Source organism: Chlorocebus sabaeus, chromosome 9 (genome assembly GCF_047675955.1).
Source record: "Chlorocebus sabaeus isolate Y175 chromosome 9, mChlSab1.0.hap1, whole genome shotgun sequence".
NCBI classification, from domain to species: domain Eukaryota; kingdom Metazoa; phylum Chordata; class Mammalia; order Primates; family Cercopithecidae; genus Chlorocebus; species Chlorocebus sabaeus.
This window is the reverse complement of record NC_132912.1, coordinates 45,643,139-45,767,640: the sequence shown is the minus strand read 5'-3', so window position 1 is coordinate 45,767,640 and position 124,502 is coordinate 45,643,139. Positions and strand designations below refer to the sequence as shown.

Here is a 124,502-nt window from a genome sequence, read left to right as displayed (position 1 = left end):
CAACCTCTGCCTCCTGGGTTCAAGCAATCCTCCTGCCTCAGCCTCCCAAGTAGGTGGAATTACAGGCAGCCGCCATCACGCCCAGCTAATTTTTGTATTTTTAGTAGAGACAGAGTTTTGTCATGTTAGCCAGGCTGGTCTCAAACTCCTGCACTCAAGTGATCAGCCTGCATTGGCCTGCGGAAGGGCTGGGATTACAGGCGCCAGCCACCATGCCTGGCCACCATGCTTTTTTAAATTATACTTTAAGTTCTGGGATACATGTGCAGAAGGTGCAGGTTTGTTATATATGTATATGCATGCCATGGTGGTTTGCTGCACCCATCAACCCATCTTCTAGGTTTTAAGCCCCACGTGCATTAGGTATTTCTCCTAATGCTATTCCTCCCCTTGCCTCTGACCCCGACAGGCCCTGGTGTTTGAAATTCCCCTCCCTGTGTCCACGTGCTCTCATTGTTCAACATCCACTTATGAACGAGAACATGCGGTGTTTGGTTTTCTGTTCCTGTGTTAGTTTGCTGAGAATGATGGTTTCCGGCTTCATCCATGTCCCTGCGAAGGACAGAAACTCATTCTTTCTTACAGCTGCATAGTATTCCATTGTGTATATGTGGCACATTTTCTTTATCCAGTCTATCATTGATGAGCATTTAGGTTGGTTCCAAGTCTTTGCTATTGTAAATAGTGCAACAATAAACATACATGTTCATGTGTCTTCATAGTAGAATGATTTATGATCCTTTGGGTATAAACCCAGTAATGGGATGGATGGGTCAAATGGTATTTCTGGTTCTAGATTCTTGAGGAATCACCACACTGTCTCCACAATGGTTGAGCTAATTTTCACTCCCACCAGCAATGTAAAAGCATTTCTATTTCTCCACTTCCTCTCCAGCATCTGTTGTTTCCTGACTTTTTAATGCTCACCATTCTAACTGACATGAGATGGTATCTCGTTGTGGTTTTGATTTACATTTCTCTAATGACCAGTGATGATGAGCTTTTTTCATAAGTTTGTTGGCTGCATAAATGTCTTCCTTTGAGAAGTGTCTGTTCATATCCTTCACTCACTTTTTGATGGGGTTGTTTTTTTCTTGTAGATTTGTTTAAGTTCCTTGTAGACTCTGGATACTAGGCCTTTGTCAGATGGATAGATTGCAAAAATTTTCTCCTGTTCTGTAGGTTGCCTGTTCACTCTGTTGATAATTTCTTTCGCTGTGCAGAAGCTCTTTAGTTTAATTAGATCCCACTTGTCAATTTTGGCTTTTGTTGCCATTGCTTTTGGTGTTTTAGTCATGAAGTCATTCCCTACACCTATGTCCTGAATGGTATTGCCTAGGTTTTCTTCTAGGGATTTTATGGTTCTAGGTCTTAGGTTTAAGTTTTTAATCCATCTTGAGTTAATTTTCGTATAAGGTGTAAGGAAGGGCTCTAGTTTCAGTTTTCTGCTTATGGCTAGCGAGTTTTCCTAACACCATTTATTAAATAGGGGGTCCTTTCCTCATTGCTTGTTTTTGTCAAGTTTGTCAAAGATCAGATGCTTGTAGATGTGTGTCATTATTTCTGAGGCATCTGTTCTGTTCCATTGGTCTATACATCTGTTTTGGTTCCAGTACCATGCTGTTTGGCTACTGTAGCCTTGTGGTATACTTTGAAGTAAGGTAGCATGATGCCTCCAGCTTTGTTCTTTTTTGATTAGGATTTTCTTGGCTAATACCAGCTCTTTTTTGGTTCCATACGAAATTTAAAGTAGTATTTCTAATTCTGTGAAGAAAGTCAGTGGTAGCTTGATGGAAATAGCATTGAATCTATGTATTACTTTGGCCAGTGTGGCCATTTTCATGATAGTGATTCTTCCTATCCATAAGCATGGAATATTTTTCTATTTGTTTATATCTTCTCTTATTTCCTTGAGCATGTTTTGTAGTTCTCCTTGAAGAGGTCTTTCATGTCACTTTTAAATTGTATTCCTAGGTATTTTATTCTCTTTGTAACAACTGTGAATGGGAGTTCACTCATGAATTGACTCTCTGTTTGTCTATTATTGGTGTATAGGAATGGTTGTGATTTTTGCACATTAATTTTGTATCCTGAGACTTTACTGAAGTTGCTTATCAGCTTAAGGAGTTTTTGAGCTGAGACGTTGGGGTTTTCTAAATATATAATCATATCATCTGCAAATAGAGACAATTTGACTTCCTCTCTTCCTATTCAAATACCATTTATTTCTTTCTCTTGCCTGATTGTCCCGGCCAGAATTTCCAATACTATGTTGAAAAGGAGTGGTGAGAGAGGGCATAATTGCCTTGTGCTGGTTTTCAAAGGGAATGATTCCAGCTTTTGCCCATTCAGTATGACATTGACTGTGGGTCTGCCATAAATAGCTCTTATTATCTTGAGATACGTTCCATTAATACCAAATTTATTGAGAGTTTTTAGCATGAAGGGCTGTTGAATTTTGTCAAAGGCCTTTTCTGCATCTATTGAGATAATCATGTGTTTTTCTCATTGGTTCTGTTTATGTGATGGATTACATATATTGATTTGCATATGTTGAACCAGCCTTGCATCCCAAGGCTGAAGCCATCTTGATCATGGTGGGTAAGCTTTGTGATGTGCTGGTGGATTCAGTTTGCCAGTATTTTAATGAGAATTTTCATGTCGATGTTCATCAGGGATATTGGTCGGATATTTTCTTTTCCTATTGTGTCTCTGCCAGGTTTTGGTATCAGGATGATGCTGGCCTCATAAAATGAGTTATGGAGGAGTCCCTCTTTTACTATTGTTTAGAATAGTTTCAGAATGGTACTAGCTCCTCTTTGTATCTCTGGTAGAAATCAACTGAGAATCTGTCTGGTCCTGGACTTTTTTTAGTTGTTAGGGTATTAATTACTGCTTCAATTTCAGAACTTGTTATTGGTCTATTCATGGATTCGACTTCTTCCTGGTTTAGTCTTGGGAGGGTGTATGTGTCCAGGAATCTATCCATTTCTTCTAGATTTTCCAGTTTATTTGCATAGAGGTGTTTATAGTATTCTCTGATGGTAGTCTGTATTTCTGTGGAATTGGTGGTCATATCCCCTTATCATTTTTTATTGCATCTATTTGATTCTTCTGTCTTTTCTTCTTTATTCGTCTGGTTAGCAGTCTATCTATTTTGTTAATCTTTTTGGAAAACCAGCTCCTGGATTCATCGATTTTTTTGAGAGGATTTTTGGGTCTCTATGTCCTTCAGTTCTGCTCTGATCTTAGTTATTTCTTTTCCTCTGCTAGCTTTTGAATTTGTTTGTTCTTGCTTCTCTAGTTCTTTTAACGGTGATGTTAGGGTGTCAATTTTAGATCTTTCCCACTTTCTGAACTGGACATTTAGTGCTACAAATTTGCCTCTAAACACTGCTTTAGCTGTGTCCCAGAGATTCTGGTAAGTTGTGCCTTTGTTCTCATTGGTTTCAAAGAACTTCTTTATTTCTACTTTAATTTCATTATTTACTCAGTAGTCATTCAGGAGCAGGTTGTTGTTAATAGTCATTCAGGAGCAGGTTGTTCAGATTCCATGTAATTGTGCGGTTTTGAGTGAGTTTCTAAATCTTGAGTTCTAATTTGATTGCACTGTAGTCTGAGAAATTGTTATGATTTCCATTCTTTTGCATTTGCTGAGAAGTGTTTTACTTCCATTTAAGTGGTCCATTTTCGAATAAGTGCTGAGAAGAGTGTATATTCTGTTGATTTGGGGTGGAGAGTTCTGTAGATGTCTATTAGATCTACTTGATCCAGAGTTGAGTTCAAGTCCTGAATATCCTTGTTAATTTTCTGTCTCATTGATCTGATATTGACAGTGGGGTGTTAAAGTCTTTAACTATTATTGTGTGGAAGTCTAAGTCTCTTTGTAGGTCTCTAAGAACCTGTTTTATGAATCTGGGTGCTCCTGTATTGGGTGCATATATATTTAGGGTAGTTAGCTCTTCTTATTGCATTGATCCCTTTGCCATAAGTAATACCCTTCTTTGTCTTTTTTGATCTTTGTTGGTTTAAAGTCTGTTTTATCAGAGAGTAGAATTGCAACCCCTCTTTTTGATTTCCATTTGTTTGGTAAATATTCCTCTATCCCTTTATTTTGAGCCCATGTGTGTCACTGCACATGAGATGGGTCTCTTGAATATAGCACATCAATGGGTCTTGACTCTTTATCCAATTTGTCAGTCTGTGTCTTTTAATTGGGGCACTTAGCCTGTTTACATTTAAGGTTAATATTATTATGTGTGGATTTGATCCTGTCATCATGATGCTACCTGGTTATTTAGCACATTAGTTGATGCAGTTTCTTCATAGTGTGGTTGATCTTTATATTTTGCTATGTTTTTGCAGTGGCTGGTACCAGTTTTTCCTTTCAATATTTAGTGCTTCCTTCAGGAACTCTTGTAAGGCAGGCCTGGTGGTGATAAAATCCCTTAGCATTTGCTTGTCTGTAAAGGATTTTATTTCTCCTTCACTTATGATGCTAAGTTTGGCTGGATATGAAATTCTGGGTTTAAAATTCTTTAAGAATGTTGAATATTGGCCCCCACTCTCTTCTGGCTTGTAGGGTTGCTGCAGAGAGATCTGCTGTTGGTCTGATGGGCTTCCCTTTGTAGGTAACCTGACCTTTCTCTCTGGCTGCCCTTAACATTTTTTCCTTCATTTCAACCTTGCTGAATCTGATGATTATGTGTCTTGGGATTGCTCTTCTCAATGAGTATTTTAGTGATGTTCTCTGTATTTCTTGAATTTAAATGTTGGCCTGTCTTGCTAGGTTGGGGACCTTCTCCTGGATAATATCCTGAAGAGTGTTTTCCAACTTGGTTCCATTCTTCCCATCACTTTCAGGTACACCAATCAATCATAGGTTTGATCTTTTCACATAGTCCCCTATTTCTTGGAGGCTTTGTTCCTTTTCATTCTTTTTTTTCTCTAATCTTGTCTTCACACTTTATTCCACTGAGGTGATTTTCAATCTCTGATATCCTTTCTTCTGCTTCATCAGTTCGGCTCTTGATACTTGTGTATGCTTCACGAGGTTCTCATGCTGTGTTTTTCAGCTCCATCAGGTTGTTTATGTTCTTCTCTAAACTCTTTATTCTAGTTAGCAGTTCCTGTAACCTTTTATCAAGATTCTTAGCATCCTTGCATTGGGTAGGAACATGCTCCTTTAGCTTGGAGGAGCTAGTTATTACCCACCTTCTGAAGCCTACTTCTGTCAATTTGACAAACTCATTCTCCATCTAGTTTTGTTCCCTTGCTAGTGAGGAGTTGTGACCCTTTGGAGATGAGGCATTCCGGTTTTGGGCATTTTTGCTGGTTTTTTTTCTCATCTTCATGGATTTATCTACCTTTGATCTTTGTTGTTGATGACCTTTTGATGTTGATGGGATTTTTGGATTGTTGTCCTTTTTGTTGGTGTTGATGTTACCGCTTTCTGTTTGCTAGTTTTCCTTCTAACACTCAGAGGCCTCTTCTGTAGGTCTGCTGGAGTTTGCTGGAGGTCCACTCCAGACCATCTGCCTGGGTATCACCAGCGAAGGCTCCAGAATAGCAAAGATTGCTGCCTGCTCTTTCCTCTGGAAGCTTCATCCCAGAGGGGCACCCACCAAATGCCAGCTCTCCTGTATAAGGTGTCTGTCAAACCCTGCTGGGAGGTGTCTCCAAGTCAGGAGCCAGCTGCCATTTTTAATTAAAGTAAAAGCTACTGACAGTTGAATTAGCTAAAAATGCTAGAACATTTGAAATAAAATTGTTTATAAGCTAGTTATGTTTATAGAATGAAAAGTAAAGTTAAAGACATTAATATTCTAAATTAGCACTTTCCAAACTGTGTTCTAAAAATCAATACTCATAACCCAAGGAGGTGATAATGATGTACACTAGACAAACCCAATGGAGCTGGCGGTGGTGTTGGTTGTAGTTCCTTTTAAAATAAAGTTCATCTCAGGATACTCTCAAAATGCATCTTTGTGGCCCAGGAGGTGCTCATGCACAATGGGAGAAAATCAAATGTAGATACACTGTGGTGCCAGAAGAGAAAAAGCTGTGCCTTCTTCCAAGACTAATGTCCAAAGTAGTACACATTGATGTAGGCCTGCAATGCACTGAAAAACTAATATTTTACAAAAATCATTCAATAAAAGGAATCTATCCTTCTCACTGCATTCAATATTGTATTAAGGCATGAAGGCATCAAATAAATAGCTACATTTTTTATGGGATTGCTTACTTGCTGATTTTTCCTTCCATCATGACATCTAAGATTAAAAGAGAAATTTATACTTAATATTTAGAATCTGGATATCAATATATAGTTGACTCCAATTTGTTAAACTGATTGCTGAAGAGGACAACCAAATGGCTGAAATAATTTTTGAATAAAGGAGTCTGTCCCTTGGCAATATAGTTGTACTCATGATTTTAGTGTCATTGTAAGATGAGGTTGACTGGCTGTGCTGTCATCAAGGAATATTGTCAAATATGAACTGTATTGTTGAGTAAAATGCTCAGTAGATACCTGACGGGGAAGGGAAGTATAAGTTAAACTTATCAAAGTGTACTTTTTCATTGATTAAAATGTCAAATTTTTCAAAGCACTATGATATTTCTTTTTTTTTTTTTTTTTTAAATTTATTTATTATTATTAAACTTCAAGTTGTAGGGTACATGTGCACAACGTGCAGGTTTGCTACATATGTATACTTGTGCCATGTTGGTGTGCTGCACCCATCAACTCATCATTTACATCAGGTATAACTCCCAATGCAATCCCTCCCCCCTCCCCCCTCCCCATGATAGGCCCCGGTGTGTGATGTTCCCCTTCCCGAGTCCAAGTGATCTCATTGTTCAGTTCCCACCTACGAGTGAGAACATGCGGTGTTTGGTTTTCTGTTCTTGTGATAGTTTGCTAAGAATGATGGTTTCCAGCTGCATCCATGTCCCTACAAAGGACACAAACTCATCCTTTTTTATGGCTGCATAGTATTCCATGGTGTATATGTGCCACATTTTCTTAATCCAATCTGTCACTGATATTTCTTACTCCATGAACTGCCTGAGTGTGGTATCATATGCACTCTATAAAAAACTCATCGGAGGCTCTTAACTTCCACAGATGATGTTTGAGATACGGGTTATAAAATGCTGCCTTTAACATGGTACCTATCATCAAACCTCACAAGGATTTTATGAATTCCCTTTATAAATAATGAGAAAAGTTTAAAATAAGATTTCATTGTTTTGTTCTATAGTGACATAAAACAGCTGAGAATTTCTATTTCTATTCTTTATTTACTACAGTAAAATGTAATGTATTAAATAATATTGGTACAAGACCATTTACTGCAACTAATACAAGACTAATGCATTTACTAAGTTACTAATCCTAAATGTATCATTTCAGGCAATATTGTGACAAAACAAGTGTTTCAGATTCAGAGGTTCTGTGTACCAGGGCTGCTAGGTGACCAACAAGTGAGGAAGACATAGGTTTCTCTAGTCCTGTTTTCTTATGTGGAGGATAAAAAGAGTAACACTTAAATATTCTCTCACACCCTGAAAACAGATGACAACTTAAAAAATTTAACTTTCACTTCATGTTTAAATAAGACTGCCATGACATAACTCAAATGAGACTCTCAGAGAATACTTTCCATTCATTTCAAAACTTGATTAATTTTATTCTATAAATCATTTGACCTGCACCTAGGCATCTTCCTGCTCTACCCCTGTTCTCTGACTGGAATAATGCTTTTCTCCTTCCTTGTTTCAGCGAGCTTGACTGTGTCTACCTTCTTGGATCTCTTTGCCAGTAGCCTCACCAAAACACATTTTTTTTACACTAACTAGTTACAAGATACTAATTCTAGCAGAGTATTCTCCTCATGAGAAAGTACGCCTCTCCATAAGAGTAAGGGAGTGCCCTAACTGTTCCTACCTCCAGTTGCTCAGCATAAATTTTGAATAAATCAAAAAGTTCAACAAGTATTTGGCAAATTAATTCAGTTATAATTTGGAAGGTAAGTAAGTCTTACATTACATTTAATTACAGCAAAAACACTACTAACAGATTACTGTTTACAGGTACTATTTAAGGTAGCTACAAAATAGAAACAAGTCTAACTTCAGTCAGCATAAATCTGAGTATGAAATTTTATAGTCTTTAATGAGAAATGGAAGGGATGACTTAGTTCTTTTAAGATTTAATGACAAAAACTAGAAAAAAATCATACCTCTTATTTTAGTAAGTCAAAACCAAAGCCTTACTATCAAAGGTCCAGTACCCATTGGACACCAATGCCCAACCACTGACTTATTCCACTGTACCTGCTGCCTCTCATTTTAACACATTAAAAACACTAAAGCTGTTTTCCTTGTAGAGATCTTTCACCTCTTTGCTTAGGTATATTTCTAAGGGTTTTGCTGTTGTTGTTGTTTTGCAGCTATTGTAAAGGAGTTATTGGTTTGATTCTCAGCTTGGTCGCTGTTGGGGCATAACAGAACTACTGATTTGTGTACATTAATTTTGTATCCTGAAACTTTTCTGAATTCATTTTGTCAGTTCTAGAAGTTTTTTTTGGAAGAGTCATTAGGGTTTTCTAGGCATACGATCATATCATCAGCAAAGAGTGACAGTTTGACTTTACTGATCTGCATGCCTTTATTTATTTCTCTTGTGTGATTGGTCTGGCTAGGTCTTCCAGTACTATAGTGAATAGGAGTGGTGAGAGTGGGTATCCTTGTCTTGTTCCAGTTCTCAGGGGGAATGCTTTCAACTTTTTGCCACTCAATATTATGTTGGCCGTGGGTTTGTAATGAATAGCTTTTATTACATTGAGGTATGTCCCTTGTATGACAATTTTGCTGAGGGTTTTAATCATAGAAGGATGCTGGATTTTGTCAAATGCTTTTTCTGCACCTATTGAGATGATCAGGTGATTTTTGTTTTGAATTCTGTTTCTGTGGTGTATCACATTTACTGACTTGCATATGTTAAACCATCCCTGCATTCGTGGTATGAAACCCACTTGGTCATGGTGCATTATCTTTTTGATATGCCATTGGGAATTACAAAACATTGCTGAATGAAATCATGGATGACAAACAAATGGAAAGACATCCCATGCTCATGAATGGGTAGAATCACTATTGTGAAAATGACCATACTGCCAAAACAATCTACAAATTCAGTGCAATTCCTATCAAAATACCATCATCATTTTTCACAGAACTAGAAAAAGCAATCCTAAAATACGGTACCAAACAAGATGACACATAGCCGAAACAAAACAAAAACAACAGATCTGGCGCCATCACATTATCTGACTTCACACTATAAAATAAGACCATTGTCACCAAAACAGCATGGTACTGGTAATAAAAAGTCAGAATACGCCGGGCGCGGTGGCTCAGGCCTGTAATCCCAGCACTTTGGGAGGCCGAGGTGGGCGGATCACAGGGTCAGGAGATCGAAACCACGGTGAAACCACGTCTCTATTAAAAATACAAAAAATTAGCCAGGCGCTGTGGCGGGCGTCTGTAGTCCCAGCTACTCGGGAGGCTGAGGCAGGAGAATGGCGTGAACCCGGGAGGCGGAGCTTGCAGTGAGCCAAGATCGCGCCACTGCACTCCAGCCTGGGGGACACAGCGAGACTCCGTCTCAAAAAAAAAGAAAAAAAAAAAAAAATAGTCAGAATAGAACACCAATAGAACTGAATAGAAAACCCAGAAATAAACTCAAATACCTATAGCCAACTTATCTTCAACAATGCCAACTAAAACAAAAAGAGAAGAACGTAAACCCTATTCAACAAATGGTGCTGGGATAATTGGCAAAGCCACATGCAGGAGAATGAAACTGGATCCTCAACTCTCACATTACACAAAAATCAACTCAAGATGGATCAAGAACATAAAACTACAACCTGAAACCTTAAAAATTGTAGAAGATAATATGAGAAAAACCTTCTAGACATTGGCTTAGGCAAAGACTTCATAACCAAGAACCCAAAAGCAAATGCAACAAAAACAAAGATAAACAGGTGAGACTTAACTAAAGAGCTTCTGCACAGGAAAAGGAACAATCATCAGAGTAAACAGACAACCTGCAGAATGGGAGAAAATCTTCACAATCGATATATCTGACAAAGGACTAATATACAGAATCTACAAGGAATTCAAACAGATGGGCAAGAGAAAAAACAATCCCATAAAAAAGTGGACTAAGGACATAAATACACAATTCTTAAAAGAAGATATACCACTGGCCAAAAAACATATGAAAAAATGCTCAACATCACTAATGATCAGGAAAATGAAAATCAAAACCACAATGCCATACCACCTTACTCCTGTAAGAATGGCCATAATCAAAAAATCAAAAAATAATAGATGTTGGTTTGGATGGGGTGAAAACACTTCTCTACAACGCTGGTAAAAATGGAAACTAGTACAACCGCTATGGAAAGCAGTGTGGAGGTTCCTTAAAAAACTAAAAGTAGAACCACTATTCAATCCAGCAATCCCACTACTGGGTATCTACCCAGAGGAAAAGAAGTCATTATACAAAAAAGACACTTGCACATGTATGTTTGCAGCAGCACAATTTGCAATTATAAAAATGTGGAACCAGCCCAAATGCCCATCAATCAACAAGTGAATTAAGAAATACCACTCAGTCATAATAAGGAATAAATTAATGGCATTCCCAGCAACCCAGATGGAATAGGAGACTATTATTCTAAGTGAAGTAACTCAGGAATGGAAAACTAAAGATCATATGCACTCATTCATACGTGGAAGCTAAGCTATGAGGATGCAAAGGCATAAGAATGATACAATGGACTTTGGGGACACAGGGAAAAGGGTGGGAAGGGGGTGAGGGATAAAAGACTACAAATTGGGTTCAGTGGATACTGCTCAAGTGATGGGTACACCAAAATCTCACAAATCACCACTAAATAATTTACTCATGTAACCAATACCACCTGTTTTCCCCAAAACCTATGGAAATAAAAATAAATAAACAAATAAATAAACTATGGCATTCTTCCCAGCAAACATAAAATAAAATGAAAACTCAAGTTTACATTTTCCTCTCTCCTTTTTGGCAGGACAAATTTTAGATATGTTTTTAAATAATAACTTTTTTCTTTTTCTGAGATAGGATCTCCCTTTGTTATCCAAGCTGGAGTGCAGTGGTGCAGTTATAGTTAACTACAGCCTCAAACCCCTGAGCTCAAGTGATCCTCTGTCTCAGCCCCATGAGTAGGTAAAACTAAAGGCACATGCCACCATGCCTGGCTAATTTGTTATTTAACCTTTCTGTAGAGATGAGCTCTTGCTATGTTGACCAGGCTAAAAATAAACAAATTTTAATTAATTTAAATATTTCTAACATTTTGGGCATTCATGAAAACAGCTCCATCTATTGGGAATTCATGAAAACAGCTCCATCTATGTTGTGACGTAATGGGATAATATGGCAGTGTAAGTTTGAATAAAAATATTAAACAAGGCCTTAGGAGAAAAGCGTAATATGCTTATTATAGATACATCACTAAAAAAATTGTCTGGGTTAATACCATTAATTATATTGAAATTAAACTTTGATTCACATGTAAATATAGGTCCTAAATTTGGATTAAATACAATAGATTGACCACAAATGTATTTCCTCTGCCTCTGGAAGTCTCGTTAGTCATATATAAAATACTGGTTACAAATAGGATCACGACAGAAGGTTGACAGAGATGATTTTTAATAAATGCTGGGACATAAAAAGTACATAAAGGAGTAGTATATAACACAGAAGCACAACTTTGGTCCCTACAAAAAGAGACTGGAAGAGAAGCAAGCCAGTTTGTCTTGCAGAACTAAAGGCAGGCTGTGAACTTACAGGCAAATAAAACTTTGGAAAGCAGGGTAAAATGTAAAACAAAAGCCAGCAATGTCAGAAAATTTGTGGTTACAGCCCCAAGTCCAGCTGTCCTCCCATCTGATAAGAAACTTAGATGTGTGTTTTCTGGATATACCAAACCTGAGAATTTCTAGGTTCAGAAATACCAAGACTTAAACCTGAGATATAAAGAAAACTGTACACCAAAAATAGAACTCCAACTTGCTTCCCTAACTCTGCTTTTGGAAAGCAAGTAGACACTCTTTTACTTCCCAGGCAGGAAAATTGGGAGATCCTTTCTCAGAAGAAACTGAACTGACTCGAGTAAAGATACCCAGATAATACACTGAAGTCCCGCAAATGAAAAGCTAGTTTGGCTTCCAAAACCACACACTGAGTGCCACCAGTTAACAGAAGTCCTGCTTCCAAATAAAACCAGGGAATACCACACATTCGAGGAAAGCCTCCAACAAGAGAGATCAAAACAACAGAAAAAAAGGAATTCATGGACCAGTCAAAATTAGGAGCAAAACTTTAGAAGAAAACCTAAAAACATACTGAAAAAGATATACAATTCAATAGAAATATTAGAGTACAAAGTCACAGAAACTGAAAAATCGAAGGCGAAAAATTAAAAACCAATGCAGGTATACTGGCCTAAGCAGCTGAGTGTCTGAATAACAAGACTGTCAGAAAAAAAGGAACAGAGAAAATACAAAAATTCTCAAGAAGAGATAGTCTTCAGACTTAGTAGCCTCAATAAAATGAAAAGATTCCCACCAAGCTGTTATTATGAAATTTCAGAAGCTCAGTAAGCGAGAAGCTTCTAAAAGCTTCCACAGGTACATAAAACCTGGTTATAAATAATATATCTCACAATGGCAATAGAGTCAAGAACAACACTGTAATGAGGGCACAACTGTGAAATATCTTCAGAACCCTAAAGTTTAGATTCAACCTAGAAGTTTACTCTCTATCAAAAAGGAGGGATTTTAAGACTAGCCAGATCCCTAAACATCTCTGGCCAGGAAAATGTGCTCAAGTACAACTAGAGAGGATAACATGACAGCAGGAAACAGAATCTAGGACTCAGGTGATCCCACACAAGATGGCAGCTATGTGAGATCCCAAAAGACTTTAAGGAGCTAGCACAGAAAAGCAGACATCGAGCATATCTGGGGAAAGCCACTCCATATTGAACTGGGATGACAAAATGTCAAAGAAAGTTGCTCCCCCATCCATGGCAAAAAAAAAAGGAACAGATGTGTTTTAGCAGATGGAAAGTATCTTTGAAAGGCATGGGATAAATGCTACAACACCTGGGGGGAAAACAGCTGTCAGAAAACAGGCAAACGAATATAGTCAGAAAATTAGCTTCATGCTAAAAAATAATCGATGTGAAAGCAAACAGACCAGCCAGGGGCTACTTACAGCATTTGGGTGGGTAAAGTAACATAGGCTAGGAAGAAAGAGATGATCCAGAAAAAGTGCAGAAATGCTCAGATTTCAGAACTGTTTCAGAGAAAGAATGAAGGAAATATAATGCAGACGTACAGTGAAAACACCATGTGACTTAGCAGTGAATAGAATTTGCATAGTCATAATCATGTAAATATTACTGATTTAATTTAAAAGTGTGCTACAGTTGGAAGAAACAGAGGGAGAAAAATAAAGTCATGGTGTAGTGAGGAAGGTATGCTTTCACCTGCTATAGCTGTTCTATTTTTGTTATTTATTATTCTGTATTTGTTATTTTGTTCTTTGTTATTTCTTAGCTATTCTATTTTTGTTATTTGATTAAAAATATGATTAAATATTTAAGGCAGATCTTTATACCACAACCAGACTATTGAAATTTAACTTAAATGTCAGAAACTCCTAAAAGGTGGACACACTAAGCTGCAGACTTTTCTCTGAATAAATTTGATATCTAGGAAAATACAAAAAGAGGTCCATGCTATTACCACTGAGTCCCCATTATAATTTAAAGGAATCAAGAGAGACATATTTTTATATCAAACTATCAATTTCTTGACTTTTTGACTGTTTACGTACATGCTTTGTATAGTTGCTTTTTTTCTCTTGTACTAAGAATGAAAAAACATGGTCACTTCTGATACAAATACCATAAAATAAGAGTAGTAATGTCTTACTAAACACTCCTAAATGAGGAAAAATTCTATTTAAAAAATACTTTCAACAATTTATATTTAAATTATCTGGCACGATAAATCTCATAAAGTAAAATCTAAAAACTTAGTTTTTTGACCTAGTTTACTTTTTGTTTCTATTACATACACATGAAAGAATCCTTGTGTACAAAAGAAAACGGCAAAGAAAATGAGGCAGATAAAAAAGGTAGCTAATAAAACAGTTTAACTGTTGCATATATGAGCCATGAATATTTTCTCATTTACCAGAATCTAAGAGTTAACAGCTCTAAGAACTACTTTCTGGCCAGGCACCTATCTCTAGATGCACCAGAATCCCTGTGAGCATCTCGAACCACACTTAGTGGTTATCTACTAATATGTCACTAAAAACAAAACAACTGGAAAGTAACCTATGTTAAATTTAAATTTCAAAATGACTATACAAACCCCGATTGGACACGGTGTCTGCAGCACAAAAAATCATTTTTTTCTAAAAAAACAAAAAACAAAAAACAAAAAACAGGCCAGCATAATAAAAGCTCCAAGAGGACTTGGGCCATGCTTTGTTTCCTACACTGCCTCCACCTTTGATGGTGGAAGGGCCTTGCAGGCAAACATTCCTACCACTGAAGAGTGAGGGACATGGAATAACTTTTGTTTTACCTCTTCCATGCTCTCCATGTGGGAGAAGCCTACAGCTCTGGAAGGAACTGGGAAAAACAACTCTGATACGGTTTGGATATTCCCCCACCTCCAAATCTCATGTTAAAATGTGACCCTTAAATATTGGAGACAAGGCCTAGTGGGAAGTGTTTGGGTAACGGCGGTGGATTCCTTATGAATGGCTTGGTGCCACACCCATGGTAATAAGCAAATTCTCATTCTGGTAGTTTAAAAAAGTACGACACCTTCCCTCTACCAGCCTCTCCCTCCCTCTCTCACCATGTGGAACCATCTCCTTCACTTTTGCCTTCCATCATGATTGTAAGCTTGCTGAGGCCCTCACCAGAAGCAGATGTTGAAGCCATGTTTGTACAGCCTGAAGATCTATGAGCCGATTAAACCTATTTTTGTTACAAATTACCCAGCCTTAGGTACCTCTTTATAGTAATGCAAAAATGAACACAAATTCTAACCAGGAACACCTGACTCAAGACAGGCAAAGTCTACTCAAACTACAAAAAGAAACGTTACAAACTCCCCTATTTTACTGTGCTGCATTACTTCCCATTTTATTATAGATCCTCACTTGTATTCTTGCTGCTTAAATCAAATGGAAAACTTGGCTGTGTATGGCTTTTTAGCAAACAAATGAGGATTTAACATAACATTAAGGAAAATAAGCAGAAGTAGGGCATGTTTAAATTTACATTACATCAGATGAAAAAGTTAATAACTTAAAAGTTTCGGGAAGCATAAACTTGGATGTGATAAACTCATGTGATCAGAAGACTGTGCAAGAGGAGGCCAAAATCACAGATTCAATCTCTGTTGAGGAGCAACTATGTTTTTTTATTTGTTTAAATGGAAACCAAGCTGACGCCTAAGTTCTATCTTTAAAATGTACTCTTTGGAGCAAGGGAGAAGGGGCAAAGAATTATAAATAAAGATAAATCTATGACTCCTCCATCACATGACAAATTGTGTTGATAAAAAGATGGCAAAATGTATAGACAAAAAGTTTACATGATTTCATTGACACAGTAACAATTAAGAAAAAGTATATAACTCCTCTTTTTACAACTTGCATGGGATATCTTTTTTCATTCTTTCACTTTTAACTCATTAATGTCTTTGGACACAGATCAGAGACCTGCGTCTCTTGTAGACAGTACTGTTCAATCACATTTGGTTTTATTTAATCCATTCTGCCAATCTCTCTTTTGATTGAAGCATTTAAGCCATTTACCTTTAAAGTAATTACCAAAAATGAAGGATCTACATCTATCATGTGCTTTTGTTTTCTGTCTTACAGCATTTTTTCCCCTCATTTCCTGAATTACAGTTCTTTTCTTTTTAGTAGATTTTTGGTACTAAATCTTTTAATTCCCTTCTCATTTCTTTTTGTGTGTATTCTCTATAGCTGTTTTCTTTGTTACATTTAACATCCTAAAGTCATAACACTATAAATTAAATTTATACTAGCTTAACCTCAATAACATAAAAAAAAAAAAAAACTTGGCTCCTACATAGCGCTGTCCCCACCACTTTTTAAATTATTGATGTCACAAAATGACCTTGTTATACATTGTGTCCAGAGACACAAAACCTTTTTATGCATTAGTCTCTCAAATCATGTAAAAATCATCAAAAAGTGGAATTACCAACCAAAGTTACAGTAATACATCTTTGTATTACAACTGCCTGTGCATTTCCCTTTATCAGATATCTTCATTTCTTTTATGGCATTAGTTTCTGTCTAGTGTCCTTTCAGTTCAACCTGAAGGACTCTTTTTAGCCTTCTTGCAGGGCAGGTCTACTGCTATCAAACTCCATCAGCTTTTGTTTATCCAGGAATGTCTTAATTTCAGCCTCACTTTTGATAGAAAACTTTACCAAATACAGAATTGTTTGCCGACAGATTTTTTTTTCCCTTCAGCATTTTGAACATTTCAACCCACTGCCTTCTGGTCTCCAAGATCTGATAAGAAATCTGCTAATAACTTTATTGAGGATAGCCTGTATGTATGTATGTTATGTATATGCTGCTTGTTTCTTGCTGCTCTAAAACTTTGTCTTTGGCCTTTGACAGTTTGATTATAATGTGCCTCAGTGTGGGCCTCTTTAATTTTATATTACTTGAAGTTTATTGTGTTTCTTCTAGGTTTATATTCATATATTTCATCAAATTTTATAATGTTTCACCAATTATTTCTCCAAATTATCTCTATGCTTTCTCTATCTGGCACTCCGAACAATGCATATATTCATCCACTTGATGGTGTCCCACACATCTCATAGGCTTTGTTCATTTTTTTTTTTCAGACTTTTTTTTTGAGATCAGAGTCTTGGTCTGTTCCCCAGGCTGGAGTATAGTGGCGTGATCTTGGCTCACTACAACCTCCGCCTCCTGGGTTCAAGTGATTCTCCTGCGTTCAAGTGATTCTCCTGCCTCAGCCTCCCAAATAGCCGGGATTACAGGCACACGCCACTGCGCATGGCTAATTTTGGTATTTTTAGTAGAGACAGAGTTTCACCATGTTGGCCAGGCTAGTCTCAAACTCCTAACCTCAGGTGATCTGCCTGCCTCAGCCTCCCAAAGTGCTGGGATTATAGTCATAAGCCACCATGCCCAGCTTCAGTCTTTTTTATTTCTGTTCCTTAAATTTGATTTCAATGACCCTATCTTCAAATTCACTCATTCTTCTGTTTGCTCAAATATGCTTTTAAATCCCTCTAGCAAATTTGTTGTACTTTTCAGCTCCAGAATTTTTCTCTATATTTATTGATGTTTCCATTTTGTTTATAGTTTTCTTGACTGTCCACATCATCTTTTAACTCTTTAAACATCTTTAAGACAGTGTTTTTAATTTGTCTGGTAAGCCCACAGTCTGGTCTTTTTCAGGGGCAGTTTCTTTTCTTTTTTGCTTTCAATTAGTCATACTTTGTTTCTTTATTCACCTTGTGATTATTTTGTTGTTGTTGAAAACTGGACATTTGAAATTTATGGTGTGGTATCTCTGGAGATCAGATTCTGCTAGGCTTTTTGTTCTCATTCATTTAGTTTACAAAAATAGTTGCAGGGTGCCTGCATACTAAAGATTAGCCTGAGATGTAAACTGAAGCTCTTCTGAGTTCATTTCTAAGCCTGGACCTTTTCCTGGGCATGCATGGCAACTGTCTAAATTTTTCCGTATATGTGGTTGCCAAAGGTCCCAGTCCTTACATTTCTGGTTCCCAAAATGGAAAAAAAAAAAAAAAAAAGAGAGAGAGAGAGAGAGAGAGAGAGATAGAGAGAGAGAGAGAGAGAGAGAGAAATGAAGGGGAAAAGCACCAAGTCTTTAAATCCCCAGGAACTCACTTCATCTAAAACAATTGCACTAGAAAGAACCATTTCACTTTCTCCACCCTAGGCTCTGGGCGTGGCTGAGACATTTTGCCAAGGAGGTGTGGATGAGGGACAGGGGAAAAGTAATTCATTAAATCAAAAGAGCATCTCTCCAGTGAATAAGGGCAAGGGTTTGCAACAATGGCAATGAGTTGCAATAGCTGCTCACCTCTGTGTTTATACCTCCGTGTCTGCACCTCCATGATCAGAAGGAGCAATCAGTGACTAAAGCACGGTTCCCCAATATTTGCAGAACAGGGCCCTAATGCCTATTCTGGCTTCTGCAAACTGCTTCAGGAACACATACAAAACTGCTGGGGGTGAGTGATGGGTAGCCACTACCATGTTCAAAGCTAAAATTAACCACATGTAACCACAATTTGCCACACAAGCCTTCCTACAGGAACAGCCTTTGAGGTCAGTATTGGAGGTTTGTTCTGACACCACGGGGGCCTATGATTAGTCATCTCTCTCCTTGGTTCACCTCTGGTAAATATGTGGCCTATGTTTAGCTTGTATCTCTCACTGAAGCTGTCAGCTTCTTGTTTTCCATCAAAATCTTGTTTTTGAGTGCCCTTAGATTTGACCTTTCCCGTACACTCATTCAAATAACGTCAGTTCATTAGCAAAGCTTTTGACCTCTTGATTTTACGAATTGTTTTCCCCACTCGATAAAATCTCTGAGCCATGCCCCAGAGGCTAGGGTGGAGTGATTATTTCTAGCATCCATGTTTTAGGAGAAGGGTGCTGGGTAGGGAGGGTAGGAAGGTGATGGTCTTCTTGGCTTTCCTCTTCTGGCTTGGAACCTCCACCCTACTGAGTCAAAGTAAGGGTAACTGGACCCCTATATTCTCAGGACACCATGCCTGAGATAGAGCCTGTGTCAAGTGAATGGGGTCTGGGTGGAAGGGAGTCCTGGAATTCTCCTCAGCTGTACTGGCCTGCAATTTAGCCTCTTAAACAACTTGTAGATGTATGAGAAATACTAGCAGTCTGCCCCTCCCATGTAGATGCCACTGCCCTCAAATGGGAGCTGGGAGGCAAGGGAGCTCTGTTTTCTTGGCTGTACCCACCTAGAGTTTGTCATATTGACCTGGGAGGAAGACGGGGTGGAACTGGTTGTGGTTCAAATACTACAGATTCTCACTATTCCTAATGACTTTTAGATTTTCTTGGATAAGTAGTGCTTAGTTGCTGTATTCCCTAAGAACCACTTCCAAAGACCTATTTGATTTTCTTTCCTTTTTTTTTTTTTTTTTTTTTTTTTGCATGGATGAACCTTTATTTTTTTAAAAAATAGCATTTCAAATAAATTAAAAGGGACCACCATCATGTGTTCAAATTGTGAAGAAACAGTTGAAAACCTAGAGAGACTCCAAGTTGCAGTCTTCTAACCTCATTCTTTGTCCAATGGCAAAAACGCACACATCTCAGTACTCCCACTCATTTCTTCCCTACTGAGACGAGGGAAGCAATTGCAAACAGGAGACCAGACGGAGGAGAAAGCTGCATCTGATTGGAATGAACATTGCCACGTACTTGCTAATAGGGGTTTCACTTTACAACCAAATGTATTCTTTCAAAAATAAAAAAGGGGTGAAGGAATCTGTATGTTTTTAAAAATTGCAATTATTTAGGGATAAAACACTAACTCTAGTGCCTTTAACAGGCAACAGCATTTTTTTCCCTCCAAAGTCAAACACCATCTGCAGCTGAGCCTTTGTGCTACAAGCTTTTCAGAAGATGTTACCTAAACTTTATTAAAATAACAAGTTTAAATATAGACACTGGATTAGTGTGTATTTTCTTTCTTTTCTTTTTTTTTCTTTTTTCTTTTTTTTTTTTTTTTTTGAGATGGAGTATTGCTCTGTCGCCCAGGCTGGAGTGCAGTGGCGTGATCTCGGCTCGCTGCAAGCTCTGCCTCTTGGGTTCACGCCATTCTTCTGCCTCAGCCTCCTGAGTAGCTGGGACTATAGGCGCCCACCACCATGCCTGGCTAATTTTTTTGTATTTTTAGTACAGACAGGGTTTCACCGTGTTAGCCAGGATGGTCTCGATCTCCTGACCTTGTGACCCGCCTGCCTCAGCCTCCCAAAGTGCTGGGATTACAGGCGTAAGCCACTGCACCCAGTCATCTAGTCTGTATTTTCAAGTCCACATTCTTCATCTGAAGCACTGTATCAGGGACACCCCTGAGTCTGCATGTTTTCAAGTTCACAGTACACAGAACCAGTTTTTCTTTTTAATTTTTTTCCTCAGTCAGAGTAGCCACACACAGTGACCACTGACACCAGAACCTTGGGCGGGGCCTTTTCCTACCAGGCCTGGCCAGAGCTGCCCATGGTGCCTCCTTAAAGAGAATTCATGCAGTCGTGCTCAATGGATGGGAAAAAAAGCAAGAAAATAAGCACCTGGTTCAGGTTTCCTCAGATCCATTCAAAATTGCTATGTTCCAAACCTGCTGCTAAATGCCATTTGTCCACTTTGTGTGTGTTGAACAGTTTGTGACCTTGGAGTCGGTCTCAATTCGAAGAACTGCTATTGGATGCCCCAAAGGTTGATGCAATAGCAGCTCCAGCAGGGCTACTCACAGAGACCAATTTTCAGATACGATGCAGCAAGTAGGGGGTCACAGGCCAGTTGCTGGGCATCAATGTGGTCCTCTTTTCGGTAGGCCAAGCATTGTGGAATAAACGCCTTTGCTTCAAGTGTTACTACTCATTTTGGTGGGAACTGCACTTCAGCAGCTTTACAAATAGTATTCTCTTGCAGGATGTCTTGCTGAGACTGGTTATGGCCAAAAGGCTTCCCTCCAGAAAAACACTGATAGAAGATCACACCCACCGACCACACATCACCTTTGAGATCTTTGGTGGTTCTTTCTCAACCACAAAACACTCTGGTGGTAAACAGCAATAACTACCAGCACCTTGTGATGTTAGCTCCATGCCACCCACTGAATTGTAGCTATCATCCATGATCTTCAAAAGACCAAGCTCTGTAATTTTTTATCTCTCCACACGCTGTACCATCTACTAAAAGAATATTCCCTGGTTTGAGGTTATAGTGTATGACGGGAGGTTTTCTTTTATTTAAGTACTTTAAAGCATTCACAATCTGCATGATAATGGACCGGGCCTCTTTCTGTGACATTAATTTGTGCTGTTTCAGATAGAAGTTCAGATCATTCCCCTCACAGTATTCTAACACTGTACAAAACGAATCGGTATCCAGAGAAAAGTAATCACACAGCTTAATTATTCTGGGATGATCCAGTTCTTTATGAATCCGGTATTCCCTAGATACATGCTTGCGGTAATTCTCCTTTTTCTCCTCTCCAGTTTTTATTTAACTGGTGAATTTTTACAGCTATGTATCTTGGCTCTGTCAGTTCAAATGCCTTGTAAACTTCACTGAAACCTCCTCTACCCAAAAGACATAACAACAAATATCTGTCATTTAGTGTTGGGTGATATTTAAATTGTGAGTTATTTTCATTATGTATCCTTTTTAGTTCCCTGATATATAGATTTCTAACCCTTTCTAGCCTTTCCAGCTCTGCTTGGATCTCTGCTTCCTCCTTTTTAAGATGACCTAACCTGAGTTTGAAGATTTCTTCTTGTTCATGGTATTCTGCTATGTTAACGTTTCATTTTCAGCTCCATTGGTCTTGCTTTTCCGCTATTTCTGCTCACTGGTTGCAAGAGGGTCCTGACTCATTGCAGGAGGTTTCTGTTTTGCTAACATTTTCCATTGTCTATCTCTTCCCTCTGTGAATTTATCCTTTCCTGTTGCTTGATAAGATTCTGAAAAGCATAACCATCTGTCCACTGTTCAGTAAAAGAGGTACCTTGTCAGACAGTAGATGATGTTAACATTTTCCATTGTCTATCTCTTCCCTCTGTGAATTTATCCTTTCCTGTTGCTTGGTAAGATTCTGAAAAGCATAACCATCTGTCCACTGTTCAGTAAAAGAGGTCCCTTGTCAGACAGTAGAAAAGTGGTCCAAGCTCAAGCGGTCTTGCATGCTCTTATCTCTACATTTCATCTTCTCTTTTTGACTTTTCTATAAGGACTTTCTTGCTCATTGCCACACATCTATTTAATCTTCCTTGTATCTCTGTAGCATCTTTTGCTGTTCATCAATCTGCTGTGTCAAATCACAGTTGGCTCTTAATAAATCATCTATTCTTCCCTCCTCCTTAAGTCAGAATTCTTAACTGTTTTCTAGTGCAGATATTTTTTCTATTGTGAGGTCGGACTGGGTCTGTCTGTGCCAGATGGAGATCTGTTTTTGGGAGCTGCAGGAATGCTCCGTGTTGCCAGATCCCGTAGATGAGGGACTGTTTTGCTGAGCTGAAACAGAAGTGAAGCAGAGGCCAGCTCCCCTTTGTGCCAGCTGCTCTGTGTCAAGCTGAGGTTTTGTTATCATTGCTGACATGAGGCTGTTGGCAGAGCAGACTGCTCCTCCATCACCTCCTTTGTAGCGCTGCCATCTAAACCACAGAGGGGCTGCTCTACTCATCGCAGTAAGGGACTGGATAAGGAATGTTGTGGTGAGAATTGTGCAACTGGTGGAACACTTCTGTCAGGGCTGGTTCCTGGCCCGCTTCCCCCAGCAAACTCAAAGTAATCACTAATTTTATGTACCCCAGTAGTGCCTTTCCCTTGGCTAGTTTCATATGGTTCAGCTTTTCTTTTCAGCTTTCGCTGGTCATTCTGCTTTTTCTCGGGAGTCTCTACTTCTTTATCACCCAAGGATCCCACACTGCACAAGCTCTGGTTGGAAGACTCACTATTAAGTAGTCCCTTTCATTATATCTGATGTACTCTCCTTCATTTCGCCTTTTGTTTCCTGATTTTCCAACTCTTGAATATTTCCCATTCTTCTGTTTTGCAATATATTTATTTCTTCTTGCATCGATTTATTGTTTTTTCCTCTTCTTTTCTAGTTTTCCTTACTAACACCTACTGTAGTAAACCTGGCCTCCAATAATTCCTGCCGTTGTGGGTCCAGGCTATACAATTCTTCCATCACTTCTGGCTGGCAGAGCGTCTCCAGGGACTAAAGGTGCTCTGGGATCCCAAAGACCTATATAATTTTCATCAGTTATGCTCACTTCACTGAGAAGTAGGTCTACAGAGGTCCTCATGCTGCCATTGTGGAAGTCATGGTAACTTTTTATATTTATGCCCCACTAGAAAATAAGTTCTATAAAAGCAGAGAGTTTTGATTTCTAAGCAACTATGAAAATGACTTATACCTATTGGTTGGATGAATATATTTAGGATTTCCTTGGTTATCTTATTTAACTCTCAGAATAACCCCACAAAGTAGGTACTACTACCATTCACATTTAGAAAGGAAGAAACTGAGGTTTTCAGTAGTTAAATTACTTGTCCAGTCACATATGTGTTAAGTGTGGTGGATGTATATGCAGGCCTCACTGACACCAAAGTCCGTGCTCTTGAACAGTGTGCTTTACTATGGACTGTTCACACCCCTCAGTCCAGCTCTTACTAGATGGCCTTTAACAACTCTTCAGTCACATTCAAGAGCCTCACTCCCCCGTACAGACAGCTGCAGAGGTGCAGTTCTTCTGGAATTAAGGCCTACACATTTTACCGAACATACTTGGCCACTTACACAGGGAGCTTTCCTCAAAGAAAGCAACAAATGCAACCACAGCCAACCCACTGCTCAGTCCCAGTCCCTACCCTTACTCCCTCTTCAACCCTGATCCTGGAGCACAGCCTATCATCAAAGGCCTTTACCTACATCCAGGACAGGCTTGAAAACCCAAGATGCTAATGGACACAAATGACAGTCATTTGGAGTTTTGGATCCCACCTACTATAAGCTAATCTCACCTTTTCTAACTACTAAATACCACCGAACTCCCCTCAAACCAATTCCAATTCCAAAGTGCACAAACTTCCTTTCCAGTTCTCTGCCCAGAACCAGTTCTATGCCCAGAACCAGCTCTCCAAAGGATAAAGGCTGAAGACTGGCGCCTCAGTAATCAGCTCCCTCAGAAGCTGAAGACAACATAAGCCCCACACAAGGGGCTATGCCTTCCCCTCCCTGTGTCGTCAGAGGCCCAACTCATCACATTGCTGAATTTAGTGTCCCATGAGCCACTGTAGACACTCGGTAGCAATCATTCCAAAAGTTGTAATAAGTTGGTGCTGCTCAAATTAATCTCCTCTCCCTGGAGGCCTTGCCCCTTCAGAATCACAATGGACATGGTCTGGAGTCGTCTTAAATAACAGCCTGTGTCTACATAGAAAGCTACCACAAACTGTTTATCAATTTCACTTGTGAACACAGAAAAAACATTTAAATAAAGCTGAAAACGAGACCAACAATTAAAGTGTCATCTCCATGACTGTTTTTTTCCCAGGTTGCAAAATATATCAACTTGGAAAAATTACATATATATTAAACAAAAATGAAAAAATAATCAGAAAACATAATCTAAAAGAAATGATTCATCCTCTCCATTCACTTTAAGTGCAAAGTCTGACATTTTTACAAAAGGCGAGATGCTTTGTGATAATCTCTTTACTGAACTATGTACCACAAGAATCTTCAATGGTAAATATACATTTATTAAATACATATTAATAAAATGCCTCTGTTATATTCATTATAATAATATAGTCAAGATCAGGGGTGTCCAATCTTGATCAGGGGTGTCCAATCTTTTGTCTTCCCTGGGCCACAATGGAAGAAAGAAATGTCTTTGGCCACACATAAAATACATTAACATTAATGACAGGTGATGAACTAAAAAAAATAAAAGTCACACAAAAAAAGCTCATAATTATTACAGGAACTGGCCAGCAGCCCACAATGCAACGGGGCTCTCTCTTTGCTCCCAGGCGGATCAGCAGGTCGAGAAATAACAGACACACACAAGATAGTGAAAGCTGGGTCCAGGGGGGTCACAGCCTTCTGGTCCCGTGGTGTCAACAATGCACTGGATATGGCAGCATTTATTATTGAGTTTAGTGAGGGCAGGGGTACGTTAGTGAGGGATTTAGGGTTATTTGATTATGTGGTGAGATGGCCACATGGGGATGAAGTAATTCTTTAACATAACATCTGTACGGAGAAGTACAGTATACAGAGATAAGAATTTACAATATAGTGTGTGCATCAGTAATTTCCAACAGAGCCTTAAAACAGGAACAGCAGTAACAGTTACAGCAAAAGCTCATTACAAACAGTTCATAGAAACAGGAGGTGAAGTTTAATTTCTAACAGAGCCTTAAAACAGGAACACAGTCTTTCCATAACCTATGATTAGCAAGATATTAATCAACAGTAACAGTTGCAGCAAAAGCTGGTTACAAACAATTCATAGAAACAGGACGTGAAGTTAGACAATCAGTTAGACCAGAAATTCTCAGAAGGGAGTATGAACCCTAAAGAGGCCTAGAAGAGCCACGGCAAGATAAGGGCGTTTATAGCCCTATCTTATCCATATGGACAGATGCCCTCCATGCGCCTGTTTATAGGTTTTCCATGAGGGTCGCATTCCATTCCCAGAGCTATAAACATCTGCTTTTCTGGGATAGGAATCTTGGTGATGTGAAACCTCCCTGACTGCACGTCCATTCATAGGCTCTCTGCAGGGGGAAGCACATCATGCGCTGTTGGCTCATTCTGACAGTCCAACCTGGCATTGTCTTTACACAATCCTGCATGCAATTTTGAATTTACAATAATCAGAAGCATTTCATCTTTTATTCCATAGCAATAGTTTCAGGGGGTCTCCCTACACATGATGTTTTAAGAAAGTTTACAAATTTGTGCTGGGCTGCATTCAAAGCCATCCTGGGCAACATGCAGCCCATGGGCCACAGGTTAGACAAGCTTGATCAAGATGCTTCCATGTGCTAAAAAATATCTAGAATTAAATAAATGTGTGGTCTATGTGAAGGAAACTATAAAACTTGGTCAAGATATTTACATGTTCTAAAAAACATATAGAATTAAATGTGCAGGCTATGTAAAGGAAACTATAAGTTTATTGAATGACACCTTAAAAAATGCAAATAGTGGCCGGGCGCAGTGGCTCATACCTATAATCCCAGCATTTTGGGAGGCCGAGGTGGGCCAATCACGAGGTCAAGGGATCAAGACCATCCTGGCCAGCATGGTAAAGCCCGATCTCTACTAAAAATACAAAAATTAGCTTGGCATGGTGGCGCGTGCCTGTAGTCCCAGCCACTCGGGAGGCCGAGGCAGAAGAATCGCTGGAACCCGAGAGGCAGAGGTTGCAGTGATCCGAGATCACGCCACTGCACTCCAGCCTGGTGACAGAGCGAGACTCTGTCTCAAAAACACAAAAAACAAAAAAATAAAACAAAACAAAAAGCAAGTAACAGGAACTAATCATTTTTTGAACAAAAAAAATTAAGCATATTATGTCACAACATTCCAAATAAATTCTCAACAACGTTCTGTATTTTCAAATCTTTTGTACTGCTGCTAGAACAAATGTAAATTTTGTGTGAAATAATGAGGGGGGTCGAGAATTTTGTGAAGATACAGACTGAAGCCTAACTAGAGATGTCTTTTTTTTTTTTTTTTTTTTGGTTGTTTTTTGAGACAGTCTCGCTCTGTCGCCCAGGCTGGAGTGCAGTGGCATGATCTCAGCTCACTGCAACCTCCATCTCCTGGGTTCAAGCGATTCTTGTGTCTTAGCCTCCCGAGTAGCAAAGACTACAGGCACGTGCCACCACGCCTGGCTAATTTTTGTATTTTTAGTAGAGAGAAGGTTTCACCATGTTGGCCAGGTTGGTCTCGAACTCCTGACCTCAGGTGATCCACCCACCTCGGCCCCCCAAATTGCTAGGATTGCAGGCGTAAGCCACCGCACTGGGGCAAAGATGCATCTTTAATTGCTAGAATAAACTAAGTATTTCAGAGTCTGAAAAAAAAAAATAAGTAAAGGCCTAAGATCATGTAAGAATTCAGTATGTGATAATGGTGGCTATGTCAGTTTTCCAGAAAAATGGAACCAATAAGAAGATGTACATATAGAAAGAGCTTTATGATAAGGAATTGGCTCACCTGATTATGGAGGCTAGCAAGTCCCAAGATCTGCAGGTTGAGTTAGCAAACTAGAGGCCCAGAAGGACTGAGAGTATTGTTCCAATCTGAAGGCTCAAGACCCAGGAAAAGCTAATGTTTCAATTGAGTCTAAAGGCAGGACAAATTGATGTCCAGTTTGAAGGTCACTGGTAGGAATTCTTACTCAGGGGTGTTGGCACTTTTGTTCTATTCAGGCCTTCAATCAATTGGATGAGTCCCACTCACGCTCATCTGCTTTACTTAGTCTACTGATTTAAATGTTAATGTCACCCAATACCCCCTCACAGATATACCCAGAAGAATGTCAGACCAAGCATCTGGGCACTCCACGACCCAGTCAAGTTGACATATAAAATTAACCATCACAATGACATTTCAAAGTAGAGAGAAATAGGCCTATTTAATAAATGGTGTTGGGGTAAGTGGTTCTCTCTGTAGATCACATGGTACGTGTAAATGTTTACCTCACACAATAAATATACTTCACATGGAATATAAAATTTAAACTACCAAAGCGTTTAAAAATTATGAGCATTTCTAATCTTAATGTTTAAGACTGCATACCAATTGCAGAGGGAAAAAATTACTTAAAAGTTTTTTTTGTTTTGTTTTGTTTTGAGATGAAGTCTCACTCTGTTGCCCAGGCTGAAGTGCAGTGGCGCGATCTTGGCTCACTGCAAGTCCCACCTCCCAGGTTGACACCATTCTCCTGCCTCAGCCTCCCAAGTAGCTGGGACTACAGGCACCCACCACCATGCTCAGCTAATTTTTTTTTTTTTTTTTTTTTTTTAAGTAGAGACGGGGTTTCACCGTGATACCAGGATGGTCTCGATCTCCTGACCTTGTGATCTGCCTGCCTTGGCCTCCCAAAGTGTTGGGATTACAGGCGTGAGCCACTGCACCCAGTCAAAATTACTTAAAAGCTTGAAGTAATTTGAAAACTTAAAAAATATATATATTCCCATAGACAAATTTTAAAGTATACCTCCCAGAAATGAGAAAGACTATCCTGTTGATATGTTGTTCATAAAGTAAAAAAAACAAGTTTCCATTGTTCCTGTAAAAAGGTAAACTATATACTTAGATTGGTGAGAGCACATAAACCAAGAAAATATCTTAATAATCTTCCATGACTAGCTATTATAAAATGATGAGCACCTCAGTTAAAGTGAGCCTACTGATATAAGCCAACATCAAGAAAGTGAAGTGTAATCAATATTTTTAAATTGTTCAATGTCTGTAGAAAATTTAGAAATTAAAATGTTTAAGAACTATTTTTATCATGTTATATTAGTAAGGTTGGAATTTTTTAGCAACAAAAAAAAAGAACAGCACCCACTGTGGCAATGGTGGGCCCACATTTCCGAACTTTTTCTTTTGAGACAGGGACTTACTCTGTCACCTAGGCTAGAGTGCAATGACACAATCACAGCTCACTGCAGCCTAAACTTCCCAGGCTTAGGTGATTCTCCCACCGTAGCATCCCAAGTAACTGAGATTATAGTGCACCACCATGCCCAGCTAATTTTTTGTATTTTCTGTAGAGAAAAGGTTTCACCATATTGCCCAGGCTGGTATTGAACTCCTAGGCTCAAGCATTCTTCCCACCTTGGCCTCCCAAAGTGCTGGGATTACAAGCATTAGTCACCCCACCCAGCTGTCACATTTCCAAACTTTGAATGGGAATGAAATCCATACAGACTTCCTGGAGTCAATTTCATTAGAACCCCTATTATCCAGAGAGTAGACTCTGGGAAATTAATTTGAAGACAATTTGGTGGTTGTGTGTCTGTGCAGATGGGGGGAAAAAAAAGGGAGAGAAAAAACTTGGACAAGTGTAGAAAGGTATATGCTCAAAGGTGTACCTCAATAATGTTCATTTGTAAGAGGAACAATATGGGAAACTACCTAAAAGTGAGCCATTGGTAGGGTATAGATAAAATATTGTAGATAAATGATTGTTGAGAAATTTTAAGTAGTTGTTAAAAATGGTGAGGTAAGGGTAGGAAAACTAACATAGAAAATTGTTATGTACTGTAAATGAGTTCACCATATACATTATACTTCTATTGTGTAAGTGTGTGTGTGTATCCTAAAAGGACACTGAAATATAAGAAGTCAAAATAAACCAAAAGCCCCTGACAAAACTAACACACATAACAGAAAGTACTATTTTCCCCACTAATTTTCTCATATAAATAAGTGGAAAAATGCATTTTCAGAGAGTGTAACCCTATGACTTCTGTGGTAAAGTCATGTCAGTGATTTTAATGTCTATTTTCTGAGTATTATTTCCTCATCATTACCTACTAAACTAACTCCATGTTGTTTCATGGTTAAAGTTCTTCACAGCCTTTGATAGCATCTGACTGCTCTTCTAAAGTTATTGATGTTCAGGAATGTTTTTCATCACTACCACTAGCATTACCAGTTTGAAAACTTAGGCAACATTTCTATAGGAACTTTAAAATATATTTAACTGTAATAACGTAACAATAATATGTGTACAAATCACCAAATCATCTGAGAAAACTAAAAACCATACATAATAGTAGTATCAATTCATCTAAGGTTAATTTCCTGTGGCTGAGCTGATACTACTATTTATTTCTCTTTAGAAGCAATTAAAAATACAACTTACAACTCTCCAGTCATGCCTGGATCTAATTCCAGGCAAATCTCTTATGATTTTGTATATATTCTAGCATTTGATTAATATTCTGACCATATTTCTTGATTTTTAATACTCAAATGTCCATAAAACTCCAGTATGTTATAAATTCTCTACAGGCACATATATATTGGTTACAATGCATGGAAAAAGGCCCAGACAGAACTAAAAACCAAGTTACTTTAGGGAAGTGAACCAATATGTGAGTGAGGTGGGTTGAAGAGAACTCATCTGTCAAATTCCAAAGAATATTTATTCTCCCAATATTGGCAACTGGTGCAGACATCAGCACAGGGGTATCTAGGCCTGCGAAAGCTAAGAAGTCCCACTATGTCATGGGCACCAGTCACGGCTGCCAAGTTTCTCCAAGTTCGTTTTCTGTTTTAAGGGATGTTATCAGAGATCCACAAGAATAGGGTAAGCCTTTACAAGGGGTCTGAGTTGAAGAAATTCTGAACTCCTGTCTTCTTTTCTGAAGTCCTGAGCTTCCTTTAGGGGATTGGTAAAGGGAGAATTTTTGGCTATTACTGAAAGCAAGCTTACGGTTAAGGCCCACTTTTGTAGAGAGGATAACTACCCCCATTCTGTAGATAAAGAAACCAATAACAGACAGCATTGGCCATACCAAAGTATGGACTCCAAACATGGCATAGCTTCATATTAGTCATCAGTTCTTACCTCCCAAAGTATCTGAGACCTTGCTCTTCATAACTGCTGTCTAAGAGAAGACACTGATTTTTTGTTGTCTGAAAGAGAAGCCTGGGAATGCAAGATCTGAGAAGAGAGGTAGGTTGGGAAAAGGGAGTTGGAGTTCCTCAGACAAAGGGAGGAGGTTGAGTGTGCAGTGTCCAGTCACTGGGTGACAGATGAAGACTCAGTGGAAAAACAGGAAGGAGAATAGGTAAGTCTTCCTCAGAAAAGGACAGATATGATGAAAGGATCCAGGGCAGTCACAGCTACAGTCTCTGGCTGCCAGCAGCAAACAGGGGTAGGGGTTGAAGGTATCAAGGATACCCATGGGCTGAACCCTACCAGAAGCAATAGATCCACATTTCCCTGCTAAATACAGGTAGGGTGTGAAGTGACAGGGCCCACTAGACCAGAGAAAGGCAATTTCAAGACAGAAAGTAAGCCCAGTTCCAAAAACAGGCTCTTAGGAGTTTATCAGAAAACTATTTCCAGGCACTGGGAGTGATTAGTCATTTCAGAAATCACAAATATATGACCCAGCAATTCTCATCCTGGTTTAAACATGAGTGCACTGGGGGATAAACTGTTGATTGTGAGATCAGTTTAGTATATCGGAAAAAGTATTTCTTTTAATAGAATGCAGTATAAGAGAAAATATCAACAAAGTACATTACAGGTAATTAGGGTAAGGATCTCATAAAACAGAATCTTAAGTTGTTGGTTTACATGCATGTGTTAAGAGACACACATGTGAACACACTATTCTTTGAGATACTATCCACATCACTCCTCCCTCAATGTAGCCTGCTCAGTGAGGTCTTTTCCTCTCCATCCCATCTAAAATCAAACCTTGTATCTGACTTTTCCTATTTTGATTTTTCTTTATGGTGCTTATCATAGCCATCTTCTTTTCTTTTTTCATTTTTGTGTTGCAGACTTTCAGTAGATTACAAAGCAAATGTACTTTCTCAATATGACTGCTGGAAGCAATAAGGACACAAACTCTCTGGTCTACAGTGACCTCCCAATAAAAATATTCTAGGATGGCTTGTTACTGGCCTCTTTTGTAACAAACTACCATTTCTGGATCAATACAAATGTGGAGGATATGAAGACACAGTACTCTGTGGAGCAGGAATTGAGGTAAATGCTACCCCGTGATCACTATGACAGGTTCTATTACTAGAAGAATGCAGAAAAGTTGCACTGAGCAGTCAAAAGCAATAGTCGTAACACATATTTAAGTACATAATAAAAATGTATCAAATTAACACAAGAAAGGGTGAATTAATCAAACAGTGCAGAGACAACTGGCTATTTATTTGGAAGGATACAGAGCTGCTTACCTTACACCACATACAATAAGAAACACCACAGTGACATATGAATAATGTAATTTAATATAATGTCTGCTTCACACATGTTGAAGGAGAGACATACCTGCGTGGTTCCAAAGGCAGTTTACTTATGCCAATAGGAAAGGAGAACAAACAGAAACACTTAACTTGCAACTAGTAGAGTAACTTTATTTCTAACACTGAGCCTTCTACATAGGAATTTACAGAAATGAAAAACACTGTGCTGCTTATTCTCCATTTCTCTTCCCAGATTCTCTCTCCACCCTTCTCTGTGCCCACCTGGGCTCTCCCGCAGATGTATCTGGTTGGTTTCTCCAAAGAGAGGCACCAGCAATTTGGCACCACAGTTCTGGTAGTAATGATGTCTCTTACAAGGTGGCCCCTCCTCCATGACAGCAGTTCTTACTGGGCTCTGGTAACACTGTTTCCATCCTTGCCCTTCAAGGCTCAGCATGGTAATGGCTTCCTGCTGATACAAGTCTCTGGGTGTTTCAGTGCCCCTTGTTTCTGGCCCACACCACTGTAATCAGTCTGCCATTAAAATCTTTTTAGTTGGAGAATTCTGTTTCCCGCCAGAAAGAACCATGGCTGATACAGCCATCCATATATTAACTTGTCAAAAGAAATAATTCTTCCCCCAATTACCATATAGAACATTAACACTTAGAAAAATATTCCTCTGTGCCAGCTGGAATGCCTTCAGCTCTTAAGTATTAGATAGCCCTAAGACCAAATAAAAAACAGTTATTGAGGGTTATACGAAGTCCCAGTGGAGAGCAGGTACAGAGAGCAGAGTAGCTCGGCAACATCACCTCTGAGCTGGTTTTTCCCACCTTGTACACTGTTATCTTCAGCCTACTGCCCTTCAGATACAAACGATAAGCCAATAGCATGTACAGACATGAAAAAGCCCAGTAGAAGAGGCAGAGTCTCTTTTCATGTCATGACAATGTTGTATCAAGGAGATCTTTCCCAGAAGGACTACACAATAATTCCCAAACATCTCACTGCTCCCGAGTTCACCCCAACAAAATCATTAAAATGGAACTTCCATGATTAGCTTTGACTAATCTGGACTTACCACTTAAGTCATCTGGGAGAAGAATGCACAAAAATAAAAAATTTAGCTCAGCAAGGATGAAGTAGGGAATGGCCATCACATGGGCAGTGTCTATTAGAACTGCTGACCACTGTGTTCCAAGGGGGGGCAAAGGAAACAACAGGGCAAGGGAAGCAGAGACACTCTAAAATACTAATACACAGAACTAGTGTCACATAGGCCATGCCTAAACAGATACATAATGAAATACCAAGGGTATGAAAAGGGCCTTTCATTACATACCGCCACTTTTTATTTGAGGAGTGCAGTATTACTGTTCGTTAACCTTTGCATAATTTATGTAAAAACCATTCTTATTAACAGCATTTACATTACAGAATGACCCAGAGGTAGCTGAAAAACCTCAGAAAACTACTGTTTAACTTCTTTACTCAAGTGATAGTTCAATAATGGCCATATTCATGCATATATGCCAGGAAACAGTCAGAGGAAAGGTACATGATATAGTTCTTTGTGAAATAATATTTCACTAAAAACACATACTGGCCAAACTACAAAGGGACTCTGGTAGTATTTAGAGTAGGACGGATTCAGAGGTAGTTAAAAACCTCACAAAAATATTTTTGGCTTCTTTCTTGAAGATGCGGTTCAGCTGTAAATGGCCATAGCCATTTATTTACATCAGGAAAGAGAAGGGGTACGCAGTTTGTATTGCCAGATACGTTTTCATATATACACAGTGATGTGCTGTAAATATTTGACAGCAGGTTATCTGAGAAAATTAAAACCCTGATTTATAGTTTGTCAATTTCCATGGTGTAAACACTCCCACTAAGTCCAAGCTACCAACAAGACAGCACTGCATGTCGAGTTGGGAAGAGACAGATGTGCAGTGCACACTATATACAGTATTTTCATCACACAGATTAAATAAGTGAAACAACAAAGGTAATAGTGAAATGTAGCAAAATAATTAGGAAGTGATGAGTGCTGAGTATTTATTACCTTTGTTTTTAATTTAACTATAAGTTTACATATTTTAAATAATGACTCTTTTTAATAACTGGCTCACAAAATTCCTTAAAATTTAACAATCAGCAGAACTTTTAAGTCAGTATGAGGTTATACTAGCACATCACTATATTTAAGTATATGTGTAGAAATATATTTACATATACATACAAACATATGTACATACACATATATATCAACCTATAAAGACACCAATGGTATTTAGTGTGGAAAATATTAACACATACCATAGTAGTTACTCAATTAAGGGTACGTACTTTCTCGTCACAATCATGTTGAATTCCAATATACAAATCAAGTATACTCAAATTTATTATATTAGCATACTCACATAAGGTCTACAAACATCAGGGACTCTTCACATGTATGTTTAATGCTGCTGTCATTCAACTTTTACAAGCTTCAGATCCCACTGTGAATATGGGTATAAATGAATATTGTCCATTATATTTGCAATACAATTTTGGTATCACATCTGGAATACAACACTCAACAACATAAATTCTAGATAAATATTTTCACCATATTAGGTGAATAGAATTCCCCTCAGTACAAATTTTCTAATGAAAGGTTTTAATTTTTCTTGAAAGCTTTTACATATTCAAACAAGAAGTCATTTTCTACAAATGTCTGACATTCTTTGGCTTTCTCTAATCTCCTTTTTTGAAACTGTATAACCAATTTCACAGGTGTACGAAGGCTTCTAACATTCAGGATGTTGAAAGAGCTTTCACCCTCGTATGAATTCTCTGATGTTTGGTGAGCACTGACCTCTGACTAAAGGTCTTCCCACATGCATTACACTCATACGGCTTCTCCCCTGTGTGAGTCCTCTGATGTTTAGTGAGAGCTGATTTTTCACAGAAGGTTTTCCCACATTCGTTACACTTATAGGGTTTCTCCCCAGTGTGAGTTCTTTGATGTACAATTAGGTTTGACTTCACACAGAAGGATTTTCCACATTCATTACATATAAAGGGTTTCTCCCCTGTGTGTGTTCTCTGATGGACAGTGAGGGCTGATCTGTGGCAGAAGGATTTCCCACACGCATTACATTCATAGGGTTTCTCCCCTGTGTGTGTTCTCTGATGTTCAGTGAGGTTTGACTTCACGCAGAATGTTTTTCCACATTGCTTACATTCATATGGTTTTTCTCCTGTATGTGTTCGCTGATGGTTGGTCAGGTGTGGTTTCTGGCAAAAGGCTTTCCCACATTCAGTACATTCATAGGGCTTCTCCCCTGTGTGTGTTCTCTGATGTTGAGTGAGGTTTGACTTCTCCCAGAAGGTTTTCCCACATTCACCACATTCAAAGGTTTTTTCTCCTGTGTGAGCTCTCCGAAGCTGGGTAAGATGTGACTTCTTGCTGAAATTGCTCCCACTTTCATTATAATTATAAGACTTTCCCCCCATGTGTACTATCTGATGTTTTAAGAGAGTTGACTTTTCCCAGGCTTTGTTACTCACTTTATATTCATGGAGAATCTTTCTTGTGTAAGCTCCCTGATGGATAATGAAAGCTGAATTGTCACAGAAGATTTCCCCATATTCATTATATTCATAAGGATTGTCCTTTGTAAGAGCTCTCTGATGTCCGAACCTTAAATTCATGCAGAAGGACTTCCCACAAATACTGCATCCATACGGCTCCATTTCCAAATGAGTTCTTTGAGATATATTGAGCTTTAAACTTTCAATGAAGGTTCTTCCACATTCATTATATTTACAGACTGTCTCTCCCATCTGAGATCTCTTATTTGTAAAAAATGCTGCCTCATCATGGAAGCCTTGTCCATTTTTATTATACTCAAAAGGTTGGCCAAAACTTGGCTGACTGAGATCCTGGTGATAATTAATGGCATTCCTTTTTTGATCATATTTATAAGACTTCTCTCCAATAGGGATTTTCTCATGCCTAATATCAAGGAGCAATCTCTCACATACATTAAACTCATCAGGCTTCTTTCTGGAACAGTTCTTTTTACTAATAATTAAGCCCGAAATATTTTTCAAACTCATTTCACATGAGTCACATATTTTATAGGGATAATTTCTTAAAGAAACAGGGTCTGTGCCCATATTGAAAGTTTTGCCTCCTGTGTCTCCATTTTCTACACTTACTGTTTTGTTGTGGAATAGAAGCTCCCAAAAATGGTCATCTTCATTTTCCTGGTTGCTCCCTAACATGTCATCAACTTTCCATTTCCTTTCTAGAAATGAGAAAAATAACCACATCTTATGAACCTTAGCACATTTCTGATGGAATTGGACTTTTACACAAATGCCCTATCACACAGTCAATTCTTTTGTTTTAAATTCATTTTCCTGGTGTGAACTGAGTTCAAGTGTACATTTTCTTTACCCACCAAGGTTTAGGTGGAAAACATAAACATGCTTCAGTGGAAACAGGGAGAGGAAATTGGCAATGACATTTAACACTTTATAAATATAACCTTCAAAACTGAAAAGGTGAAATAAAATTCACAGCACAGAGAACCAGAGTGGCTGATTCAGAAATAGAAAAACTCGGAGAAAATGGGGTGAACCCAACAGAGACAATGAACACTGAATAAAGAGATGGTGAAGATTAGCACACAAGGGGTTTCAGAGGATGAATTAGGTTTGGTGGAGACAAAAATAGAGCTTGGTCCTAATCCTCTCACACACAGTTTTCTGGGGTAGAATTCCCACCAGAGTACATGCTTCTTTCTTTGAATCGACAAGAAAATTAATATTCTGAAAACATCACCTTCCTTGGGTTCAAAAGAATAGTCCTATATAGCCCAAGATCCAGTGTTTTCTTTAAGTTTTATTGAGAAGAAATAATTTTTTTTAACGCTGTAGGAAAAGCATACTAGGGAAGGTGAAATAAACTCAAGACATGATAAATAGCAGATAGAGATATTCTGAGAGCTGTTTTTTCAAAGAGCAGGAAATGCACAGAGAATGAGTTCAAGGGAGTTGTTTTTTTAAAAAAGGAAATAGAGTGAGTGGTAGTGAGAAACATAAGAATTAAGTTCGGCAGAGGTAAAGCATGGTTTACACCCTCATCTTCTCAACATCATGCAAATCTATTAAAAATATTTCTGTGCAGTTTGGCTAGAGATTAGACTCTCAGAAATTGCTCATCCCCAACAACATACCTTCCACTCAACTAGAAACATTCTATCCTTATCTCTCCTGAGATCCTGGATATCCTTCAGTGAACTGCTACTTTAACTTAAAAACAAAAACTAATAATAATAAAATAATGATAGCAAAAATCTCTATAACATCTCTACCATTTTAAGGCTCCACTTGATCCATCCTTTAGAAGTTACTGTCTATATAATTCATTGTAACATAAAATAAATCCCTTGCTCAATGCTATTGCCTCTATTGTGACCAGAGTCCAGATCTTGGCAGGTGTTACTATAGTCTTGTTTCCTCTGCCCGCACTGAGTAAACTGTACATTATTCTTCTAAAGCAACATGCACTGAATTATTTTCAACCTGTACCTGATCAGCTATAATACATGAGGACAAAATATGGGGATGTGTATTTAGAAAGAGTACCATAGAATACTTTCAGAATGTATGAAAATGAATGATCTCTCCTAAATCTGGCTACACAGATAATCAACAAAGTAATTATCAACATATCCAAATTAGTAAGAGAGGCCCTTCTCTTTTGGAGAACAAAAATCTCAATACAGAAAGAAACCCTAAGCAACCCTAAGCCATATGAACAGGTCTGAGTTTTTGGCATACAGCCACTGGTGAGTTAATGTCATAAAATCTGGGCTATTTAAGTTTCAGCTAAAAATTAAGTTCTAACTTAAAACAAGTTAAATAATAACAAGCCATTACTATTCAATGTCTAAACACTTTACAAACACCATATGAATTACCTGAAAAAAAGGCAAGGCAAACAAGAATGGAAGTTTTTCAATAAATGAGAAAGCATTTGCAAATAAAATTTAAGATATAGAATAGGATGGGGTTTGACATAAATTTTAGGCAGCAGAAACAAACAAATTTAAGACAGGTAGCAAACGACTACACTATCATAGTCATTGAAAGGGAAATTTACTGAGCAGCTCCCTTGCTGTGATCTATTGAAAGTCAGCGCTTGACACAAGCGTTTAAAATTTAAAAAAGAAAAGGAAATTTAATTTATTAATAAGCAGCAACTTTAGGTTTGTTTGTTAAGCTAAAGGAAGATAAATTGAATAATTTAGGCTAAAAAAAAAGAGAAAAGAACCAACTACGAATTAGAAATTAGACAACTAATAATTAGACTGAGTCAGGAATGAGAGAATACAGACATAGTTTTGCTTTTGAGTTATATCAATGAAAAGTGAGAATATAAAGGTATGTAGAATATAGTTTTAAATGAAAAATAACAATAAGAACAAAGAGACGGGTAGGAGATATTAACAGGTTTATTAGCACAGCAATGCCATGGTTGCCATTCAAGATAGCAGTAACGTGGAGGAATGTACCTTATTTGACTACAGGAAACTAGGCTCTCTGGTTTTTGTGTAGCTCAGATTGTTATTCTTCAATATCCTCTATGGGATGAATTTAATACTTACTAAAAGCATTATTGTCCCAGGACTACTCTCACCTACATACAATCACACTCTAGAAAAGGGGTTGGCATATAACTACAAGGCAATGGCCCTTGAGCTAAGAATGTTTTTTAAGTTTTTAAAGGGAAAAAGCTGGATGAGACAGTAGAGAAAAGGGAAGAGGAAAAGAGAGGAGAGAGAAAGAGCAAGAGGAGAAAGAGAAGGAATAAGGAAAAGAAAGAAGATGAGGAGGAGCAGCGGTAAACACGACGACATGTGGCCTGCCAAGCCTCAAACATTTACTATCTGGTCATTTACAAAAAAGTCTGATGACTTCTGGTCTTGAAGATTTCATTCTGCCTCATTCCTTTAACATCATCTAAAGTTGATGCCTTTCAAATGGATACTTCCAGTTCTGGCCTCAACCATGTACTTACACATATCCAATCTCCTAGTCAGAAACAGACTTGATTCTAACAGTTATCTCCAACTTCTGGTGTTCAAAATTAAATCCGTGATAACTCCCTTATATGTCCCTCTCTAATTTTTCTCTGTCTCAGTAAATGATAACCTAATTTATCTAGCTGCTTGAGACAAATTATCGGGGTCACACTTGATTCCCCTTTCTCTCATATACAATCTGACAGCAAATGCTCTTGGCTCCATCTTCAAGATATTTGTACAAACCTACCACTTCTCAGTACCTCTGGCACCTCCAACACAGTCTCAGCCACTATCCTCTCTCCTCTGAAGCACATATGGTACCCTATCCCTACTCATGCCGCCTACAACCACCCACCACAGTATATACACTGCACAGATGTCAGAGAGATCCTTTTAAACTGTAAATCAAATCTGACAACTTAAGCTGATTTACATTTACTCAAAACAAACAGTTTCTCATAGCACCAAAAGTAAAATTAATGTATCTACCATAGCTCATGTTACTTCTCATGACATTATCTCCCACCAGTCTCCACTATGCCCATTAACTTCCAACCACAGTGGTTTCCCTGACAGTGTTCAAACATTCTAAGAACACACCTGTCTAAGAGGTTTGGTATCTTATGTTCTCTCTGCCTGGACTACCCTGGATCCACATAACTCACACTTTCACATTATTAAAGCCTCATCTCTAATGTGGGAACTCCTCAAAAAGGTTTTCTCCAACCTACTTGCCAAACAGACTATACCATCATTCTTCATCCTCCTTTCCCGTGTGAATCCTCTTTACAGCACTGACCATGACCTGTGTGTGCACCTATATACACACACATATGCACATGGGTGTGTACATATATACACACACACAGACGTGCACACACACGCATTTTTTTGTCCTTTATTGTAATACACACTAGGATACCAGGGACATTATTCTGTTAATTACCTAAAACATAACAGACATAGTAAGTGCTCATCATATGTTGTTAAATGAAAATATGGAAGGATTGTATGAATACCTGTCAGCTAACAAAAGGTGTCCAAGACAACAGAAGGAAGGCAAACAATTTTAAAAGATAAAGACAAACTAACCAATAAAACATATCTAAAATGAAGCCAACTGGTTTGGATTATAGGTATAAGTAAAATACTTCAAAATGTCAAAAAAATAAAAGAAAGTTTTTTTGGTTTTTTTTGCTTCTTTTTTTTTTTTTTTTTTTTTTTTTTTGAGATAGTCTCACTCTGTCACCAGGCTGGAGTACAGTGGCGCAATCTCAGCTCACTGCAACCTCCACCCCCCAGGTTCACATGATTCTCCTGTCTCAGCCTCCCGAGTAGCTGGGACTACAGGAGCGTACCACCACATCCAGTTAATTTTTCGTATTTTTAGAAGAGACGGGGTTTCACCATGTTGGCCGGAATGGTCTCGATCTCTTGACCTCATGATCCGCCTGCCTCAGCCTCCCAAAGTGCTGGGATTACAGACATGAGCCACTGCACCCAGCCAAGAAAAGCATTTATGAGTGAGAATAACATATGGAGGAGTGATTAAGGTAACAGGGATGTGGGCCAATTGTTTTTGATCATTTCCAAAGGTCTGGAGCTAAAAATAGACATTTCTAAAAAATATTCTAAAGGTGACAAATTCTAAACCAATTACCTAAATTCTAATTTCCTCTGGCTTTCATCTGCCTTGAAATCACTAACTCACCTGGGTGGCACTGGCTTGGGAATCCTTTCTCTAATATCCAGGGCTCTTCTCCTTGCTCGATCTTAAAGATCACTTCTGGTTTAGTAATGCAATACCCTGTTAAGATAAAATAACACAGGACTGGAGCTAAATAGCTTTGTTTCAGGGGCTCTGAATACATGATGGGGAAGAAAGGCACAGCTTCACCAGCTATTCAAAGAAAGTGCACAAATGAACCAATCCCTGAGGAGGGAAGAGCACCTTTATGGTGGCCAAATGAGATCAGTCATCTCAGAGACTTCAATCTCAAGCTTTAATTTAGAAAACTACAGGGCATTCACGTTTCATCAACTAGTAAATGCATGCTATTGATAGTTATGTGGGGAAAAAAACTCCTTACCTACTGAGACAAGATTGCTATAATTTTCCAGGATCACATCTCTGTATAGCATCTTCTGAGCAGGGTCCAGCAGATACCACTCTTCCTGAGTGAAGTCCACACATACATCCTTGAATGACACTTGTTCCTGTAATAGTATACTCTTTTTACATGAAATGGTCAGAACTAGATGATATAGAAAAGATTTAAGAGAACTAATATCTTTAGAGTTTACTAAAAAATGACAGATAGTTTACCTCCCTCTGTGCTATACTATATAGAAAACAAAATATCTTGTATAAATTGAGTTTCTATTAAGGGTCTGGAATTGTGCTAGGTGCTGCACATCCTACTGGTGAAAACAGACAAACATGGTCCCTGTTCCCAGAGTGCTTATGACCTGATAAGGAGATACACAGAATAACATTTATTAAGTTGCACACTGAAGGAACTAGCAGTGTGTACCAAGGAGATTGAAGTTACAGAGGAAATATTCGTTGTTTCATATTACCTTTTACATTATCAAGTTAACTGTCATCAAGGAAGTAAAATTTTGTTATTAAAATAATAGGACTGAAATGAATATGAAATGAATATGACCAAGCTCAGCACATATTGATTCAAGTGACTGCCCCGCAGTCTACATGCCCATCAGAGAAAAGGATGAATCCTCTCTGCTCAACAAGATCATCTTCTGGAGCTTCCACCAATGTTTCCAACGTTACTGTTTTTAAACACAATATATGGCATCTAGTAAAAAATTTCAAGGTATGTGAAGAGACAGAGACAATGAAAAAAAGACAAAAGCAAACTCACAGGTGACTGAGATAGTAGAATTAACAAACAAGAACTTCAAAATGAATTATAATTAACATGTTCAACAAAACAGAAGAAAATATCAACAAAATAAATGAGAAAATGGGAGAAGTTCAACACATACATGGTATGTGTGTTATACAGAAAAAGGTTAACACAGCAAGCCTGAGACTACTAACCTTTGAAAGGTCTGCTACAAAAGATCACCATTGATGGGCATTTGGGAGCTTGGATTTCAGAAAGGTTCTGACCTTAACCTTCTCTGATAAGAACGGCTCACTGAGCCTGAGCTGTTTGCATAAGTAATATGGTTTATACTCGACATGTGCATTGCTTCTGGGAGTCTAGAATTTTGGTACATGATAGGTAGACAGTACCTATGTGACCAGCCTCTAATAAAAATTCTGGGCACCAAATGTCTAGTGAGTTTCCTTGGTATACATTTTACGTGCGTTGTCACATGTCATTGCTAGAGGAGTTAAGCGTGTTCTGTGAGACCCCATTGGGAGAAAACTCTAGGAATTTCGCTGATTTTGCTTTGTATCCTTTTACTACAATAAATCATAGCCATAAGTATGACTATGGATCTACAAGAAACAATACATCAGTAACAACAGGCACACCTAGCACCCCAATTTTGGTTTCTAAAGCCATGCTCCAAAATATGCTGAGTCATCCTAGGGCATCATTAATAACCCGGGCGTGCTCTCAGACACCTCTGACACATGTATACACATACACACACGTGCATACACACACATACGTACATAAAATGGACATTCTAGAGCTGAAAAGCACAATATCTGAAATTAAGAGCTCATTGCATGGGTTCAAAATCATATTAAAGAAGACATAATCTGAAACATTTATGCATTTAACAAAAGATTATCAAAATACATAAGGCAAAAACTGACAGAAGTAAAAGGAAAACTTGGAAATATACACCACAACTGGAGGCTTAACACCCCTGTAAGTACTGATGGATCAACAGGCAGAAAATCAGTAAGTACATAAATGACCCAAAATAGCACTATCAACCAACTTGATCTAAGTGACATTTATAGAATACTTCATCCCAAACAATAAAATACACATTCTATCATTCTGTTCATGTTCAACATAGAACGTATTTTGGGCCATAAAACATATCTTAACGAACTTAACGCAATAGCTATCATACAAAAAACATGTTCTCAGACTACAATGGAATTAAACAAAACCAATAAGCAAGAGACGGTTGAAAAATCCTCCAAATACCTGAAAGCTAAACAACATACAACCTATAGATCAAAGAGAAAGTCTCAAAAGAAATTTTTTAATGTTTTAAATGAAAATACTCCTTATCAAAATTTATGGGATGCAGAGACAGTAGTTCACAGAGAGAAATTTATAGCATCAAATTCATGTTTAGCTCTGCAAAAGATGCTTCTACAAAAATGAAAAAACAGACCACAGACTGAGAAAAACTATTTGCAAACACTTATCTAAAAAGGTATTAGAACCAAAATATGTAAAAGAACCCTCAAAACTCAATAATAAGAACACAAATTATGCAACTTGAAAAACAGGCAAAAGATCTGAATAGACACGTCACCAAAGACAGACCAATAGCAAATACACATACGAACAAATGCTCACCATCATGTGTCATTAAAGAAACAAAAATGAGATACCATAACATTTATTAAAATAGTTAAATCCAAAACAATGACAATATCAATTTCAGGTTCAGATGCAGAATAACAGGAATTTTGATTCACAATTGGTGGGAATGCAAAATGATACAGCACCTGTGGAAGACAGTTTGGCAATTTCTTACAAAGCTAAACAATCTAAATTCGTCAGATATAGTGGCACACACCAGTAATCCCAGCTACTCGGGAGGCTGAGGAAGAAGAATTGCCCAAACCGGAAGGCAGAGGTTGCAGTGAGCTGAGATCATGCCACTGCACTCCAGCCTGGACAACAGAGTGAGACTCCGTCTCCAAAAAAAAAAAAAAAAAAAGAAAGAAAGAAAACCAGTGCTCCTTTGAAAACCAGCTGCTTCTAGGGCTGGGGCAGACCACGTATATAATGAGCCTGAAATCACTTCTGGTACCAGAAAATGAGAAAGTACTCAAACGAAAACACGATAATGGGCTATGTCAAAGGGACACAGGAACCAATTGAAAACACAGCCTCATGGCCAAGCTGAAGCAGTTGGAGCAACAAAATGAACAAGGTAGTGTTGGATTATAACCACAGTATAAGATAACTAGCAATGAGTTCATACTAATATAAATAAATGATTAAATAAACACAAGAGAACAGACAAATCTCCTGCACAGAATTCCTAATAATTTATATGGATACTCTGCCATTAAGGAGGTGTAGCGTAACTCTCCAGTTCATTCCAAAGAGTACAGTTGAAAACAGAGGACAAAGGAGTAACTTTACAGTGGAGAAACATGACCACACTACCTCCACCAGGTAATCAACAGTGATACATCAACAGTGATAAATCATGCTCATAGCATTTTCCTTTGATATGACATGACTGAATGACGCTACCTCTGCGGTCTTCCTCTAAGAAACCCTAACCTCAGTCTAATCATGAGGAAGACAGTAGACAAATATCAACTGAGGGACATTCTATAAAACACCTGACTTGAACCCCTCAAAATTGTCAAGGTTATCAAAAACAAGGAAAGTCTGAGAAACTGTCACAGCCAAGAAGAGTCTAAGGAGATATGATGACTAAGTAGAATGTAGGCATCCTGGAACAGAAAAATTACATTAGGGAAAAATTAAGAAAATCCCAATAAAGTGGTCATTACTTAATAATATATCAATATTGTTTCATTAATTGTGACAAATGTACTACATTAATATGTTAATGATAGGGGAAACTGTGTTTATGGGATGTATATGGAAACTGTTTGTACTGTCTTCACAACTTTTCCATAAATCTAAAACTCTTCTAAAGCAAAAAGTTTATACAATAAAACATGTAAGAGTACAAAATTAATGAAGTGGAATTATGTCAGCATAATGGAGAAGTAGGCGGCACCAAGCTCAGGTCCCTCAGAGACATCAAAAAACAAGCAGAAACTATCAGAATAAACATCGTCAGAATTCTGAAAAGGTCAAAGGCTGACCGCAACCAAATAGACGCCAAATCAGAAAGAAAAAAAAAAAAAAAAGGCAACTTCAAAATGGTAGGAAAGCTTTGTGGCACTTCTACTTGCCTTTAACCCAACCCTCCTTGGCTTGGTGACAGCCTTGAGACAGCAGCATGGGTTCCAAGTGTGGGTCCCTGGTCCTTGATTCTAGAGGGACCAGAGCAGACTTTACTTACAAGGAATTGTTTATCTGTTCCAACTATGTGGGAAATACCTAAAGGACTGATGCAATATGCTTGTCTCTGTTTCACCTAACTCAGAACTCATTTAGGATAGAAAAAAAAAAATCCTTGCTCGGAAACACTGTAAAGAGAACAAAATATCTGCAGTCGTCTGCAGCAGAGGATTATGGTTGAGACATACAGTATACCACTTAAGGCCTGAGAAGAAAACCTGGAGAAGGTATCTTTGGGAAATTTGGGCTTTCAAAAACCCCCACATATACTGAGAAATTTAGAAATCCGGACACACACCCAAGGCAGAATGTATACCCACAGGCCCTAAGAAGACCATAAGCTTTCACCTCCAGCTATTCTCAAGGTTCAGTGCAATCAGGACATGAAGGCTAAAGCAAGGTTGTAAACAGCCTGGCTAAATGTTAAAGAGTACCCCAGCGCAGAGTCAATGTGCAAAGACTGGGAGAAGTGTTTATTTGTTGTCTTTAGCACCAGGGATTCAAAGAAATCTCTGTAAAAACATTAGCTGAATGCAAGCTAAGGAACAGAGACTTCAGTGACACACATAGAACAAGGAAACCAGACTATAAAAATAGCATGGTGGCCGAGCACAGTGGCTCATGCCTGTAATCCCAGCACTTTGGGAGGTCAAGAGGTCAAGACCATCCTGGCCAACATGGTGAAACCCCATCTCTACTAAAAAAAAAAATACAAAAATTAGCTGGGCGTGGTGGCGCATGCCTGTAGTCCCAGCTACGCGGGAGGCTGATGTAGAATTGCTTGAACCCGGGAGGCAGAGGTTGCAGTGAGCCGAGATTGCAATGCTGTACTCTAGCCTGGCGACTGAGCAAGACTGTCTCAAAAAAAAAAATAGCATAGTAAGGTACCTGAACAAATAGACAACCGCAGCCTTCAAAAATGAAAAACAGCAAACCTTGGGGAAGGGTAAAAATCTGATTTCCAAAGTTACCATATTAAAATATTCAAATGTCCAATTTCCAACAAAAAAGTACAAGGTATTCAAAGACACAAGAATATAGAGCCTACTCAAGGAAAACAAATTCCTTCCTTAAGAAAGCCCAGATATTGGACTTAGTAAACAAAAATGTTAAATAAATTATCTTAAGCGTCATCAAAAATTACAAATAAATAAAAGAAATGAGGACAACAATGTCTGAACTGAGTTGGAACCTTTAAAAAGAAACCAAATAGAAAATCTAAAGCTGAAAAGTAAAATGACTGAAATTTAAAAATCCACTAGAGGTTTTAACAACCCATTTGAGCGGACAGCTGAAAGAATCATGAATTGGAGGATATAAAAATTGAAGTAATCTGGTATGAGGAGCAGAACAGAAAAAAAAAATAAAGAAATGTGAATAGAGCCTAAGGGACCTGTGGGACAACTTTGAGTGGACTATCTATCATACAATTACAGGAGTCCTAGAAGGAAAAAAGAGACAGAAATGGGAAGAAAGATTACTCAAAGAAATAAGGGATAAAAACTGCCCAAACTCTATGAATAACACAAATTTTACATCCACAAAGCTCAACAAACTCCAAGTAAGAAAAATTCAAAGAGATCTACTGAGGCACATTATTATCAAACTATCAAAAGCCAAATAACAATCACAGAGGTCAGACACCACAGAGACCAGAAGGCAGTGGGATGGCATCTTTAAAGTGTTAAAGAGGGGAAAAAACAAAAATGAAAATCCTGCCAGCCAGGAATTTGTAAACCTGGCAAATCGATCCTTCAAAAATGAAAGATAAATTAAAACATTCCAGATAAAAGCCAAGAGAACTCATTATTATAAACTATGCCCTACAGAAAATACTAAATGGAAGGTTGAAATGAAAAGATCTTCATAACTCAAAGCTGTATGAAGAAATAAAGAGCTCCAGTAAAAAATTATGTAAGTACAAAAGCCAGCATTTTGTATTTTGTAACTCCAACTCGTAGTTTGTAACTCCAATCTTTATTTCCCAAAGAAGTGTACCACAAATGCATACACAGTAACTATAAATCTATGTTATTCAGCGCACAATGTATAAAGATGTAATCTGTAGCAACAACAGCAGCAGGAGAAGGCAGCTGTATAGGAGTAGAGTTTTTGTATGATACTGAGACAAAGCTGGTATTTAAACTAGATTGTCATAAATATGGAATGTTCACTGTTAATCTCCTGGTAAACACTAACAAAATATCTTAAAAAACACACAAAAAGAAATGGGAAGTAAATCAAAATATGCTACAAACAGCGCACAATGTATAAAGATGTAATCTGTAGCAACAACAACAGCAGGAGAAGGCAGCTGTATAGGAGCTGAGTTTTTGTATGATACTGAGACAAAGCTGGTATTTAAACTAGATTGTCATAAATATGGAATGTTCACTGTTAATCTCCTGGTAAATACTAACAAAATATCTTAAAAAACACACAAAAGGAAATGGGAAGTAAATCAAAATATGCTGCAAAAAATCAGCCAAACAGAGCAGTGAAAGAAATGAACAAAAAATTAGAAAGAAAAATATAGCAACTGGCAGAAGTCAGTCCTTCCTTGTTAGAAACGACTTTAACTCTCATCTTTCCTTCCTTTCCTTTTCTTTCCCTTTCCCTTCCCTTTCCCCTCCCCTCCCCTTCCCTTCCCCTTCCCTCCCTCCCCTTCCCTCCCTCCTTCCCTTTCCACTCCCCTTCCTTCTTCCCTTCCCCTTTCCTTTCCCCTTCCTTCTTCCCTTCCCCTCTCATTTCCCCTTCCTTCTTCCTTCCTCTCCCCTTTCCCCTTCCCTCCTTTTTCCCCTTCCCTCCCCCTCCCCTTTCCCTTTCCCCTTCCCTCCCCCTCCCCTTTCCCTTTCCCTTCCCCCTTTCCCCTTTCCTTCCTTCTCCTTCCCTCCTTCTCTCTCTTTCTTTCTTGTTTTTGGGAGATGGGGTCTCACTCTGTGGCTCAGACTGGAGTTCAATGCCTCCATCTAGGCTCACTGCAACCTCGGCCTCCCCGGGGTTAGCTCAAGCGATTCTTCCACCTGAACTTCCTAAGGAGCTAGGACTCCAGGTGCACGCCACCACACTGGGCTAATTTTTGTATCTTTTGTAGAGACAGGGTTTCACCATGTCAGGCTGGTCTTGAACTCCTGGACTCAAGCAATTCACCTGCCTTAGCCTTCCAAAGTGCTGGGCTTACGGGCAAGAGCCACCATGCCCGGGCAACTTTAATTCAAAATAGGTTAAATTCTTCCAACAAAAAGGCAGAGATTGGCAGAATGCATTTAAAAAAAAAAAAAAAAAAACTCCTGAAAAAACTTAAGTCACATTCACAGAGTTCAGTGGATCTTAAATAAGAATAAATATAAGCTAAAACAAAACCAAAACAGAACTTTAAAAGCAGTCATATAAAAACCCAAAACATCATGAAAAGACAACTTTAAAGTGAAAGGAAAAAACACAAACTCGAAGGTAGAATTCGATACATAGCAAAAATAAAAGTTTAAGATTACTCTGTTTATGATTTCCAAATATCTTTGGGATTTTTAGTAGAGACTGGGTTTCACCACATACAGAGTAAACATAAACAGAGTAATAACAACCAACAGATATGCATTATAAGAAACATCAAAGGGAGTTTTCATGAAAAGGAAAAATGACCCAAAACAGAACTATGAAAAGAAAGGAAAGAGTGAAAAGCCTAGAAATGAAGGGGGATAAATGGAGTCAACATGTTTCAGAGTTACGGGTTTAGGTAGTACAATGAATAGTTTGTATTTCATTATATGTCAAAAATGCTCGCTTTAACTTCTAGGATAACCACAGAAGACTACCACAACACACCCAACAGAAGAGCAAAAATAAAAAATAAAATACCAAGTCTCAGGATGAATATGTGGAGTAAGAACACACATGCACCGCTGCTGGCAAAGTAGACTGGTACAAACCTTGGGCAGCTGGCGAAATCAATGTATAACCTTCGTGTACTGATGTATGATTTTGCCTATAACTTCTGCTTTCCTGTAATGTACCATCACCTTTAAAAACCCTTGCTTATAAGCCAGGGATCACAGGTCTTAGGCGTTAACCACCTAATTCTCCTTGCCTGATGCCCTGCAATAAATGCCTCCATTTCTCTTGCTGCAAATCCCAGTGTCCGTTTTAGCTTTTTCTGTGTCCTTGGTGAGAGAACCCAAGTTTGATTTGATAACAGAAAGAGGAATTATAGAATTCAAGTATCACCATTTTGCAATCTTTAATGAATTACTAAACTTAGACAATAATCAATGACTTTCAAACATTACAAAAAGACAATGGAGCCTGGTGCAGGGCTCATTCCTGTAATCCCAGCACTCTGGGAGGCCAAAATAGGAGTATTGCCTGGGCCAAGGAGTTCGAGACCAGCCTGGTCAACAGGACCTGGCAGCAGGATCCTGTCTCTACAAAAAAAATTTTTTTTTAATTGGACAGGTATAGTGGCATGTACCTGTAGTCCCAACTACTCAGTAGGCTGAGGCAAGAGGATCACTTGAGCCCAGGAATTCAAGGCTGGAGTGAGCCATGACTGAGCCAATGCACTCCAGCCTAGGGGACAGAGCAAGATCCTGACTCAAGAAAACAAACAACAACAAACAAAAGGACAATGAGATGTTATGTGGCCCTGATGTAAGTACACAACACAATCTATGATAAATTCTTACCAAAACCTAAGCATCAGTCAGGATTAAGTTCCACTACTTAGAGAAAAATACAGGGATCACAGAAACACGTTAAACATAACCACAGTGATACAACAAGGAAAATCTTCAACAAATACACTGCAATAAATAAAGATATAGAGAAGAAACATACAACTCACAAAATCTTAAAGATAAAAGACATTTCAACCATATTTGAATCCTGATTTAACAAATGTAAAAAAAATGCAAAAACTGGAAAACACTGATTATACATTAAGAAATTTTCAAATTTTGTTGTGGTAACTGTATTGTGGTGTTTTGTTGTTGTTGTTGTTGTTTGAGACAGGGACTCACTTTGTGGCCCAAGCTGGAGTGCAATGGCACAATCTCAACTCACTGCAACCTCCACTTCCTGGGATCAACTGATCCTCCCACCTCAGCCTCCTGAGTAGCTGGGTGCGAGCCACCATGCCCAGCTAACCTTTTATTTTTATTTACTTTATTTATTTATTTATTGAGACAGAGTCTCCCTCTGTCACCCAGGCTGGAGTATGGTGGCTCAATCTTGGCTCACTGCAACCTCCACCTCCCTGGTTCACGCAATTCTCCTGTCTGAGTCTCCTGAGTAGCTGAGACTACAGGTGCACGCCACTATGCCCAGCTCATTTTTGTATTTTTAGTAGAGACTGGGTTTCACCATATTGGCCAGGCTGTTCTCGAATTCCTGACCTCAGGTGATCCACCCGCCTCAGCCTCCCAAAGTGCCGGGATTATAGACATGAACCAACGTGCCTGGCCTTTTTATTTTTGTAGAGATGGGGTTTCACCATGTTGCCCCGACTGGTCTTGAACTCCTAAGCTGAAGAGATCCGCCCACCTCGGCCTCCCAAAGCATTGCGATTACAGGTTTGGGCCACCACACCTGGACAGTATTTTTTTTAAGTTTCTTGAACCAATTTTTTCTTCCATGTTGTTATACTTTATCAATTTGAATTTAAAAAGTTATGTTCACTTATTCTATTTGTACTTAATTTTAGAATTTGCTTTTTCCATCTGTTTAAATTTTTTTGAACATGTGAAGCATTTAACATGATTCAAAAGTCAAAGCTGTATATAATGACACAGCATCCAACAAAAGAGTCTTGATGCAGTAACATCATGCGGGCACTGAAGGCACTTAGAGCTTGGTTCCTAAATAATAGTTCACTGTAAAAGGAAGCACCACTCCAGGGAAAAACAACAGATTCCATGCCTGGGGCTGGGAGATACAAGGGAAGTTTGTGTATCTCTGTTCTAACAGACAACAATAAAGGCTCAAAGACTAACAAGGATATAGAGGAGCCACTTCGAAGGAGTTCCACTAACTACATGGGGACAATATGAACATCAAAAATAATAACAATAAATGAGACTAAAAAAAAAAAATCCATGAATCTGAAGTGATACCAAAAAAAAAAGGTATGTGTGTGAGTGGGGGTAGGCAGGAGCTCTTTTTTACAGAAGAAAGGGAGCTAGGCCAGGCGCAGTGGCTCATGCCTATAATCCTAGCACTTTCGGAGGCCAAGGTGGGCAGACTGCTTGAGCCCAGTAGTTCAAGACCACCCTGGGTAACATAGTGAGACCCCATCTGTACCAAAAAAAAAAAAAAAAAAAAATAGCCAGGTGTGGCAGCACACACCTATAGTCCCATCTACTCAGGAGGCTGAAGTGGGAAGATTGCTGGAGCCCAGGAGTTCAAGGCTGCAATGAGCCGTTATTGTGCCACTGCACTCCAGCTTGAGCGACACAGAGAGACCCTGTCTCAAAAAGAAAAAACGAAAACAAAAAAAAAGCCAGCTAATGTAGAAGGAGTAGAAAATGTGAGAAATCATAATTCTGCAACCACCAGTAGAACAGGTGATTCGGATAAGTATCAATGGATGTTAAAAACACTGGATGAATGAAAGGTTGTTAGGAATACTACCTTTGAAATGAAAACACAGTACATCACCTTTGTAGCATTCCAGACACTAATTTTTAACATGAAACAACTATGAAGATGTAATCAGAGGAGTTCAAATAGTCAACACTCTTTTAAAATGTCAATTTCAGGCCAGGTGTGGTGGCTCACGCCTGTCATCCCAGCACTTTGGGAAGCCAAGGCGGTTGGATCACCTAAGGTCAGTAGTTCAAGACCAGCCTGACCAATATGGTGAAACACCGTCTCTACTAAAAATACAAAACTTAGCCGGGCATGGTGGCAGGTGCTCGGGAAGCTAAGATAGGAGAATTGCTTGAACTCAGGAAGTGGAGGCTACAGTGAGCTGAGATCGTGCCACTGCACTACAGCCTGGGCAACAGAGCAAGACTCCGTCTCAAATAATAAATAAATAAATAAATAAATAAATAAATAAATAAAAAGTCAATTTCAGGCGGGCATGATGGCTCATGCCTGTAATCCCAGCACTTTGGGAGGCCGAGGCAGGCAGATCACTTGAGGCCAGGATTTCAAGACCAGTCTGGCCAACATGGCAAAACCCTGCCTCTACTAAAAGTACAAAAATTAGTGGGGCATAATGGCACATGCCTGTAATTCCAGCTACTTGGGAGGCTGAGGCATGAGAATTGCTTGAAACTGGGAGGTGGAGTTTGCAGTGAGCCAAGATGGCACCACTGCTCTCCAGCCTGGGTGACAGAGCAAGATTCTATTTCAAAAAACAAAAGAAAAGAAAAAAAAGTCAATTTCAAGAAAGACAAAAGAGGCAGCATCTGCTCTAGATTATAGAAAATTAAAGGGCATGAGAACTGGACATAATGCGATATCACTCACTAGATGCTGACTTGGAAAAAAATATAAAGTGTATTTTTTTAACATCTGGAGATACATCATTTCGTAGTGTACACTAAGATTATCATCTCCATACAGGGAAAACATTCTTTTTCTTAGGAGAAACATGTTGTAGTGTCATGGATGCCTACACAACTTATTTTCAAATGATTCTGCAAAGAAACGTGGAATAGATAAGAAAACAAACGTAGTAATTAGTTAACAATTGGTTAACAGAGATGAAAAGTAGACACGTTTTCACTGTATTATACTTTCAACTTTTCTGCAGGTTTGAGACTGATTTAAGTAAAAAAATGGGGGAGATATTTTTAAATGATTACTGTATACTTGGTTGGATATGGTGGCTCGTGGCTGTAATCTCAGCACTTTGGGAGGCCGAGGCGGAAGGATCGCTTAAGCCCAGGAGTTCAATATCAGCCTAAGCAACACAGCAAGACCTCATCTCTACAATTAAAAAAGAAAGACAAAAATTAGGCATGGTGATGCGTGCACCTGTAATCCCAGCTACTAGGAAAGCTAACGCAGGAGAATCACTTGAGACTGGGAGGTCAAGAGGTTGAGGCTGCAGTGAGCCATGATCACAACACTGCACTCCAGCCTGGGCAACATAGCAAGACCCTGTTTCAAAAAAAAACAAGATTACTATATACACGTGCAAATGTTGTGGATATGGTTCCTCACCACAACCTCCTCCACTAATATCCTAGTTATTTCTTATTTTAAAACACTATCTCATTTTGGGAAACTTTAAAGTACAAGGGATTTAGGTAACAGTGTGGATTACTGCTCATTTTCTTAGCATGATTAATTGTATTGTGGTTAGATAAGTAAATGTCCTTATGGTGAAGAAATTCATACCAAGTTATTTAGGGATAAAGTGTTATAATGTGGGTAACTTATTTTCAAATATATTTCAGAATAAAATGTATATACAGAGGAGAGATAAAGCAAAAAAGGCAAAAATGTTAACTGATGAATCTAGGTAAAAATTATATAAGTGTTTATTTTGTTTGAAAATTTTCATATTAAAAGTTAAGAAAAAGGCCTCAGCTTTCAGAGATACTTATTGATATGTTTACCAAAAAAAAAATTATCTTGAATTTGAGTCAAAATAATCTCAGCAGGAATGGGTCAAAGTAAAAGTGAGACAGCCCTGAGCTGATAACTGAGGAAGCTGAGAATGGCTAAGTACATGGAGGTTAATATACTATTTTATCACTTTTGTGTAAGTTTGCAATTTTCCAAAATAAAAAGCTAAAAGAAGAATGGATACTTCTAGTCTGAAATACATATTTATCTATCCTAACTCCAAAAATATCAGTGAAGAAACATAAAAGAGGCAGTGTGCAGTGGCTCACGCCTGTAATCCCAACACTTTGGGGAGCTGAGGCGGGTGAATCACCTGAGGTCAGGAGTTTGAGACCAGCCTAACCAACATGGCAAAACTCATCTCTACTAAAATACAAAAAAAAAATTAGTTGCGCATAGTGGCATACACCTGCAGTCCCAGCTACTCGGGAGGCTGAGGCAGGAGAATCGCTTGAACCCAGGAGGCGGAACTGGCAGTGAGTCGACATCACGCCACTGCACTACATCCAGCCTGGGCAACAGAACAAGACTCCCCTCGAAAGAAAAAAAAAAAAGAATACACCCAGGCACCGTGGCTCACGCCTATAAACTGAGCACTTTGGGAGGGTGAGATGGATAGATCGCCTGAGCTCAGGAGTTCAAGACCAGCCTGGACAACGTGGGGAAATTCCGTCTCTACTAAAAGCACATAAATTAGCCATTCATGGTGGCCGGCGCCTGTAATCCCAGCTACTCGGGAGGCTAAGGCAGGAGAATCACTTGAACCCAGGAGGCAGAGGTTGCAGTGAGCCGAGATCACACCACTGCACTCTAGCCTGGGTGACAGAGCCAGACAGACTCCGTCTCAAAAAAAAAAAAAAAAAGAATACTCCCGGGAAGGGAGTATTCCCCCCTCAGCAGAAGAAACATTTTGAGTAATTTCTGAAAGATACAGAATGGTAAGACCAAACAGAAGTCAGAGGCAGGAAGTCCATTTCAAGCACAGCCATAAGCTTGGAGAAGTTCTGGGTTCCTGCAAGAAACCTGCTGGATTTTTTTACCTATTATGTTTCCTTACCAATTCACTTACAATCCTTGAATCGGCCTTTCCATTGTGGGAGACAGTAATAGAGGACACATTTCTCAACAGTTGAGTGAATTCACATTAGCTACCTGTGCTGATAAAACTAGTTCTTCACTTTTAAATATGGATGGAAAATAAAGATTTACTAGATATTGGAGGAAAAGCAACAGCATAAAGCATACTCACCAAGATGACTAGAAATGAATGCTAAGAAACCAAATCAACGTAAGAAATAGAAATGAAAAATTAATTCTAATATCTTCCAACAGATTTTTAAAACTATTCCTTCCATAAACTAAGAACACACTGCCATGGTAAGCAGCCTTCAGGGAGAAAGAAAGAGCAGTAAGAAATTAAAAACAGGCCAGACATGGTGGCTCACACCTATAATCCCAGCACTTTGAGAGACTAAGGCAGATGACCTGAGCACAGGAATTTGAGGCTGCAGTGAGCTATGACTACTGACTGCTACACCACTGTATTCCAGCCTGGGTAAAAGAGTGAGATCCTGTCTCTAAAGAAAAAAAAAAAAGGAAAGAAACTAAACACGGTGAAATTGTAAAATTTTCACAAATGGTGAAAACTTTTTTAAAATTTCAAAGAACTGGCAGGGCACAGTGGCTCACACCTTGTAATCCCAGCACTTTGGGAGGTCAAGGCGGGCAGATCACCTGAAGTCAGAAGTTCAAGGCCAGCCTGGCTAAGGTGAAACTCCATCTCTACTAAGAATACAAAAAAAATTAGATGGGCGTGGTGAAGGGCGCCTGTAGTCCCAGCTACTCGGGAGGCTGAGGCAGGAGAATGGCGTGAACCTGGGAGGCGGAGCTTGCAGTGAACTGAGATCACGCCACTGCACTCCAGCCTGGGCAACAGAACAAGACTCTGTCTCAAAAAAAAAAAAAAAAAAAAAAAATTTTCAAAGAACCTTTAAAGATGTTTTAGAAATAGAATGAACATAGAAAATAGTACAAAAGAGAAATAAAAATAAATATAAAGAGGTTCAGGGGGCTGGACGCAGTGGTTCACGCCTGTAATCCCAATACTTTGGAAGGCCAAGGGATGTGGATCACAAGGTCAGGAGTTCAAAACTAGCCTGGCCAAGATGGTGAAACCCCATCTCTACTAAAAATACAAAAATTACTCAGGTGCAGTGGCAGGTGCCTGTAATCCCAGCTACTCAGGAGGCTTAGGCAGGAGAATTGCTTGAACCCGGCAGGCAGAGGTTGCAATGAGCTGAGATCATACCACTGCACTCCAGCCTGGGCGACAAAGTGAGAGACTCTGTCTTTAAAAAAAAAAAAAAAAAAAAAAAAATGGTTAACAAGCGCACTTCAGGCTTGTTTTCCTCTACCCCAAATATCCAGCTAAGGTAAAGCTCCTTGTATACTAAACAGCCATCACATTACAAGTGAGCAATTTAAACTATAGCAACTCTCTTTGAACAGTATTTGCAATTCAATAAGATTTAGTAAGACAGAACATCATAAATAGCTGCTAAATGAATGAATGACTAGATTAAGAAAGATACCCAAAAAAATGCTAACTTCAGGTAAAGGAAAGATATTTGCTGAAAAAATGGCAGAGTCAGTCAAAAAAAAATCTTACCCTTAAAATCAGTATCTTGATGAAATTCCTATCAAAATACCAACAAGGATTTTTACAAGCACAGTCAAGCTTATTCTAAAACTTATAAAAAAGGCACAGGTGCTAAGAAGAGCTTAGCACTTCAACTATGAAGAAGAATAAAGTAAAAGGAATCACTGTGTTCAATATTAAACCTTACTGTATGGTCAGTCATCAAGATAACATGGTATTAGCAGAGACAGAGACACATACACTAACGGAACACAGAAGATAACCCAGAAATAGGTCCACAAAATATACTTAAGTGATTTCTGACAAAGGTACAAAAGCAGTTCAGTAAAATTTTCACAAATTTGTTGAAAAAAAAGTTTTAACAATTGGTACTACAAGTAATTGTACATCCATAGGCAAAAACAGCCTCAATCTAAACCTCATACCTTATACAAAAATTAACTCTAAATAGATGAAGTACTTAAATATAACACATAAAACTAAATAATCTTTAGAAAAAAAAATAAGAGAAAATCTTTGCCTAGGGCTAGGCAAGAGTTCTTAAGACTTGATAACAAAAGCATCATCTCTAACAAAATATTGATAAACTGGACCTTATCAAGGTGAAAACTTTTGCTCTGTGAAACACCCTGAAAAGATGAAAAGATAAGCTATCGACAAGGAGAAAACATTTGCAAACCACATATCTGACAAAGGATTACTATCTAGAAAATTTTAAAAACTATTAAAACTCAATACGTTAAAAAAAATCCAATTTGAAAATAGTAATGTGGGAGACCGGAAATATGCCACCCCAAAATATGAAGAATTGTTGAGCTGAAGGCAATAAGCAGACACAAGAAAGCTCTCTGTCCTCTCTCTCTTTGCCTAAAAGCAGGACATGGATTTACGAAGACAAAAGGTATCTTTGCCTCCCCATCTATCAAGGAGAACAAAGGTTAGCAACTGAAGACAACTTGAGAACTGATGGTCCTAGAGATGGTACCAGGGAATCTACATTAACTAGCTTCGCAAACTAGCCTGTATCGGCCATTTATTTGCTTTCCCCCACGTTGCCACCCCTAGAAATTCCAAGCCCCTTTCCTTTGTCTTAAAACTTCTCTAAAACTTTCCTGTTCTTTGATGAAGATGCTATATAAGCTGGAATTCAAAGCCACCTCTTTGTGAAACACTCATTCTCTGGGTGTCCACCATGTATATATGAAACATACTTGTTAATAAACTTGTTTTTCTCTTCTTAATCTATCTCTTGTTACAGGGGCTCATTCCAACTAAGAACCTATGGGGGGGTTCAAGAAAAAAAAATTACCATTCTTCCACTACAGTTCTAAGACACAAAGGACTATTTCAACAAAGAGAATATACAGGCAGAAAATACACCCATGAAAAGATTTTCATGCAAATAAATAACACAAAAAAAATCACTATATACCCATCAGAATGACCAAAAAAAAAAAACAAAACCACCAGTGCTAACACCAAGTGATGGCAAGGTAGAGAAAAACTGGATCATGTGTACAGTGGCTAGTGGAAATATAAAATGACACGTTCACAGCAGTTTTATTTTTCACAGCCCAAAATTGGAAATTAACCCAGATGTCCTTCAACAGGTGAATGGTAAAACTGTGATATAACCAGCCGGGCGTGGTGGCTCACGTCTGTAATCCCAGCACTTTGGGAGGCTGAGGGGGGTGGATTAACTGAGGTCAGGAGTTTGAGACCAGCCTCACCAACATGGAGAAACCCCATCTCTACTACAAATACAAAATTAGCCAGGCATGCACTCCCAGCTACTCAGGAGGCTGAGGCAGGAGAATCACTTGAACATGGGAGACAGAAGTTGCAGTGAGCGGAGATCATGCCATTGCACTCCAGTCTGGGTAACAAAAGTGAAACTCCACCTCAAAAAAAAAAAAAAACTGTGGTATATCCATACCATGGACTACTACTTAATAACAAAAAGGAATGAACTGTTGACACATAAACAACCTGGATGAATCACCAGGGAATTGTACTGAGTGAAAAAAGCTAACCCCAAGAGGTTAATGTTACATGATTCCTTTTCTGTAGCATTCTTGAAAGGACAGAAACAGATTAGTAGGTTGCTGGTGTTTAGGGAGGAGGCTGTAGGGGTTGGCTGGAGTTGGGGAAAGACAGAGCCAGGATGGAGGTAGGTGTGGCTATAAAAGGGCAACAGGAGAGATCATACAGGTAATTCAGCTACTCTGTAGTTTTAATGTGGTGGTGGATAAACGAATCTAATTTGCCACTGCACTCCAGCCTGAGTGACAAGAGTAAGTCCCTATCGCACACACGCACGCGTGCACGTTCTCTCTCTCTCTATATATATGTATATTTGTATTTATATTTGTAATATATATATTTCACATAGGAACAGTACCCACATTTTATGTTATTTAGAGAACTGAAAAATCTAATAGGTGTAACTGCAGTACCAAAAGGAAAGTAGAGAATATTTGATGAAAAAAAAGGCTGAGAATTTTTTTTTATTTTTTATTTTTCTTTTAGATGAAGTCTCGCTCTGTTGCCAGGCTGGAGTGCAGTGGCGCGATCTCGGCTCACTGCAACCTCTGCCTCCCGGGTTCAAGCAATTATCCTGCCTCAGCCTCCCAAGTAGCTGGGACTACAGGTGTGTGCCACCACACCCAGCTAACTTTTGTACTTCATAGTAGAGACAGGGTTTCACCCTCGATCTCCTGACCTCATGATCTGCCCGCCTCGGCCTCCTAAAGTGCCTAGATTACAGGTGTGAGCCACCACACCCGGCCAAGGCTGAGAATTTTTAAACTGACAAGGATATCATACCTTAGAATCAACTCCCACCAAAATACTACAGGATAAAGATAGAGAAAATCAAACCAAGTTATATTAAGTAGCAAGTGCTGAAAATCAAAACAAAAGAGAAAATCTCATAACCAACCAGAGAGAAAAAGATCAATTGCCTTCAAGGGGGAGGATGATTTAAGACAAAAACAACAACAATCCAGAAGTCATCGGAATGGTATCTTTAAAGTGCTAAAAAGAAAAGGGAAAAAAAAGCTCTCACTCCAGAATTCTGTCTTTAGTGAAAATATCCTTCAAAATGAAGAAATATAGACATCTTCAAACAAACAAACAAAAAAAAAAGATGAGAGAATTTGTCACCAAAAGATCTGCACAAGAAACAATAAAACTTCTTTGGGGTAAAGGCAAATAACTGTAGATGAAGCATGATACTGCAAAAGGGAAGAAAGAGCACAGGAAAGGGCAATTATTTCAGTAAATACGAAAGCCTTCCCACTCTCTAAAGTCGTAATACTAAAGATACCTTGTGGGGTTTAGAACACACGGAGAAGAAAGCATCAAAACAACAGTACGCATGTGGGGATGGAGTAAATGGAAAGATAGTGTGGTAATTTAATTAAGTTCTTACATACAAGTAAACTCCAAATGGATTAAAAATTTAAACATAAAATGCATAAAAATATTAGAATACATGGGCAGATTCTTTATAATCATGACGTGGGAAGGACTTTCTAACTATGTCTCCAAATGCTGTCAGTACAAAACCATAAGGAAAAGATTAATAAACTAGACAACAAAAATAACAAAAATAACCAAATATTTCTGCATAGAGAAAAACACCATGAACAATTATCAAAAGACAAATGATATACCAAAAAATAATGGCTTGCAACTCATATAATACATAGGGGTAAAAGACATTGGGGGGAAAAAAGACCAGAAAACCCAAGAGAAAAATAAGCAAAAGATATTAACCATTAAGTTCACAGAAAAATAAATGTAAGACACCCTTAGACACAGGAAAAGGTATTCAACCTCACTCAGTGAAGAAAATCGCAGATGCAAACTATATGAAATACCACTTTTTATCTATCAGTTGCCCCTAATCCAAAAGTTGAACCACATATTCTATGGGAGGAGCTGTGAAGAAATAAGCATTCCCATGCATTGCCAATGGGAAAACAAAATAATACTATCTCTAGGACAGGCATGCCCACTAAGTTGATTAAGTTCTCGGAATTCATCTGATATATAAACATATACACACAAAATTATAAATGTACAAGATTATTCATTACAACATGGCTTGTCACAGCAAATGGCTGGAAGTAGTTAACTATAGACTTGAATTACTATGCAATTGTGACAAAGAGAGAAAATGCCATTCATGTTCTGTCATAGAAACATCTGCATGCTGTTAAGCGAAAAAGGAATAATGGAAAATAGTGTATACGTCAAGCATCAGAATCAGCTTAAGCTAGAAGTTTATGAGAAATTCAGAATCAAGGACCCCATCCATAGTCCATAGCTACTAAATCAGAACCTGCATATTAAAAAGATTCCAGGGATGCACAATCACATTTAAGTTTGATATGCCCTAGAGATAAGATTCCTTTTTAAGTAAACTGAGAAAGCAAATAAGAATATACATACAAATTTTATTTAAACTGGATAAACAAACACTGGCAAAGTAAACCAAAAACTAGAAAAAAAACAGACATCTTTGGTAGGGTGACCATGTATTCCAGTATGTCTGGGATTGTCCTAATATATGCCAGTTGTCTCTGCATAAGTATTTATAAAACTTCTCACTCTCAGTGAAAATGTATCAGTTTGAATGATAAATAAATGTCACCCTACCTGGAGAAACTGCATGAACAGAGGGAGTGTGAATATGTATGTACATCTTTTGTTATCACTTACTTTTTAAAAAGTAAAAGTAATGTATTATTATGTTAATGTATTATTAATTCAAAAGCACTTTATTAAGGAAAAAAAAATAAAACCAGTCAGGAAAAACAGATCAGGAAGAACCTAAGTATGCTAAGGACGGAAACACAAGGAAAAGCAATGCCTGGAGCAAAAAGAAAAGATGCCTTCATGACGACTAGGGAGGGAATCAAAGTTAGGAAAGGACAGTTCAGAGGGTGGCATTATACACACCAACAGAGGAGACTCTCCAGACAAAGACCATGGTTAACAATATATGCAGCAGACCAGGGAAGTAACACAAAGGCAAAAACATCCACTGGCCTTGATTATGATTTGGTGGCCTTTGCCAGAACTGATTCAGGTGAGTTTAGGTGAGGGAATAAGGTTGCATTCAACAGATTGAAACACAAATGAAAAACACAGAAACAAGTCGGAACTGTCAGTGATTCAACCTAGAAATAAGAACAAGCTGACACAAAGAGTTAGGGGAAACTGTTCTGAGGACTTGCAGTCCCTCCATTCCTCCACATCGTCAAGGTTTTATTCCTGGATCAAGCAGGACCATCAAACCTCAGTGTCTGGTCTCCTGAAAAGCATATGCACTGAGTTCTGCTCTGTAACTGTGTTCTTTGTTTCTACCAAGAAACACTTCTAGACAACTTACTGCATTTATTTCAGAATTGTTATTAGAACAATCACAGATAACATTACAATAACTTGGATAATTCTGCAAAATTAAAAATCCTGCATCTGATTTGCCAACTGCACTATTTTGGATTTGCTACTTCAGTTTTATTTCCCTTAATGTCAATTTTTGCCTATTTCTATTTTTCCATTTTCAAAACATAAATCCTTATAAACTTCAGAAATCCATTTTAAAACAAACTGGGAATAAAGAAACAAGAATCTCACCTGGGATTTGTTCATTTTCTGCTCTTAGTGGAGGAGGGAGAGCTGAAGGATTAGAAAGGAAGAATGTCAGGAGAGCCTTGGCCAGCCTTGCAGTTCGGAGATTCACCTGCCTATACAGCTCCACACACAAGATACTTACGTGTCCATGTGTGGCTCCGATATATGCTGAGCTCAGACATGACACTTTTCACTGAGTGAATGTAAATATTTCTTACTGATTTATTACCAATTTAGGTTCTGTGACACAGAAAAATTAAAAACATGAAAAGATGAGTTTAACAAGTAACAATAATCTAAAGGAAGAAACACTATGGGTTTGTCAAAATTCCTTGTAGGGGAAAAAAAAAAATCAGGCCATATTGTTTATCTATTTACCTGTTAACAGCATTAACGCCCTGAGGTCAGACAATGCAAAAAACCTCTAAAAAAAAAAAAGGGATGCGGTGTTTAACTAAATTTAAAAATGTTCTAACTTGCTAACAATTCCTCAAAAGGATCTTTTAATGAGAAACTGTGACATAGAGCAACAAAATAGGAAGCAGTGGCTCGGGAAACTGCAGACTTGACTTCTAATCTCAGTCTGCCTCCAACGAATGACAAGATCTGAACTAGTCACCTCCTCAAACTCAGTTTTGTTTTTCCGTCTTTCTAATAAGATCAAAACAGATAACCCAAGTAGGACCTGCCTGCACTACCATCCGGCGGGGTATCAGGCTAGGAGAGGAGGAAGCTCAGCAGTTCATCTGGATGTGCCGGGTGTTCGCGGAGGGGTGATGACAGCATTTCCTTCGCTGTGGCCGTGAGCCTTTCACCCGTCCCTACCTTCAGACTCTCCAGAGGTGACACTGCTGTTAGCCTGCGCGCCCACCCCTCAACTCCAGCTCACCTCTCTCTTTTTAAACTTGTCCCAGACCTTGCACCGGCATACAGACTCCGACGGCTTCAGGATACGGTGCCATGATTACACATAATACATAAACCAACGCGCAACGTGTAAATAATTACTTGGGATACGAGGGCGGTCAGAGCCAGAAGGGGCCCTGGTGGGCAGCTAGGCCAGCCTCTTTGCTCCTGCACTCCACCCGCAGAGAGGCCCTGGGGCCAGTGCAGGCGCCGTCTCCCCCGGACTCTCCCAGGAAACGCACACCCAGTAAATACAGCACCTAAACAACGAAAGTGCTCAAAACAACCCAAGGCGGCAAGTATTCCAGATATCCGCAATTTACAGAGAGGAAAACCGAGTCTCCCGTGGGTAATTGTGTCTAATTCATTTGTCGCGCACCCGGCGCAGTCGTTCTCCCCCGCAGCCCCGCCCCCTCCCCGCGGGCCCAGCGCACAAAAAGCACACACGCACATATCAAACGCCATGCGCACGCGCACGGCAAACGTCACACGCTACGCACGCGCGCGTTCCCCCTCCCCCGCCCCCCGGGGCCAGTTCCCTCCCCTTCGGGCTAATGCGCACTATCCATTCGCTGCTACAAGACTCAGCTGGGCGCCAGGCGCAGGGACTTGACGCATAAGGACCCCCGCGAGCCCCGGAACTCACGTTCCCACGCCAGACCTCATCCTCTTATGATAGAGACGCCCTCAGTCCCTTCAACGCTGCAGGCGCCAGGGATCCCTCCCCACCTTGGAGCTCTAGCTGCTGCCCGCCCGCCTTTGGGGCAGCGCGGGGACCCCCTGGCCCTCGCCCAGTACTCCGGGGCTCACCCGCCGCTTCTCGCCCTTGGACCCGGAGGCGAGGGGTTTCCCACAACGGAATGGAGGCCGAGGAAGGACACGCTGGGAGGGGAAGGCGGGGATGCACATGCGCAGAGGGAGCGGCCGAGCGCCCGAGTTAGGCTGGTGGCTGCCGGCCTTGGAAGCGGCGCTACCTCCTAGAAGCGAAGCCCCAGGAGGGTGTCGGTCTGCTCTGGCCGCACCCCTCAATTGTAAAATGAGGCTAATGATAGTGCCTAGCTAGTAGGAGTTTTATGAGAATTGGAGGCGCTTACGTTGTAAAAGCTCTTAAACCGGTGTCTGACACATACATTGTTCAGTATATTTCTCAAGATTCCCCATTTTGTATCATGCTGGTCATCATAAACGAGGCTTTCCTACAAAACAGCCTTGTTTAGTGGGTTGAGAGATTACCGTCTCAGTTACCCACTCTTGTTTGGAACCAGGATTCTGTCAGTACCCCCAGAGGTTGTGGATCAAACCAATGTGCCTTTTAGACACAAGCCAGGAGAAGGAAAGGTGTGCTTGAATTCATTCACGAACATGCGTGTTAATGTTTAACTGAAAGACTAGAAGAGAATAACGTCTGTGACCAGTATGGTTATTCTCTGGAATAAGGAAAAATAGAAGCTAGCAATTCAAGACGCAAACGTAAAATTGTTTATATGTTTAAAAAAAAAAAAAAAAAAAAAGCTGTTTGAGTAACATATTTGAAGAAAAAGCACGCTCTTATTTTACCCAAAACTACGCATACATTCTTTTATGTGCATATCTGGCATTTTCAGCACACTATGAGCATGTGGGTGTGTTACAACTTTTCATTTAAAAAATCAACTCCTTGGTCATTGTCCATTTTTTTTAAACTTTTCATTTGCTCATAATTTCAGATTTACAGAAGAGTTGCAAAAATAGTTCCCATATGCCTTTCACCCAGATTCTACTAGTGTTAGTATTTTACATGACCATGGTATATTTATCAAACTAAGAAAATACTATGGGTATAAACTGCAGAGTTTATTCAGACTTAAGCCGTTCTTCCACTAATGCCCTTTTTCTGTTCCAGCATCCAATCAAGGATATTGTTACCCGGGGTCCTTGCTCCCAGAGCTCCCAAGATGGTGCTTGGCCACTTGCAAGATGGTGGCAAACCTCGTGTTCTCTGACCTGGGTTTCTTTGCCTCACAGATTCCAAGGAATGGAGTCTTAGGCTATGCAGTGAGTGTTACAGCTCTATTAGAAGCCGTGGGTCGTGGAAGAGATCTGAAACCCAGTGACTAGTGTTCAGCTCGATTAGGACGAACCCGGGACTTAGCTGTGCAGAAACAATGGCAAACCTTTAGCCAGACTGGAGCAGCAGTGGGCACCTCGCTGGATCAGGAGCACAGCAGATGACCTGCCTTTAGCCCCACTCGGGAGCGGCAGTGGGCGCTTCACTGGATCAGGAGCACAGCGGACACCCTGCTGGATCCAGAGGGATGGAAGAAAGCGGTGGGTCTGCAAAGGCGGCGAACAGCAGTGATGGATGAAGCTCAGCTGGAGCCATAACAAACACAGACCAGAAGAGAGTGCAGTTGCAATATTTAATAGAGTGAAAACAGCTCCCATACAAAAGGAGGGGACCCAAAAAGGGCAGCCCTTGTGGGCTGGAATGCCTGGATTTATATCTGGCTTATTGTCCCTCCTGCTGTTCTCTCAGGCAATAGATGATTGACTATTTATTTCATTACCTCCTGTTTTTGCCTAATTAGCATTTTAGTGAGCTCTCTTTACTACCTGATTGGTCAGGTGTGATCTAAGTTGCAAGCCCCATGTTTAAAGGTGGATGTAGTCACCTTCCCAGCTAGGCTTAGGGATTCTTGGCCTAGGAAATCCACCTAGTCCTGTCTCTCAATATCACAGTACATTTACTTGTCATGTCTTAGCCTTGGCCAATTTATAATAGTTTCTTGCTCTTACCTTGTCTTTCATGACCTTGATATGGAGACAAAAGCATGCTCTCTTGACTTCAGTCCTCCTACCTTGGCTTCCCAAAGTGCTGGGATTACAGGAATGAGTCACCACACCCAGCCTATAGTTTAACTTTAAAACAAGAATGATAATGATCCGTTCCTGAAACTAACCCCCTCCTTGTTTGGGGACAAAAACCACCTTTGTAAAACTAGTGGAAGTCCACAAGTTTAGAATTATGATAGGGACCTGAATTCTGTAAGATGTAGGCATAAATCTAACCAGTTATTGCTTTATAACCTGCCTTTTTGTAACTGCTTACTACTCCAGAGTCACATAGCCAGTGGTCACAAGATTTACAACATCTCCAATTGTCCCTATAGATAATGTCACTGTTGTAAAACTTAAAACTAGTATTTGAAATATTTTTCAAACTTTACATTCTGATGGACCAACTGGTGCCACTGGGACCAGTAACCCACAGCAAAAAGTGGACTCAGCTGATCCTGTGACCCCCTTCAGGAACTGATTCAGCCCAAGAAGACAGTTAACACCCCTATGATTTCATCCCTGACCCGCCCAATCAGCATTCCCCATTCTCTAGCCTCCTGGTGGGCAGAAGGCTAGAGAGGGTCGAAGTTTTTCATCCTTGAAAAACTGTAGCCTCCAAATTCTCAGGAAGGTAGATGTGAGAATTGTCTCTTATCCTACTTGCTTGGCCACCCTGCAATTATTAAATTCTTTTTGTGCTGCAATCTTATCGTTCTCAGTTTATTGGCTTTTTTCTAGGCAGCAGCCAAGAATAACCCAGTTAGGTGGTAACATTCTCCTGATTAGATTGAGGTTGTGAGTTTTTAGGAAGCACCCCACAAACAGTATGTGGCTTTCCCATAGTGTGATATCAGATGGCATGATATCAACATGACTTTTTACTGGTTGATTGACCATGATTACATGTATTAAATTAATTTAAATTTGTACTGAGGCTGCCTCCCTACCTTTAGGGCCGATGTAAGGAATCGCAACCTACCTTGGTATGTAAACAAACAAAACCTAGCTTGTTTTCTATCTACAAATATTCCCTGCCCACTTTATAGAGTTCTCTGAACCTCTTCTAGTTCTGAGTATTGTCTGATTCAAGAATCTTTCTTTGCTGAAATGAACTCAGCTAAACTTAATTTTCTAAAATTTGTCTTTTAACACTTGGTTAAGGTGGTGTCGGATAGGATTCTCCCTATTTTTCCGTTTCCAGTCTGTATGTGTAAGTGGGTCTGTATGTCCAGCCCACACTCAGCTGGAAAGGAAATAAGCTCCATTTTAAATTTGTGGTTATATTTTTAAATTACCACACCGATTAGTAAATTCAGGGAGAGATTCTTTGAGACTATGCAAATACCCTATTTCTGCTTTTCCACTGATTTTAGTTATCATTGGTGGATCTTGGCTGCAACCATTATTACTGTGGTGTTCCAAATGGTGATTTCCTGTGTGAACTATGAAAACTTGAGACAGGTCTCAGAAAATTTAGAAAGTTTGTTTTGCGGCTGGGTGCTGTGGCTCACGCCTGTAATCCCAGCACTTTGGGAATCCGAGGCAGATGGATCATGAGGTCAGCAGTTAAAGACCAGCCTGACACTCTGTCTCAAAAAAAAAAAGGAGTTTGTTTTGCCAAGGTTGAGGATGCAGGCCTGTGACACAGCCTCAGAAGGTCCTGACATGTGCCCAAGATGGTCAGAGCACAGCTTGCTTTTATACATTTTAGGGAAACATGAGACATCAATCAACGTATGTAAAATGAACATTGGTTCCGTCCAAAAAGGCGGCAAAAACAGGACAACTGGAAGCAGGGAGGGTGCTTCCAGGTCAAAGGTAGGTGAAAGACAAATGGTTGCATTCTTTTTGTTGTTGTTGTTGTTGTTGTTGAGATGGAGTCTTACTCTTATCACCCAGGCTAGAGTGCAGTGGCGCAATTTTGGCCCACTGAAAACCTCTGCTTCCCAGGTTCAAGCTGTTCTCCTGCCTCAGCCTCCTGAGTAGCTGGGATTACAGGCACTTGCCACCATGCCCGGCTAATTTTTGTACTTTTAGTAGAGACAGGGTTTCACCATGTTGGCCAGGCTGGTCTCAAACTCCTGACCTCAGGTGATCCACCCGCCTCAGTCTCCCAAAGTGCTGGGATTATAGGTGTGAGCCACCGTACCCAACCTTCTTTCTCTTTTTTTCTCTACACAGTATATTCTCACAGAGCAAGAAGTTTCAATTTTAATAAAGTCTAATTTATCATTTTTTCTTTTATAAATTGTGATGTTTGTGTAAAATTTAAAAACTCTTTGCCTAATCAAGGCCACAAATACTTTCTCCTACGTATAGATCTGTAAGTTGTAGAATTTTAAGTGTATTTAAGCCTATAATTCATTTTGAGATAATTTTTTATGACATTGAAATATAAGTCAATATTCTTGTTTACTTGTTTCTTTGCATATGTATTTTTCTTCTCTTTTCTTTTCTTTTTTTTCCCCCCCAAGACAGAGTTTCACTCTTGTCACCCAGGCTGGAGTGCAGTAGCGTGATCTTGGCTCACTGCAACCTCTGCCTCCCGGGTTTAAGCGATTCTCCTGCCTCAGCCTCTAGAGTAGCTGGAATTACAGGCGCACACCACCACACCCAGGTAAGTTTTGTATTTTTAGTAGAGACGGGGTTTCACCATGTTGGCCAGGCTCGTCTTGAACCCCTGACCTCGTGATCCACCTGCCTCGGCCTCCCAAAGTGCTGGGATTACAGGCATGAGCCACTGCACCCAGCCTGCATATGTATGCTTAAATGTTCCAGTACCATTGTTAAAAAGACTATCCTTTCTCTACTGAATTGTCTTTGCACCTGTGTCAAAAATCAAATGACCACATTTGTGCAGGTTTATTCCTGTGCTTTCTATTCATTCCATTGATCTATGTGCTATGGTTTGGATATGTTCTCCAAAGTTCATGTGTTGGAACCGTTATCTCCAATGCAACAGTATTGAGAGGTGGGACACATTAAAGGTAATTAGAGGCAGAGCCCTCATGACTGGATTAAGACCCTTAACTTGGTAGTAGGTTCCTTTTAAAAAGATGAGTTCAGCCTCATTTCCTGTCTCACCATATGCTTATTCTGCCATGTTGTGACACAGCAAGAAGGCCCTCACAAGATGTGGCCCCTTGATCTTGGACTTCCCAGTATCTGGAACCATGAGCCACATAAACTGCTGTTCATTATAAATTACCCAGTGATGTAGTTCGGATATTTGTCCCCACCCAAATCTCACATTGAAATATAATCCCCATTGTTGGAGGTGGGTCCTGGTGGGATGTGTTGGGGTCATGGGGGCGGACCTCTCATGGCTTGGTGCTGTTCTTGCAATAATGGGTGAACTCTCATGAGATCCGGCTGTGTAAGTGTGTGTGGTACCTCTCCCTCAACTCTCTCTCTTTTGCTCCTGCTTTCACCATGTGACATGCCTATTCCCACTTCACCTTTTCCAATGATTATAAGTTTCCTGAGGTTTCCTCAGAAGCAGATGCAGGTCCTATGCTTCCTGTAAAGCCTGCAGAACCATGAGCCAATTAAATCTCTTTTTTTATAAATTATCTAGTCTCGGGTATTTGTTTATTGCAATGTAAGAACAGTCCAATATGCCAAGTCTGTGGTATTATGTTAGAGAAGTATGAAATGGACTAGGACAGAATAGTGGTGCTAGAGAGTCAGTTGTTGCTATAACAAATACCAGTAAATGTGGAAGCAACTTTGGAAGTGGGTAGTGGGTAGACGACAGAAGAATTGGGAGAGAGGTTAGAAGAGTCTATATTGCTATGAAATGAACATTAAGGGTAATTCTTGTGAGGGCACAGAATACAAGAATAGCTACAGGGAAAGTCTGAGTCTTCCTAGAAATTACTTAAATGGTCATGAACAGAATGCTGTTAGAAATATGGATGGTTGTGATCCCAGCACTTTGGGAGGCCAAGGCAGGCAGATCACGAGGTCAGGAGATTAAGAACATACTGGGTAACACGGTGAAACCCCGTCTCTACTAAAAAATACAAAAATTAGCAGGGCGCGGTGGTAGGCGCCTGTAGTCCCAGCTACTCGGGAGGCTGAGGCAGGAGAATGGTGTGAACCCGGGAGGCAGAGCTTGCAGTAAGCAGTGATTGCGCCACTGCACTCCAGCCTGGGACACAGAGCCAGACTCCGTCTCAAAAAAAAAAAAAAAGAAAAGAAAAGAAAAGAAATATGGATGGTAAAGGCCTTTATGATGAGGTATCAGAGAGTAATGAAGAATAACTTATTAGAAACTAGAACAAAAGCTATCCTGTTACAAAGTGGCAAAGATTTTGACTGAATTGTGTTTGTGCTTAAGGTCTTTATGAAAGGCAGAATTGTAAAGTAATGAACTAGGACATCTGGTGGAAGAAATTTCTTTTTTTTCTAGAGACGGAGTTTTGCTCTTGTTGTCCAGGCTGGAGTACAGTGGCGCAATATCGGCTCACTGCAACCTCCACCTCCCGTGTTCAAGTGATTCTCCTCCCTCAGCTTCCCGAGTAGCTGGGATTACAGGCAACCGCCACCATGCCTGGCTAATTTTTTGTATTTTTAGTAGAAACGGGGTTTCACCATGTTGGCCAGGCTGGCCAGGCTGGTCTCAAACTCCTGAGCTTAAAATTTCGTAGCAAAATCTCAAAGGAGCTTCATGGATACTTTTTTTTTTTTTTGACATGGAGTCTTGTTCTGTCCCCCAGGCTGGAGTGCAGTGGTGCGATATCAGCTCACTGCAACCTCCGCCTCCTGGGTTCAAGCGATTCTTCTGCCTCACCCTACCAAGTAGCCGGGATTACAGGTGTGAACCACCATGTCTGGCTAATTTTTGTATTTTTAGTAGAGACGGTGTTTTACCATGTTGGTCAGGCTGGCCTGGAACTCCTGACTTCAGGTGATCTGCCCACCTCGGCCTCCCAAAGTGCTGGGATTACAGGCATGAGCCACCACACCCAGCCTAAGCTGCATGGCTACTTTGTTGTTGTTTTTTTTGAGAGGGAGTCTCGCTCTGTTGCCCAGGCTGGATTGCAGTGGCGCAATCTCTGCTCACTGCAAGCTCCGCCTCCTGGGTTCAGCCATTCTCCTGCCCCAGCCTCCCAAGTAGCTGGGACTACAGGTGCCTGCCACTACACCTGGCTAATTTTTTTGTATTTTTAGTGCAGATGGGTTTTCACCGTGTTAGCCAGGATGGTCTTGATCTCCTGACCTCGTGATCCACCCACTTCAGCCTCCCTAACAGCACATAGTAAGATGCAAGAATACAGAAATGATTTAGAGACAAAATGTATAATTAAAAAGAAGAAAAAAGCAGAGTAGAAAGATTTGGAAAATTTGCAGCCTGGCCATGTAAAGAATCCAAAGGCATCTTTAGGAGGGCCAACCAAGGGTGTGGCCAAATGACCGTTTGCTAAGAAGATTGGTACTGATGGAAAGGAGCCAGGTGCTAGTCACTAAGACAGGGGGAGAAAGACTGGGAAGGCATTTGAGAAATCTCTGAGACTCTCTCTCTAATCTAGGACCTTTAGGACCAGGTGTCCAGAGGGCACCCACAGCACCTCAGCATTTGCTGCCCTGCACCACATTCCAGTGCACTGGTCCTCAGTCACTCCAGCTACTGTTCAGATGGGCCCAGCAGTAAACCTTGATGGTGTCCACATTTTGCAGATGGCAAGGTGGTTATATAGGTTCTAATTCTTCAGATGGCAAGGTGACTACATAGGTTCACCTCAAGCAGTAAGTACTGTACCAGATGGCAAAAGTAAGCCTTGATGATGTCCACATTCTGCAGATGACAAGGTGGCTATGTAGGTTCTAATTCTTCAGACAGCAAGGTGGCTACACAGGTTTAGCTTCCCCCAGGTCCTACTGACACGAGGGGTAGAAAAAAAGTGGAGCACTGACTTGCGCTATCTTGTTTGGTCTCACTGATGCCAGGTGGGGATGGAGGCTTAGCTTGGCACTCTAGCCCTTTGTCATTATCTTGGCAAGGGAAACACTGCCTGCTTCCACGAGGTGAGATTTGGAAGATTAGTTCCTGGATCAGTCCATTAACACTATTCCAGGAGGTCAGCTGGAGCACCTTCTGCTTCTTGATAAGTAGGGATAGAAGATCAGCTCCCTGCTTGTGTTGCCAATATCACCCAGCAGGGGAACTTGGAGCATTGCCTGCTTCTACCAGGAAGGGAATGGAGGATTAGTGGGGAAATCAGAGCACCACCACCTGCTTCCACAGGGCAGGGGAGTGGTTGAGTTCTGTTAGGCTACTCTTTCTCTGGTCCTTTGGCTAGAGGAAAAGGCTCTTTAGGACCTTTTGGGGTTTTTTTGTTTTGTTTTGTTTTTTGTTGTTGTTGTTTTTGTTTTTTTTTCTGTCTTTTGGAGGCTTCTGTAGTGCTCTGTGATATTTGGGAGGCAATAAGAAAACCCATGGAATTCATCATATTGCTGAAGACACAAGGTCCCTCGGCAGACTGCCTTCTTCTTTCTGTCAGTTTGTTTTGTTTTGTTTTTTGAGACAAGATCTGGCTCTATCACCCAGGCTGGAGTGCAGCGATATGATCTTGGCTCACTGCAACTTCTGCCTCCTGGGCTCAAACCATCCTCCCACCTCAGCCTCCTGAGTAGCTGAGACTACAGGCAGGCACCACCATGCCAGACTTATTTTGTATTTTTTGGTAGAGACTGGGTTCTGCCATGTTTCCCAGGCTGGCCTTGGCCTCGCAAAGTGCTGTGGTTACAGGTCTGAGCCACTGCACCCAACCTCTACCTTTCAGAGTCTTTCTATGCATGTCTGCTGTGTTATATCTAGGGTATTTTTTTTTTTTTTTTTGAGATGGAGTCTCGCTCTGTCACCCAAGCTGGAGTGCAGTTGCGTGATCTCGGCTTACTGCAACCTCTGCTTCCGGGTTCCAGTGATTCTCCTGCCTCAGCTTCCCAAGCAGCTGGGATTTCAGATGCGTGCCACCATGCCCAGCTACTTTTTGTATTTTTAGCAGAGATGGGAGTTTCGTCATCTTGGACGGGCTGGTCTTGAACTCCTGACCTCCTGATCTACCTGCCTTGGCCTCTCAAAGTGCTAGGATTACAGGTGTGAGCCACTGTGCCTGGCCTTTTTTCTATTATTAGTGGAGATGGGTTTCACCGTATTGGCCAGGGTGGTCTTGAACTCATGACTTCAGATAATCCTCCTGCCTCAGCCTCCCAAAGTGCTGGGATGACAGGTGTGAGCCACCACAGCTAGTCTTTTTTCTTTTTTCTTTTTTTTTTTTTTTTTTTGAGACAGAGTCTCAATCTGTCACCCAGGCTGGAGTGGAATGGCATGATCTTGGCTCACTGCAACCTCTACCTCCCAGGTTCAAGCAATTTTCCTGCCTCAGCCTCCCAGGTAGCTGGAATTACAGGCACATGCCACAATGCCTGGCTAATTTTTGTATTTTTAGTAGAGACAGGGTTTCACCATGTTGGCCAGTCTAGTCTTGAACTGCTGACCTTGTGATCTACCTGCCTCGGCCTCCCAAAGTGCTAGGATTACGGGCGTGAGCCACCACGCCCGGCCTGCCTTATATATTCTTGTTTGAACTTACAATTTTGATTTTAAAACATGCTGTGGAAACCACCCCCACCTGTGAGTTAGTACATCCACATCCGTACTTTTAATGGTGATCTACTTTATCTTCTCATTGCTTTCAATTGTTTGTTGTTATGAACTCATTTGCAAGGTATATGTGATGGTTAATTTTATGTGTTAATTTGGTTAGACCACAGTGTTCAGATATTTGGTCAACATTACTCTGGATGTTTCTGTGAAGGTGTTTTTGGATAAAATTAACATTTAAATTGGTGAACTTTGAATAGAAAAGATTAACAAAGACTGACCTCCCCTGAGCAAGAGAGGATTCTGCCAGTGGACTGCATTGTGACTCAGACTGCAACTCTTCCCTGCTGGCCTACGCTGCAGATTTTTGGACCAAGGAAGCCTTCACAATTATGTCAGCCTTTTCTCTGACAACTGACTAATGTATAAAATCACTTGACAATTATATTATTGGGATTATTTTAACTGTAAGATTGCTAAAGAAAATTCTCATGTTGAAGTATGATACAAAGAAGCTTCTAGAAAGTTTATACAACTTAATACAATTTGATAGAAGTAAACATTTTTTCCCACATCTACATCAAGCTTGAATATTTCCCAGTATTTAAATTAAGCTTTTCATATAAGTTTTAAAATGTTTTCCAGTCTTAGATGTCATAATGGTATATTAAGTGATATTTTAAATATCTGCATTTCTTTAATTTTTCGCAATATACTTTTGACTGGGAATATGGTTTGGATCTGTGTCCCCACCAAAGCTGCTGTTGAATTGTAACCCCGAATGTTGACAGTGGGGCCTTTGGGAGTTGATGGGATCATGAGGTGGGTTTTTCATGAATGATTTAGCAACCTACCCCCATACTGTTCTTGTGATAGTGAGTTCTCATGAGATCTGATCATTTAAAAGCGTGTGGCACCTGCCCTTCTCTCTCTTGCTCCTATTCCAGCCATGTAAAGTGCTTGCTCCCTGTTTGCCTCCTGCCATGACTGGAAGTTTCCTGAGGTCTCCCCAGAGGCTGAGCCAGATGCCAGCATCATACTTGCTGTACAGCCTGTGGAACCATGAGCTAATTAAACCTCTTTTCTTTAAAATTACCCAGTCTCAGGGATTTCTTTATAGCAATGTGAGAACAGACTAATACAATTGGGTTGTTTCCTAATTGTTGAGTTTTTAAAATTTTTTCTGTGGTAAGGACATTTAACATGAAATCTACTCTTAGCAATTTATCTGTGTACAATACATTGTTGTTGAATGCAGATATTATGTTGTATAGCAAATCTTTAGGGCTTATTAATCTTGCTTCACTGACACTTTATGCTTGTTGATTAGTAACTCCCCATGTTCCCCACTCCCTTGACTCTGGCAACCACCATTCAGCTCTTTGTTTCTATGAATTTGACTACTTTAGATATATCGTAGATACATCATATAAATGAAATCATGCAATATTTGCCTTTCTGTGATTAGCTTATTTCACTTATAATACGTCATAATGGCCTTATAATTCATCTATTTGTCACATATTGCAGAATTTCCTTTTTTCTTTTCTTTTCTTTTTTGAAACAGGGTCTCACTCTCTCCCAGGCTGACGTGCAGTGACGTGATCATAGCTCACTGCAGTCTCCAGCTCCTGAGCTCAAGAGATTCTCCCCTCTCTGCCTGCCAAAGTGCTGGGGTTACGAGCATGAGCCACCGCAACAAGGGGCAATAGACTTTTCAGAGTTTCTTCTTACCTACCTCTGGATTTATTTTTATTTGACATTTGAAGTGCCAACTTGCTTACATTTTTCACTGCTGAGAGACACGCTATGATTTTTCCTTTTATGTTGTTTTTGTTTTTCAATATTTATTTTTCTATTCAGGGGTACATGTGCAAGTTTGTTACACAAATATGTTGCGAACTGGTGGGGTTTGGGCTTCTAGTGTACCCATCACCCAAATAATTTCTCTTTGATTGTTTACTTTTTAACACTTTTTATTTTATTACTAGTATTTTAATTTTCTAGTCTTCAAATTAACTTTCTTATTCTTATTCGTAATTCACACTGATGTACATCTTCGCTTCCTTCCGCACACTGGCTGGGAAGGTTCCGACTTTCCCCAAGGTCGTGGACCATCAGGCTTCTGGGAAACGGAGTCGCAAGTTCCTGGGCTCAGCGCGCATGCTCATGGGACAGGTCTCTGAGGCTGCTTCTGTGCAGGTGCAAATGGCGTAGGCGTTCCTTCTGGGAAGATTCGTCGGCTTCAAGTGGGAGACAGACCCCAAACCCCCAAGTCTATCCGCCGCTCAGGTACGGCTTGGATTGGGAGCGGCGGGCGAGCCGGCGGAATGGGAAGTGCTGCGCGGCTTGGGCAGCGGGTGGCAGGGCGGGCAGGAGGCGGTGGGCGCCCGGCGGTGGGAACGCCAGCGCCTGCGCCTGAGCCCGGGAGGAACGGCGGGGTGGGGGCGGCATGGTCGAGGGAGGGGTCGGAGGTCAGGCGTGGGGAACGCGGGGGCGCGGGAACCCGGGGATGCGGGAGGCGCGGGGTCCGAGTGTCCGACTCCTTGCGGAGCGGGAAGTGTGGACCAGGCGGCCGCGGGAGGGGTCGGGGGAGCCTTGGTGCCAGGCGGCACCGGGTGTGAAAGAACTGTCCAGTGAGAGAGATCAGTGAAATCAAGGTGAGACTTCATTTCCTCACGTGTGAAACCGGGGAATTAATACCTCCTCTGGGGGTTGTGCGGAGGATTCGGGAACGTGGTGACTGTGCCCGCAGTCAGTTACAGCGGCTGCTGTTAATGGAAACATGTTTCTTAGTAGTTTATGCTCATAACCTCGTTCTCAGGTCATTATAACTCCTGCTCTAACAAATAAGGAAAGGAGACCGAGAGGAAAGTGTTATGCCTAGAGTCACACAGCTAGGTAGCAGGTAAACACGCTAGAGGATGAACTCAGACGTTTCTTTCTCCAGATGCCGTGGTCTGATTTACTGTCCTGCTTATAAAAGCCAGCGTTGCATCCTTCGCAGCAGTTAGCAGAAATAATTTGAAGGGTTGACTCTTACCAGGTAGCAGTTCTGTTTTTCAGAACTGATTTCCGGATGTGTCTTCGGAGCCCTTGGGACAGACAGCGTATTCCCGAGTTGGGTCTGCGCAGTCCAGACTGGTCTATGTTCTCAGTAACTTTGTTTTGTGTTTGTTGAAGGGCTGATCAGAGAGTCTATGGAACAGGAAAATTCAGAGTTAAACTGTGGCCTTGAGTGAGGATTTAAGTTAACATGAATTTGTTCTTTAGGTGCATTTCTTATCTTCCTTGGAGCAAAGCATCTCTTGTGAAACAAGACATCTTGAGGAACAAGATCCACGTGTAAAAGAACCACTCCAAATCGGAGTTTCTGAGCAGAGGCACTAGCTCCCAGAAAGGAGCAGATACTAGATTTGCATACAATGCTCAGAATAAGTAGGATTTGGATGATGTTGCCACATCAGAAGCCACGCCACAGGGAAGGTCTGCACCAGATTTCAAAAGAGAGTAGGAAAGTGGACAGAGAAGAATGAAGGAGGGTTTAGGCCATGCAGGAAATATAGCTTCACTGGAAGGGTTTGGGAGACATGCTGTGGGTAAAGTGGTTTTAGAGCTAGAGCTGAGTAAATTCCATCTTCACCAATCCCAGTGTAGCCTCCACTGTCATTTCACTCCCTCTTCCCAGATCCCAAGATCTTTGCACTCCATGAATCTGGCATCAAAAGATATGCTGATGAATTCCTTTCTTCTGATATTGTACGACAGTAGTACTAGAAAGGTTTTCTGTTTGTCTTGTTCGAGGTTGGGAAAAATTGACTTGAGAGTGTAAGTGAATTTCCCTGGCTTTGTGTTAGTGGCAGAGCTGAGAGTAGACGTTGAGTCTCCTGACACCCAGGCCAGTGCTAATCACATTATCACTGTTAAAACAGACATCTTTAAAAGGCAGCCTTTTGAGAAACTACATATACTGTAGCAAAACAGCTTAAGTGACCTTATCTTAAAAGTGCCTCCAATCCTTTTTTCATAGCTTTGGGTGAGTTCTTTTAACTTAAGGAGTAAAATGAGGAAAAAGAAATCCATGTTCGATGAAACTTCTGATGAAGGCTGACATAGCTTTACTTCATTTAGTGTGTTGTGATTTGTTTAATCATTTTTGTTATATTGTTTTATTTCTTTAAGAACACAAAGTGGTACATATGTTTTAAAAAATCAGCTGAAAACAGTTATATCCACTCAGTAAAAAAAAAAGGATACATCCAAGCTCCATGTGATCATATAACTGTCACCAATAGACACACATGGATGCGTCTTCATGGGTTTCTTCCTGCCTCTTCTCCAGGTTGAAAGGGATGTTCTCCCACAGAGAGAGAGAGTTTTACCGCCCACCCCCCCCACCCCGACCCCCTGCCCGGTGATGCTTGCAGTTTTTTAAGTAGGTGGATCCAAAACATTTCATATTTCTAGTGACTTGCTTCGTTTTTTTTTTTTAATCCGAGGTAAATCTTCAGAGATTTCTACATTTTTCCAGGATCAGCAGAAAATGAAGAAATCCTATGTGAGTTGATGAAGTAATTCTGTACTTTGTTTTACAGTGGATCTTAGCAGGTTGACTCTTACACTTACATTGGAAAAGTCGAAATAGATACAATGAACTTCAAAGAAACAGGGTTAACACAATGATTCTCAAACTTTAGTGCATAAAAGTAACCTGGAAAGTTTGTTAAAACAGAACAGGGCCTGAGAATTTTCATTTTTAACAAGATTGCAGGCGATGATGCTAGGGTTCAGGTCTATAGGCCAATAAATAGCATTGGAATAGCAGATCAGAAGGGCAAAGTTGGCTTATATATGTCACATATATGTGTATGTATATGTGTATATATACACATATCTGTATGTATATATGTGTATACACGTATCTGTATGTATTTGTGTATATATACGCAATGTATATACACATACAGAGGTATTGATATCTGTATATATGTGTATATATATGTGTGTATATGTTGATGTATATACACACACACATGTCATGTGGAGTTAGTTGTCAGATTTGAGTTGCAAATATTTCTGACCTTTCTGGTAACTATGGCAAAAAGAGATGATCTGTTAATGACTTTCACTGCTGATGAGAATGAAGCTACCTGGTTCCTTTTGGTACGTATGTGAAGCCTGATACTGGAAGCTGAAAAAAAAATATTTTTTCTGCTCTTTTTTTTTCCTGTTTTTTGAGACAGAGTCTCGCTCTGTCACCCAGGCTGGAGTGCAGTGGTGCGATCATGGCTCACTGCAACCTCCACCTCCGGGGTTCAAGCGGTTGTCCTGCCTCAGCCTCCTGAGTAGCTGGGACTACAGATGAGTGCCACAATGCCTGGCTAATTTTTTGTATTTTTAGTAGAGATGGGGTTTTACCATGTTGGCCAGGCTGGTCTTGAGCTCCTGACCTCGTGATCCGTTCACCTCGGCCTCCCAAAGTGCTGGGATTACAGGCGTGAGCCACCGTGCCGCCTTTTTTTTTTGCTTTTTATGCAGTGATGGACAGCCTTCTGGTGGCAACCATGAAATAAATACCTGTAATTATTCTTTAGTGAATGCAAAAAACCAGGTACTGAGCAACACTGAGTTAATGAAGTTTTTTAGGGACCACATTACTAGAGCCCATGTAAATCACTTTCAGATAGGCTTGTTTTTTGTTTTTTTCTGGATAAAACTTAAAACATATAGAGAATAAATTGACTGTATGTCTTTAAAATAACTTTCCAAAAATCTTAGTCTTGCTTAATCTGTAGAATATTCAGTTAAGAGATTATTTTCTGGCAAATGTTTCTGCACTTAATCAAATTTTCAACCCATGCTTCATGCAGAATGGATTATTTCCTACCATTTGTTGGAATTTGATCTGTGAACATCACTAATGATATATTTGTTTATTGTGGTAGAATATACATAACATAAAATTAACAATTTAAAGGGCACAATTCAGTGGCATTTAGCATAGTCCCAATGTTATGCAACTATCATCACTATTTAGTTCCAGAGCATTTCATCATTTCAAAAGGAAGCCTATATGCCTTAGAGTCGCTTTCTATTCACCCCTGAGTGCACTCCCTTGCAACCACTAATATACTTTCTGTCTCTATGGACTTGCCTATTCTGTATATTTTATATAAAGGTAATCATACACTATGGGTTTTGCTTTTTTTTTTTTTTTTTTTTTTTTAATAGAGACAGGGCAGACTGGAGTGCAGTGGGTCAATAATTGCTCTCTGTAACCTTGAACTCCTGGGCCCAAGAAGTCCTCCCACCTTCGCCTCCCAAAGTGGTGGGATTACGGGAATGAGCCACTATGCCTAGCCAATATATCTGTGTTTCACCTAGTATAATATTTTCAAAGTTCATCTGTGTTGTGGCATGTATCTGACCTCATTCCTTTTTATTGGTGAATAATCTCTTACGTTGATGCACCTCATTTTGTTTATTCATCATTTGATGGATTTTTGGGTTGTTTATACCTAATGGCTATTGTGAATAGTACATTTATGAATATATGTGTATAAATTTTTGTTTGAACACCTGTTTTCAGTTTTCTGGATATATACCTAGAATTAGAATTGCTGGATCATATATTTTGTCTTTTACTGAGGAATCACCAAACTTTTTCACAGCACTGCATAATTTTACATTTCCACCAACAATGTTTGAGGATGACAGTTTCTGCACATCCTTGACAACACCTGTTAGTGTTTATTTTTTAAATTATAGCCATTCTAGTGTTTGTAAAGTGGTATCTCATTGTGGCTTTGATTCGCTTTTTCCTAGTGACTAATGCATTTGAGCACCTTTTCATGTGCTGCTTGGCCATTTGTATATCTCTTTTGCAGAAGTGTCTATTCAAGTCCTTTGTCCATTTTTATTTGTTATTTTATTTTATTTTATTTTATTTTATTATTTTTTTTTAAAGTTGCCAAGCTTTATTTAGGCTGTAATGGTTACAGATAACACACATCTAACCCTATATTCTGTGCTTCCCATGCAGTCCCCTGAGCAGGCTCAGCTACCCTTTCCCTCCAGTCTCACTTCTTGTCTTCTTCTTTCTTGTCCTTCTTGCCATCCTTGGTGGCCTGGGAGGCCAGGGAGCCCATAGCATTTCGAATGGCTTCATTGTTGGGATCCACACCTGGGAGGTTCTCTAGGACACTCTGAAGGAACTCGGGGTCCTGCATCACGTCGTAATCATCCTCCTCCTTGGCTGGCTCAGATGTGTCCATGGCTGAGCTGGCATCAATGTCTGCTGATTCCGCCTAGCCAAACTCTGCTCCCTGCAGGGACATCTGCATGGCATAAGCAATCTGCTCTTCCTCAGTCATACTCCTTAGGTCAGGAAGCCCAGTGCGGCCAAACTCTTGCTGGCTGATGGTCATCTTCAGCAGGGCATCATCTGAGTCTTCAGTCCCAGTCGTAGCAATCCCGGCCTCAGCAGCAGAAGCTGCAGCTGCCCGCCGGGCCTCCTCCTCCTGCCGCTGCCGCTGCTCTTCCATAGATACACGAAGGGCCAAGGCCAGCTCAGGATCAGCACTGGGATCTACTCCAAATTCAAAGTCACTGGTACCAAGACCCAGCATGGCACCACCTTCGCCAGCCAAAATCGGAGAACTGATGAGAGCATCAGCCAAGCTGGGCCCAGGAGGCACTGTCACCAGATGAGAACCGGTTCCATCTTTGCCATTCAACGTGTTTACAAAGGCTGTCAGCTTTTCTGTGTTCACCTCCTCTTCCCCAAAATTCATAATGTCAACATTTACTTTCTCCTTCTTGAGGTGTTTAGCCAGTTTCACCAGATCCTTCTCATTGTCCTCCACCGGGCTTCCCACAAAGGCAATGATGCGCATCTTGTGATTCTTGCCCTGTTGGTGCTTCAGAGCCAGATGGGCCACGCGGATGCCAGTGCAGAAGGTGATCTTGCCCTTGGGCTGGACAGTGTGCAGCTTGGACAGGATACGGCCAGTGTCTGGGGTGAGTGTGGTCAGCACTTCACAGTCATTAGCCAGTGTGATAAGGCCCACGTTGTTCTCGGGGTTGCTGCGGGTCTTTGAATGACAAACTATGTTGACAGCGTCCTGCTGGGCCTGCAGCTGGGTGGGTAAGAAGTCTCCATTCCGCATATACTCACTGTTGTCCACACACACCATAGTGCTTTCCAACACCGTCTTGCCACCTTCCTCCCTCCCGACCGGTTCCCTTTGTCCATTTTTAAATTGGGTTTATTGTAAGAGTACTTTCATGTACTAGACCCTAATTAGATATATGATTTTCAAATATTTCATTCTATGAGTTTTCTTTTCATTTTCTTGATAGTATCCTTTAATTCATAAAAGGTTTTAATTTTGATGAGGTCCGGTTAATCTATATTTTCTTTTGTTGCACACTTTTGATGTCATATCTAAGCATCCATTGCCAAACCTAAGGTCATGAGGTTTACTTCTATATTTTCTCCTAAGAGTGTTATGGTTTTAGCACTTACATTTAGGACTTTGACCTATTTTGAATTAATTTTTGTTTAAAGTGTGAGTAAGTGGTCCAACTTCACATTTATTCGCCTGTGGATATCCAGTTATCCCAACACCAATTTTGAAAAAACTATTCTTTCTCCCATTGTATTGTCTTGGCACCTCTGTTGAGAATCAGTTGACCATAGATGTATGCGTTTCTTTTTGGACTCTTAATTCCATTCAGTTGATCTGTATGTCTGTCTTTGTGCCAGTTCCATACTGTTTTGTTTACTGTAGCTTTGTAGCAGTCTTGAAGCCATAAAGTGTGAGTCCTGATTTGTTTATCTTTGTCAAGATTGTTTTGGCTCTTCAGGGTCTCTTGCAGTTCCATGAGTTTGACAGTCATGTCCGTTTTTGCAAAAAAGGTTATTTGATTTTGTATCGAATCTGTAGAACACTTTGGGAAGTATTGCCTTCTTAACCATATTAAGTATTCTATTCATGAACAAGGACTATCTTTCCCTTTATTTAGGTCTTTAATTTCTTTCAGCAAAAGTTTTATGGTTTTTAGTATGTAAGTCTGAGACCTCCTTGGTTAAATCTATTCCCAAGTATTCTTTTGATGCTATTGTAATTAGAATTATTATTTTTAAATTATAAATTATTTTTATAATTTACTTCTTGGATTGTCAATTGCATAGAAAAACAGCTAATTTTTCAGTGTTATCTTGGTCTTACAGCTTATTGAATTGAATTTCTTTTTTTTCTTTTTTCTTTTTTTTTTTTGAGTTTGACTCTTGCTCTTTTGCCAGGCTGGAGTGCAGTGGCGCAATCTCGGCTCGCTGCAACCTCCACCTCTTGGGTTCAAGTGATTCTCCTGCCTTAGCCTCTGGAGTAGCTGGGACTACCGATGTGCACCACCACTCCCAACTAATTTTTGTATTTTTAGTAGACACAGGGTTTCACCATGTTGGCCGGGATGGTCTCTATCTCTTGACCTCGTGATCTACCCACCTCTGCCTCCCAGCGTTCTGGGATTACAGGCGCAAGCCACCGCGTGGACCTTGAATTTCTTTATTAGCTCTAATGGTTTCTTTGTGGATTCTTCTGTTCATAAGACTGTGTCATCTACAAGTAGAGATAGTTTTACCACTTAACAGAGGTGAAAGATTAGGGCCTTCTCAGGTCTTTTCTGAACATGGGCCTTGTCCTAGATATATGTGTCATCATCGGGATTCCCAGGAGTATATGGAAGCTTTTCCAAAGCCCAAAAGCATCTCACTCTTCCACCCAGGCTTATTTTTATGTGTCTGTTGTTGACCCCAATTGATATCCTTTGCCCCAGAGGCCACAATTGGTTCATTTACCTTTAAACGATTTCAATAGGTGCCTGCTACATAGTCATTTCTCTGTCTGAGAGTTCTTAGCACTGTTCGTTACTCTTTCGGCCACCACCAGACAGAGCAAAACAGACAACCCCAGTTGTTAGAGAACCAGCTCTATTCTGCTCCTTCAAGCACTGGGAACTCACACCAGGAATACAGGATTTCATCTTAAAGACTGTTACTGAGTCAGTGTTATGGGTTGAATTGTGTCTCCTGCAAATTTCATTCATTGCAGTCTCCACCCACAGTACCTCAGAATGTTGCCTTATTTGGAGATAGATTCTTTACAGAGATAATAAAGTTAAAGTGAAGTCATGAGGGTGGGCCCTCATCTAATATGACTGTTGTATTAATTAGTCCATTTTCACACCGCTGTAAAGAAACACCTGAAAATGGGTAATTTATAAAGAAAAGAGATTTAATTGGCTCATGGTTCTGCAGATTGTATGGGTAACATGGCTGGGGAGGCCTCAGGAAACTTACAACCATGGAGGAAGGCAAAGAGGAAAGAGGCACATCTTGCATGGCCAGAGCAGGAAGAAGAGAGTGAAGGGGGAGGTACTACATACTTTTAAAAACAGCCAGATCTTGTGAGAACTCACTCTCATGAGAACAGCAAGCGGGAAATCCACCTTCATGATCCAGTCATCTCCCACCAGCCCCTTCTTTCAACATTGGGGATTACAGTTTGGGGATTCTTTCAACATTGGGGATGAGATTTGGGTGAGGACACAAATTCAAACCATATCAATTGGTGTCCTTTTAAAAGGGAAATTTGGACACGGAGAGACATACAGAAGGAAGACCATGTAAAGACATGGGGAAGGTGACTGTTTACAAGCCAAGGAGAGAATCCTAGAACAGATCTTTCCTTCAGAGCTTTCAGAAGGAAGCAGCCCTCCTGACACCTTGATTTTGGACTTCTAGCCTCCAGACTGTGAGAAAATACATTTCTGTCATTCAAGCTGCCCAGTCTGTGGTACTTTATTATGACAGCACTAGCAAACTCATACAGCTTGTGAGGGGAATGGGGCGAAGGTGAGTTAAAACAACGTAGATCTTTCCTACCAGGTTTCAGCTGCCATTCTCCTGATTAAGATTTGCTTAGTTGCTGTAAACCTTTGTCTATATTCCAGAATTCTAATAAAGCTGCTCTGACTTTTTTTTTCCCGTTTTTCTGTGGAGGGATGGGCCCTGGGAGTTCCCCTCTCTGCCATTTTCCCAGACTGTGGTCTGTCACCAGTATTTTGCAGGTTTTGAGTTAGTTGACCTTTCTGCAGCACCTGACCCTACTGCCTGTTTTCTGCACAGCCTTTGCTGCTGGTTCCTGTGGCACCACACCACCTTCTTCTCTTACCTTCCTTCTAATGACATCTCATTCAAGGAATCTTTTCAACTTCATGGTAAATAACATATCCCCCATGTATTGGTTTCCTATTCCTGAATGTAGCAAATTATCACTAATGTGGTAGTGTAAACCACACATTCATTATCTTAGAGTTCTGGAAATCAGGAGGCTGAAATTAGTCTTATATGACTAAAATCAAGGTGGTGGTGGGACTGGTACCTTCTGGAGGCTGTGAAGGGGGAATCCGTTTCCTTGCTTATTTCAGGTTATCATGGCCCCTTCTTCAATTTTCAAAGCACGTGATGACTTCAGTCAGCTTTTGCCTGTAAAATGCCTTCTCATCTGTAGTCAGATGTCCTTCTGACTCCCTATAAAGACTTGTGATTACATTTATGGCCCACTTGGATAATCCAGGACAGTCTCTACTTTTCAAGTTTCATAATCACATCTGCAAAGTCCTTTTTGCCATTTATGGTCATAGTCACAAGTTCCAGGGATTAGGACGTGGATATCTGTGGGGCCATTGTTCAGCCCACCACATCTGGGTTTTGATCTGTGACTCCCTGTTCCATCCTATTTACATACATGCATTGGCTTCTTACTCTCTTTGTATAAGTACATGGAGATGTATGTTTGTATCATGGAAGAGTATACATTTTTGTTTATATGATTTTTAAAATTATATAGCCCATCTCAATTGGTATATATGTTACTGCAGCTAGTAAAAAAAATTAATATTGCACTGAAGATCTATCCAAGTTGATTAGTTTATTCCTTTTTATTCCATATATTCTGAGACCATACTGCATTTTATCCATTTTTTCATTGAAAGGCATTTAGGTCATTTCCATTTTTCCTTATTGTGTGTAATACTTCAGTAAACATTCTTTACTTTGTCTGCATAAAGAGAAAGGATTTCCAGACTGGGCACAGTGGCTCACACCTGTAATCCCAGCACTTTGAGAGGCCAAAGTGGGAGGATTGCTTGAGCCCAGGAGTTTTTGAGCAGCCTGGGTAACATAGGGAGACCCTGTCTCTACAAAAAAAAAAATTTTAATTACCTGGGCATGGTGGTGCATGCTTCTAGTCCCAGCTAATCAGGAGTCTGAGGCAAGAGGACTGCTTGAGCCCAGGAGTTCAAGGCTACGGTGAGTTGTGATCAAGCCACTGCACTCTAGCCTGGGCAACAGAGCGAGAAAGGATTTCCAGAGTTACTTGGTGCTACCAGTTTGTCTACCAAGTTACCATACCACAGCCGTTTATGAGAGTACCATTTTCTTTATCTTCCTCCTAGCAATCAATACAGTCATATTTTAAAATTATGGTCAATCTGGTAGATAAAGAAAACCTCATTGTTTTGATTTGAATTTCTCTGATTGTAGGGTTGAGCCTTTCAGTTTTCTTTCGTTCATATCCCTTACATACTTTTCTATTGATTTGGTTCTGTATTTCTTACTAATTTATAAATTTGAAATTGTGTATAGTAATCTTTGTGTTATTTTTCTTTTTTTTTTGAGAAAGAGTTTCACTCTTATTGCCCAGGCTGGAGTGCAATCGCACAATCTCTGCCCACTGCAACTTCCGCCTCCCTGGTTCAAGCGATTCTCCTGCCTCAGCCTCCCGAGTAGCTGGGATTACAGGCATGTGCCACTATGCCCAGCTAATTTTGTATTTTTAGTAGAGATGGGGTTTCTCCATGTTGGTGAGGCTGGTCTTGAACTGCCGACCTCAGGTGATCTGCCTGCCTCGGTCTCCGAAAGTGCTAGGATTACAGACGTGAGCCACTGTGCCCGGCTTATTATTATTATTATTATTATTACTGAGGTGGAGTCTCACTCTGTCACCCAGCCTGGAGTGCAGTGGCGCCATCTTGGCTCACAGCAACCTCCGCCTCCTGGGTTCAAGCAATTCTGCTGCCTCAGCCTCCTGAGTAGCTGGGATTACAGGCACCCACCACCACGCCCTGCTACTTTTTTTTCCTCCCCAAGACGGAGTTTCGCTCTTGTTGCCTAGGCTTGAGTACAATGGTGCTATCTTGGCTCACTGCAACCTCTGCCTCCTGAGTTCAGGCGATTGTCCTGCCTCAGCCTCCCAAGTAGCTGGGGTTACAGGTGCCCACCACCACGCCTGGCTAATTTTTTCTTTTTTTTCTTTTTTTGAAGTAGAGATGGGGTTTCACCATGTTGGCCAGGCTGGTTTCAAACTCCTGACCTCAAGTGATGCTCCCGCCTCGGCCTCCCAAAGTGCTAGGATTACAGCTAATTTTTGTATTTTCAGAGGAGAGGGGCCAGGCTGGTCTGCAACTCCTGACCTCAGGTGATCCACCTGCCTTGGCCTTCCAAAGTGCCAGGGTTACAGTTGTGAGCCACCGTACCTGGCCTTTTTTCTTAATTTGAAAATCTGTATTCCAAAGGGCATTAACATAATTATTGCTTTATCCTGTAAAACATGATATACCAAAATAACAATACCAATATTATTGTTAACAAAATATTTTTGAAACCAGTTTAAGATTTATTTTGTAGTTCTTTTGTCCTTAGGGCACAGCCCCATTGTGACATACAATTAGATTCCTTTGTTTTAAATTTAGCAGAAATAATTCTCTGAGTGGTATGGCATCAACTTTAGATATAATTATATTTATTTGTTTCATTGCTGTTTGTTTTTAGGGTTTTATTTTGAGAATCATTTTTTATAATTATGAAAAGTATTTAAATGTTTGCAAAGACAGATCTGTAAAGCAAAGTTTATTCAGAGATCAGTCTGGGATTCATCCCTTTCCCTCCGTCTGGTTCCTTGTTCCTTTCTTCACCTTATGAAGAATGATTCATTTTGTTTTATGACTTATCTTTTTATTGTTATTTTTAATATAAGTAGATCTGTATGTAGATACACATATTTTTCTTTTGTATATAAAAGCTGCCACATTATACTTGATTTTCTCAGACTTCCTTTGATCATATAAGAACCTGGAGTTCACTCTACAGTGGGATATGCAGGTCTTCCTTATGTCTTATTTCAGTCGCTTAGCACTCTGTAGTGTGAGTGTACAACATACGTTCAACCAATTGTTTACTAATCAACATTTGGGTTGTTTCCAGTCTTTCGCAAATATAAATACTGTTGTAGCTTTGTGCCTACATCTTTTCAATTTTTTTTTTTTTTTTTTTTTTTTTTTTTTTTTGGTGAGGGTAGACCAATTCTCGCTCTGCTGCCCAGGCAGGAGTGCAATGGCATGATCTCGACTCCCTGTAACCTCCACGTCCTGAGTTCAAGAGATACTCCCTATCTCAGGCCCCCAAGTAGCTGGCATTACAGGTGCCCACCCCCGTGCCTGGGTAACTTTTTTTGGTATTTTTAGTAGAGATGGGGTTTCACCATATTGGTTAGGCTGGTCTTGAACTCCTGACCTCAGGCGATCTGCCTGCCTTGGCCTCCCAAAGTGCTAGGATTACAGGTGTGAGCTGCCGCGCCCAGCCCCATCTTTTCAATTTTTGGCTAATGTGTCTTTGTGGTAGATTCTTAGAAGTGGGATTTCTAGGTCCACTGGTAAATTCATATATATATAATGTAACTGAATACTACCATATTTCACTTCACAGTGGCTGCTTATTTTGTATTCTCACGAGCAGTATATGAGTATGCTTTTATGCCTATAGCAAACCAAACTAAGTGTATGTGTTATTCTTTTGGGTTTCTGCCAGTCTGATAGGAGTGAATGGTTCAATGCAATTTTTACTTACATTTTATTTTTATTTATTTTTTACTTTAAAGGGTAATCTTTTTTTTTTTTTTCAGATGGAGTCTTGTTCTGTCGCCCAGACTGGAGTGCGGTGGTGCAATCTTGGCTCACTGCAACCTCTGCCTCCCGGGTTCAAGTGATTGTTCTGCCTCAGCCTCCTGAGTAGCTGGGACTACAGGTGCCTGTCACCACGCCCAGCTAATTTTTTTTGTATTTTTAGTAGAGACGGGATTTCACTATGTTGGCCAGGATGGTGTTGATCCACCCTCCTCAGCCTCCCAAAGTGCTGGGATTACAGGCATGTGCCACTGTGCCCAGCCAATTTTTGTATGTTTAGCGGAGACACGGGTTCGCCATGTTGACCAGGCTGGTCTCGAACTCTTGACCTCAGGTGATCCGCCTGTCTGGGCCTCCCAAAGCGCTGGTATTACAGGTGTGAGCCACTGCACCCAGCCTTTCCTTCTGTATTTTTAGGAATGCTTTGCCTTTTCTTTGTTACAGGTACTTATTCCCAGTTTGACCTTTTTTTTTTTTTTTTTTGAAATTCTGTCTCCAAAAAAAAGAAAAAAAATAAGTACATTAAACACCAGTTAACCTAGATTCAACAGTTTTAAGTATTCTTCCACATTTTCTCTCTCTATATGTAATTTTTCCAGGCCAAAGTGGTTCATGCCTGTAATCCCAACACTTTATGGGGCAAAGGTGGGAGGATTGCTTGAGCCCAGGAGTACAAGACCACCCTGAGTAACATAATGGGACCCCATGTTACAAAAAGTTTTAAAAAATTAGCTGGACATGGCTGTGTGCACCTTTAGTCCCAGCTACTCAAGAAGCTGAGGCAGAAGGATCACTTGAACCTGGGAGGTCAAGGCTGCAGTGAGCTATGATCGTGCCACTGCACTCCAGCCTGAGTGACAGAGTGAGCTACCATCTCAAAAAACAAAACAAATTTCCATTTTCCCCAAAAATGTCCTCTGTAGCTTTGCTGGGCCCAAGAGCCAATCAAAGATGATGTTTTTTTATTCCTTCATAATAATGAACATTTAAAATATGTCCTGGTCAGGAGTCTTGTTGAACAGTTATTCTTGAATTTAACTGCTTTTCAGAATCATTTGGAGCTCTTTAAATATTCCTATACCCAGGTGATATGCAACCATGTTTAGAAGCACTGTTGTAGACTGCCTGCACATCTATTTTGACTGATTTATTTTTCCTCACAATCAGATTCAGATTATACCTTTTTTTTTCTTTTTTTCTCGAGAATGAGTCTAGCTCTGTTGCCCAGGCTAGAGTGCAGCGGTACGATCTCGGGTCACTGCAAACTCCACCTCCCGGGTTCAAGTGATTCTCGTGCCTCAGCCTCCCAAATAGCTGAGGTCACCATGCCCAGCTAATTTTTGTATTTTTAGTAGAGATAGGGTTTCACTGTGTTGGCCAGGCTGGCCTCAAACTCCTTACCTCGTGATCCACCCGCCTCGGCCTCCCAAAGTGCTAGGATTATAAGCGTGAGCCACCGCGCCTGGCATATACATTTATCTTATGCCAGTTTATTATGTACTTTTTATATAGTCCGTTTGTACCACTATTTGTAATGGTACCAAATATCTCCATTTGAAAAGTAGACTTTGTTTTCCTTTTTGTAAACTAATAATCTTTGGGTGGAATACGGAGACTATGTGAACATCCTCTTCCCAATAATCTTTGCCAATGGTTGACTATTTCGGGTGAGCACTTCTCAGCATGTTTATTGGCCATGTTAGTGTTGTCTTTTGTGAAATGACTGTTCAGATATTTTCCCCCATTTTTCTATTAGGTTGTCTTGCTTATATTGATTTTAGAAGTATATTATATATTCTGGGTATAGTCCCTTTAAAAGTTCGATATGTTGTCAATATTTTCTTCTCTCTGATTTGCATTTTTTTTGCATTAATGGTATCTTTTGATTAATCGACATTCTTAATGTGGTTCAGTTTATTTCAGTCTTCTTCTTTATGGTTAGTGCTTTTGTATCTTGCTTTAAAAAAAACTTTGCTTGTGAATATAGTTTCATGTTATCTTCTGGAAGTTCTGTTGTTTTTACTCATCATATTTTAACCTACAATTCATCTGGAATTGATTCTCACATATTGTGTGGGATTGAAGTCAAGTTTTCCCCAATCAGCATAGCTTATTGAGACTGTCCTTTTCCTCACTGCTCGGCTGTGAAACTTTTAAAATAAATCAGGTATCCACGTTTGTAGGTCTGTTTCTAGACCAGAATTTTTTTCTTTTGGTCTTTCAATGTATTCTGTCACCAATACCACACTGTCTTAAATTACTCTATAATAAATTCTTATATGCACTAGTGTGTTAGTTTTCTAATGCTTCATTATAAGTTACCACAAAGTTTGCCACAAAACAACACAAATTGATTACCTCAGATTCTATGGATCAGGAGTCTGGGAATGGGTTAGTTAGGTCCTGTGCTGAGGCATAAGGCTGCAACCAAGATATTGCCTGAGACACTTAATCTTAATGGAGGCTCAGAGTCCACCATACACATGTGGCAGAATTCATTTCCCATAAATGAGAACCTATAATGGTTTGCTTCTTCTTAGAGGCCAGTAGGAACTTTTCTCTGATACTTTACCTTCTTTTTTTGAGACAGAGTCTCACTCTGTCACCCAGGCTGGAGTGCAGTGGCATGATCTCTGCTCACTGCAACCTCCTCCTCGCAGGTTCAAACGATTCCCGTGCCTCAGCCTCCTGAGTAGCTGGGATTACAGGCACATGCCACTCTGCCCAGCTAATTTTTGTATTTTTAGTAGAGACAGGGTTTCACCATGTTGGTCAGGCTAGTCTTGAACCCCTGACCTCGTGATCTGCCTGCCTCGGCCTCCCAAAGTGCTGGGATTACAGATGTGAGCCACCGCACCCGGCCACTTTACCTTCTTTGTAAGGACTCGCCTGATTGGGTAAGGCCCACCAAGACAATCTTTCTTTTGATCAACTCAAATAAACTGATTTAGGTATCTTAATTATAGCTGCAAAATCCATTTGCCGTATAATGTAATATAATCTTTACTGGAGCCACAAGATCTCTCCTACACTAACGGGAGGAGATTATATAAAGATGTAAGTCATTGAGGCTCATCTTAGAATTCTGCCAACCACAATTAGTGTGAGTTCACACATTTTTTTGTTCTCTAAGACTGCCTTGGCCATTCTTGGTGGTTAAAAAATTTTTTTTTTTTTAGTTTTAAAAATATTGCCTCCATTTTTATTTATTTATTTATTTTTTTGAGATGGAGTCTAACTCTATTGCCCAGGCTGGAATGCAGTGGCGCAGCCTTGGCTCACTGCAACCTCCACCTCCCAGGTTCAAGTGATTCTCCTACCCCGGCCTCCCAAAGTTCTGGGATTGACAGGCATAAGCCACCACTCCCGGCCTTTTGCCTTCATTTTATGATGATGAGAACATTCTTGGTTCTTTGAATTTTTTTTTCTTTTTGAGACCTGTTGCCAGGTTGGAGTGCAGTGCATGATCTCGGCACACTGCCACCTCTGCCTCCTGGGTTCAAGCGATTCTGCCTCAGCCTCCTGAGTAGCTGGGACTACAGGCATGCGCCACCATGCCCAGCTAATTTTTGTATTTTTGGTAGAGATGGGGTTTCACCATGTTGGCCAGGCTGATCTCGAACTCCTGACTTTGTGATCCACCCACCTTGGCCTCCCAAAGTGCTGGGATTGCTGGCGTGAGCCACCGCACCCATCCGGTTCTTTGAATTTCTATATAAGCTTCAGAATCAACTTGTCAGTTTCCACAAAAATATTTGCTAAGCTTTTGATTGGGATTACCTTGAATTTATAGGCCAATTTAGGGAGAACTGAGAACTTTGTAATATTGAGATGTCCAATCCGTGTATATAATTAATTCCTTTATTTTTAAAGATATTCTGTTTTTTTCTTTTTTCTTTTTTATTTATTTATTTTTTATTATTATACTTTAAGTTCTAGGGTACATGTGCATAATGTGCAGGTTTGTTACATATGTATACTTGTGCCATGTTGGTGTGCTGCACCCATCAACTCGTCAGCACCCATCAACTCATCATTTACATCAGGTATAACTACCAATGCAATCTCTCCCCCCTGCCCCCTCCCCATGATAGGCCCTGGTGTGTGATGTTCCCCTTCCCAAGTCCAAGTGATCTCATTGTTCAGTTCCAACCTATGAGTGAACATGCGGTGTTTGGTTTTCTGTTCTTGCGATCGTTTGCTGAGAATGATGATTTCCAGCTGCATCCATGTCCCTACAAAGGACACAAACTCATCCTTTTTTATGGCTGCATAGTATTCCATGGTGTATATGTGCCACATTTTCTTAATCCAGTCTGTCACTGATGGACATTTGGGTTGACTCCAAGTCTTTGCTATTGTGAATAGTGCCACAATAAACATACGTGTGCATGTGTCTTTATAGCAGCATGATTTATAATCATTTGGGTATATACCCAGTAATGGGATGGCTGGGTCATATGGTACTTCTAGTTCTAGATCCTTGAGGAATCACCATACTGTATTCCATAATGGTTGAACTAGTTTACAATCCCACCAACAGTGTAAAAGCATTCCTATTTCTCCACATCCTCTCCAACACCTGTTGTTTCCTGACTTTGTAATGATTGCCATTCTAACTGGTGTGAGATGGTATCTCATTGTGGTTTTGATTTGCATTTCTCTGATGGCCAGTGATGATGAGCATTTTTTCATGTGTCTGTTGGCTGTATGAATGTCTTCTTTTGAGAAATGTCTGTTCATATCCTTTGTCCACTTTTTGATGGGGTTGTTTTTTTCTTGTAAATTTGTTTGAGTTCTTTGTAGGTTCTGTATATTAGCCCTTTGTCAGATGAGTAGATTGCAAAGATTTTCTCCCATTCTGTAGGTTGCCTGTTCACTCTGATGGTAGTTTCTTTTGCTGTGCAGAAGCTCTTTAGTTTAATTAGATCCCATTTGTCAATTTTGGTTTTTGTTGCCATTGCTTTTGGTGTTTTAGTCATGAAGTCCTTGCCCATGCCTATGTCCTGAATGGTATTACCTAGGTTTTCTTCTAGGGTTTTTATGGTATCAGGTCTAACATTTAAGTCTCTGATCCATCTTGAATTAATTTTCGTATAAGGAGTAAGGTAAGGATCCAGTTTCAGCTTTCTACTTATGGCTTGCCAATTTTCCCAGCACCATTTATTAAATAGGGAATCCTTTCCCCATTTCTTGTTTTTGTCAGGTTTGTCAAAGATCAGATGGCTGTAGATGTGTGGTATTATTTCTGAGGACTCTGTTCTGTTCCATTGGTCTATATCTCTGTTTTGATACCAGTACCATGCTGTTTTGGTTACTGTAGCCTTGTATAGTATAGTTTGAAATCAGGTAGAGTGATGCCTCCAGCTTTGTTCTTTTGACTTAGGATTGTCTTGGAGATGCGGGCTCTTTTTTGGTTCCATATGAACTTTAGAGCAGTTTTTTCCAATTCTGTGAAGAAACTCATTGGTAGCTTGATGGGGATGACATTGAATCTATAAATTACCTTGTGCAGTATGGCCATTTTCCCGATACTGATTCTTCCTATCCATGAGCATGGTATGTTCTTCCATTTGTTTGTGTCCTCTTTTATTCCACTGAGCAGTGGTTTGTAGTTCTCCTTGAAGAGGTCCTTTACATTCCTTGTAAGTTGGATTCCTAGGTATTTTATTCTCTTTGAAGCAATTGTGAATGGAAGTTCATTCATGATTTGGCTCTCTGTTTGTCTGTTACTGCTGTATAAGAATGCTTTTGATTTTTGCACATTAATTTTGTATCCTGAGACTTTGCTGAAGTTTCTTATCAGCTTAAGGAGATTTTGGGCTGAGACAATGGGGTTTTCTAAATATACAATCATGTCATCTGCAAACAGGGACAATTTGACTTCTTCTTTTCCTAACTGAATACCCTTTATTTCTTTCTCTTGCCTGATTGCCCTAGCCAGAACTTCCAACACTATGTTGAATAGGAGTGGTGAGAGAGGGCATCCCTGTCTTGTGCCAGTTTTCAAAGGGAATTTTTCCAGTTTTTGCCCATTCAGTATGATATTGGCTGTGGGTTTATCATAAATAGCTCTTATTAATTTGAGATACGTTCCATCAATACCGAATTTATTGAGCGTTTTTAGCATGAAGGGCTGTTGAATTTTGTCAAAGGCCTTTTCTGCATCTATTGAGATAATCATGTGGTTTTTGTCTTTGGTTCTGTTTATATGCTGGATTACATTTATTGATTTGCATATGTTGAACCAGCCTTGCATCCCAGGATTGAAGCCCACTTGATCATGGTGGATAAGCTTTTTGATGTGCTGCTGGATCTGGTTTACCAGTATTTTATTGAGGATTTTTGCATCGATGTTCATCAGGGATATTGGTCTAAAATTCTCTTTTTTTGTTGTGTCTCTGCCAGGCTTTGGTATCAGGATGATGTTGGCCTCATAAAATGAATTAGGGAGGATTCCCTCTTTTTCTATTGATTGGAATAATTTCAGAAGGAATGGTACCAGCTCCTCCTTGTACCTCTGGTAGAATTCAGCTGTGAATTCATCTGGTCCTGGACTTTTTTTGGTTGGTAGGCTATTAATTATTGCCTCAATTTCAGAGCCTGCTATTGGTCTTTTCAGGGATTCAGCTTCTACCTGGTTGGTCTATTCATGGATTCGACTTCTTCCTGGTTTAGTCTTGGGAGAGTGTAAGTGTCCAGGAAATTATCCATTTCTTCTAGATTTTCTAGTTTATTTGCATAGAGGTGTTTATAGTATTCCCTGATGGTAGTTTGTATTTCTGTGGGGTCGGTGGTGATATCCCCTTTTTTATTTTTTATTGCATCTATTTGATTCTTCTTTCTTTTCTTCTTTATTAGTCTTGCTAGCGGTCTATCAATTTTGTTGATCTTTTCCAAAAACCAACTCCTGGATTCATTGATTTTTTGGAGGGTTTTTTGTGTCTCTATCTCCTTCAGTTCTGCTCTGATCTTAGTTATTTCTTGCCTTCTGCTAGCTTTTGAATGTGTTTGCTCTTGCTTCTCTAGTTCTTTTAATTGTGATGTTAGAGTGTCAATTTTAGATCTTTCCAGCTTTCTCTTGTGGACGTTTAGTGCTCTAAATTTCCCTCTACACACCGCTTTAAATGTGTCCCAGAGATTCTGGTATGTTGTATCTTTGTTGTCATTGGTTTCAAAGAACATCTTTATTTCTGCCTTCATTTCATTATGTACCCAGTAGTCATTCAGGAGCAGGTTATTCAGTTTCCATGTAGTTGAGTGGTTTTGATTGAGTTTCTTAGTCCTGAGTTGTAGTTTGATTGCACTGTGGTCTGAAAGACAGTTTGTTACAACTTCTGTTCTTGTACATTTGCTGAGGAGTGCTTTACTTCCAATTATGTGGTCAATTTTGGAATAAGTGTGATGTGGTGCTGAGAAGAATGTATATTCTGTTGATTTGAGGTGGAGAGTTCTGTAGATGTCTATTAGGTCCGTTTGGTACAGAGTTGAATTCAATTCCTGATATCCTTGTTAACATTCTGTCTCGATCTGTCTAATGTTGACAGTGGGGTGTTGAAGTCTCCCATTATTATTGTATGGGAGTCTAAGTCTCTTTGTAAGTCTCTAAGGACTTGCTTTATGAATCTGGGTGCTCCTGTATTGGGTGCATATATATTTAGCATAGTTAGCTCTTCCTGTTGAATTGATCCCTTTACCATTATGTAATGGCCTTCTTTGTCTCTTTTGACTGTTGATGGTTTAAAGTCTGTTTTATCAGAGACTAGTTTTGCAACCCCTGCTTTTTTTTGTTCTCCATTTGCTTGGTAGATCTTCCTCCATCCCTTTATTTTGAGCCTATGTATGTCTCTGCATGTGAGATGGGTCTCCTGAATACAGCAGACTGATAGGTCTTGACTCTTTATCCAGTTTGCCAGTCTGTGTCTTTTAATTGGATCATTTAGTCCATTTTAAATTAAACCTACATTTAAGGTTAATATTGTTATGTGTGAACTTGATCCTGCCATTATGATATTAACTGGTTATTTTGCTCGTTAGTTGATGCAGTTTCTTCCTAGCCTCGATGGTCTTTACATTTTGGCATGTTTTTGCAATGGCTGGTACCGGTTGTTTCTTTCCATGTTTAGTGCTTCCTTCAGGGTCTCTTGTAAGGCAGGCCTGGTGGTGACAAAATCTCTCAGCATTTGGTTATCTGTAAAGGATTTTATTTCTCCTTCACTTATGAAACTTAGTTTGGCTGGATATGAAATTCTGGGTTGAAAATTCTTTTCTTTAAGAATGTTGAATATTGGCCCCTACTCTCTTCTGGCTTGTAGAGTTTCTGCCGAGAGATCTGCTGTTAGTCTGATGGGCTTCCCTTTGTGGGTAACCCGACCTTTCTCTCTGGCTGCCCTTAACATTTTTTCCTTCATTTCAACTTTGGTGAATCTGGCAATTATGTGTCTTGGAGTTGCTCTTCTCGAGGAGTATCTTTGTGGCGTTCTCTGTATTTCCTGAATTTGAATGTTGGCCTGCCCTACTAGGTTGGGGAAGTTCTCCTGGATGATATCCTGCAGAGTGTTTTCCAACTTGTTTCCATTTTCCCCCTGACTTTCAGGCACACCAATCAGACGTAGATTTGGTCTTTTTACATACTCCCATACTTCTTGCAGGCTTTGTTCATTTCTTTTTCTTCTTTTTTTTTAGATTTTTCTTCTCGCTTCATTTCATTCATTTTATCCTCAATCGCTGATACCCTTTCTTCCCGTTGATCAAGTCAGTTACTGAAGCTTGTGCATTTGTCACGTATTTCTCGTGTCATGGTTTTCTTTTTTTTTTTTTTTTTTTTTTTTTGAGACGGAGTCTTGCTTTGTCGCCCAGGCTGGAGTGCAGTGGCCGGATCTCAGCTCACTGCAAGCTCCGCCTCCTGGGTTTACGCCATTCTCCTGCCTCAGCCTCCCGAGTAGCTGGGACTACAGGCGCCCGCCACCTCGCCCGGCTAGTTTTTTGTATTTTTTGGTAGAGATGGGGTTTCACCGAGTTAGCCAGGATGGTCTCGATCTCCTGACCTCGTGATCCGCCCGTCTCGGCCTCCCAAAGTGCTGGGATTACAGGCTTGAGCCACCGCGCCCGGCCCTCATGGTTTTCATCTCTGTCAGTTTGTTTATGGCCTTCTCTGCATTAATTATTCTAGTTATCAATTCTTTCACTCTTTTTTCAAGATTTTTAGTTTCTTTGTGCTGGGTACGTAATTCCTCCTTTAGCTCTGAGAAGTTTGATGGACTGAAGCCTTCTTCTCTCATCCCGTCAAAGTCATTCTCCGTTCAGTTATGATCCGTTGCTGGCGATGAGCTGCGTTCCTTCGGAGGGGGAGATGCGCTCTCATTTTTTTGAATTTCCAGCTTTTCTGCCCTGCTTTTTCCCCATCTTTGTGGTTTTATCTGCCTCTGGTCTTTGATGCTGGTAACGTACTGATGGGGTTTTGGTGTGGGTGTCCTTCCTGTTTGTTAGTTTTCCTTCTAACAGTCAGGACCCTCAGCTGTAGGTCTGTTGCAGATTGCGTGAGGTCCACTCTAGACCCTGTTTGCCTGTGTGTCAGCAGCAGAGGCTGCAGAAGATAGAATGTTGCTGAACAGCGAGTGTACCTGTCTGATTCTTGCTTTGAAAGCTTCCTCTCAGGGGTGTACTCCACCGTGTGAGGTGTGGGGTGTCGGTCTTCCCCTAGTGGGGGATGTCTCCCAGTTAGGCTACTCAGGGGTTAGGGACCCACTTGAGTAGGCAATCTGTCCCTTCTCAGATCTCAACCTCCGTGTTGGGAGATCCACTGCTCTCTTCAAAGCTGTCAGACAGAGTCGTTTGCATCTGCAGAGGTTTCTGCTGCTTTGTTGTTGTTGTTGTTTAGCTGTGCCCTGTCCCCAGAGGTGGAGTCTACAGAGACAGGCAGGCCTCCTTGAGGTGCTGTGAGCTCCACCCAGTTCGAGCTTCCCAGCGGCTTTGTTTACTTACTTAAGCCTCAGCAATGGTGGGCGCCCCTCCCCCAGCCTCGCTGCTGCCTTGCCCTTAGATCACAGACTGCTGTGCTAGCAATGAGGGAGGCTCGGTGGGCGTGGGACCCTCCCGGCCAGGTGTGGGATATAATCTCCTGGTGTGCCTGTTTGCTAAGGCCCTTGGTAAAGCACAGTATTGGGGTGGGATTTTCCAGGTGTTGTGTGTCTCAGTTCCCCTGGCTAGGAAAAGGGATTCCCTTCCCCCTTGCGCTTCCCAGGTGAGGCGATGCCTCACCCTGCTTCAGCTCTCGCTGGTCGGGCTGCAGCAGCTGACCAGCACCAATTGTCCAGCACTCCCTAGTGAGATGAACCCAGTACCTCAGTTGAAAATGCAGAAATCACCTGTCTTCTGTGTCGCTGGCGCTGGGAGCTGGAGACTGGAGCTGTTCCTATTCGGCCATCTTGCTTCGCACCCCCCCCATATTCTGTTTTTTTAAAGACATTCTTTTGTTTTTCTCGAGAATGCTTTATGATTTTATGTGTAATTGTCTTAGAAATGATTTGTTAGATTTGTTCTGAGGTATTTTGTTTTTTTTTTTTTTTTGAGACGGAGTCTCGCTCTGTCACCCAGGCTGGAGTGCAGTGGCGGGATCTCGGCTCACTGCAAACTCCGCCTCCCGGGTTCACACCATTCTCCTGCTTCAGCCTCCCAAGTAGCTGGGACCACAGGTGCCCGCCACCACGCCTGGCTAATTTTTTGCATTTTTAGTAGAGACGGAGTTTCACCGTGTTAGCCAGGGTGGTCTCGATCTCCTGACCTCGTGATTCGCCCACCTCCGCCTCCCAAAGCGCTGGGATTACAGGCGTGAGCCACCGCGCTTGGCCAGTATTTCATGTTTTTGATGGCACTGTAGGTGGTACTTTGAAACAATTAGTTGCTGGTATATAGAAATCCACTTGATTTTTTTGTTTGTTTGTTTTTGAGCTTTGCCCAGGTTGGAGTGCAATGGCACGATCTTGGCTCACTGCAACCTGTGCCTCCTGTGTTCAAGTGATTCTCCTCCCTCAGCCTCTCAAGTAGCTGTGATTACAGGCATGTGCCACCACGTTCAGCTAATTTTGTATTTTTAGTAGAGTTGGGGTTTCTCCATGTTGGTCAGGCTGGTCTCAAATTCCTGACCTAACGTGATCTGTCCACCTCAGCGTCCCAATGTGCTGGGATTACAGGTGTGAACTACTATGCCCAGCCAAAATCCACTTGATTTTATTTATTTATTTATTATTTTTGAGATGGAGTCTCACTCTGTCATCTACCCTGGAGTGCAGTGGCGCGATCTCAGCTCACTGCAACCTCTGCCTTCTGGGTTCAAGTGATTCTCCTCCCTCAGCCTCCCGAGTAGCTGGGGCCACAGGCGCATGCGACCAAGTCCGCCTAATTTTTTGTATTTTTAGTAGAGACAGGGTTTCATTGTGTTAGCCAGGATGGTCTCCGTCTCCTGACCTCATGATCCGCCCTCCTGGGCCTCCCAAAGTACTGGGATTACAGGCGTGAGCCACTGCGCACGGCCTCCACTTGATTTTTATACATTGATTTTGTATCCAAAAACATACTGAATTCACTTCTTACTTAAAATAATTTGTAGATTCTCTTGCATGTTCTTCATGCAGAATTATGACATCTGCAGATACTGATAGCTTTATTTATTCTCTTCTAATTCTTATAACTTTTTATGTTCTTTCTTGCCTTTATTCCACACAGTTTTACACTCTGACCTATTTTTTCCCCTATTTTCCAGTTCTCAGTATATGCTATGAACATTTACCAGCTGTTTGTGTTGCTAACCTGGGAATGGTACTTCTTTCTCTCTCTGCTGGTTTGTGTCTACTTACTGACTCCCCACTACCCACAGCAGTCAGTTATCTCTGAGCTAGATGAGACAGTCCATTGGATTAAAGAAGAAAATATTCAAATGCCTACCTACATGTATTATAATCTAAGAAAAAGAGTGAAATTTAATACATAGATTGGCAATATGTTTATAATTGATAAATTAATAAAAAGGTTACCCAGGATAGGGCTAGGCGCAGTGGCTCATGCCTGTAATCCCAGCACTTTGGGAGGCCAAGGCGGGCAGATCACCTGAGGTCGGGAGTTCAAGACCAGCCTGGCCAACATGGTGAAATCCCGTCTCTACTAAAAATACAAAAATTAGCCAGGTATGGTGGCGTGTGCCTGTAATCCCAGCCACCCAGGAGGCTTAGGCTGGAGAATCGTGGAACCTGAGGGAGCAGAGGCTGAGGTGAGTCAAGATTGCACTACTGCACTCCAGCTTAGGTGACAGAGCAAGACTCCATCTCAAAAAAAAAAATTAAGAAGTGGTTGGCTTTTCAATATGTTCTGAATGTGGGACCTGTAACATTTGCTATTGAGTGGGATATGGAACATGACAGAAAGAAAGGAGTCAAGAGTGACTCCAAACATTTCACCCAGAGCAGTTGGATAAGTTAGTACCAGTTGGGGGATATCGAGGATAAACAGTTTTGGAGGGATTGTTACGCATTTAGTTTGCACACATAAAGTTTCAGGTGATTATAAAATATCCAGGTTTACATGGCTAATAAGCGTTTGGGCATATAAGGGTAGTTTGGTGCAAGTCCAAGTGGAAGATATTTATTTGGAAATTATCAGCTTATGGCAGTAGTTAACAGTTTTGAAGTTTAGTATTTAAAGCTGAGGGATTAGATAACCTCTCTTTTGTGGTAGGACTGGAGGCTATTCCCTGAGTCATTAGCTTTCAGAAGTCTTGAAAGTGAGGAGACTGAGCAAAGAAGAAAGAAAAAGCAGTTTGGGGATGAGTGGAAAACAAAGAATGTAGTATCCTGCAGCCAAGGAAGACAGTGTTTCAAGGAGAAAGTGAGCTTCTCTGAAGTGGGATGTGTAAAGTCAGCATTTTCTCTGTCTCTGTCTACAGATCATCCAGAAACAATAAGGAAAAAGAACAACACAAAGTTTATCTCATGACAATAGAGGATATCTGAAACCCCAAATCAATACAAGTGGAAATGCTACCAGAATCACTGAAAAATTAAGGAGGGCCATATGTACCAGCAGATGAAAAGAAACAAAAACATTTCTGGTGCTTGAAGGAACTGGTAAAATACTTTAGAGAGACAACGTACATACTCTAAGGTGCAAAGCTTAAATCTCTCTTGGAATAACAACAGTGCTGTGCGCAGGACAGCTGGAGCTCCTTTGAATGCAGTTTGGTTCTGTGAAGCTGATGTAGGGTTAAGTATGGAAACAGACACACAAGTCATGTTTTTCAGTGACACTCTGTGACAATGCAAGAAATGAGACTTTCCATTTCAGAAAAAAATGTTACAGACACCTTTGTGAGGGGAAATAAACTTGCATGCTATCTTAGCTTGTATTCCTGTAAACAATTTGAAGTAAAAACTTGTCAGGATGGGCAGACCTACTACAGAAGTGAGGAAATGGGGAGTAAGGCTGGTTAGGACGAAGCGAAAGTACAAGAGGGTAATAACAGAGCAAGCCATTACTAAGGCTACTCTGGCAAGAAAGGAGCGACAATCTGGGTTGATGCATAAACTGAGTTTGGTATATGTGCAAAACACTTTTTCATAAGAAGCTCTCGTTAGATTAAGACATGCCTCTGTTCCCTTTACCTAGTAAAACTGATGCAGTGTAAAAGCTCATGTCCTTTGAAGCTGAGTAATCCAAAAGGAACCAGCATAAAATGCCCCACAAAACTACTGCAAGAATAAAGGGTTGAAAAAGATTAGGAAAAAAAAAGTAGGTGATAAAATGTCACCTGATCAAAGTGGACATAAAGGAGATAAATAATTGGGCCAATTAATAAACCATGAATTTCAAAAATGACTAATTGAATTGATTGCCTGCATGATATGAGAGTTCAAGAAGGATGTTAAGGCAACAGTATAATGTTTTAATTCATTTAATAAAATGCATTCTGGGATGTCAGACTGAGAAAAGAATTGTAAGAGAAATTAAGAATCACAGTAAAGAAAGCAAATTGGGGCCAGGCACGGTGGCTCACATCTGTAATCCCCACACTTTGGGAGGCCAAGGCCAGTGGATCACTTGAGGTCGGGAGTTTGAGACCAGCCTGGCCAACATAGTGAAACCCCATCTCTACTAAAAATACAAAAAATTAGCCAGGAATGGTGGCACACCTGTAATCCGTTACTTAGGAGGCTGAGGCAGGAGAATAGCTTGAACCCAGCAGGCAGAGGCTGCAGTGAGTCAAGATCACACCACTGTACTCTAGCCTGGGCAACAGAATGAAACTCCATCTCAAAAAAAAAAAAAAAAAGAAAGAAAAGCAAATTGGAGAATTCCCAAAGAAGAATAGGCATTGCTGAAATGTAGATTAGAAATAAATGTGGAAGGCCTTTCAAGCAAGAAGAAACTGAAGAAAATAAAAGGTGAATATTGCATAAAGAAGATAGTATAAAAGATATTTCACATATATACTATACATATAGTTCATTCCCCAAAGTAGAAAATCAAATAAATAGAACCAATATTGAAAATACTCCAATAACATTTTTTGGAGAAAAGAAGATACAATTGAATCTACATAAAAAAGATAAACCATCCCTAAAGAAGGCAGACCAAAAATGATCAACATCATGCTATATTCCTAATAGCATTACTAGATTTCAAAGATAAAGAATCATTTTGACAGCCAGTCAATATAAGAAAAAAGTCCAGCTGATCTCAACCTTTTCCATAACAAAATTTGCTAAACAAAACTGCTAAAAGTCTGTAGAGCAATTGCTACAAAATCCTTAGGGAGGGTCAAATTAAGAACTTTATACTAGGTTAAAGAGTGATTCTTTAACAAAAAAGAGGAAACCTTTTTTTGAATAGGCAAGAATTCTGGGTCCTTTGTCCCTAAGACCTTTTATTAGAAGATGAATATCAGATAACCAAGAAGTGACACAAAAAGCATGGTAAAAATACTGGTAGTAGCCTCTGAATTTAATTGAGGAACTAATTCTAAAGCAAATGTGAGAGTGTGTTGTCGAAAACCTGGGCATTATTGACTGTATTTAATTTGATTAAGCGGAGGCTAAAAACAAGTGGGAAGAATGACGGTATTCTAATAAAGTGAATTCTGTTAAAATGCAGTGTATACATTCCTAAGAATCACTGCTCTATGCAAATGAGTACAATAAAAATCACAGGACTAATGGGAAAATGAGGTCAAGGTCTAACACTCAAAAACTCTCACTGTGTCAGTGATACACAACAGTGAAGTCTTCAGTTGCAATTTTGGATTTAATTTCTCCTTTTGAGTCTTTTGGTTTTTGCTTTATGAATTTTGGAGCATTACTAAGTGTATACATATTAGGATCCTTATGTCCACTTCATGAATTAACCGCTTAATAATTATGTAATGTCTCACTTTATACCTAGTAATACTCTTTGTTCTAAATGCTACTTTGATATTAATTTAGTTCTTGCAGTTGTCTTTTAATTTTATTTACCTTTTTCCATACTTTTAATCTCTTTATATTTAAAGTGAATTTCCTTTTTTTTTTTTTTTTCTTGAGATGGAGTCTTGCTCTGTCCCCCAGGCTAGAGTGCAGTGGCGCAATCTCGGCTCACTGCAGCCTCCACCTCCTGGGTTCAAGTGATTCTCCTGCCTCAGCCTCTCGAGTAGCTGGGATTAAGGGTGCATGCCACCATACCTGGCTAATTTTTTGTATTTTTAGTAGAGACGAGGTTTCACCATGTTGGCCAGGCTGGTCTTGAACTCCTGACCTTGTGATCCACCTGCTTTGGCTTCCCAGAGTGCTGGGATTACAGTCATGAGCCACTGTGCCCCGCCTAGAATTTCTTAAAATAGCATGTGGTTCGGTGTTGCTTTTATAACTTGTGTGAAAACTTGTACTTTTTTTTGGGGCGGGGGGACAGCATCTCACTCTGCTGCCTGGACTGGAATACAGTAGCACGATCTCAGCTCACTGCAACTTCTGCCTCCCGGGTTCAATCTATTTCCAGCTAAGTTTTGTACTTTTAGTAGAGACAGGATTTCACCATGTTGACCAGGCTGGTTTCGAGCTCCTGACCTCAAGTGATCGGCCTGCCTCGGCCTTCCAAAGTGCTAGGATTACAGGTGTGAGCCACAGCGCCTGGTCTTACTTCTACTTCTTAATTGTGACGTTTCAACCACTTATATTTCATATAATTTGTTAATGTTTGGATTCATATAATTTTGCTGAGTGTTTCCTCCTTGCTCATTTTGTTCTTTTTCCTTTTTTTCCTCGTTTTCTCTCATTTGGATTGGTAATTTTTATTTTGTTTTATCTCTGCTGAATTCTTATTAGTATTACAGGTTGAGCATCCCTAATCTGAAAATTTGATATCTGAAATGCTCAAAAACCCAGAACTTTTTGAGTGCCAACAGGACACCACAAGTGGAAAGTTCCACACCTTATGCGATGGGGCACAGTCAAAGTGCAGGGACACAACACATAGTTTATTCAGTGTCCCTAAGGGAAAAAAGACTCTCCCAACCCCCTTTAGCTGTGATATCTCTTTGTTTGCATGCATAGTATATTAGTCCTTGCATTGCTATATGCATTCTTGCATTGCTATAAAGAACTACCTAAGACTGGGTAATTTATAAAGAGAAGAGGTTTCATTGGCTCACAGTTCTGCAGGCTGTATAGGAAACATGACTGGAAGGACTCAGGAAACTTATAGTCATGGTGGAAGGTGAAGGGCAAATAGACACATCTTATGTGGCCGGAGCAGGAAGTAGAGAGAGAGGTGGGAGGTGCCACACACATTTAAATAACTATATTTCTTGAGACCTCTGTCACGAGAACAGCACCAAAGGGGGGAAATCCACCTCCATGATCCAATCACCTCCCACCAGGCCCACCTCCAGCACTGGGGATTACAATCCGACATGAGATTTGGGCAGGGACATGAATCCAAACCATATCACCTAGATTCACTCACACAAGTACTCCCTCAAGGGACAATATAAAAATATTCCAAAATCTGAAAAATTAAAAAATCCAAAAACACCAGGAATCAAAAACACTTCTGGTCCCAAGCATTTCAGGTAAGGGATACTCAGTCTATAGTTCTTTCTTAAATTTTGTTTTAAGTGGTTGCCCCATGATATACAATAAGCATTATCAGTTTATCATAGTCTCCTTTCAAGTGATATGATACTATTTCACATATAACCTTAGAATCTTATAACAATATAAGATTTAAGATTTGATATAGCTCCATTCTGTCCTCCCTTTTTTTTTTTTTTTTTTTTTTTGATACGGTTTTGCTCCGTCGCCCAGGCTAAAGTGCAGTCACACAATCACGGCTCAACTTCCTGGGCTCAGGTGATCCTCCCACCTCAGCCTCCTGAGTACTTTGAACTACAGGATGTACCACCATGTCTGTCTAGTTGTTTTTTTAGTAGTGATGAGCTCTCACCATGTTGCACAGGCTGGTTTTGAGCTCCTGGGCTAAAGCCTTCCTCCCTTTCTATGTGATACTGTAGCCATATGTTTTTACTTAGAGACCCCACAATGTATCCGTGGTTTTTTGCTCTGTAAAGCCAGTCGTCTTTTATAACGATTTAAAAGTCTTTTATGTTTGCCCCCCATTTAAAAAACATTTTAGACATTCTTAATATCTTTGTGTATTTTCCTCCTTTTGTGTAAATAACTCCCTTTAGTATTTCTTAAAGCAAAGCTCTGTTGGCAGTGAATTTTCTCAGCTTTTGTTTGTCCAAGAAAGACTATCTTTATTTGTAAGATTTTTTTTTCCTCTGGGTATAGAATTCTAGATTGACATTTTTTTTCTCCATACATTAAGTATTTCATTCTGTTGTCTTCTGACTTAGATATTATTTCCTGCTGTAATTTAAAAAGCTTTGTTTCTCTGCATTTAATATCCTGTTTTCTCTGGCTGCCTTTAAGATTTTCTTTTTATCCTTGGTTTTTAGTTGTTTGGCTATGATATTTATGGCCAAATATCTCTGTGTGTGTGGCATTTTTCTTTCTTGCTGTTCTCTCGCTTGTGGTTTGATGTTTTTCATCTTTTTTTCCCTGGATCTCCAGTTGCTTGTATATGTTTGTTATCCCATAGTTTTTAGATATTTTGCATTAGGAGAATTTTCCTTATGCTTCTCTGTGTCGGCTGTTAGCTATCCCTCTTAAGCCTGTGTCTCCCTGCTCTTGCCCCTCTGCCAGCAATAGGCTGCTGCTCCCTGTTACTCTATGTCATGCTTGTAGTGGGGGCAGGGGTGTTCTCTGTTGTTCTAACACAGCCTTAGTCATAGGCAGGCCCTGTGTGCCTGGGCCTCAGCATGGGGCTTTCACTGTGTACAGTCAGCCCTCTGTATCTGCAGGTGTGTCAGGGCTAACTGTGCAACTTGATCATCTGTGGATTTTGGTATCTGAGGGAAGTTCTGGAAACAATCCCCTGCAGAGCCTGAGGGACAGCTGTACCTGCTTCTTCCTCAGTGTTATGAGACTTCTACTTTTCTGTCAGTAAGGGATCCTGAGCCCAATATAGTTCTGCACTCCTGCTGTAGTAATAGAGGGCTTTCTTGTACCCTTATTCTCCTATACTCGCACACTAGAAGATCCAGACTCTAGGCCGTCACCTCGGATTGGTAGCTTGCTTTAAGGAAGGGAAAATAATTCCTCTCAAGGATAAGCATCCCCAATATTCTCACTTACAGTTAAACAAAATATGAGCTTAAAACCAAAACCTGAGGAAATAAATCATTTGTGAGAGTAAACAAATAATGGAAAATATGTTTTCAAACACCCATTAATTAAGACCATGGATGTATTAGTAAGTATAAAACAACCATGTAAGACACATTCAGAGTAGTAAAAGAGGAAATAAAAGGAGTAAGGAAGAAGGAATGTCTGTCATCGCAGATTACTGAACCCTACATTTAACTTTTAAAAAAATTAAAATTGGATCGATACTGCAATAAATCATAAAAGCCATACCTTTTGCATAATTTTTTTAGTAAAATTCTAATAACAAATACAGGAAGAGAGAAAATGAACCCTAAAAGAATGCATGAGACGAGAGTATTGGTAAATAAGTGATAGGAAATTAGGAAACATAGGTCAATTTAAATCATGTTTGTATAAAATAATAGTGATAATTTGTAGTGCTAAAAAAGACACAATTATATAATAAATAATAATTACATATAAATGAGGTGGGGATAATCAATTGTGTTTCAAAATCCTTCTGTAATTCAGAAAAGAGGTTTATGATATTAACTCTCTTTGGCATATAGCATATAATAGATATTGTATCGTTACTTAACTAACTCTGAATCTTGATGAATGAGAGCTTGGTAAAATTTAATGGGTAGCCAACCGTTGAGAAACTGGTATAGTATAACTTCCAAAGATGTAAAGAAGACAAAATGGGAAAATATCAAAAAAACAAAGTACAAAAAGAAGAAAGGTGCAGTAGATGTCATAGTAAAACTCTGACAAATACAAGATACCAACTAACATTTAGGAGACAACTTGATATGTTTTCAGTAATCACCATAAATTACCTGTTGAAAAACAATAAAATTGAATCTTCAAAAAATAATAAGCTCTTGCTATATCCATGATATAAAGTTTTGGTCTGACGACCTTTCCCTTTCTATTTCCAGTGCCTTTGGCCATTCATGCAGTGTTTTACCTGTAGTCAGGAGTCTGGGAGGATGTTCTGATCCCTGCAAATTGGCAAGAACTGAAACTAAAATCATTACTGACAAATCTTAAGTCTTCCTCACTTATCTTTTTTGTTACGTTCTATAAGCCTGCTGCTCTCACAGATGACCCTCATAATGTTATTTTATTTTTGTCTTTCTGTCATCCTTTCTTAATGATGTTAAGTAACTGGCTGTTATTGGGATGGGTGTGGTGGCTCACACCCGTAGTCCTAGCACTTTGGGAGGCCGAGGTGGGTGGATCATTTGAGGTCAGGAGTTTGAGACCAGCCTGACCAACATGGTGAAACCCCATGTCTACCAAAAATATAAAAAATTAGCTGGGTGTGGTAGCACACGCCTGTAATCCCAGCTAATCAGGAGGCTGATACAGGAGAATCACTTGAACTGGGGAGACGGAGGTTGCAGTGAGCTGAGATCATGCCACTGCACTCCAGTCTGGGTGACAGAGCAAAACTCCATCTCAAAAAGAAAAGGCCGGGCACAGTGGCTCACACCTGTAATCTCAGCACTTGTGGAGGCTGAGGGGGGTGGATCATCTGAGATCAGGAGTTCAAGACCCACCTGGCCAACATAGTGAAACACTGTCTCTAATAAAATACAAAAATTAGCTGGGCATGGTGGCGGGTGCTTGTAATCCCAGCTACTCAGGAGGCTGAGGCAGGATAATTGCTTGAACCCAGGAGGCAGAGGTTGCAGTGAGCTAAGATCATGCCACTGCACTCTAGCATGGGTGACAGAACCAGACTCCATCTCAAAAAAAAAAAAAAAAAAAAAAAAGTATATTACTATTTTACTTTTGTAAACTGTCTTCTAAATATTTTTGTATTTTATATTTTCACTTTCCACTCATACCACCTGAAACACTAACCACTACAACCCCTGCCTTGTGGGTTCAAGTGATAGAAGAACACTATTTAAAGCTTGGTATGTTTCATTCAAATAAACCATTCCTCTGACATTTTTCTTCTTTTTTCTTTTTGTTTTTTTTCTTTTTGAGACAGAGTTCGCTCTTGTTGCCCAGGCTGGAGTGCAGTGGCGTGATCTCAGCTCACCTCAGCCTCTGCCTCCCAGGTTCAAGCGATTCTCCTGTCCAGCCTCCCTAGTAGCTGGGATTACAGGCATGTGCCACCATGCCCAGCTAATTTTAGTAGAGATGGGGTTTCTTCATGTTGGTCAGGCTGGTCTTGAACTCCCAACCTTAGGTGATCCTCCCTCCTTGTCCTCTCAAAGTTCTGAGATTACAGGTGTGAGCCACCATGCCCAGCCTCCTCTGATATTTTTCTAGAACACTCTTAACTACTAGTTTTACTTGCCCCTCTCATTCTCTGCATGTCCCATTTCTAGATTAGCCATTTTTATATTTATATTATTTATTTTATATCTTTAGTATCATTTTTACATCTAATGTTTTATGTCATTATTTGTGTCTATTCTGTATTCACTGTGCTTTATGGTTATTTGTAACCTCTGTGTTGTTTTGAAGTACGTATTTATAAATTGCCCATTGGGTGTTCTAAATTTCCACCCTACTTTCCACATTATAAGGTTTCTTGTTTATTTTCTTCTAGCCAAAGGGCTAAAGGAGATTAACACTTTTTGGATTACTTTATTCCAGGAAACTAAGTCAACTATATATAAAAGCGTGTTTGTATGTAAGTGTAAGTTCATCACAAATTTCACAAGACTTATGAATTACGGTTATTTTTTCTTATTTCTAGAAGTCTGCAAAGTTGATGACCAACTGGAGCACTGTCAGGAAATCCAGGACATACATATCTGGCAAGCTCCATATATCAAAAACCAAATACTGACTATAGAGAGAGGTAACATATTAGGAAAAGTGTTTGATTTCAGCATAGACCCACTTCCTTCCATAAAAATACCTTGTAAATGTGACTTATGTGGTATGAGTTTAAAATACATTTCAGATTTATTTAGTAGTAAGAAAAATTATTTAAGAAAGATGCCTCATGACCTCAGTGCATATAGAAAACTATTCCTCAGTAGTAACCATGAAAAAACTCATATGGAAGAGAAACGTTATGAGTTTATTCGAATTGGAAAATGCCTCAGTCATAAGGAAGACTTCATTTCATATCTGAAAATTCAAAATTTAGAGCAATCTTGAACATAAGGAATGTGAGAAAGATTTCTATGGAAAGGCAGTTTTCATTACATATAAGCAAGCTTACACAGGAGAGAGTCCTTGTGTACATAATGAATGTAATAAAGTGTTCTATAATAATCCAACTCTCACGGTCCATAAAATGTCAGAAAAAAGAGAAAACTTTTATGAGTTTAATGAATATGAAAAAACCTTTGAGAAGTCCACTTTCTTGAAACATAGAGTTCATTTGGAGGTGAAACATTATAAATATATTGAAAGTGTAGGTAATTTTAACAGATCAAGCTTTCCTAACACAAGAGAGAAAACATTTGAAAGTAACAGATCAGGGGAACCTTTGTACGAGAAGTCAGTACTTAATGTAACTCACAGAACACAGAGGAGAGGAAGTCTATGGATGTGAGCAGTGTGGAAAACCATTCTATGAAAAGTCAAAGCTAACCAAACATCAAAGAATCCATACAAGGGAGAAACCCTATGAATGTAATGAATGTGAGAAATGTTTTTCTAGGAAATCTCCCCTCACTTTGCATCAGAGAGTCCACACAGGAGAGAAACCCTATAAATGTAAGGAATGTGGGAAATGCTTTTCTAGGAATTCACACCTCATATTACATCAGATAACTCACACAGGAGAGAAACCCTATAAATGTAAGGAATATAGAAAAAGTTTCTTTCATAAGTCATATCTTACAGTACATCAGAGAATTCACATGGGAGAAACCCTACGAATGTAATCAGTGTGGAAAAACCTTCATAAGCAACTCTGTCCTCATAATATATCATAAAACACACACAGGTGAGAAACCCTGTGAATGTAATGAATGTGGGAAATCTTTCTCTGGGAGTTCATATCTTATAATACATCAGAGAACTCACACAGGCGAGAAACCCTATGAATGTAAGATATGTGGCAAAACCTTTTGCCACAAGTCTGATGTCACTAAACATCAGAAGACTCACATAGGGGGAAAACGCTATGAATGTATTCAGTGTGGGAAAACTTTTAGTCATAACTCAGGCCTAAAAGTACATCAGAGAACACATACAAAGGAGAAACCCTATGAATATATTGAGTGTGGGAAATCCTTCTCTGAGAAATCAGTCCTCACAGTACATCAGAGAATACACACAGGGGAAAAACCTTATAAATGTAATGAATGTGGAAAAACCTTCTACAATAAATCAGACCTAACCAAACATCAGAGAACACACACAGGTAAGAAGCCCTATAGATGTAAGGAATGTGGGAAATTCTTCTCTAGGAATTTGTACCTTACAATACACCAGAGAATGCATACAGGAGACAAACCCTTTGTGTGTAAAAAATGTGGGAAAACCTTCTATCATAAGGCAGACTGTACAGTACATAAGAGAACACACAGAGGGGAGAAATCTTATTACTGTAATGAATGTAGGAAAACCTTTATTTGCAACTCAGTCCTCAACTCCCATCAGAGAAAACACATGGGGGAGAAGCCCGATGGGTGTAATGAGTGTGGGAAGTCCTTCTCTGAGAAATCAGTCCTTACTGTACATCAGAGAATACACACGGGAAAAACCTTATAAATGTAATGAATGTGGGAAGTACTATCATAAGTCAGATCTCACTAAACATCAGAGAACACACATAAGGGAGAAACCCTATGAATGTAGTCAGTGTGGGAAAAGCTTCAGTTGCAGCTTAGGTCTCAAAGTACATCAGAGAAGACACACAAGGGAGAAACCCTATGGATGTAAGCAGTGTGGGGAAACCCTCTGAGAAATAAACTCTCACAGCACATCCAAGGATACACATGGGAAAAAGCTTATAAATGTAGAAGTGAGAGAAATCTTTCTCAAGCAATTCATACCTCAAAATACTTAGGAGAAATCAAATAGGACATGACTCCTGTGAATGTAAAGAACTTGGCAAACCTTTTACCATAAGTCATCTTCCAAAGTAAATAAGAGAATAGGCTTAGGGGAAATTCCTAATAATGTAATGAATGTTTGAAAATCTGCTGTAAGAGACAACTACAAAGTAACTGAATACATGTAGAAGAAACACTACTGATCCATGTAGGGAATATGGGGAAATATTTTGCTATAATTTGGAATTTATTAAACAAAGCACTTCCATAGGAAATAATCTAATGACTCACATGGATATATGAAAATGTTCTTCCAGAGAATGACCATTAATAAAAATAAGATAAACCACATCTAGAGAAAACTGTCAACATTCTGTTTCTTTTGACAACTTTATGCACAAGTTTTACTCATTGTATATTAAAGAAATAATAGGGAAGATATTCAAAGAATGCAGCAAACGTAGTTGAGTCTATATCAAGAAATGTCATTTTACTAAGCAAGATAATTCATATTGAGTTAAAGTCATAACAGATATTTTGAATGTGAAGACATTAACAAATATTCAGACTTTATTATATCTGAAGATTGTGTTAAAGGAAATGTGTCAGTTTAGGAAATAATGAATAGAAATTTTCTTCTAGATACAATATTATCCTGAAAGTCATGTTTTAAAAAAATCAGTCATGTTTTGTTCTAACCCCAAATTTTTAAATAGGAATGTAACTGTAAACAGAATTCTATACAAATAATAACTGTAGAGTATGAAGATTTTTTTAAAGCACAAATAAATTGAATAACCTTTTCAGTCTCTGAGTCCACTTTTGGGGAAAGAGTGTTACCCCATGGCCCTTTCTATCATGAGCATCTCCTGTCCTTGATTAGTCTGCCCTCCAACTATACTGTTGCCTCTGCATTTTCTGCCTAATGGACCTACCCTTAGGGGAGCTCAGGATGGACCACCCTCTTACCAGAACATACATTGGGACCAGCCAGAGGCAGTGGGATATAGGTTGTCCTTGAGGCTGCATCTGCACCTCTTCCTAGGTGCAGAGACTGGAAACCACATTAAGTGTGTGTACAAAGCTAGAGGACCACCTAGAAACTCTAACCCATGTGAGTTTGGTCTCCAATTCAGAGCCACAGGAAGCTCAGTATAGCTTACTTTTTTTAATCCAAGCCTATTGACTGAATTTTAGTGAACCCTCTTAGGTGGGCTGGTGTAGTTTTAGTGAAATATTTCATAACATAACTATCAGTGTACATATTGCAGCTTGGAAGTAAAGTATTGCAAAAGTAGTTGAAGTATCTGCATGTCATTCCCAAATTTCTTTAACTTCCTATAACCTTTACCACCTTTAAGCCTTATTTTAAACTTGGTTTTTATTGATACCATGTCTCATTACTTTCATTCTTTATTTCCATATATACACATATACTATTGTGGATGTACAATAACATATTTTGTTGTTTTGCAAGTATTTGCAAAAGTTAAAGTTATTCAGCTTTTGTCTTCAAATGCATGGTTTTGACCTTTTTGCCTGCTGATATGTTTAGCTTTACTTATTTTAATAAAGTATAATAAATAACTTTGTGTAACTATAAAACATTGTCTATTTTCCTGTTTATGAAATTTCAAAATTTTGTTTCACTATTAAAACAATGTATGATAATTTTTATAAATCAACTTAAGTATAATTTAAACATGGTAAAAGATATCCTATTTTGCCAATTTTATGAGTGATGTGGTTTGGGGCTCTGTGTCCCCACCCAAATCTCATCTTGAATTGTAATCCCCATGTATTGAAGGAAGGACCTGATAAGAAGTGATTGCATCATGGGAGTGGTTTCCCCCATGCTGTTCTCATGATAGTGAGGGAGTTCCCACAAGATCTGGTATTTTCAAAAACATCAGTTTCCCCTGCACTCACTTGCTGTCTCCTGCCATCCTGTTAAGAAGGTGCCTGCTTCCACTTCACCTTCCACCATGATTGTAAGTCTCCTGAGGCCTCCCCAGTCACTCTGAACTGTGAGTAATTAAACTTCTTTTGTGTATAAATTACCCAGTCTCAAGTAGTATCTTTATAGCAGTGAGAACACACTAATACAATGAGTTTTTACAACAGTATACCCTCATGTAGTAACTACCACACTTAAGATACAGAGCAGAATCTACAAAGAACTTAAATTTACAAGAGAAAAACAACCCATCAAAAAGTGGGCAAAGGATATGAACAGACACTTCTCAAAAGAAGACATTTATGCAGCCAACAGACACATCAAAAAATGCTCATCATCACTGGGCATCAGAAATGCAAATCAAAACCACGATGAGATACTATCTCATACCAGTTAGAATGACGATCATTAAAAAGTCAGGAAACAACAGATGCTGGAGAGGATGTGGAGAAATAGGAATGCTTTTACACTGTTGACGGGAGTGTAAACTAGCTCAACTACTGTGGAAGACAGTGTGGCAATCCTTAAGGATCTAGTACTGGAAATACCATTTGACCCAGTGATCCCATTTCTGGGTATATACCCAAAGGATTATAAATCATGCTACTATAAAGACACATGCACACGTATGTTTATTGTGGCACTATTCACAATAACAAAGATTTGGAACCAACCCAAATGTTCATCAATGAACCCCACAGGCAGTCAAAAGCCTCCTGCATTCCTAAAGTTTTGGGTTTCTTCTTGATGGACGTTCCATCAGGTGTTTTTGCAGTTTTGGAAATCCTAAAAATTCCTACAATCTTTTTTTTTTAACAAAATATTTTCTCTATTTTGTTCCTTAACTTGAACACTTTCCAGAAGAAGACATACTTGTGGCCAAAAAGCATGTGAAAAAATGCTCAATATCACTAATCATTAGAGAAAACAAATCAGAACCACAATGAAATACCATCTCACAATAGTCTAAATGGCTGTTATTAAAAGTCAAAAGCTAACATGCCAGTAAGGTTGTGGAGAAAAGGGAACACCTATATAATGCTGATGGGAATGTAAATTAGTTCAGTTATTGTGGAAAACAGTGTGGCAATTTCTAAAAGAAATTAAAACAGAATTACCATTTGATCCAGTAATCCCATTATTGGATGTCTACCCAAAGGAATAGAAATCATTCTACCTTAAGGACACAGGCTGTCACCCCTGTTATTAAATATAGTATTGGAAGTTCTAGCGAGGGCAATCAGAAAAGAGAAAGATATAAAGGGCCTCTAACTTGGAAAAGAAGAAATCAAATTATCCTTGTTTGCAGGTGATATGATCTTACATTTGGAAAAACCTAAGGACTCCACCAAAAAACTGACAGGATTAAAAAATTCAGTAAAGTTGTAGGATAGAAAATCAGTAGCATTTCAATATGCCAACAGTGAACAATCTGCAAAGGAAATTTAAAAGGCAATCCCATTTACAATAGCCACAGATAAAATTAAGTACCTAGGAATTATCAAAGGAAGTGAAGAATCTCTGTAATGAAAACTATAAAACACTGATGAAGTTGAAGAGGACACCAAAAAATGGAAAAATATCCCATGTTCATGGATTAGAAGAATCAATATTGTTAAAATGTCCATACTACTTAAAGCAATCTACAGATTCAGTGCAATTCCTATCAAAATACCAATTACCTTCTTCGTGGAAATAGGAAAAACAGCCAGGCGCGGTGGCTCACGCCTGTAATCCCAGCACTTTGGGAGGCCAAGGCGGGTGGATCACCTGAGGTCAGGAGTTCGAGACCAGCCTGGCCAATATGGTGAAACCCCATCTCTATTAAAAATACAAAAATTAACTGGGTGTGATGGTGGGCCCCTGTAATCCCAGCTACTGGGGAGGCTGAGGCAGGAGAATCACTTGAACCCAGGAGGCAGAGGTTGCAGTGAGCCAAGATCACACCACTGCACTCCAGCCTAGGAGAGAGAGTGAGACTGTCTCAAGAAAAAAGAAAGAAAAGAAAAGAAAAAATAATCTTTAAATTTATATGGAACCACAAAAGACCTGGAATAGCCAAAGCTACTCTAAGCAAAAAGAACAAAACCAGAGGAATCACATTACTTGACTTCAAATTATATTACAGAGGTATAGCAACTGAAACAACATGGTACTGGCATTAAAACATTTAAGCCAATAAAACAGAATAGAGAACCCAGAAGCAAATCCACACATCTACAGTGAACTCATTTTTGACAAAGATGCCAAGAATGTATACTGAGGGAAAGACAGTCTCTTCACAAATAGTGCTGGGTAAACTGGATATTCATATGCAAATAATGAAACTAGACCCTTATCTCTCATCATATACAAAAACAGATCAAAGTGGATAAAAGACTTAAATCTAACACCTCAAACTGTGAAACTACTACAAGAAAACATTGGGGAAAATCTCCATGATGTTAATCTGGGCAAAGACTTCTTAAGCAATACCCCACAAGCACAGGCAACCAAACCAAACATGGACAAATGGGACCACATCAAGTTTAAAAGCTTCTGCATAGCAAAATATACAATCAACAAAGTGAAAAGACAACCCACAGAATTATAGACAATATTTGCAAACCACCCCTCTGACACAGGATTAATAACCAGAAAATAGGCCCAGCACGGTGGCTCATGCCTGTAATCCCAGCAATTTGGGAGGCTGATGCAGGCGGATCACAAGGTCAGGAGTTCGAGACTAGTCTGGCCAATATGGTGAAACCCTGTCTCTACTAAAAATGCAAAAATTAGCCTGGTATGGTGGTGGATGCCTGTAGTCCCAGCTACTCGGGAGGCTAAGGCAGGAGACTTGCTTGAACCCAGGAGGCGGAGGTTGCAGTGAGCTGAGATCATGCACTGCACTCTAGCCTGGGCCAGAGAGCAAGACTCTGTCTAAAAAAAAAAAAACAAAAAAAAACAAAAACAGAAAATATATGGATCTCAACTCTATAAGAAAAAAAATCTAATAATCCAATCAAAAATGGGCAAATGAGTTGAATAGACATTTATCAAAAGAAGACATACAAATGGCAAACAGGCTTACAAAAATGTGCTCAACATCATTGATCATCAAATAAATGCAAATCAAAACTACAATGAGATATCTCACCCAGTTAAAATGGCTTATATCCAAAAGTCAGGCAATAACAGATGCCGGCAACAATGTGGAGAAGAGAACTCTCATACACTCTTGGTGGGAATGTAAATTAGTACCACTATGGAGAACAGTCTGGATGTTCCTTAAAAAACTGAAAATGGACCTACCATATGATCCAGCAATTGTACTTCTGGATATATGCTCAAAAGAGAGGAAATTAGTATATCAAAGAGATATCTGCACCCCTGTGTTTGTTGCAGCACTGTTCACAGTAGCCAAGATTTGGAAACAACCTAAGTGTCCCTCGACAGATGAATGGATAAAGAAAGTGTGTTACATTTATACCCAATGAAGTACTATTTAGCCATTAAAAAAAATGAGGCCCAGTCATTTGCAACAACGTGGATGTAACTGGAGATCATTATGTTAAGTGAAATAAGCCATGCACAGAAAGACAAACATCACATGTTCTCACTTATTTATGGGCTCTAAAAGTCAAAACAATTGATCTCATGGAGATAGAGAGTAGAAGGATGCTTATCAGAGGCTTGGAAGGGCAGTGGCAGGGGACTAGAGGGTGAGGGAGGTGGGGATAGTCAATGGGCCCAAAAAATAGAATGAGGCCAGGCCCGGTGGCTCACACCTGTAATCCCAGCACTTCGGGAGGCTGAGGTGGGCAGATCACGAGGTCAGGAGTTCGAGACCAGCCTGGCCAATATAGCGAAATCCCATCTCTACTAAAAATACAAAAATTAGCAGGGAGTGGGGCATGCGCCTATAGTCCCAGCTACTCAGGAGGCTGAGGCAGAAGAATCACTTGAACTTGGTAGGTGGAGGTTGCAGTGAGCCGAGGTCAGGCCACTGCACTCCAGCCTGTGCAAGAGTAAGACTCTGTCTCCAAAAAAAAAAAAAAAGAAGAATAGAATGAATAAGCCCTACTATTTGATAGTACAATTGGGTGACTATAGTCAATAATAAATTGTACATTTTAAAATAACTTAGAGTGTAATTGGATTGTTTGCAACTCAACAGATAAATGCTTGAGGGGATGGATCCCTCACTTCCCCAGATGTTCTTATTTCACATTGCATGCCTGTATCAAAACATCTCGTGTACACCATAAATATACACACCTACTAAGCACCCACAAAAATTAAAGAAATTTTTTAAAACTTAAAAAAATACATGCATGCATATGTTCATTGCAGCACTATTCACAATAGCAAAGATGTGGAATCAAACTCCCATGTATGGTAGACTGGATAAAGAAAATGTGGCAATATACACTATGGAATATTACACAACCACAAAGAAGAAAAAGATATCCTTCATAGCAACATGGATGGAACTGGAGGCCATTATTCTAAGCAAACTAATGCAGAAACAGAAAAGCAAATACCACATGCTCTGATAAGTGGGAGCTAAACATTGAGTACATATGGACACAAAAGGTAAGTATCAGCACCAGGGACTACCTGAGGGTGGAGGATGCGATGAGGATGAGGGTAGAAAAACTACCTATAGCCTGGTGCAGTGGCTCACACCTGTAATCTCAGCGCTTTGGGAGGCTGAGGCAGGCGAATCACTTGAAGTCAGGAGTCGGAGATCAGCCTGGCCAACATGGTGAAACCGCATCTCTACTAAAAATACAAAACTTAGCCTGGTGTAGTGGCACATGCCTGTAATCCCATCTACTCAGGAGGCTGAGGCCTGAGAATCACTTGAACTGGGAGGTGGAGGTTGCAGTGAGTGAAGATTGTGCCACTGCACTCCAGCCTGGGGTGACAGAGTGAGACTCCATCTCAAAAAAAAAAAAAAAAAAAAAAAGAAAGAAAAACTACCTGTGAAGTACTTATTACCTGGGTGAGAAAATAATCTGTACAGCAAACCCCTGCAACATGAAATTTACCTATGTAATATACCTGTACATGTACCTCTGAACCTAAAAGGTTAAGAAAGAAGCGTGTTATATATTAATCCAATTATATCAATAATCACTTTAAATGTGAATTGTCTAAATAAAGCAATTTAAGGAACTATCAGAGTGGATCATAAAACAACTATAAGAAGCCCACATTATATAGGAAGACAGATAAATTGAAAGTAAAGAGACGGAGCAAGATATACCATGCCAATATTAATCATAAGAAAGCTAGAGTAAGTATATTAATTTCAGTCAGAGTAGACTTTAGAACAAGGAAAATTATCAGGGATAAAGGAGGGGCATTACACAATGATAAAGCGTTCAACTATCCAAGAAGATATAACAATCTTGAATGTGTATGCACCTAACAAGAGAGTGTCAAAATACATGAGGCAAAAACTGTTAAGAACTGCAAGGAGAAAGACAAATTCACTATTATAATTGGAGACTTCAACACTCTTTCATCAGTGATTGATCCAGGAGACAGAAAAACAGTAAGAATATAGTTGAACTAACCAATTTACATTTACAGGATATTTCATGTAACAACAGCAAAATACACATTCTTCTCAAGCTCACATGGCATATACATCAGGATAGATCACATTCTGGACCGTAAAATATACAACAAACTTAAAAGGATAAACATCCAAATATGGTTTCACAACACAATGGAATTAAACTAAAAATCAATAGCAAAAAGAGAGGAAATCCTAAAGTATTTGGTGATTAAGTAAGACACTTCGGGTCAGTATCACTAATCATCAAAGAAGTACAAATTGAAACCATAATTAGATATTGTCTCACACCTTTTAGGATTACTAAGATTAAAAAAAGGAACATGTTTTGGCAAGGATGTGGAGAAACTGGAACTGTTTTTCACTGTTGGTGGGACTGTAAAATGGTGCAGCTACTATGGAAAACAATATGGAGGTTACTAAAACAATTTAAAATAGAACTACTATATGATTCAGCAGTTCCACTTCTGAGTATGTATCCTAAAAATTGAAATTAAGATCTCAAAGAGATATTTGCACTCACATGTTCATTGCAGCATTATTCACAATAGCCAAGATGTAGAATCAGCCTAAATGTCCACTGACAGATAAATTTTTAAAATATGGTATATACATAAAATGGAATGCTATTGAGCCTTAAATAAAGGTATTCTGCCATATGCAACAACATGGATGAATTGTAAGGACTTTACACTAAGTGAAATAAGCCAGTTACAGGAGGACAAATAGGGCATGATTTCAGTTATATTGAGGTACAGGAAGTCTTCCCTTAACATCATTGACAGGTACTTGGAAAATGTAACGTTAAGCCAGCTAAAGGACATATAACAAAGCCAGTTTTTTCCCCCCATCAACATTGTAGGGGAACAACTATTCAAGAACCTTCTGTACCTCGGTTCACTTAAAGTCACAGTTCCAAGAACCTATCAATGACATTGAAGACTTACTGTATCTAAAAGAGTCAAATTCATAGAATCAAAGAGTTGAATGTTTTTTGTCAGGGTTTGGGGATACGGAGGAATGAGGAGATGCTATGCAGCAGGTTCCAGGTATGCAAGACGATTACATCCTAGAGCTCTCGTATGCAACTTTGTGTCTACAGTTAGCAATACCGTATTGTACACTTAAAAAATCGTTGGTTGGGTGTGGCGGCTCACGCCTGTAATCCCAGCACTTTGGGAGGCCGAGATAGGCAGATCATGAGGTCAGGAGTTCGAAACCAGACTGACCAACATGGTGAATCCCCGTCTCTACTAAAACTACAAAAATTACCCAGGCGTGGTGGTGCTTGCCTATAATCCTAGCTACTCGGGAGGCTGAGACAGGAGAATTGCTTGAACCCAGGAGGCGGAGGTTGCAGTGAGCTGAGATCACGCCACTGCACTCCAGCCTGGGTGACTGAGGAAGACTTCATCTCAAAAAAAACAAAACAAAACAAAATAAAACAAAATATGTTAACAGGGTATAGATCATGTTAAATGTTCTTACCATAATAAAAAGGTGTGTAAAAGAAATATACTTTACATTCTCTTACATATGTCTTACAATAACTAAGTTCATATATGCCACTGAAATTAAAATTTCGGCTGGACACAGTGGTTCATGCCTGTAACTCCAGCACTTTGGGAGGCTGAGACAGGTGGATCACCTGAGGTCTGAAGTTCAAGACCAGCCTGGCCAACATGGTGAAACCCTGCCTCTACTAAAAATACAAAAAATTAGCCAGGTGTGGTGGCAGGCAACTGTGATTCCAGCTACTCAGGAGGCTGAGGCAGGAGAACCCCTCGAACCCAGGAGGCAGAGGTTGCAGTGAGCTGAGACTGTGCCATTGCTCTCCAGCCTGGGCAACAAGAGCAAAACTCCATCGCAAAAAAAGGAATAATTCATGAAGTAAAAAATAATAAAAGTAAGAACAACAGACTTCTAAATAATATATGGATTAAAAAATGTCTTATGAGAAATTCAAAACTATATTGAATTAAGTGAAAATACAACCTATCAAAATATGTGGAGTAACCAAAGATAATGTTATATTCTTTGCTTTAAAGTCATATACATCTTAAATAAATCAAGAAGAAAAAAACCCTTTCATATTTACCCAAACATGTAGTGTTTCTGATGCTCTTTATTAGTTCTTTAAAATCTGAGTCTTTCTAATATCATTTCTTTTCATCTATAAGAACTTTCTTTAGCGTTTCATATAGTGAAGGTCTGCTGGATATAAATTTTCTTTATCTGAAACGTCTGTTTTTAGCCTTCATTCTTTAGAGATACTTTTATTGGCTATATAATTCTAGATCAACCTTTTATTCTTTTAGAACTAAAAATATGTTTTTCCACTGTCTTCTACCTACAATTTAAATGTCTCCCCCCCTTTTTTTTCAGTTTAACTCTCATATTTTTAGTTTTGGGTTTCTTCATATTCATTCATCTTGTTTGGGATTAAATATTATTTTTGTACAATTTTTTCTCTCCTCTCCTAGAACTCTAATTCTGTATAAATTTAGACCTTTTGGTTGGTTCCAGAGTTAAATGTTCTATTTTTTAAATTGTTTATTTCTATCTCTTCTTTACATTGGGCATTTTCTGTTGATTGTGCTTCAAATTTACTTACTCTTTCCTTTGCCATTTCTATTATAGTATTAAATTTATTCAATGAATTCTATATTTTATATTTTTCTGTTCTAAAATTTCCAAATGGGACCACAAAACTTATCCCAAGAAGTAGATTTTCTAGAATTGTATTCTAAGTCCCAGTCTAGGATGACTGTCCCATTTTTACTGGAACTAAAAGCTTTCCCAAGACTCAGGACTTTCAGTGCTAAAACTGGGGAAGTTTTGACAAACTGGGCAGAGTTGAGTACCCTGAGTATGACACACATATGGCTATCTTGCCCACCTATTTAAAGTGTGATATTCAGTGGCTTTTAGGGTATTTACAGAGTTGTGCAACCAGACCACTATCTAATTCCAGAACATTTTCACCGCCCAAAAAAGAAACCCCTACCTATTAACAGTTACTCCTCATTCCCTCTGCCTCCGGACCCTGGCAACCACTAATCAATTATACTTTCTGTCTCTATGGATTTGCCTACTCTGAGTATTTCATATAAATGAATCATACAGTATGTGGGCCTTTATGTCTGGCTTCTTCACTAGCTTAATGTCCTCAGGGCTTACCCATGTTGTAGCATGTGTCAGTACTTCATTACGTGTTATTGCTGAATGATATTCTGTTGTATGAATATACCACATTTTCTTTATCCACTCAACAGCTGATGAATGTTTGGATTGGTCTGAGTTTTTGACCATAATCAATAATGCTGCTAATAACATTGGATCCATTTATTTATTTATTTATTTATTTATTTATTTATTTATTTATTTATTTTTTTTTTGAGACAGAGTCTCACTCTGTCACTGGAGTGCAGTGGTGTGATCTCAGCTCACTGCAAGCTCCACCTCCCAGGTTCATGCCATTCTCCTGCCTCAGCCTCCCAAGTAGCTAGGACTACAGGTGCCCGCTACCATGCTCGGCTAATTTTTTGTATTTTTAGTAGAGACGACGTTTCATCATGTTAGCCAGGATGGTCTCGATCTCCTGACCTCGTGATCCACCCACCTCGGCCTCCCAAAGTGCTGGGATTACAGGCATGAGCTACTGCACCTAGCCGGATCCGTTTACTTTTAATTCATCAGACTCTGTTTTTGCCCTAAAGAGGTTACTGTGAGCTCCCATATGTCGGTAACAAATTTCCAGAAACAAAGAAAGCTACTGCCACTGCCAGATGCTCAGCCTGACAGCAAAATACACAGTCACTGACATTCAATATGATACCAGCCCTCTGCCTCTCAGGAATGAAGCTCTAGGTTATTATAACAAGCAAGCTACCTAGATCAGTTAATATGCTAGAAAATGGCAAGCCGAATCTAGAAAGGTTAGCCTGGGCCTTTCCAGCAAGACCCCATCTCTACAAAAATTTTTTAAAAAATTAGCCAGGAGCTGTGGTGTGTTCCTGTAGTCCCACATACTTGGGAGGCTTAGGTGGGAGGATCTCTTGAGCTCACGGAGTTGAAGGTTGCAGAGGTTAAATGTGTATACTACATCCTGAAGGAGCACACACAGACCCTGCAGGATATCATCTCCTGCTGATGATCATCTTAGTCATCTCAGGCTGCTATAGCAAGTTACCATAGACCGGGGGGCTTAAACAACAATTTATTTCCCACAGATCTGGAGGCTTGGAAGTCCAAGAGCAAGGTGTTGGTAGATCAGATGTCTGCTGAGAGTCCACCTTCATAGGTGGCCTTCTTGCCGTGACCTCATATAGTAGAAGGGGCAAGGGAGCTCTCTGGAGCCTCTGTTATAAAAGCACTAATCCCATTTGTGAAGGCTACACTTTGCCTTCCAAAGACTCCATCTCTAAATACCATCAGTTGGGGATTAGTAACTTGGCCAAAGTTTGAAGAAGTCTTTCCAGTCTTCTATTATGAAAGTATCTTTTGGATGATGGAGCCATGGGCTCAATGTTGTCCTTCTTTTGCTTTGAAATGGGCCCAATGGTTAAGAAAATATAAATGGGAAGAGGGAGGTTCCAAGATGGCCGTATAGGAACACATCCAGCCTCCAACTCCCAGTGTGAGTGACACAGAAAACAGGTGATTTCTGCATTTCCAACTGAGATACCAGGTTCATGTCACTGGGACATGTCGGACAGTGGGGGCAGGACAGTTGTGTGCATCCCACCAAAGCAGGGTGAAGCATCACCTGACCTGGGA

At 39.8% G+C, this 124,502-nt stretch overlaps 2 protein-coding genes, 1 long non-coding RNA gene and 2 pseudogenes across 19 annotated transcripts; 2 read left to right on the top strand and 3 right to left on the bottom strand.

Moving 5' to 3' along the window:
- Positions 1-20,037: 20,037 nt before the first annotated feature.
- LOC103215747 (serine/threonine-protein kinase tousled-like 2) lies at positions 20,038-26,583 on the bottom strand (annotated as a pseudogene).
- A 5,377-nt stretch (positions 26,584-31,960) lies between these two features.
- On the bottom strand, positions 31,961-63,946 carry ZNF248 (zinc finger protein 248). Of its 15 annotated transcripts, none has more exons than XM_037988143.2 (7): positions 63,848-63,946; positions 62,274-62,371; positions 62,135-62,176; positions 41,119-41,245; positions 40,740-40,835; positions 36,153-36,241; positions 31,961-34,444 (listed from the first exon to the last, which is right to left on the bottom strand). In XM_037988143.2, the coding sequence occupies exons 3-7, from the start codon at positions 62,147-62,149 to the stop codon at positions 34,415-34,417; spliced, it is 357 nt and encodes a 118-aa protein (XP_037844071.1). In that variant the 5' UTR covers positions 62,150-62,176; positions 62,274-62,371; positions 63,848-63,946; the 3' UTR covers positions 31,961-34,414. The 15 variants fall into 15 exon arrangements, with proteins under 15 accessions (XP_037844071.1, XP_007960615.1, XP_007960609.1 ...); XM_007962424.3 differs by lacking the exon at positions 63,848-63,946 and adding an exon at positions 63,021-63,457; XM_007962418.3 differs by having other exon boundaries at positions 31,961-36,241; positions 63,848-63,910.
- Positions 63,544-103,626, top strand: LOC103215746 (uncharacterized). Of its 3 annotated transcripts, none has more exons than XR_012093953.1 (6): positions 63,544-65,344; positions 67,566-67,672; positions 68,329-68,471; positions 75,031-75,755; positions 77,963-78,021; positions 101,428-103,626. It is a non-coding gene; the product is annotated as an uncharacterized lncRNA (long non-coding RNA). The 3 variants fall into 3 exon arrangements; XR_012093954.1 differs by adding an exon at positions 76,737-76,949 and having other exon boundaries at positions 63,544-67,672; XR_012093952.1 differs by having other exon boundaries at positions 63,544-67,672.
- LOC103216770 (26S proteasome non-ATPase regulatory subunit 4 pseudogene) lies at positions 80,377-81,714 on the bottom strand (annotated as a pseudogene).
- A 7,345-nt stretch (positions 103,627-110,971) lies between the features above and the next one.
- LOC119620581 (uncharacterized) lies at positions 110,972-114,232 on the top strand (the record flags this gene model as incomplete). The annotated part of the gene is made up of 1 exon (XM_073019522.1): positions 110,972-114,232. A coding segment is annotated over one exon (945 nt), but the record flags the coding sequence as incomplete, so codon positions are not given.
- Positions 114,233-124,502: the final 10,270 nt, after the last annotated feature.

What these genes read in the sequence shown, in the direction of transcription:
- ZNF248 (XM_007962418.3), bottom strand. An exon ending in TAGCAATCTTGTCTCAGTAG is followed by an intron (nt 40,836 to 41,118) that starts GTAAGGAGTTTT and finishes TTATCTTAACAG; the next exon opens with GGTATTGCATTACTAAACCA. An exon ending in CCCAAGCCAGTGCCACCCAG is followed by an intron (nt 36,242 to 40,739) that starts GTGAGTTAGTGA and finishes TCTCATTTCTAG; the next exon opens with AAAGGAAATGGAAAGTTGAT.